Genomic DNA, 144179 nt, shown 5'->3' on the forward strand with positions numbered 1-144179 from the left:
AGACTTTTACGTGAAAGCTCGAAAAAAAAAATAGAGGAATCTGATACCTCCCACCTGCGAATACCGATGTCAGTGATATAACTGGATGGGGATGACCGTATCCCACAGACTATGCTGTATGTCACAAGAGATGCTCCCTGTGACCCTGCATCATTGTTTGAAACATTGCTGTTTTATCTACTGTAACACGTTTTGTACACTGCCATACATTTTGTTTATTTTTCTTCCACGACTTCGAGATCTGTGTCAGGTTCTAAACTGACATTAACACGCTCTGATCCATTGCCTCTCACAGAAAACTAGACTTGCATGGTGTAAATCACGTTGTTACTGCTGCTACCATAGCACACGACAGACACTGGATGATTTTAAATAAGAGACAGTTACAACATAAGGAAACTGGAAGAGTTTGGCGGCTTTGCAGAGCGTTTCCAAACTGCAGACCGAAGGGGACTGACGACTTCTACACTTAAACCCATCTGTCACAGTGACGGAATAGCTGATCACTCTGCATTCCATTTCGACTGATTCCTCATATTGCAATCATGTATGTTATCAATGTTTCGGTGCTAGCCATTCCTAGAAGGCGTTGCCCCTCCACCAAAACTATTTCTCCATCTCAAACCAACGATGTCAGTCAATCATTATGTGGTGACCAACAGCGTACCAGTGGATGGATGGGACGGAAAAGACGCTGTTGAAGTAATGTAATAATAAGCATCACAGTAGATAGTGCGAACAATTTCAGTAATTTTACAGTAATTTCAATGCCGACCAGTGATGTGACAGCATGTTTCCCAATTTCAGTATCATCGCTAAACCGCCCATTCTCTACTTTGAGAGTATCATTGCAAATGTAGATATATGACTGTGCAGTGTGTCCGTTCACTGTTAATTCTGACTTATACATCATCAAAGAATACTAGACAGCACTCTACATATTTCTAGCACCTCGAGCATAGTGCATAATTTGCGATCTATCTCTATGAGGATTGGAGTCATAGAGAATTCTCGCCGTCTTAGGATCAAATTAGAGACTGTAAGACCCCTCGCACTGTCTTTGACCATCCCACCTGCAATACCATTACAGTTTTAATCTGCAGCTGACCAGAAGTAGACCGCAACATTCTGCGTCTCATGAATGAATGGACCTTGTTGCCGAGACCTCGCCCATCCAAGTGCACAAGAGTTCTCCAGATGTGTCCAAGTGGGTGATGTTAGCACCCCTTATCAGTGTATTGTAACAGATTTGAAAGTTTAGTAATAGCACACCATTAAGAAGAACAAAAGAAAGAACTAAGAGAAATACTTTTCTGTCTCTATCTTCAGAATTAAATTGCACGAGCGATACTGCTATGCAAGCGATATTGCTACATGTTTGATATGGAGAAGTATCGCGGGAGTGGTATAATATTCTGGCTAACCATGTGAAAATACATGTGTTCTTGTAATCACAGAGTCTGGAGAACGGTGTACAAAGCAAGCAAGCAAGCAGGTCGGGACCAGAAACTATGATATCTTTGTGCCGAGGGTAACTGGCCTAGCCTTTGTACAACGGTCTCCGCAGTAAGTGTACGAGTGTCTCGCGAAAATGGCATGATATTCTGGCAGATCATGTGGAATTTCATACGTTCTTATAATCCCAGAGTTTGGTGATGTGTGTGAAAAGCAAGCAAGAAAGCAGGTCAGGGCCAGATACAGTAATGTCTTTGTGCCAAGGGGAGCCAACCTCAACTTTGTATAGCAGTTCTGAGAGTGCCTTCGGTCCACAGAGAGCGCTCTGGTCACCCTTTGGAGGTGGATGACAGCCCGACCTCGTGGAAAATGTCTAGTGCAGCGAGGAGTATACCTACGGTGCATATGCTTATGCTGTCTGTCTTTGCGGTATATGTACGAGTGTCTGGCGGTCGATTGCTATATGCATTATGCCAAAGGGGCGATTTTCTATGACGCAGGATACGAATTGTATGTTTACTACATCAACAAGGTATGTTGTGATATATTGTCGGGCTGGAGATCGGTTTCACGCTATCATATTCAAGCTTCCATCCTCAGAGGCAGTGCAGTGTAATTGAGTAAGAGTCTTTCCATATTTGACAATCTGTAGGCCACTTTGTAGGGTTTAATTGTCAGTGCAATATGGCGATCAGTACAAAACAGTTTTGCCACTGAAGGTCTCTTCTGCAGAAAGAAAAAAAAAAGCAGACAGTGCTTCCACACTGGCGACGTCACTAATTTGGTGCGTAAATTCAGTAAAAGCCAATGATAATGCTCAATTCATTCACAAGAAATTCTTTGTGCCGGGACATACGAGCCTCTACATAGTGGTGAGAACGTTTGCGTTTCAGAGATGTTTGTTTAAAGCAGGACTTAACGATTTCCAAGGAGGGTAACACGTGATGGATGGGGTGCCACGTTAGGACCATCAGAAGGAATGCATTCGGCGCTATTCTGCGCTATTTTCGTAAACAGGTTCTGTTAGGATAAGAATTTCTGAGCGGACAAGCTGAGACATCATGAAAGTTAGTGGAAAAGCGACCGTTAACTATTTCTGGGACACTATACAATTTCCGAGAGGACGATTTTGCTCTTATTTACCTAACCATGTGACATCAGTATAACACTGAGAACCTTTAAGATGGGCTTGCAGTGGTTAGTAGCTACTGACCATTTTGCAGCAATGCGCCAGCCACGTTTGGCTGATAAACATGTGCATGGCTAGACACAGCTCACATATCCCATTCCAGGGTTACTGTACTATTCTGGGAGGCATTGGAACAGATTTTTGCTGCGTCTGCAAGGGGAAGTCGTTCGGCAATTAGGTCTTCGATGGCCTACAGGTAGAGTGGCATCGCATCAGAAATGGTGAACACGTGAGTGTGCAGAGGGTGACTCGACTCTTATTTACATAGACATGTGATGTCAGTATAACATTCGAAGAACTGTAGCTGTAAACATGACTTTCACATACTGGTAGCCGTCGGCAGCGGCGCGAGAGGAATGGCTCACACCCCATGCGTTCGTCTATCCAGGGATGGCTCGCAGTGGCGTCGACAAGTGTGCACCTCAGCTGTTCAGTGTATGTCGCGGTTGACGATAGTTTGAAAGCATTTTTCTCATGCAGTGAGTGTCTGTGCACTGCATTATTTTCGGATGTTTAAAGGTTGTGAGCGTGTTTTCATGCATTATCTTTTGACTATTTACGAGTTTTTTACGTGTCTGTTTCATTATTTTGTAAACAGGTGTGAAGGCTGTGCAATGCATGATTTCGACAGTTGACGATTAGCAAGCATGTTTTCAGAGCCTTTTACATGCATTATTTTGACAATTTAGGAGTTGTTTGCGTCCTGCATATCAGTGTACATCATTATTTCGATGATTTACGAGTAGATTGCAGGTCTGTAAGCTGTGTAGCATGACACCAAGCACGTTTTTTGTATCAGTGTATTAAATAAACCACATAAAATCCATCTGTAAATAAATTATTGCTAAATAAATGAAGTACAGTCGTTCCTATCCAGCAGCCCAGAACAGGCTGAATCCTTTTCCTGCGATTTATTCCCCCCCCCGCCCCCCCCCCCCCCCCATACTGTCATCTTGGATTACACCACAGGAGGTACGGCAGTGCCCTCTGGTGGCAGTACAGTGTACTAGGTCAGTTGGACTGAAGACCTCATGGTGAACACACTGGATGGAGCTGCTGCCTCAAATTGTTTAAATAAACACTGCATGCAAAATAAAGACTTATGTCATCCTACCAGCACAGACTTAGTCCCTTTCCCTCCAGTTCGTAGGAAGAGGTGGCGCTCGGATGACTTAGGTCAGTGGAGGTAGCCCAAGTGACCTATTTTCCCGTCATTTTCTTAGATTAGTGGAGGTAGCTGTGGTGTGTTGCATTGTCCTGATGGAATTTGAACTTCCCACCATTTTGTGGGAGAGGGGATGGAAGGGTGTTAGGTTAGTGGAGGTAGCCCAATTGACCTATCTTGCTGCCAAAATTTGTGCTTCCCGCCATGACGTCATTGCAACGTTGCCATATCTATCGCCGCCATCTTGAATAAATTTGACAACAATGGAGGGTGCAGTGACACGAACTTTGTTCTACTACTAACATTTCGTAAATGTCTTGACTAGATCAATTCCTGTTACTTTGGAAATCAGCAATCCTTGTACTTCGCCAAAAGTTTCGTTTACACATGTTATCCTTTTTCCATATTTCTCCAACACATGAGTCTGCAGTAAGTATGAACCATAAATATGCCCTGGAGTTTACAATCTGAACTTCCTATGTCCCGAATGATAAATGTAGTCGACTGTTTATCTTCAATATTTTCATTATTCTTGTCCTGAAAATATGGATTTCAAATTTGGTTCCTGTTTCTTTTCTTTTTTCTATTGCCTCCTTAATTTTGTAAAAGTTTACCCACTTTATGTTAGGACAGATTTATTATTAGCAGAATCATCTACTTTCATTCTATGAACTTCCAGTAAGCTGGAATAATTGTAAGTCAGCAACTTTTTTTAATCAGTACAACGAGAAACTAACTCATGTCATAAATTTCAATTTTTTTATCAAATCGAAACCAGTTGTCGAGTGAATAAAAGAAAAGTGAAATTTGAAACTTTGGTTGGTTTTTCCTTTTATTGAATTTTCACTCTTTCTGCTATTACAGCTACTACTTTTATTCACTCACTGTTTATCACATCTTCATCTACAATTATGTCACCAAAAGTATTAAACTGGACTGGAGACACTGGAACTATCTCGTCTCCGAACTCTGTTAATATCCATTTGAATTTCCTCTTCCTACAGTCTTATCACTAGTCTCTTTTTTATGTATTTTTAATAATTATGTTATTAGAATTCTATCTCTCCGGTCTGTTCCTATTTCCTTCAATAATTTCATTGTTTTCTACATTACATAACCAAAAGCTATTTTCTTATCTATGACGCGCACTTACATTCGTTACGTCAATAGCGTCACACATCCTCGGTGTGAAAGAAATGGAATCTATTCCCAGAAAACAATTAATACAGTGCGCTCATGTAGAAGGAAACTACGAAGGAAAACTATTGCATTTCTAAAACAAAAAACATTCTTCGCATATTGAGAGATTTTTTATTGGCGGTCCTACGTCCAGTTCCATGGGGCCACGTTTTGGATAAATGGAAAGAAGAAAGACAAGTGTTGAACGTTCTGTCGTCGACGAAACGCACCACAGGCTAGGTTTCCAAAAGGACGCGAATGTGTATCAACCACTTTTCTTTCAAAGGAAGCATCCTAGATGTCTATTTAGGTAACCCACGAAAATCGTAAACCTAGATCTTTCAATGTCAATAAACTTCACCAACAGCCGTATACTTTACTATATATTATTTTATTCTGAAAGCAACCAGTTTCCGCTATTCATTTTGCCATCTTCAGGCCCATACCCTTTTTATCCGAATAGAAATATTGGATATCGTGTATTTCTATACGATAAGTTCGTTCATTTGGATGAAAGCATATGGGGCCTGAAGAGCGTAAAATGAATGCGGAAACTGGTTGCTTTCGGAATAAAATAAAATATCTTAAAGTATAAGGCTGTTGGTGAAGTTTATTGACATTGGAATATACTTACCAGCCTATGTCCCCTGGCCGTGATGGACCAACAGAGTAAACCTATATAGCCGGACGAGGATCTGAATCCCGCTTCTCCCCACTGCGTTTCTGGTGCCTTTGTCTGAGTGTGCCGGCCGAAGTGGCCGTGCGGTTAAAGGCGCTGCAGTCTGGAACCGCAAGACCGCTACGGTCGCAGGTTCGAATCCTGCCTCGGGCATGGATGTTTGTGATGTCCTTAGGTTAGTTAGGTTTAACTAGTTCTAAGTTCTAGGGGACTAATGACCTCAGCAGTTGAGTCCCATAGTGCTCAGAGCCATTTGAACCATTTGTCTGAGTGTAAACCTCTCGGTTCGTATAGAAAACGAGAGTAGCTCCACAGTGAGCTGCCATAACAGCATGTATCAACTGGGTTACTTTCGTTTAGCAAGAATATCTTTCACTGTTCGGATGCAAGTTCTGGACAAACTGTACCCTGCGAGAATTGTGAACTACACTCTACAGTTCTGCGTCGAATACTGATCTTTGACTTTAACCATGAGCAACGCATTTTTTTATCTGTCTGGGTGTTTGTTCTATTTTGAAAAATTTCCAATCGTCTTCGCTGTCGCAACACTTACCAAAATGGTGGGCTTATGTGCGACTTCTCTTCTCACTATGCTCATAATATGTCAAATATCATATGTATTGTGTAGATGCTTGATGTGAATTGTATCTTTGCTGTGTAGTACCGCGTTTAGTCGTACAGTGCCGCGCGGAGTGGCCGCTTGGTTAGAGGCGCCATGTCGGTGACTGTGCGGCCCCTCCCGCCGGAGGTTCGAGTCATCCCTCGGCCATGGGTGTGTGTGTTGTCATTAGTATACGTTACTTTAAGTAGCGTGTAAGTATAGGGATCGATGACCGCAACCGTTTGCAAGTTCACACACATTTGACCACACTCGTACATTATTACAAATTACCATGGGAGTTAAAGCAAGGGGGAGAGTCAAAACGGGGCCACACGTAGTCCGCCACTTCAGAACAGTTCAGAGGTAGTCGCCCAAATTGACGTACTGAACGATGTGGTGGTCGCCGTCTCCATACAAGAGGAAATAAGTTCAGATTGTGACGACCTTTACAAGCTGTTACTTATAACAGTTTTTACATTATTAAATTAGGTGACTTTGTATTTAGTTGTCTGCATACAGAGCGCAGAAGGGACTTCAGTATATCACGGACGGGATCTTAAGATAGTAACATTGTTATACAAACTTTTGTATTCCTAATTTTAAATAAACTAATCTTTAGCTCTAAAGTCCAGTTGATCTAAATACGCGAACATTTTTTATACAAGGCAGAGTCCGTTGATATTGCTCTTTGCCGATATAAATGTGCAGTTCAGTTATCGAAATAAAGCTTGTTTTAGAACTTGAATCGGGCACTTCTTTCGTGAGAAGATTGTCGTCTGTTACACGTCGATATTAATGCAAGGGTATTGTACATCACACATAGGGAATATCATTTTCTAATAAGTCAAAAACATAAGACATACGATCGTAAATATTAAAACGTCCTGGGTTTTAACAAAACACTCGTTGCAACGTCCTCTGCCATACCTAGCTACATCTGGATGATGAGTACTCCTTCCACCTCTAGCAACCGAACTGTTTTACTCTGGACCACGCACCAGGGTGTATTAGCTGCATTGGCCAATGCGGTGCATACAAAGCAAGAATGTCTTCTCGTAACTTCTGTTACCCGGTGCTGTAATGCTTTCATGTGTTCACCAATAGTATCGAGCATACTCCGTGATAATTACTTTACCAACACAGGGTAATGTACCACCGTGGAATTTTAACTGGTCTTACTAGACGCGTACACGTGAATGCTGAAGACTGTGCGTAGTTGGTTGTTGTCGCACGGGACTCGTATTCTGGAGCAGCAGGTTTTACATACTCACCGACAATGCGCAGTAAAATTTTCCCGGATCTGTTAACAATAATACCATAATACCGAGCTGATTCCTTTCAAACCTCCACTCATTGCCAATCCATCCTAAACTTCCTCTCTAATCACTTTTTTTTCTTTTTTGCCGACTGAGCGTTAAACTTTAACTTTCTTTCCTTTCTTCGTTCTTGCTGAAACACACAAAACCACAGAGAAATTTGATATCGAAATAGTGCTTGGCATGAAACTGTTTCTAAGGCGCGAGACACTTCCGCACCTCTCGACAGATGTGGACGTTGTAGCTGAGCATCTGAAGATAAACTACAGACTTGCAATCAAAATGCAACAACTAATCGAGGAAGGTGAAGTAATAGCAGAAATTGGTAGTTCTTACATCACCTTGTCACTTAAGTATACATGCATTAGTCACACACAATATGCATGCGCAGTGCACATCACGTAACAAAAGAGGTTAGCTGTAATAGAACAGATAAAATCTGCATACACCGTTATAAGATCTGAAGCAATAACTAGGCCTACTTTTACTTAATGAAGACTGAGTGTCAGTTATGTGCACAGAACTCCTATGCGAGAACGTACTTTCATGCGGCTCCATACTTGGATAAATATGTCTCGGTTTTCTCGCCGCGTCAGATTTTCTCGTAAACTCAAAATTTCTATGATTTACTCTATCGTCATTACCAAGAGTTAAATGCCGTAGTACTAATCTGTGACGTAATTTAGTATATCAAAGTGATGTCACGAAGACACTGAGCTTCCACATGCTAGCAGACATTATGGATGGGGAACACTGATAGTAGTCCCTTCGAAAGCAGATAGCTGATATGTAGAGCTAAAATGTTTCTGACAATGACAAAGTGGATTCCAATATCTGATATCTGAAAAATGTGTCCCGAAAGAGCGGTTGCTGTGCACGATATCGTAAGTTAGTCATCTCTAAAATACGGAAACACGGAACTACGTCAGGTAAATAAGCAAAGCCCTTGGCGGACAAGATATTCAATATATTTACGATCACCGAAGAAAGCTAAAAAGGCACACGGCAGAAGACAGCCTTCATCTCAGCGTTCCCTGGAAATTAAGAGATTCTTTGTGAACCATGTAAAAGTTGTATTGATCACTCTACAGTATGATCACAAAACGCTGCACAGAGCAGTGACACCATATTAAATACCGCGATTTTGAAAAATCGTCTCTCGCCTAGAAAACAATCATACGAATATGTTTCATGAAACGGAAATCTTATCCAATGCATGTGCCTATAGGATTCTGCTCATTTCAGAAGACGCTGGGATCAGAATGTTCGCTACTACTTTAACCGGACAGCGACTCTACCTTTAGTGGCTGCGCGTTACCCAAAGGCTACGGAAAAGTAAGCTGAGTTATCCAGCATCTAATGGAATCAGCATCGCTACTCTTCTTCGTCATAAACTTCGACGTATAAAGGAAATTAAAAAAAAAATTTCTTATTGATAAATGTATAGATAATTTTTCGACTCTCATGCCAAAGATCCATTTGAAAAGAATTTGACACTGACGGACAAAAGATGATTAGGGGACTGATGACCATAAATGTTAAGTCCCATAGTGCTCAGAGCAATTTGAACAAAAGAAGATTTACGCTCTTCGTTTATTAGTTTTAGTAATAGTTACCTTTCTTTATTCTCATGTCCTGGTGATAACACGTAGTGTTGAGTAATTTTAAGTAAAATGGTGCTAAATAATGAAATCAACTTCTGAGAAAATACGATTTTCTCATTTAGGATAGCATGCATCCCAGCTCCTGTAACTCTTGAAGGTTATTATTACTTTAATTTTACATGGATAATTTAGATGGAGGCAACGATATTCACGACGGCGCTACTCAACATTACAAGTACGTGAATGTGTTCATCTCTTTCCCTTCGTGGCTGCCAATGTCAGTTTCAATAATTTGATCATATCTGTCACAACATTCAGAACCGGCAATCTTTCTTTTCACAAAATTACGAAGACCAATTATTTTCTTTCTTAGATGAATGAATGCATTTTAACCACAATTCTTTTTACCCAGGCCACGGAGAATGATAGTACTTAGAACGTACGTGTCTTTATCCCGATGATACGTTCGCATACAACTGAGTGTGTGCCGAAGTAACTATACTTATGATCCATTTCCTTTACAGTATTAATTCTTGTTTTGAACCACTCACTCGCCAATGTTCGTTTTCTTATTTTGTGTAGTCGGAATGGTGTATTCCTTAATAACGTTACTTTTAATATTCAGTAGCTTAGTTTCCACAATCGACCTTTGCCTGTGCCGTAACGGCGCTTCATGCGAAATATTTATTACACGACAGCCATACTAACTCTCATTTCAAAATTACGACACCGGCTGAATAAGTATCTAAGAATTCAACATGGAGGCTAAGACGTTATCTCCGATAGTATGTGGACGTTCCGTGACTTATTGCCGTCTCCATAGCATAATACTGCCAACAACGTGCGACAACGTCACACAACCTATTAGCACGTCACTTAACTCCAGGCATTGACGACGGAGGAAGTCTATCAAAGCTTGACTGTACAAAGAAATCTGCCATGGCATGAAATCATAGAAAGTTTTGTCGTAGATCGATAACATGACGTACTGGTGTCGTTTGTAACAGGTGAAAGAGGTATTCCACAGCTTCACCATAGAACACGAATGGTGAACAGCACAACAAGTGCTTGTAAATCAATCATATACTAATACCAATATTTTTATTCGTCACCATTAAGTTGGAATGTGATACTGAGGCAACCTAGGTTTATATATGTATATGGTAATGTTAGGTGTGTGAGTATATTCTGCCATTCATGTGAACGAGAGAACGGACAGAGGATCGGCATGGGGCACATTTGGCGTGTGATTGCGTGCAGGAGCGGTTTTGCACAATGCTGACTTCTTGGGACAGGAAATGACGATGAGGTCGTTAACTTCAACTCAGCGAAGAAGACAGATATTGACAGTCTCACATGCAGTGCAAAATCAGTTCTACCAGGATATTTAAGAAATAGGGAGGGTCACGTCTATGGCACTAGTTGAGTTGTCAAGCTGGAATGAGCAATTACAACAGATTTTCTGAAGCCAGCCGCCGATGAGAGGCCAACAGTTTTTACGGAGGGTACAAGAGGTCACCTGTAGACAGGCATGATGGCAGAGCAGACGTAACATGCGACCGTCTCCAAGAGGAATGAGCCTCTGTCCTTGCAACACTAAGGTCATTATCGCTGAGGCAAATCCCGTTGTACTATGAAGGTAAACCCATCCATGCTTAGCACTGGCGCAACTGCTCCATTGTATATATATTGTTTTTTGCACGCTCAGCGGCTCTTTGTGCGTTTTTATCATTATAGTTTGAGCACTGAAATACATTATGAACACATACAGTTTAGACCAAGATTGCTGGGCTTATAAGTTCGTTTGCAGAGCCAGTCAGGAGAATACTTTGTTGGATTCCACTCACGTCAATTTTGCAGTTTTGAAAGATTATAACGGTCACAGATAATGCAATCCAACCCAGCAAGTAGGAGCGAACCGACGCCATTTGACCCACGGAATATCTGTTTCAGTTGACGTCCATGTATGAATTGTCGAATAACGTTAATCTCATGACCATGTATCGTTCAATTATTTCATATGTCAATAGAGGCACAGTTCATGGAAGGAATCAGTGAGTAGTGGGACAGTTAAATAACACCTGGTGGAGACAGGAGAGGATACTACCACAACCAGATCTCATTATGACCAAAGGACAGCAGATAAGTAAATTTTCTAATAGAGCTCAGGAAGCAGTACAGTACATAAGTACAGATTCTACTTTATTAAACCAGCTGACCACCAGCAGGTGTCCACCAATAACACTCATTGTGTAAAGTGCTTATCAGCGGTCGTAGCAGCATGACTCCCACAATCTGCGAAAGACCAACTAACACTTCAACTAGATATAGCAACGGTAACGGTCCGATGACAGTCAGCACTTATAAATAAAATATCGTTCTTGTGAAACACACATAGCTCTTCATTTGCACGAAGTAATGACGGATTTCCACATTGGATCTCGAATTGATTCCATTTTTATGGAGTTGTAGAAACACTTTGATAACGTTCTTCACAAGCGACTTCTAATCAAACTGAGTGCCTATGGAGTATCGCTTCAGTTGCGGCACTGAATTCCTGATCTCACATCAGAAAGTTTACAGAACGTAGTAATCTACGAAAAACAGAGAAAAACAGAAGCGAACTCCGTCGTTCCCCATGGAAGTGTAATATGCCTTCTGCTGCTCCTAATCTATATAAGCGATTTAGGAAACAACCTCAGCAACTCTCTTATACTGTTTGCAGATAATGCTATCATTTACTCAGAAGATCAAAACCAACTGTAAAATGATTCTGTCATTACATGTGTATGGTGCGAAAAGTAGCAATTTTCTCTGAATAGAGAGGTTCTCCACATTAGCGTGAAAAAAGATCCGTTAAATTTCGTTGTAACCTCCGAACAAAAAAATTCCGTAACCTCCCAACAGTAAAAATATAATTATTTATGATTCAGATTCTAGCGTAACCTCCCCAAAAAATAAATTGCGTAACCTATCAATAAAAAATGTGACTAATCTCTCAATAAAAAATTGTGCCTCACTTACAATCTTTCAATAATTGACTGTGAATTTAAACTGGTAAATTTTGGACGTCAGCAGTGCTGCGTCATGGCCCTGAAAGATCATACTGAATAAATTGAAAATCCTTACCTCAATGAAGTCGCCGGATAACGCATATATATCTGCTCTTATAAAAAAATTTTCTGGTACAGCCCAGTGCAATGCTGGCCGAAAGATTTGTCATGTATAAAAGAAAACAAATGATTTTTCTTTACAATAATCGGCATGACCAAGGACTGGAGAAATTAGTAAATTCTTTAAATTGAGATGAATGATTGTCACATGTTAAGTTTTATATAGAAGATTATTATTAAGAGGTTTTTTAAACATTTACGTGGGACTTCATATAACAATACTACATATGCGGGAGGCTGCTTTTACCTTATATCGCTCAGGCTCCGCCATCGCTCCCCCCCGACCGGCCCAGCCAACTCGATACATACTACTTACTCCTACTGCTACACAGTTCCTAATGCTGACAACACTGCTCTCTGATCTGAGATTCTCTTATACCTTACATATCGCAGGCAGCGCATGAGCAATCCATCAAAATTACATCTGCTCGAGTGCGCCAGCAACAAATTTCTTAATCATGGACCTCTTACATAACCCTCCACTGGGGGGAGGGGGGGGGCAAAAATTTGGCAGTGGTGAGTCAATTGGACTTGCCATGAGCAACAAATTTTTCTATAATCTCTTTAGTATACCAAGTGTACAGTCACATAGTATATACATATATATAACATTGCTGATAAATAATATAAGTACAGAATATATTTAAAAAATGAAATGGAGTGCGCACGCACTGAATGGAGAACATATTAAGAAATGACAAAGTGTATACGCAATGAGTAGAAAATATATTAACAAATGACATAAAGTGCACATGCACTGTATAAGATTTTACCATTTGACAAGAATTTAAATATATTGAGAAATGAAATAAAGTGCACACGCACTGAATAAGTCTTCAGCGTCTAACAAATGAAATAAAGTGCACACTCACTGTATAAGTCGTTATCATTTTTACAAGAACTAGGAAAGGGATGGGAAGGATACCATCATGGTTGTAGCACTGTGGGTTGCATGTAGCTGCACTAAAATTTCATATCTTTCTACAGAAGGACAACACCAAGTGAGAAAATCTGAAGTTCTCTTCCATGAAGTATTTAGCAGTGTAAGCAAGACACTGATATGTTGCGTTAATATTGTATGTTATCATTTGGTAGTACATTAGGTACCCCAGACAGTAGGACCATAACAACATCTCCATCGTTCAAGGTGGTGGACAGCTTGATATGTCAACACCACATTCTTGTAGAATCCATACTCTTACATCAACGTAGAATTAGTGCAAAAACCAAATATAGTGCTCCATGATCATCAGGATGGACAGGACATACGGATATTGCAGTAATTGCTGGTAATTAGGTCAGAAGGTGAAGGATACATTAAGTCTTAGGCTAGTCACCATTCAGAATTACAGTAGTGTATCAACTGATCTAAATAATTATTGGCGTTCGTTGGCTATTTACACAGCATTTAAGTGGTATATATATGTAGTATTACAGAACATTATTCATAAGTCATCTCATTACAGTAATCAATGGCATAGGATTTATACATAAGTCATCTAATTACAGTAATTATAGAGTATAACAAAATATTATTTACCGAAATTATTGGCATAGCATTTATGCATAAGTCATCATATTACAGTAATCATTGGCATTATAAGTCATCTCATTCCAGTAATTATTGGCACTGGTTGGCCAGTTACAAAGTATTTTTTATCAATTATTCAGAAGTCATCATTCAAAACAAGAATTATTTATTGGCATAGTATTTATGCATAAGTCATCATATTACAGTAATCATTGGTATTATAAGTAATCTCATTACAGTAATTATTGGCATAGCATTTATGCATAAGTCATCTCATTACAGTAATCATTGGCATAGCATTTATAGAGTATTACAAAATATTATTTACAGAAATTTTTGGCATAGCATTTATGCATAAGTCATCTCATTACAGTAATTATTACAGAAAATTATTCATAAGTCATCTAATTACAGTAATTAATGGCATAGCCTATTCATAACTCATCTCATTACAATAATTATTGGCATAGCATTTATGCATTAGTCATCTCGTCACAGTAATCATTGGCATAGTATTTATAGAGTATAACCAAACATCATTCGTAACTCATCTCATTACAGTAATTATTGGCATCATGTCATCTCATTACAGTAATCACTGGTATAGCAGTTATACATTATTAAAAACATCATTCAGTATTACTCAGAAGTCATCATTCAAAACAAGAGTTATTGCGTGTAGCATCAAGTTGTTAGTGTTTATATATGATATCAGGCAAGTGACATAATGCATATTTAAAATGTAAGCTATTGGAAGTAGTATTCAAGGTGTTTAGTCCAATAATACATAGACATAGTGCAATCAATACATCAGAGAAATTTTCATTACATTTAGGACTAGAAATATATCTTACACTGGTGGCATTATTTAGTTGTATACTGCTAACAGTTGGGACTGGTAATAAATTTCTTTTTGTGTGTTAGCAATGCATTGCGTTGGTATCGATAATTAATTGCTGGGACCTGAAAATATTTGCTTTTGACTTATTGCTGGAAATAAGGATTATTAACGACATTCGTCATGAGTATCCTCTATCAAGGTGATGAAACAAGTAGAGTATATGTGATCACATTCATAAATGATAGGCCCAACTGGGTAAAAGAATGCAAGTATTAGAACAGGTTTCATTATTAAGAATACAAAATGGATTATTGACATGAAAGAAAAAAAATGTATATTATGCTGAAAAGTAGTAAACTTCGAATTAACAGGTAATTAAACGTGTACTTAATATGTATGTACTCTAGCTGTATTTCCCAAAACATTCAGTCATTATACTATGCGACATGAGACATACTGTCAAAAGGAACTGCAACAAATACTTAAATAACTACATAGAATTTCTTAACTAACAGGAAACATATAACTTCGTCATTATCATCATCTGCAAAGAAAAACTACATTATTCATATTACCATATTCTTCATACAACTATTCATCATCATTTATTATCATCTGCAAAAAGTAGACACTTCATTATTCATCGTCATATTACCATTCCCCCCATGAACCATGGAACTTGCCGTTGGTGGGGAGGCTTGCGTACCTCTGCGATACAGATGGCCGTACCGTAGGTGCAACCACAACGGAGGGGTATCTGTTGAGAGGCCAGCCAAACATGTGGTTCCTGAAGAGGGGCAGCAGCCTTTTCAGTAGTTGCAGAGGCAACAGACTGGATGATTGACTGATCTGGCCTTGTAACATTAACCAAAACGGCCTTGCTGTGCTGGTACTACGAACGGCTGAAAGCAAGGGGAAACTACAGCTGTAATTTTTCCCGAGGACATGCAGCTTTACTGTATGATTAAGTGATGATGGCGTCCTCTTGGGTAAAATATTCCGGAGGTAAAATAGTCCCCCATTCGGATCTCCGGGCGGGGACTACTCAAGAGGACGTCGTCATCAGGAGAAAGAAAACTGGCATTCTATGGATCGGAGCGTGGAATGTCAGATCCCTTAATCGGCCAAGTAGGTTAGAAAATTTAAAAATAGAAATGGATAGGTTAAAGTTAGATATAATGGGAATTAGTGAAGTTCGGTGCAGGAGGAAGAAGACTTTTGGTCAGGTGATGACAGGGTTATAAACACAAAATCAAATAGGGGTAATGCAGGAGTAGGTTTAATAATGAATAAAAAATAGGAGTGCGGGTTAGCTACTACAAACAGCATAGTGAACGCATTATTGTGGCCAAGATAGACACAAAGCCCATGCCTACTACAGTACTACAAATTTATATGCCAACTAGCTCTGCAGATGATGAAGAAATTGATGAAATGTATGACGAGATAAAAGAAATTATTCAGGTAGTGAAGGGAGACGAAAATTTAATAGTCATGGGTGACTGGAATTCGTCAGTAGGAAAAGGGAGAGAAGGAAACATAGTAGGTGAATATGGATTGGGGGGAAGAAATGAAAGAGGAAGCCGCCTTGTAGAATTTTGCACAGAGCATAACTTAATCATAGCTAACACTTGGTTCAAGAATCATAAGAGAAGGTTGTATACCTGGAAGAATCCTAGAGATACTAAAAGGTATCAGATAGATTATATAATGGTAAGACAGAGATTTAGGAACCAGGTTTTAAATTGTAAGACATTTCCAGGGGCAGATGTGGATTCTGACCACAATCTATTGGTTATGAACTGCAGATTGAAACTGAAGAAACTGCAAAAAGGTGGGAATTTAAGGAGATGGGACCTGGATAAACTGAAAGAACCAGAGGTTGTAGAGAGTTTCAGGGAGAGCATAAGGGAACAATTGACAGGAATGGGGGAAAGAAATACAGTAGAAGAAGAATGGGTAGCTCTGAGGGATGAAGTAGCGAAGGCAGCAGAGGATCAAGTAGGTAAAAAGACGGGGGCTAATAGAAATCCTTGGGTAGCAGAAGAAATATTGAATTTAATTGATGAAAGGAGAAAATATAAAAATGCAGTAAATGAAGCAGGCAAAAAGGAATACAAACGTCTCAAAAATGAGATCGACAGGAAGTGCAAAATGGCTAAGCAGGGATGGCTAGAGGACAAATGTAAGGATGTAGAGGCTTGTCTCACTAGGGGTAAGATAGATACTGCCTACAGGAAAATTAAAGAGACCTTTGGAGAGAAGAGAACCACTTGTATGAATATCAAGAGCTCAGATGGCAACCCAGTTCTAAGCAAAGAAGGGAAGGCAGAAAGGTGGAAGGAGTATATAGAGGGTTTATACAAGGGCGAAGTACTTAAGGACAATATTATGGAAATGGAAGAGGATGTAGATGAAGATGAAATGGGAGATAAGATACTGCGTGAATAGTTTGACAGAGCACTGAAAGACCTGAGTCGAAACAAGGCCCCGGGAGTAGACAACATTCCATTAGAACTACTGATGGCCTTGGGAGAGCCAGTCATGACAAAACTCTACCATCTGGTGAGCAAGATGGATGAGACAGGCGAAATACCCACAGACTTCAAGAAGAATATAATAATTCCAATCCCAAAGAAAGCAGGTGTTGACAGATGTGAAAATTACCGAACTATCAGTTTGATAAGTCACAGCTGCAAAATACTAACGCGAATTCTTTACAGACGAATGGAAAAACTGGTAGAAGCGGACCTCGGGGAAGATCAGTTTGGATTCCGTAGAAATGTTGGAACACGAGAGGCAATACTAACCTTACGACTTATCTTAGAAGAAAGATTAAGAAAAGGCAAACCTACGTTTCTAGCATTTGTAGACTTAGAGAAATCTTTTGACAACGTTAACTGGAATACTCTCTTTCAAATTCTGAAGGTGGCAGGGGTAAAATACAGGGAGCGAAAGGCTATTTACAATTTGTACAGAAACCAGATGGCAGTTATAAGAGTCGAGGGGCATGAAAGGGAAGCAGTGGTTGGGAAAGGAGTGAGACAGGGTTGTAGCCTCTCCCCGATGTTATTCAATCTGTATATTGAGCAAGCAGTAAAGGAAACAAACGAAAAATTCGGAGTAGGTATTAAAATTCGTGGAAATGTCGTAAAAACTTTGAGGTTCGCCGATGACATTGTAATTTTGTCAGAGACAGCAAAGGACTTGGAAGAGCAGTTGAACGGAATGGACAGTGTCTTGAAAGGAGGATATAAGATGAACATCAACAAAAGCAAAACGAGGATAACGGACTGTAGTCAAATTAAATCGGGTGATGCTGAGGGGATTAGATTAGGAAATGAGACACTTAAAGTAGTAAAGGAGTTTTGCTATTTAGGGAGTAAAATAACTGATGATGGTCGAAGTAGAGAGGATATAAAATGTAGACTGGCAATGGCAAGGAAATCGTTTCTGAAGAAGAGAAATTTGTTAACATCGAGTATAGATTTAAGTGTCAGGAAGTCGTTTCTGAAAGTATTTGTACGGAGTGTAGCCATGTATGGAAGTGAAACATGGACGATAACCAGTTTGGACAAGAAGAGAATAGAAGCTTTTGAAATGTGGTGCTACAGAAGAATGCGGAAGATAAGGTGGGTAGATCACGTAACTAATGAGGAGGTATTGAATAGGATTGGGGAGAAGAGAAGTTTGTGGCACAACTTGACTAGAAGAAGGGATCGGTTGGTAGGACATGTTTTGAGGCATCAAGGGATCACAAATTTAGCATTGGAGGGCAGCGTGGAGGGTAAAAATCGTAGAGGGAGACCAAGAGATCAATATACTAAGCAGATTCAGAAGGATGTAGGTTGCAGTAGGTACTGGGAGATGAAGAAGCTTGCACAGGATAGAGTAGCATGGAGAGCTGCATCAAACCAATCTCTGGACTGAAGACCACAACAACAACATATTACCATTCTCCTCATACAACTATTCATTACCATTCTTACTTCATATATTATAGAGTTTCTTACTTCTACCATATTTCATCACTAAAATTAACGTGTGTAGTTCTGTCTGACAGCTTGCATCAATCGCCTCGTATTCTGAAGGAAAATTAATTATTTAAGACTGCTATAATACAGTGTGTATAGTATGTTCATGTTAATGCTTGTTAATTCTGATCCATTTACTCTTCATGAAAAGGTATTGCATTTTCTGTAGTTCATTCGAAGGTAAAATTTCCATTTCATAATAAACCAGTGTGGTTGTATAATTTATTTCTTTTACATGATATTGCTTTCTGAAAACGATGAATATGGATTAATATCTTGCATTTAAATCACATACTCATTAAATAAAATCTTGTTTCTAGTGCTATAACTAAGCATACAGCATAGCATGACAGAAAACGTATTAAGTCAAACACACAGACAATTTCCAAGTGCTAAAAATGTACATACAGTATCATAATGTAGTAGCAAAAAATGTAGAATAGTCAAAAAAATGGAAATGTGCACGGTCTGATATATAACAACAAGAAAAGCGACCTGCTAATCTTACCTTGCCGGGCACTTGCCAAGAAAAAATACGATCATCATCAGTAAGTAGTCACATAAATATAATTGCATATGTGGTCATATAAATATCAGGAAATGGCATTACAGTGTGATAAATCATAAAGTATGTTCATTCAATAAAGGGTTTAATATTGGAAATATGGTGAATGCCCTTGCTTTTTCTGGTTGTCAAAGTTTCGACGTGTACAACATTTGGATGAGGAATGCTGCGAATTCTATATGGACCTGCGTATAGAAGGTCAAATTTACTGCATCTACTTTTTCCTCTGTTGGATAAATAATGTGTGCGTACTAATATCTTCTGTCCAATGTGAAAGTCACAGCGTGTACAATCCTGTTTTTGCTGTCTTCTCCGGCGTTCATCGGCACGTCTGATGTTGCTGAACGCAATGTCAATTATTTCATGGTGTCGTAGTCGACGAGATGTAGGAAAAGATACTAATTCTTTAATTTTGTTGGGTGGTTCAACAGTTTTCAATATAACAGTCGGACATAGCATAGTAGATTCATTTGGTATGGAATTAATTACATCCGGGAATGAGAGTATGTGTGTATCCCAATCAATATGTTTTTTATGGCAGTATATTCCACATAGTTTACCAATTTCTTTCATTAGTCGTTCACACGGGTTCGAAGAAGCGTGGTACCTGGATATATACATCGGAGAAATATTTCTTGTTCGTAACATACGTGTCCATATCGCAGATCGAAATTGTGGTCCATTGTCGGAAATTACTTTCAATACATGCCCTACATGCAATAGAAAATGTTTTACAAATGCAGTCGAAAAAGATTTAACAGTAGCTTTGCGTAACGGAGTGAAGGTAAATTTCGAAGTGAGTTCAACAGCGACAAAGATGTAGCAAAAACCTCTATTAGTTCTGGGAATCGGTCCAAAAATGTCTACAGCGGCCATATGTCTCAATTTAATCGGTACCATAGGATGTAACGGAGGAATATGTGAAGTCGTGTCTGATTAAGCTTTCTGGCAGATTTTACATGACACTAAAACTCGTCGAATACGTTTCTCCATGTTCGAAAAGTAACAGTTCTGTCTCAGTATAAGAAAACATTTTCTGGCTCCATAATGTGCGTAACTTAAATGAGTATACCAAATTAATTTGTTAACGAGCTCGTCAGGAATACATAATAACCAGTTGTTTCTGTCGGGGTAAGAGCGGTGAAACAGAATGTTCTTGCGTACAGTATAATGGTTTCTAATGGTAACGTTATTCTTATCTTGCCAAACGTGTTTAATTTCTTTCCATACGTTGTCTTTGCCCTGCTCTTGTGCTATGTCTCGTAATGACGACGAAATGAAATTTTCGAATGCAACTTATTGAATATACATGACGCTAAATTTGCTTGGCAGAAGTTGGTTGCGATATGTTGTTGATTGTTGTTGAGAGAACGGAATAGTGCGTCTGCTACCATATTTTGTGTACTGATATACGGAATAGGATAATGTTTAGCTTTAAATGTGTCATGCTGTTTAACTTGAAATTCATACATGAAACCGGACATAGTACCAGGGATGTTGTCAAAAACTGGAGCTTGCTGTAAAAGAATTTTACATAGCTCTGTACGTTCGTCGTCTGTATTTGCACTGCTCTGTTTAACTTTATCAGAAATCATTTGCATAACGTCATAGTCAGCTTCGTCTGGTGTATTATAGTTGTGTACGGACGTATCTATGAACAATGTGGAATGACAATCTATGTTACGTGATGAAGAAATGACTCTGTCCGATTAATTGTTTGTTCTTCTGCAGATAAAGAGTGCTGAAATTCTAAAGCCAGTTGTACATTTTCATCCTTTAACATTAAATAGGAAATTTGAAAGTCAATAATTTCATCGTGTCGTACCAAAAAATTCGTATCTAAAATAACGTCTGTTTTCAATAAGGGAACATTCCAAAAATTTGAGTGGAACGTATGACCTGCAATACAAAACGATAAGTGTGTCTGTAATTGTACATCTACTCCTTTACCAGATACTGCTCCTTTTACTTTAGTTTTGCCTAATGGTAACGTAGGATAGGTATTCTCTTTGTTACATTCGTTGAAAGTTTCTTCATTTTTAACTGACATAGGTGATCCAGAATTGATTACTGCTGAAAATGTGGACGATCCAGTCTTTACTTCGAAGACAGGGTGGGAAATGGTTTTTTGAATAACTGGTTTTTCATGTGGCTCGGATGTCGTCAAAAGTAATAACATTTTCGTGAACAAGATTCTGTGTGTAAAAAATATTGCTTACGTCGCTGGAAGGTTCAATCTGTACTGTATCTAGTCAAATACTATTTGACGTGCTGTTATTTGCGGGAGGATGCTGTGGCATTTCGACTATTTGTACTGTTCTGTTATTTCTTCCTGACGTATTAGGTTCGGGATGATACCGACTGTCTGCTTCATTCATGATAATCTGTTGTTGCGGATGATCCTGCTGCTGGTAAGACCGACTGTTACGCTGAAAACTGTGCTCATTACTTTTACGTCTGTCATGATAATCATTGCTATACAGCGCATTGCGATAGGAATTGAAATGATGCGTTTTCTGTACGTACTGATTTCCTTGTTGCGGTGAGTTACTATTTGGTGGAGCCGACGCTATATGTGTAGGCGGAGAAACATTAAAGGTTGGTTGACCTTGTACATTATATTGTTGGTTAGGTATGCTAACCGGCTGGTTTTGTTGTTGTTGTGGGGAAAACCTTCTATTGTTGCCAAAATACGTTTGCTGTTGCTGACGATACTGATGATTAAAATTTTGTGACTTATTAAAATTATACTGGTAGTTCGGGAGTGTCTAATGAAAATTGTCACTTTCGGTAAAACTTGTCATATCAGGTTTTCCTTACTCATTCCTAGTCCTAGATAGGTCGATAGTTGAAGAGTTGTTTTGATAGATATTAAGGATAGTAAAAGAGAAGGCAGCAGTGCAGAAAACTAAAGATGAAACAGCACTACAACGGCTCGGGGCCCTGTGGACGCTATGGCACATATTCACTGAAGTGTATTGAATCTCCTGAGGTCTCTTACGCGCTGCAAATAAATTTTAATTTCTGTATTACAGGCAATGCCGGTGAAAACTGAAAAGCAAATTGTTGTATCCAGTCCAAAGAGTGTATCTGTGTTCTGTCATTCCTGAATACCTTAAATTTTCTCACGGATAGAAAGTGCTTTTAATCAAAATTATCGTATCTGAATGTCTGAACAGGTTCAGGATTGTATGAGAATCTATTTGTCTGTGTCTGTTCGGATTCTAAGTCACGTACTATCTGTAAATTTCCTGAATCATACTGGCTGTGTGAGTGTGAGAAATGTTCGGAAAGTGGCGTATGCTGTATCGTGTTAGAGGCTGAGACATTTTTCATCTATGTCACTTCTTGCTGTAAAGATGACAATTTTCTACGTAATATATTATTGGACGAACCTATCTCACTGATTGTATTCTGTGTGTTTTGGAATTCAGGTGTTTGATTAAACGAAACTGGTGACGTATCGTCTGATTTGCTGTCATTGTTATTTTCGATAACGTCAATACGCCTGCCAATTCATCAAATTTTTCAGTCAGTGCTTTTACTTGATCGTCGTTTTTATTGTCATAAGCATTAATTTGTTTCTGCATTTTACGTGTGGTTTTGTTTAATTTCTTAACGTCTGCTTCAATGGCATCAAAAAATGGTTCAAATGGCTCTGAGCACTATGGGACTTAACATCTGTGGTCATCAGTCCCCTAGACCTTAGAACTACTTAAACCTAACTAACCTAAGGACATCACACAACACCCAGTCATCACGAGGCAGAGAAAATCCCTGACCCCGCCGGGAATCGAACCCGGGAACCCTTAATGGCATCGCGATCCTGTATTAATTCTAACTGTTCAAGTCTGTTGGTCATTGTCTGAAAGTCTACTGTATATTTATTTTCCAAATTCTGAATATTAGTATTTGTTTTTGTTTTTAGATCGGATATTTCACCATGAATTCAGTGTTCAACTGTTTGATATTATTGATTTCGTCTGATACTGTAGCAATGTTGTTGCCTACGTATGTTTTTGCTTTCGTAAATAACTTACGTTTATCTTCCTGTATCTGTACAGTAATTGTTTCTATGACTTGTTTCTTTACTTTGTTTTGTTCCTGTATAAATTTACGGTAACGCGTTTCACTGTTTTGTAGGTGGTGATTAAAACGTTCGTCAATTTGGCTGTTCTGTTGGTCAAATTTCGTGTCTACTTTCGCATCCAGTGTGCGTGAAAGCTCTGATGACATTAACCTAAACTCGTCGCGTAACTGTGTTGCGTTTTCAGAACATTGTTTAGCGACTGCACTAATTTCATCTCCAAGTAAGTTAGTTGTGGCAGCATGTGAATTGCGTATCTCTGCACTATTATTCCTGGCGCAGGCCTTAATTTCCTCACGTAATTGATTTTTGGTTTCATTGAATTGCTCCGCAACGGCTATAATCTGTTCAGTAAGCTGTTTAATAGAGGTATCAAGTTTTTCATTCATTTGTTTGAACGACCTGTCGTGGTTTTCATTCGACTGTTTGAGGCTTTCATTAAGTAGTTTGAAATTGTTGTCTTGTTTATCATTCGACTGTTTGGAATTGTTGTCTAGTTTTTCATTAAGTTGTTTGTAATTGTTGTCTTGTTTTTCATTCGACTGTCTGAGTTTTTCATCAAGTTGTAGCAATATTGCCATAACTTGATCCATGCCAAAAGTAGCGACTCTATTTTCTATGATGTGTGTTGGTGTATCTACATGTGACACGTTTTGTGTAACCATTTGGTCATTGTCCGATTAACGAAAATGTTTGCTAATCGGATATGCACATCGGAATCAAATAAACCGGACATATTTTGAGTACATTGTTCACTTTCGTTAGAAACATTTGTCTGTTCACTGTGTAAATTTTGCAAATCAGGTGTGTCAAACTGGGCAGCGTTCATTGTAACGCAACGTGCCACGTCATCAATTGTCGTTAAATTTAGTGTGAACATAATTGAATTAGTTGGTCTATCATTAGGATTACAGTCATTACTAGTGGTCGGTACGCACTGATTATCTGTAATTAGAGGATTATCACTATTACACTGAATGTCACTAGTATTATCGGTCAAATTATTCGAGTCGGCTTTTTCACTTATTCCACATCGCGATGTACTGTTGCAGTTTTTCGCGGCATTGTTACAAATCATAGTTAAGCACAAAATCAAACAAAGTCAAAGCAAAAATGGAACAAATACAATTACAACAAAGAGTAATAAATTGCCGATGATCTGTGAAAGAAAGAGTGACAAGTTAGTAAATGCGTTGCGCAAGATGCAAACTACATTTAACATCAAGTAAATAAGAGCAGATATATAACTGACTACTACTCAGAAGTTCACAAAGAAATACGATCCTGGCCGGTTGTCGACAAGTGTAACCGCCCACAGATAAATAATGTAAATAATATTCACATATAGTGTAACCTCCCAAAAAATAAATTTCGTAACCTATCAATAATAAATAAAACGTGACTAATCTCTCAATAAAAAATTGTGCCTCATAATCTTTCAATAATTAACTGTGAATTTAAACTGGTAAATTTTGGACGTCAGCAGTGCTGCGTCATGGCCCTGAAAGATCATACTGAATAAATTGAAAATTGTTACCTCAATGAAGTCGCCGGATAATGCATATATATCTGCTCTTATAATAAATTTTTCTGGGACAGCCCAGTGCAATGCTGGCCGATAGATTTGTCATGTATAAAAGAAAACAAATGATTTTTCTTTACAATAATCGGGATGACCAAGGATTGGAGAAATTAGTAAATTCTTTAAATTGAGATGAATGAAGTCACAAGTTAAGTTTTATATATAAGATTATTATTAAGAGGTTTTTTTAAACATTTACATGGGACTTGATATAACAATACTACATATGCGGGAGGCTGCTTTTACCTTATATCGCTCAGGCTCCGCCATCGCTCCCCCACGACCGGCCCAGCCAACTCGATACACACTACTTACTCCTACTGCTACACAGTTCTTAATGCTGACAACACTGCTCTCTGGTCTGAGATTCTCTTATAGCTTACATATCGCAGGCAGTGCATGAGCAATCCATCGAAATTACTTCTGCTCGAGTGCGCTAGCAACAAATTCCTTAATCATGGACCTCTTACATCGTGTACACAATAAGTCACACAAATTGAAAGGCTGTAAACTCAACCAAATACCTAGAAATTCCAATTACTCACAATTTAAATTGGAACAATCACATAGATAATGTTGTGGTGAACACAATCGAAAGACTGCATTTTATTGGCAGAACACTTACAAGATGCAACGGTTCTACTAAAGAGACTGCCTACGCTGCTTTTGTCCGTCCTGTGATAGGCGTAAGATTCCCGCTATACGTTTCTGTATGAAATTTATCCCAAATTTACCTCCCACTCTAGGAAAAAAATCTACGTAGTATCAAAGCTATGTACCCGCACTTAAACTCTAATGCTAACTTATGACTTAGCAGGAGCTAATTTCAATTGAACTGTAACTGGCCTGAATACAACTTGTCTTTATATTAAATGCGCAACTGAAGTAAAACAGTTGTTTGGCCCTAATCAAAATTTCCACTCACCTCGCGTCTTGGCAACATTGTTGCATATTTCTCCAGAGCACGAAAGAAACAGCAAGCCCTGTCATCAGACAGCAACCAACCTGTCGCTTGAAAAGTCGGGCAAAGAAGTTTCATGGGTGACTAATAGATTATGTCACGCTCACAGCTCAGAATTAGTGCATAAATGACTAAAAATAATAAACGTAGGCCTACTCTAATTTTCTAATATTCTGCGTGGACGGAACGTGGCAGGCGGGTCTAACTAGCTGCTGCAGAACATGGCTTGGAACAAGGTTGGCGAAACAGTGCAATGTTTCGGCGGAGCACACGCTAGTCGTTTTCAGGCTTTAATTAAATGCTCTCAGATGTCGAGCAGATGCCCTTCGAAATACTGCGTAGCCTCAGCTGTCCACCCACGGAACTCTCTAGTACTTCAGTAACATTTTAATATGATATGAAAAGTTTCAAAGAGCACATTATTACTATTGTTACATAGTCGGAATCACACACATAAATTATATTAATGAAAGCACTGTGCTATTTCTTTAAAATTTTATACATACGTCATTTTAGTGTGATTCAAGTTCTTGGTACCTTCTTTTCTTCCGTGTGGTTAAAATTGACTTATAATTATCTGTTTACTACACATACATCTCCCCAACACGGTTGGGAACAGTAATATCTGTATTATGTACTACGAAGATTAGATTTAGTTTTTCATATTTCGATTAACTTTTAATTTCATAAAGACCGAGATACTGAAATGTCCTTTGCTACTGAGATATTCATTCTTGACAGTAACTTCAAAATTGTTTTTGTATTTTAATATTTTCTATTATTTATCTAAACATAAATAACATAATTACACTCTACGTGAGTAGTAGACTTCAGTGATGTGCCTTTTGACAGGTGATTATCAGCAGCCGATCACAGCCAACTGAACGTTAAACGAGCCTTGCTGATCTACCTATGAATTTTAAGATCTGTTTCGTTATTTTCTGATGCCTGCTACCCTTCTGTGTTCCATCGTTTCCTGAAATATTTTGTATTGTGTACAGTACTGTAAAAAACATATTTCATACATTTTCTTTCTGTCCGTCTTTATGTTGCACTTACTTTCTACAGATAACAGGTATTATGAAACTTCTGACTACTTCGTCATCAATTTGCTCTTCTTTATGCTCTTCCTCATTATTCTTGGAATTCACCTCTCTGTTTCATAATATAGTCTCCAAATATACAGGGTGACTATAATTAATCTTTCAAAACGCTGTAGCAAAAACACCAGTGGTCAGAATGACATAAAATTGCAACGGAATATTTTCGGAGAAAGGGGGAAAACGTATGGCAGAAGAAAAAAAATTGTGTGAAATTTGATCAGTAGATGGCACTGCATGTCTCAGAATACGTAAATGAAAACACCTGTCACGCGCACGACACACTGACGTTGGTAGCCGCGCGGGATTAGCCGAGTGGTCTCGGGCGCTGCAGTCATGGACTGTGCGGCTGGATACCCCGGGGGGTTCGAGTCCTCCCTCGTGCGTGGGTGTGTGGGTTTGTCCTTAGGATAATTTAGGTTAAGTAGTGTGTAAGCTTAGGGACTGATGACCGTAGCAGTTAAGTCCCATAAGATTCCACACACATTTGAACACTGACGTTGGTATAAACATGCCGGGTACACGGCTTCTTTTCTTTCGCGTCTATGACGTTTGTCATGACTGTCTCAATGCAGGATCGCGCTCTGCTTGTAAAGCTACCGAGCGAGGTGGCGCAGTGGTTAGCACACTGGACTCGCATTCGGGAGGACGAGGGTTCAATCCCGCGTCCGGCCATCCTGATTTAGGTTTTCCGTGATTTCCCTAAATCGCTCCAGGCAAATGCCGGGTTGGTTCCTCTGAAAGGGCACGGCCAAATTCCTTCCCCGTCCTTCCCTAATCCAATGAGACCGATGACCTAGCTGTTTGGTCTCTTCCCCCAAACAACCAACCAACCAACCAACCAACCAACCTTGTAAGGCTCTATTGCAAGAATGATGACTGTGCACACGCCACTCTGCAGAAATTCTGGACACTGAAGGGTTTGAAAAAAGGCGTTGTTCCGATGACTGCCGTGGGTCTGGAGAAAATGATTCGGAAATTCGAAAAGACGGGTTCTTTTGGTGTGCAATCTGTTAAGAGAAAGGAGACGAATTGATTCGACGTCAGTGGAAGCAGTGGAGCCGTAAGCACGGTGCGTAAAATCCTACGAAACATCCTTCTTTGCTATCGATTCAAAATTACCCATGTGCACGAGTTGCTTCCTGTTGACTTGCCAGCAAGAGAGATCTTTGCTTTTGAAGTTCTTGCTCGCATGGAACTGGGACAATGATTGGCCGTGGAAGTTTCTGTGGACAGACGAAGCCCACTTCCATCTGACAGTATATGTCAATACACAGAGTTGTCGAGTATGGGTAACGGAAAATCAGCACGCAAGTCAACCAGTACCACTTCATCCTGAAAATGTCACTGTGTGGTGCAGGTTTGCGGCATCATTTATCATAGGGCCATATTTTTTCGAAGAGACAGGTGCTTCCGGTCTTGTTGCCTGTACCGTCACTGGTAAGCGCTATGAGTGTCTTTTGCGCAACTACGTAATTCCAGCCCTCCCACAGCGTGGATATCTGGATGGGATCATTTTTATGCAAGATGGCGCACCTATACCCATTGCAAATCCAGTTAAGAAGCTGCTGAAGCGCCATTTAGGAAACGCTAGAATTATCAGCCGCCATTTCCCAACAGCCTGGCCGTCCCGATCACCTGATCGGAATCCGTGTGACTTCTGGCTGTAGGGCTATCTGGAAGATGTTGTGTTCAGTGTTGCGATTGCAAACTAAGCTGCTCTGAAGGCACGGATTGCGCAACACATTCTGAACGTGACCCCGAAACACTTCGATCAGATGTGAAACATGCTGTATCTGGATTTCAACTTGTTGCAGAAAACGGTGGACGGCATATTGAACATGTTTTGCGCTTGTCACACGGAAATTAATAATCCGATATGATTTTGATTCATGCTTTTTATGCCGTTTTTGGCCTCGGGACACTTAAAAATCTATGTGATTGATGCTTTTTATGCGGTGTTGGGCCTCAAGACAATTAAAAACCGATTTTTCCCATAGGATGTGTTATGAGCTCGCCGTGGTGGATGGGCTTACGTAACTAACAGGATCTCACGTGTACACCCATTCACACTGAGAAGTAAAATTTGTTTACGTCAAACGTACACCTTAGGCATTCTTGTATGGTTCATTTATCCTTTGTAGACGAACACTATTAAATTATAACGCTTACAGCGCCATCTATTGCTACATTTTGGAACCATATTTTTCTTCTGCCATACGTTTTCCCCCTTCTCCTATAATATTCCGTTGTAATTTCACATCATTCTGACCAGTGGCGTTATTTCTACAGCGGTTTGAAAGTTTAACTTTAATTGTAATCACCTCGTATTTGTGTTCCGCTGCCATAGCTTAAAACTGCTTCCACATGTTGATTATAGACTTGTTGTTCCAAACTCATCTATACGACGATCTGTGATCAAAACCTTTTGGAATGTTACCTTTATTTTCGCTAATACTAAATTCAGTGTATGTACTACCATCTTCTGGAGTTTTCCGTAGTTAACAAATACCACGACCTTGATTTCAGCATAATGATTATGTTTCAGTTTAATGTCAATGAAAATAAATTGTAGCACTAATATCGTATATTTCTGGTGACTTCAAACTATTTTCCCTGTTTTTATGAAACCGAGATAAATAAAGCATCATCGTACGGAATGGGAATAGTATCAGATACAGTACTTCAAGACATTTTGTTACGGTGGGTGCTTACAACAAAATATCTTTTATAGAACCTGTGCTGTACGATTTTAATAAAGTTTTACATTACATCAGTCTGACACATCTTCAGTAACTTGTAAATCTTTTTGAAGGCAGAACAAATAAATTTTAGTAAATTGGGGTCACGATGTCTCCTTTTTGAGATCTTTATTCTTAATTTTGTGCTCTCTTAATTTGATGTAACAGAGGGCGTACCCTTCGCCGTTGTTAAACACGATGGTTATTTTCTATTTACGTGCTTCATACGACAGTGGCAACCGGTTTTCGGGTCTTTTACGAACTGCAGTGATACGCATGGTAAAATTCAGTCCTTTTAGTTTATTTGTCTTTTCGTCTTTCATTTGCTGTATATTGCTGGGCCATCAGCATCCACAAATAAGCTGTACTCGGTTATACTAACTGACAGTTCGCAGCTGTAGTGTGGCTAGTGACTCATTATACTCGTGACTCTAGTCTGCCAGTTGATGTTGACACTTGCATTTTCTTGTTAGAGAGCTGTGCAGTGAGCCAGTACACAAATACATTTGGGCGACTTGCCGCTGTCCTAGTTTATGTTGGGCTTCCACTTCGTTCAACGCCTGTTCTCTTCTACCATTTTACGCTACTGATGTCTTCATTTCCTTTTCGGAAAAGGGAGAATATAATGTGACGAAAATGGAGGAAGACAAGTACACGAAGCAGATTCATCGATGCCGTCCTGTTAGAAGCGCAGATACATCTGCTAACCAGTGGCTGAGGAGCCGCATACGAGCACGTGTTTACAAGGGTGTGCGTTGCTCACGAGCAGTTCGGGATCTGCTTATCGCGAGACACTTGCTATTGGCTTTTCCGGCGCTAATAAAGCGGCACTCTGTCTCAATAGGACCGACACTGTTGTTTCTTCATAAGGGTATACGGGGTTCCCCAGTAATGTGACCCATATAATGCTCAGGCCATACTCTCCACATCAGCTTTCTTCCAGTGCAGTATATGAAACTTTCGCGAGCACGTAGCCTGCAAGTGTTCGCCACACACCATAAGAACAAACTGCCGTCTCGTAGATACAGAATACAAATACCTAACTAGCTATTGTCTCTCTCCCGCCCCCACCCCTTCTCTCTCTCTATCTCTCTCTCTCTCTTTCTCTCTGTCTATATCTCTCTTGCTCTCTACCCCTCTCTCTCTCTTCCCCCTCTCTCCCTTACACGCCCTACTTGTGTATGTGTGCGTGTGCGTGTGCGTGTGCGTGTGCGTGTGTAAGGGGGGAATGGAGGGGGGACCGAGAGAGAGGAGGGGGAGGATGAGGAGGAGGAGGGAGAGAGAGAGAGAGAGAGAGAGAGAGAGAGATAGATAGATAGATGATTACAGAGCAGCGTACGCAGAAGGCAAGAAATCCAGGAAGGTTTCAGTACTTTCCAACTTTTCAGCTGAACGGCAAGGGAAAATTTCCTGGAAGTGTTGTCTTGTGATTTCGGACTGATAAAAACTTCATACTCTGTGAGTTTCTATATATGCAGCCGCGTTATAATCTTACTGATATTTTTTCGTGCCCTAAGACTCAAGGAAGGGACTGACCAACTTATCGACGATTTCAAGTCTCAAAAGTGATAAATTGGTTTGAGAATGAACCAGTGGACATATAATATCTTGTATCAATCTTTCCAGTTTCATTCTATAATGCTAGGAACAAGCCAGGAACGCTCTCAATTTAGCTTCCTTTGGTATCATAACTTCACTCATATACAGCATAATAAGTATAGGTTGTAATAAACAGTCACTTCTTGATCACGTTTATTCAGTCTTTAGTAGTATCGATGTAGGTTCTCTCAACTGCGTCATTGTGTACATGTATACAAAATAAACCTTCTAATTCATTTGCTGAAAGTCACGAACTTACCAACACCTACACCTGCCAAGATGTTCAAATTGTAGGCATGCGATTAAGCGGAACAATATTCTAAACCAATCTCAAACATAAACACCAGTAACACATTTCACACAGCGAGAGAAAGCTACTTTCGAAACTGTAGATTATTACAAGATGATTCTTCAGAACATGGTTGCTCTAAAAGATGTGATATTTAATTTTTTTTCAATATTTTGAATGTTTTATATGAAATGTTCCGCACTATCCTTAACAGATTAAAAAATTTAATATTGCCGTACTATATTTAGGAGCAAACATGGCTCCATGAATTCTGTTACACAACATGTCAATGTGTCTCTCAGCAACAGAAAGGCTGTACGGTGACCTCTATATCGCTAATGAAGAAAGCGACCGCAGGACGCTCACTAGCAGATTGCTGTGTGCCCTACATACTGGAAGTCACTGAAGAAAATGTATTCTGTATATAGAGAGTAAATGATACAATTATGATGGTCCCACAGACTTATCAGTGAAACAGTTGGATAAAAACCTACAGTAGTCTTAAAATTTTAAAAAATTGTGTTGCTATTGTGATTCAGAGAACTATTACCCATACAGTACGTGGATTAGCGCTGGCTTGTTCAGAACACCGTTAAAGAAAAGTGTGGTACGCAGTTGTACAGCAGCTGTAAAAGATACTGCACACCGGCACTGACTAAGTTCGATTTAAGCGAAATACAGGACAAAGAAAAGTTATTAGTTTGTGAACAAAATCGTTTTTATGTGCGAAAGTGTCGATATTTGTTATTCCATTATTGTGCGAAAGACGTTTTCAGTATATTTCTTCTCAGGTCATAAATGCAGAAATCACAAATTGATTGTCAAATCAGTAAATAGATTACATACTTAGACGCTGAAAACAAAATACGTGTGGTGAATATATATCTTCATGCGGTATGTGTTGGAAACTCTGCAACGTCTAAGGCACTCGGGTTGGCATGAATATCGTCCTGGTAGGACGTTGGGCACAGAAGATACTGAAGCATTCGTCATGTGGCTTGTTCTTGTCAGCATTTACATTGCGTATCATCATTATTAAAACCTCCACGAAGATTTCAGTCCGTTGGAGAATCTTAACGGAAGAAGCAATCGGGCGTTCCGTGAGCAACATAATAATTTAAGCTAAATCTTTAAGGACCACGACTGACTATCATCTCAGTGATTGCTGATGACACATTCGGTCTTGTTCTCAGATTTAAGAAATCCATTTTAAATGATCAAGTGAACATGCCAAATCTCACATTACAAGTAATATTTACGAATGACCGCTGAAGACGAAAAGCGTTTAATGATAATAAATATCAACATTACAGCAGGTAAAAATCGAATTGTTATATAAACGACAATTTATACAGCTTCAGCATATTCATTAAAGGAACAGAAAAGAAAACAAAGAACAGATTGTGCCTGAAGCAAATAAAAAGTGATACCACACTAGAATTCAGCACACTTGGGAGAACGCTGATCGCCTTGTCTTCTTAATATTTTTATAACCCTGTAACACAGTTTTATTACTGCATTTAGATTCGTTGTATCTCTTTTTCCTGTAACTGGTAGCTCGACATCCAGTTTTGAAGTAGTAGTTGCTTAGCAGTCTTAGCAACTGTTAAGGCTGGAGAGAAAGAAATCGTATAGTACATTATTTATGTATTAGCAGTCCAGATCACTAATACTTGTACTTTACAATTACTCGGATAAGACCAGTTTTTACTTTTTCTGAGCTTCCACTTTGGTCATAAATATATTATTGTCACTCATTAACGTCGTGGTAGCGGTTCTTATCTTTTCTGCCCAATGCGATATGTCCAGAATTGTCTGATAAGGGTTTGTAGATTTCTAGCTTTTTGTTATTTCCTCAGATACCGCGACATGGTATTCTGCCATGGAACGAATCAGTGCGCCAAGTGCCATTCAAAAGAATCTTTAGGTCGGGTTTGGCGTGGAGCCTGTCACTGATTATTTCCGAGGCCATGATGACGCTGTGAAAACACGAGATCTACGAGTCCCTTCTTCCTGCACGGTCGAAAAGAAGTTCCTCGTATGTCACATACAGGAAAACGATCTACAGTAGTAAAAATCTTTACTAAAGAAACTCCAGTAAGTTTATAACATTATCCTGAAGATGTAACCATGTATGTTTCCATGGTCCTCTTTCGTTGGAAAGCAATTATAACAAAAACATTTACTACATTTGCAAACAGAAGAATGACTTCAAGGACGGAAGGTCTCTATGTCATGTCCTGTTGACAACTAGGAATTTTAGATACAGAACACAAAAATGGGTCAAATGGCTCTGAGCACTATGGGACTTAACATCTGAGGTCATCAGTCCCCTAGAACTTAGAACTACTTAAACCTAATTAACCTAAAGACATCACACATACCCATGCCCGAGGCAGGATTCGAACCTGCGACCGTAGCAGTCGCGCGGTTCCGGACTGAAACGCCTAGAACCGTTCGGCGACCGCGGCCGGCATACCGAACACAATCTCAAACTTGAGGAACTAGTTTATTAACCTGTACGCAACCTGTTTGTGTAATTTATAACATTGGCTAAATTACGTGCGTTGTACAAATCAGCGTAAGATATCGTTGTATTTGGTATAGTAATGAGTCTTGTTTGAGAAGTACGTAATTTTGATCCAGCTGATGTGCTATTTCTCTGCAGTGATGATGGTTGCAGAAACGGAAACCTGTAAAGAATAAATTTGATTGTGCACACCTGATGGATATAACAGCTCTAGCAAGTTAGATATACAAATTAATAATCACACGTAAAACTTGAGAATATCTGTCGATAAAATGTCGGAACTCGCCTTTATTGAAGAATCCGTGCAAGACGAAGATGTCCACTGCTGTAATTCTAGCCTGCTCTCGCCCAAAGATCTTTTTGATCGCCAATGTACAAGATTAGTTTAGAAACTGATTTTGTCAAAGTTATACTGAGGAAGATTAATAAGACAGCAGGAAAATGAATTTTTCGCTCAGAAACGTTCCTTTGCGTCACGGCGCGTAATGTGACTGCATCTGGCAACACGCACCTTTCACAGAAAGTATTTCTCTTCCTTAAGCTCTTGAGTGATACTGACTAACAGACGTGCGTTCCACATCCATGAGAATGGTCTTAGTGCGTTTGTCCGCTACGACAGGGCACGTGGTGTGAGTCGTCCAAGAGCTCCACCCATTCATTGTCGATGTCGCCCTGACGTGCTTGGAGCTCATGGTTTGTCGATGGTGTCAACATTTTCGTGATGGGCGTGATAGTAATGAAAGATGGACAGCTGTCTTCACAAGCAGACAGCAAAGACGAACATATGAATTTTACGTTTAAAAAATACTCAAAGGGGACTTCGATGGTAATACCACCCTCAGGATCTATTTCGATATCCGTTACGTATAGTGGTGATACGTTAATAAACGGCACTCTTTCGCTTTTGCCTGGGTGCGGCATATGGGCGTCTGTAAGAAGGTATTTATTCCAGTGAGATGGTAATAGCTGCTGTAGAGATGGATATTTGGTAGACCCACAATCAGAAACCAAGGGTTGCCGTCAAATGGTAAAACATTTGTCAACATATATTGATAAATCGAAAAATAAGTGGAGCTAATGAACGCATTCCTCTCAAACGAAACTCAGTGGAATGCATCCAACGTAACAATCTACGAGTTATCTTCGTCACTATAGTCGTAAACAACAGAGTAGCCACAAGCTACAGAAAACTAACACATTTTCAGCAACAATAAGGAAAACTGCATGTTCAACTTACTTCCAATATATATATATATATATATATATATATATATATATATATATATATATATATATATATATATTAAAACAACAATGCTGTGCTGTGCTCTGAAAATGCGTTAGACAAATTGTTTCTCACATATGTATTGTTTCTCTGTACATAAAATTTCACACAGATATTGTATCTACAATGTGCTGCTCTTTTATCACATTAGATTTAACAGAAAATCTGTACATTAGGAAAGCTGCAGTTTTTGTCCATTGGCCTAGCCTATAATTAGAATACTAGCACTCTATCTGAATTCTCGAAAACTTTGTGGTGCTTCCCGATCCCACATTAAAATTACATGAAATAGTGTCATTAATGCAACTAACCTGATACATTCAGCAGCACTGCCGTATACGAAATATCCCAACCGATTTACCAAATCATTTTAAGTGACTTCATTTCCCAAACAAGATACTTATCTGTGGTATTAACAACAGAGCAGGATCAAGATCAGACATTCAAATTCGTTGCAACTGATTGACATTCAGTGTGTGTCTCGCGTGGTCAGTTGTATGTTGCTAGATTAAGAATTAGTAGTTCAGAAACCCATTTTACATTCTTACCACACCGAATTAAAAAAAAAATATATTTTATGTATCGAAGTTCTTCAGTTTTAACTTGTACAAAGATTTTAAAAACCTTGACTACAATAAAAACAAAAAACGCAAACAGAGGAGTCCTTCCCAGTCATATTCTGTAAGATTTATTACAATTTAGAGTTACATATCTTCAAAGTGAACGAATTCGCTACGAGGAGCCAAAATATGGATCTTCATACAATTCCCAGGGATACCCCCGACTGGGACGTATATCCAGTTCCCATAAATATTTAGCAATTTAGAAACATTGCCTGGTTCGCTAGTTAGATATATATTTCAGTGGTTCGGCTGTAGATTGCAAGGTACTGTTATTTCTCTAAGTCCGTATACATAAAGATACAGCGATATGACCCTTTAGTGTTTGTAGTTAATCTGTTTCCCAACAAGAAAAAGCGGTAATTTTCTAAGCCTGGTAATAAATACCGATACATTGCAGGCTAGAATCCATTATACTGCGTTTATATGTTAATTGAGGGGACAATTTTCTCTGTTGCCAGTCTTGGTGTCACATGTGACGTATTTCACTCTTTCATGAGTCTGTTTGGAAAGAGAACAGTAACAACTGTTACTAGTTTCAAATGGTCTGGAATTCAGTTGGAAAACAACATTGGTAAATGTTACTGAATCAAATTCCTCCCAATTGTTTCAATACCTTGTTACACAGAAAACTAAGAGCTTTCATCACAGAGCTAACTCTTTGTTTACAATTATTTACCGAAAGTATTATTTCGATTGCTTGAAGGATAAATAATGTATCAAAGGGATGGACGTGATGTGTGACTCTGAGAAGAAAAGCATTGGAGCTACGGCTGCAGATGAGTTTTCGATTTTAGCTGAGCCACAATGGTCCCCAGTCGATGGATACCAAAGGTGAGAAAGATTTGCCAATTTACTGTCGTGTTTCGAAACCTGAAATCAATACGACATAAATCTTCCGACAGAAGCAAGGACGATCAGATATTTCTGCATGTTCGCTAAACAGCCGTGGCCTCGATCTGACCGATTATTACCTCTCCGTATCCTTGACGAGCACTGCCATCCGAAAGATCTTAATCGAAGAAGCGAATACTAGTCCATTATCGCTACTATGATCATGTAACTTAATACCAATTTTTCCGCGATGGACTCAATCTCCTGCTGCAGAACAGTCTTGATTGCATCTAAAGAGTGAAAAAAGAGGTTACGTGGCTGCTGCCGTATCTTACTAAAATTGCGCTCAGTGTTAGTGAAGTCCCTCTCTAATGCCCATAAAAGGAACTATTGTAATAAGGCAACAACATTTGAATTTATTTGAGCTTTGTATTTATTTTATGGAGCGATCATTGTCATAAGCGTTAGCTACTTAATATTCACCGCTAGACAAAGACTCCTTCAAATTTCATTGTGTACTACTTTATTCATCAACATGGATCCACGATGCTCCAACATATTTTCTCACTTCGTCTATCTGCCTTACATTAATTCGTCGACACTTTCTATCACCCCTCTCTGATCCTGGCGAACAACTCATTCATCCATTCGCCTTCCTATATGAGCCTCTCACCTCCATACCACTTTCATTTACACTATAGCTATGCCTGCTAATCCAATTTGTTCCATGAGTACGTCTACATCTACATGGATACTCTGCAAATCACATTTAATTGCCTGGCAGAGGGTTCTTCGAACCACCTTCACAATTCTCTATTATTCCAATATCATAAAGCTCGGAAAGAACGAACACCTATATCTTTCCGTACGAGTTCTGATTTCCATTATTGCATTGTGGTGATCGGTTCTCCCTATGTAGGTCGGAGTCAACAAAATAATTTCGCATTCGAAGGAGAAAGTTGGTGATTGGAATTTTGTGGAAAGATTCAATCGCAACGAAAAACGACTTTCTTTTAATGATGTCCATCCCAAATCCTGTATCATTTCAGTGACACTCTCTCTCCCATATTTCACGATAATACAAAACGTGCTTCTATTAACTTTTTCGATGTACTCCGTCAGTGCTATGTGGTAAGGATCCCACACCACGCAGCAGTATTCTACAAGAGGACGGACAAACGTAGTGTAGGTAGTCTCCTTAGTATATCAGTTACATTTTCTAAGACACACTGACGGAAAGAAATCGCAACTCATAATGTAATTAATGTAGAGTAATGAAATTTCAGGAATATATTTGTCTAGGTAACATATTTAATTGATTAACACTGCAACATCACACGCTAATGTGGAATGCTGGTACTATGATAACCGGTGTAGCTACCAGACTGTCGAATGCAAGCATGCAAACGTGCATGCATTGTGTTGTACAGGTGCGGGATGTCAGTTTGCGGGATGGTGTTCCATACCTGGAGCAGTTAGTCGGTCCAGGGACGGTCAGTGCTGGTTGTGGATGACGCTGGAGTTGTCGTCGGATGTCCTATACGTGTTCGATTGTAGACAGTTCTGGTGATCGAGCAGGCCAAGGAAATATGTCGACAATCTGCAGTGCATGCTGGGTTACAAAAGCGGTACGTGGAAGTGCATTATTCTGTCGGAAAACACCACCTGGAACGCTGTTTATGAATGGTAGCGTAATAGCTCGAATCACCAGACTGACGCACAAAATTTGCATCCAGGGTGCATAGGATAACCACGGGAGTGCGCCTGTCATACGAGATTGAATACCAGACCATAACCCTAGGTGCAGGTCCAGTGTGTCTAGCACGCAGGTAGGCTTCTTGCAGGCCCTCGACTGACCTCCTTCTAACCGACACGGGTCCAACACTGGCGCCGGGGCAGAACAAGCTTTCATCAGGAAACACAACAGATCTCCTCCTTTCTAAACAATGAGCTCTCGCTTGACATCTTTCAAAGTCGTAAATGGCGGTGGTTTGGGGCCAGCAGAATGCAGGTGACAGGGCTCTGAGTACGATGTGTCAAAGCCAAACTACGAGCAGGATGCTCTTACCTGTCGGTAGGCCACCTGGCGGTCCAGAGCCCGCTGTTCTTCCGACCGGTACATCATCGTCACCTCCGCTCCCAGGAATCATTCACAGTGGCCTTCTATGACACCAGTGCCAGCAATCATCTACAGTGACGACATTCCTGCGAATTCTTTCTGCAATATCGCTCTATTACACGATCTCTTTAAACTCAGCGAGATGTTGACAACAGCGTCTTCGGCACCTTACAGGCGTTCTTGACTCCCAGAAATGCGCCTACCAACTTTCGCTTATGTCGCACAATGTTTTCTTCGTGTTGCGATTTTTTTCCGGCAGGGTGAACCTTGAAATATGTATCTCATACTAATCTCGCACATGAACCTCTTTATTGAGCAGCCCTGTGATTTTATGTAACGTTCTAATTAAAAGTCCATGTCTGACTGTCAAAAGTCAAAGCTAATTATACATACGTTAAGTAAATTTTCTGTTAGAGATATAACGGAAACTGCATTTGTCTCCAGTCTTCCGGTTTTAGCTTTTATTTCAGTCAATCGTTGTCCTCACCCCAAAATACGTAAACTCAACAAAAATATACATCACTTCATTGTGTAATAGTATTTCCTTTACGATATGATCATTATACATTATTGTAACTAATTTCTGGGCGTATTTCAAAGTATATCTATTAACATCTTCAGTTACTTGTTTACATTCGCCTATAGTTGCTGCAATTAAACTTCTTCCTGTTTGCCGAAGCCCCATGAATTTGTGAGTGAAGTTAACTATATCAAAAGTAGCCCCGATGCAGACACAGCCCTATTAACGAGTGCTGGAATAAACGTACGCAACGGTATTGCTAACGGTATGAAAGATATCGGCCACATGTGTGAATCTTAAGTTGGGGAATATGCACTTTATCATTGAAAAATAATAAATATGACGAGATAAAGACTATCTACTCCAATCAAAGACATAATGTGAGTGAACTCATTAGTTTATTACAAAAAGACGTATGAATGAACAAACATCTACGTAAGTCAGGAGGTCACGAAAGCTACAGAAACAGGATATTAACTATGGCAAGTGGATAGAGGTAAGAGACTATCGGTTGTCCAAGTGATGACCAGAGAAACCAAGAAGACCATGGAACTAAGAATATGCTGAAGAACTTGGGAAAATGAACCAGAAGACTATTCTCAATTTCTGGTTCGTGATGGTCCTAATGTAACGAAGCAGCAAGTTATACTTACCATCATCGTTGGTACGATACGAGAAAAACGGCGACGTCGTGTTTACCTGTCATCAAACACGGTTGCTAGAACCACTCTCCCGAGGATTCAGCCGGCCGCTGGTGGCCGAGCGGTTCTGGCGCTACAGTCTGGAACCGCGCGACCGCTACGTTCGCAGGTTCGAATCCTGCCTCTGGCATGGATGTTTGTGTTGTCCTTAGGTTAGTTAGGTTTAAGTAGTTCTAAGTTCTAGGGGACTTATGACCTCAGCAGTTGAGTCCCATAGTGCTCAGAACCACCAACCCGAGGATTCAAAAACTGGCTCCTCCCTGCAAATGGAGTCTGCTGTTCCAGTTGGGAGTGAAGCCTGCGGAGGTCCGATACGTTCAGTGCCAGTTCAGAGATGAAGTATCTAATTTATGGTCGGTAAGGAAGAGACTGCTCACTTATCCCCACCACGAATCTCGGCGACCAATACTCTTAAAGCTAAACAGTTCTGCCAATGGTGTAATTCTTTCGTTGTAACCAAAATCTCCCGCCAGAAGAGACGAAAGGTTAAAAAATAATAATCTCGATTTACTCCCCAAAATGGCTCAAATGGCTCTGAGCACTATGGGACTTAACTTCTGAGGTCATCAGTCCACTAGAACTTAGAACTACTTAAACCTAACTAACCTAAGGACATCACACACATCCATGCTCGAGGCAGGAGTCGAACCTGCGACCATAGCGGTCGCGCGGTTCCAGACTGTAGCGCCTAGAACCGCTCGGCCACCCCTACCGACGATTTACTCTCCACTTTGCCTAAAATCTTTGTTCTGTGTGTTATGTCCTCCTGAGTTCACATCAATGCCAGCAGCTGCTGCCCACGGAAGAAGCAGCTAGCTCGCATCACAGGCCGTGGGAAAAGCTAAAAACTTTCCTCAACCCTTTACATCAACTCTGCGGTGTCTTCTGAACCCGTAATATGTCATGGCTGTTTTGCCGTCGTTTTTGGACAGCTGGGAGACGTTGATCATCTGAATGTTCAATTTTTAGCACTGCATGGACGCCCACCTCTTGCCAGGCAGAGTTCCGTGATGCAGAAAGAATGCTTTCAACTCTGCCGTCCAAAGTGGATACGTGGAATAAACCGCACAATAGGATGGGCGCCAGTATAACGTTAGCCGAGACAACTTTCCTCAAGACAACACGAGGGTGGTTTCTACCTGCTGATCCCCCCGTTAGCAGTTCTGCGAAGTACGCTCTACCCTGGGCCTCGGGAAATCGGATTCGTTTAAGGCTCACTTAAGAGGGCAACTGAAATAGCCAGCATCCAGTCAAATTACAGAATGTGAAAAAGAGGAGGTGAAACCAGCGTATAAAACCATTGTAATCACATTAAACCAAACATAAATCTAAAGAATCAGACGCTGTCTAACTTCGCTTGTATATAGTCGCATTATTTATCAAATATGAACGAAAAGAGACAATCCGAATGGTTTGTACCTTTTTACTGTCATCTTTCATCTGTGGTGTACGTTTACCTGCGATGGAGGCACAGCGTTCAGTGTTGTCATCGAAATTATTGTCTACGTATTTTTCATGGATATATATATCTACTTCTGTTTCTCATCATGGAATATTTATCTAAGGCTGCTGGAATTTGGTACTTTCACTTTCAATATTCTCAATATCCTGATAAAGTTTAGTGATGGGACTAAAGGTCCTGATCTTCAGGACACTAACATACACAGATGGGCCCAAAAATTAGAAGTATTGCCCGCCACAAGACTAAATTCAGACTAATGGTATTGCAGGCATATGGTCCCATGAGAAAAGGATGCAAGGGTCGCAGAAACGAATTGGTAATCATTCCACCTATGATACCGGGCAGAAAGGGTGAAACTCGTTGACATTGGAGTCATTGATAAAGGGAAGATTGTTATGGCTCGATGTCTGGGAACGAGAATCTCGGAAATGTTGTAGGTGGTGGTTTTTTGTGTGTTACTGTCATGATCGTCTCTGGAACGTGGATAAAGAATGGTGTAAGCATCAGAAGGCGACTTTTGTATCCCGTCTGGAAGGCGGCGCGTGGGTAGGAGCAGGAAAAGGTAATACACGTCGGTACTGCTAGTGAGTAAAAGTGGTTTACTGGTGCATGAATATTTACAGAGGCACACATAACTTTGTACGTAGGTGCTAAGCTGAAGCGAAGTGCCCCGGCCGTCTGCTCCTGATGAAATGGGGAGAATCTGCAGCGGAGCTCGTAGATCTCCACAGCACCGGCTAGATGGCGCTGTCGTCGGTGTCTGTCGTAGTGCCAATTTAATAACTTGCACCTAAGCCGTGACATCGTTGCTATCGATACCACAGCGACCAAGTGTTCCGACCACGCATCACCACACAGTGTGGAGGTTGGAGGCCTGCCTGCTCAGTAAAGCAAATAAGCGACGATCTGTTGAAGATCAGAGCACATTGTTGAACAAAGGCACGAACCGCAGACGATCTCTACGTGGTTCCGTGCTGACCTGACATCGTCAGTTAAGACTGCAGTGGATCAGGGTTATCGAGATGGACTGTAAACCTATGAAACATGTCACCTGCTCTTATAATCCTTGTTTCTTGTTACGTCATATGGATGATTGTGTCTGGATACGATATCATTTAGGCTAAGAGGCACTCCAAAGATGTTCAAGCTTGATGTCTTCCCTGATAGCTATGGCGTCTTCCAGCAGGATAACTGTCCATGGACTGCAGTTGTTTGAGGATTATGGTACTGAACTCACAATGTGTTGGCCACTACATTCTTCTGATCTTAACACAGCGGGAGACATTGGGGACGCTATCGGGCTCTAGCTCAGTCCCCACAAACTGCTGGGCCGTGATTTACAGGAGCTGTGTGGCGTATACGTAGACATGTGGTGCCACAAATCTCGGAACACCAACGAAAGGCTTGTCGAATCCTTGCAATGCAGAGTCGTAGCCACATTGCCTTCCACAAGTGGAGGGTGATCATAGTGTTTTAGTTCATATTGTGTCTTCGGAAAAAGTCAAGATGGCAAAATGACAATGATAGGGACTGCATGAACACTATTGTGCATCGAGGAATGCGGGGAAGAAAAGGAAAAGTAACATGTCTATAGCAAAGAACTCCAAAAGTCAAATGACTGTGCCAGTAATATAGCTATTAAAAAAAGACACACACACACACATAAACACAGAGCTGGCCATTGTATGAAACTAAAATTCTGTCATAACGTCAGTAAGAAATAGACCTTGAAAAGGGAAGGGAAACTAGTCGTACTTTAGTTACAATTCCCATATAGGACGACGAATGACATTCCAATTTGAAACCAAGCAGGGCGAATAAGTAATATTGCGACATCGTAAACAACCATTAAAAAAGTCTTGGGGTTAAGAAAAAGACGTATAAGAATCATTTGGTCTCCCATCGGCCGAAGGACGAACTGCCTTCTTCATACTTTCGAGAGAGCTCCAGACTGTGTCATCCTCTGCAAGAAATTCGCCTGTATCCTGCTATAGCTCTGGTGAAGCATACTGGCGGGTAGCTGCTAATATGCAGTTGCCAGACCATTGAGTCATATCGACTTTATAGTAGTATGGATCTCAATTACTCGTTCTAATAGTGCCTGCTTTCCCCAAAATCAATGTAACCGCGGGTTTGCTGTGAAATATTGTATTAGGCTATGTCAGTCATATCGTTATGTAAGCCATGCACCGGTGTGGTATTTGAGTTTAAATCCATTTTAAAAGCCTTTTCATTCAATTCATTAGTTGCAGTCTACAGTGTGTAAAATTGTTATAGCCAGCATTAGGTATTATATGTTTATTTGGAATGTAAATGTACGTAAATGAGTGATAAAATCACATATCATGGTAAATAATACCTGAATTTTTAGCAAATTATTACAATAACGAAACTACGTAAAAATATAATTACTGGAGTTTTAAGTGAATTAGCACACTAGCAAAACTGAGTAACCGATCAACATCACACATTCTAAACGCACTAACGTTAGTTTTAAGATAGGTGAAATCTAGATCCACAATAAAACATAATTGCTTCGTGACTGATTGCTGTAAATACACTCCTGGAAATTGAAATAAGAACACCGTGAATTCATTGTCCCAGGAAGGGGAAACTTTATTGACACATTCCTGGGGTCAGATACATCACATGATCACACTGACAGAACCACAGGCACATAGACACAGGCAACAGAGCATGCACAATGTCGGCACTAGTACAGTGTATATCCACCTTTCGCAGCAATGCAGGCTGCTATTCTCCCATGGACACGATCGTAGAGATGCTGGATGTAGTCCTGTGGAACGGCTTGCCATGGCATTTCCACCTGGCGCCTCAGTTGGACCAGCGTTCGTGCTGGACGTGCAGACCGCGTGAGACGACGCTTCATCCAGTCCCAAACATGCTCAATGGGGGACAGATCCGGAGATCTTGCGGGCCAGGGTAGTTGACTTACACCTTCTAGAGCACGTTGGGTGGCACGGGATACATGCGGACGTGCATTGTCCTGTTGGAACAGCAAGTTCCCTTGCCGGTCTAGGAATGGTAGAACGATGGGTTCGATGACGGTTTGGATGTACCGTGCACTATTCAGTGTCCCCTCGACGATCACCAGTGGTGTACGGCCAGTGTAGGAGATCGCTCCCCACACCATGATGCCGGGTGTTGGCCCTGTGTGCCTCGGTCGTATGCAGTCCTGATTGTGGCGCTCACCTGCACGGCGCCAAACACGCATACGACCATCATTGGCACCAAGGCAGAAGCGACTCTCATCGCTGAAGACGACACGTCTCCATTCGTCCCTCCATTCACGCCTGTCGCGACACCACTGGAGGCGGGCTGCACGATGTTGGGGCGTGAGCGGAAGACGGCCTAACGGTGTGCGGGACCGTAGCCCATCTTCATGGAGACGGTTGAGAATGGTCCTCGCCGATACCCCAGGAGCAACAGTGTCCCTAATTTGCTGGGAAGTGGCGGTGCGGTCCCCTACGGCACTGCGTAGGATCCTACGGTCTTGGCGTGCATCCGTGCGTCGCTGCGGTCCGGTCCCAGGTCGACGGGCACGTGCACCTTCCGCCGACCACTGGCGACAACATCGATGTACTGTGGAGACCTCACGCCCCACGTGTTGAGCAATTCGGCGGTACGTCCACCCGGCCTCCCGCATGCCCACTATACGCCCTCGCTCAAAGTCCGTCAACTGCACATACGGTTCACGTCCACGCTGTCGCGGCATGCTACCAGTGTTAAAGACTGCGATGGAGCTCCGTATGCCACGGCAAACTGTCTGACACTGACGGCGGCGGTCCACAAATGCTGCGCAGCTAGCGCCATTCGACGGCCAACACCGCGGTTCCTGGTGTGTCCGCTGTGCCGTGCGTGTGATCATTGCTTGTACAGCCCTCTCGCAGTGTCCGGAGCAAGTATGGTGGGTCTGACACACCGGTGTCAATGTGTTCTTTTTTCCATTTCCAGGAGTGTACCTACCTTGTTTTCCAGATCATTTTTCTGATATTAGGTACTCGCCTTGGTGGCAAAACTTATAGTCTGTCCGCTTGACAACGTCTTTGTCAAAGTCGTTTAGCTTAGTAAAAGAACTCTGTTGTTTAATATTTTTCCTGAGAGAATCGAACGTTGGGGATCTTTCATCATCACACACTCGCCAGATAGATTTTAAATCAACGCCCCAAGGTGCAGCACAAATAGCCACTAAGTTAGCAAGGTTTTCTTGTTACAATGGATGTTGTTTTCGAGAAGGTATCACTGTCTTTCTTGATATCGTAGCTATCGATTGTGTCTAAGTCCCACAAATATTTCCCAGCGGGAGTGCATGTAAATGCCAACACCTCACAGTGTAAATATTTATACACATCGTGGATTATAGATTTGTTTTGCCGCCGAAACTCAGTTATGTTTTTTAATTGGATTCTTCCTGTTGTCAAAGTGCGTCTTGTTGGAGTTGTTTGTAAACCCGGCTCACGTAGCATAGGGGGAATCTCTCTTTGTTGCAGCTTTTCAGTTTTCATCTTACACAATCATTTCCACTTAGTAAATAAATTGCACAAATAATACCACAAAATACACTTTTTTACTTCGAGCCGAACTGACAAAACTAATAACTCAATAACTGCAATGGCAAATAAGAAATGCTCGAATATCTGCACACCGCTCGCTACTGACGCTCTACTGGCCCTCGAACTAGACAAGTACCAAGGCTCAGCGGTGCTATTTGTGGATGATAGGGGGAGGGAGGGGTTACGAGAGACTAGACACAAATGCGGCATCATCACGCTTGCCAGCATCCGCCAATATGCCGGGCCAGGGCTATAGCAGCTGGAAGACACAGTCTCTCTTCTCACACCCTGAGAGAGTACGTTATACCTCAGTGAGTCTGACGTCACAGATTACTCGATGAACCTTCATGATAAACTCTTCGTGTGCAAACCAAAACAAAAAGACAGAGCGTAAGATATGCTAAACAGGAATAATCTAAGATCATAGCGGTACCGAAAATAATACTATGTTCACAGATGAAATTTGCATTCGTAATTGCTACTGGATAGGAAGAATAATTGTCTAAAATGTTGTCAGCTTAAAGTAGATAGGTTTAAATGTTTCTGTTGCATGATATTAAGGAAAAGCAGAGAGTTCAATTCGTGGCCAGCACATAGACTACGCCTCTCAAAAGGCTCCGAGTGCATCGCAGGGCTTAATTTCCCCATCCGATGGACGAATCACCGCACACAGTAGCGGCCAAAAAGCCGGCTAGCTTAATGACTACTCAGTAACAATGATGTCACCCTCATTTCCGTTCTGGGACGAAAACTTTCTGCCTTTACCTAGTACCACAGAATACAACTTGAGGCTTTGTTTTCATTGTCCGTCCCGTTAGCCGAGTGGTCAGCGCAGCGGTCTGTCACGCGAAGGGGCCCGGGTTCGATTCCCAGCTAGGTCGGAGATTTTCTCCGCTCATGGACTAGGTGTTGTGTACTCCTCATTATCATTTCATCATCATCAGTAGAAGGCAACGGGAAACCTCCACGGGAATCACTTTCTTAGACGCTCATGCGGTTGACTTCTCTGACGAGGCTTCCCCCATTACAAGACCTGCCGTAAGGCAGAACACAAGGTATTTAGTTCTTTCCATATTCACGCCAGAATCAATTACAGGAACTTAGGTAATGCGAGATTTCCTAACGGCCGTCTCACTGAGGAAAATGTTTCGTAGATGCACAGAAGTCTTAAAACTATTTCTTTTAAAAGTATCGTATTTTCACGGATCGTTTTATATCGTGCTTCGAGAATTGATAATAAAGAATGTAAAACGATTCTAGAGGCTATGGCTTGCATATGTCGAAAGGCCCATAAGAAAAATGTGAGAGACATTAGAACACCTCGGAGTAAATTCAGTTTTGCCGCGTTTAGTTTGATTGAACACAGCGCATAGAACGGACAAACAAGGATGCGAAATAACCTCCACGCCAGAACGTTGAGCGATCGCAGCACAATAGTAATCAGTAACACATAAAAGCAAGTACTGGAGCGTCCAGAAACGGTAGACAGCATGCAGCTGCGACTGGTAAGCTGATAGACTCGACATACCCACAGAAATGTAAGGTTTTCTCGCAACATTTATATGCCTCAACGATATTCAAACAACAGTGACAAATAGGACGATCCAAAACAGACTTTATAAGAGACACCGCAAAATAAATCACAATTTTTCGTTTACTTTCTTTTTATTAATTAAAAAATAGAAACAAGACAAACAGTCGCACAAAAATGAAATAAATTACGTAACAATACTCTTGAAAAGTGACTATGACGAGAACACCACAAACCGACTGAACTGCCCAAGCTTTGTAGCTAAGTCTTTAGAGCGGTTGCTCATGAAAGGCAGAGGTCTCGCACACAGTTTTAACCCTAGGATGCATATACAGGGCCTACGAGGCCCTTGTATGTTTTCATTTTTAAAAAAATTCTGTAATTTTTTGTTTGATTTCAAACTGCTTTCCAGTACTATTTCACAAACACTGTGACATTCCTCCTATCAAGTCTGAACGAGATACCTTTTTAAGTTTTTTGTATAATTCAATATGTTTACCCATACACCGTGATTGCATAAGGAGGGCTTCAGAAGCCCTCACACATGTGTAAATGTTCTTTAGTCTATATTGTCTTCAACATTTGTTTGGGAGCAGTTATTGATTCAACAATAACTGTAGTGGTATTTCCAGCAACAGCAGTGCCAACAGAAGCAGTAGCTGTAGTAGTAATAGTACAACTAAAAAATAATACACACGACTTTCACATATTGGCGATGTCGGTGTATTATTGATCTTTTTGCTATCAAATGTTTTATTATTGCATAGTATTGTTATCCTGTGCTGCTCTTGTCAGCCTCATTGTTACTGCAGTTTGTTTGTTGCTGCAAGGCCCATATTGTTATGAGTATGACTCGTTTAGTGCTGCACAAGCTACTGTTCGAGAGACACGCCTTTTGCTATGGCTTCGACACGCAAAGCAAGAGTCAGTACGTACAACTGCAGCTAATTTTGAAAGTGTTGTGGCTCAGTGGTTTGAAGAAGATGATTCTTGCGAGGAAGAAAATATTTTTGAAGATGCAAGTAGTGAAGAATCAGCCAATGAACCTGCAGATGTGAATACTGTGGCAGATGACACTCCTTCCGATAATATTACTTCATCAGAGTCTGAAAATGAAAAACCACCACAAAAAGGTATAGAAGACCACACATACATTAGTCGGAATGGAACGATTTGGAAATTAGATCCTCCTGCTACTTTTCGTACGCCTTTCCATAATATCGTAAAAAAAGGCACCTGGTCCAGCACGTGGTTTGAGAACCTGTAAACCTAAGGATGCCTGCGACTATTTCGTCTCCAAGGAAATACCAGAGGAAATCATCAACTGCACAAATATTGACGGCAGAAGAGTGGCTGCTTTACGTGGTAAAACGTGGAAATACGTTGCGCTTGCTGAAATGGGGTTTTTCTTGGTCTTTTACTGCTTTCTGGTGTTGAGAAGAGTTGGGATGTCCCTATTACAGAATTATTGGATGAAAAGGCAAATCCTACATGTAAGGCCACCATGTCAGTAAATAGATTCGAGGATATAAGGAGAATGATTAGATTTGATGACAGGCATACCCGTGAAGCTCGATCTGCAGATGACAAACTTGCAGCTGTTCGCTATGTATGGGAACTATTCCTTGACAACTGTAGAAATAGAATGATTCCCAATGATTCGCTCACAGTTGACGAACAGCTAGTCCCATTCCGTGGAAGATGCAGTTTCACCCAGTATATGCCCTCTAAACCAGCCAAGTATGGCATAAAAATATTTTGGTTATGTGATGCTACATCTGCATATACTTTAGACGGAATTGTTTACACGGGAAGGAAGCCCCATGAACCTATTCAGAAAAATCTTGGAATGAATGTGGTGAAAGATCTTGCTAAAAGCATTGAAGGATCATCAAAAAATATTACTGTTGACAACCTCTTTACTAGTGTGCAGCTGGCAGAAGAGATGCTTCAGAAGCATATTACAGTGGTGGGAACAATCAAACAAAATAAACCAGAAATTTCTAATGAGATGAAACCATCTGCCTCAAGAGCGATTCATTCCTCTTTGTTTGCATTTAGAGCTGACATTACAATGGTGAGTTATTTTCCCAAAAAGAAAAAGTCAGTAGTTCTCATTAGCACAATGCATCACGACAGAAACATTGATGAAACTCATGCAAAACAAGAAACTAGATATAATAAACTTCTATAACTCTATGAAGGGTGGAGTGGATCAAATGGACCAGAAAATTCGTTATTACACTTTCAAGAGACAAACAAGAACATGGCCATTTGCATTAAGGATGAATATGATGGACGTCGCAGCAATGAACAGTGAAATTTTATTTTCCGCCCAACATCTGACATACCACAGTGTAAGAAGTGATAAAAGGCGTTTGTACCTAAGAGATTTGGCAGAGAAAATGGTAAGACCACTAATGGAACTTCGTATTCAGACCCCTAATCTTCCAAATAAAATCGTTGATGCCATGCAAAGAAGTGGTGTACAAAAAGATGTCATATTGCAGAACCAACTACCTGATTCAGGAAAAAGAAGAAGATGCAATTATTGTCCATATAACGAACACAGGAAAAGTGCTATGATATGCATTAAGTGTAAAATTAACATTTGTAAGGAACATAGTGGCATTCTTTGTGCTTCTTGTTTGTCACATGTTGAAAAGTAAGAAAAATGCAATTTTATGTGAACGATGAATAATAACTTTTTGTCAAAATATTGCCTATATACATAATATTGTGAATAATGATAATGTTTTAATTGAAGAAATTGGTTGTAATAAATTTTATAAAATGTAAACTGCAACTTATAAGTGAATTAATAAAATTATTTGTATAAGTTGTATGTAAATGTGAAACGTCCCCTTTGAAAAATTTACACAAGACTGTGCTTAACCTGACACACAATATTTTTTAGCGCAACGCAATCTGACTTTCACTAATCTCTACAAGAGAATGGCCCTGACTAACATTAACCTGTACTTTTCACAAATCACTTACCTCACAAAAATCTTGGTTACTCCCACTACTGCAATACAGCAAGCGCCACTACTGCCAGCTAAATAAAAGATTCAAACTATGGAAGGCACTAACTACTGATAGGGATAGTTAGCAAATGAAAGATATTAATAGAGACCAAACAATGTATTTACCTTGATAGTTCAAGACAAATTTCAAAACTCCGCCATCTCTCTCCCCACATCCACCACTGCTGGCGGCTCACCTCCAACTGCGCAACGCTACGCGCTGTTCACAGCCAGCTGCCTAACACTACAATGGTTGAGTATTACAACAATGCAAAGCAGCCACAGACTGCACACAGCACAGCCAGTGATTTTCATACAGAGGTGGCGTTACCAATAAAAAACCTAAACAGCCTACTTACAAATGGATGCAACTAATAAAAATTCACTCTTAGAGTTTTTTTAAAAAATTAATAAAATGTTAATCAGACGCACCAGATCCTGTTACTGTATCTTAGGAATCTTTCAATATGACAATAAATTTGACTGATATAAATTTAACTCCAAAGAATGATTATATGAAAAGAGGAAAATTTTAAATTAGGGCAGGGCCTTGGAGGCCCTGTATATGCATTCATGTGTGTTTCCGGCACCATGCATCCTAGGGTTAATCTACCAGGAAGTTTCACCAAAAAATAATTGATGTAGAGTAATGAAGCTTCGAGAAGAAATTTGTCTAGGTAACATACTTAAGTGATTAACATTGCAAGCTCTTACATTAATGTAAGCGCGAGATAAGCCATGGCAAATGTGAGATGATGGCACAATATAGTCGATGTAACTGCCATAATGTTGAATGCAAGCATGCAAACGAACATTCATTGTGTTTTACAGGTGTCGGATATCAGTTTGTGCGACAGAGTTCCATATCTGGAGCACTTCGTCGGTCAATACGGTGACGGTTAATGCTGTTTCTGGATGACGCTGGAGTTGTCGTCCGATGATGTCCCATATGTACTCAATTAGGGACGGATCTCGTGATCGAGTAGGCCAAAGCAACATTATGACACTTTCTAAGGTTGCAAAGCGGTATGTGGGCGAGCGTTATAATGTTGGAAAACACCCCTGGAATGTTGTTCATGAATGACAGCAAAACATATCGAATCACCAGACTGACGTACAGAGTTGCAGTGAGGATGCGTGGGATAACCACAACAGTGCTCCTGCTGTCATACGAAATCTCACCCTAGATAACAACTCCAGATGTACGTCCAACGTGTCTAGCACGCAGATGGGTTGATTGCGGGCGCTCAGTTGTCCTCCTCCTAATCACCGCAGGGCTATCACTGTCACCGCGGCAGAACCAACTTTCATCAGAAAACACAACAGATCTCCACCCTGCCCGACAGTCAACTCTCACTTGACACCACTGAACACGCAAGTGATACTGGTTTAGGGTCAGCAGAATACGTACTACATGGCGTCTGGCTTGGAACTGTCCTTCAAGTAACCGATTTGTAACAATTCACTGTGTTACTGTGGTGTCATCTGCTGCTCAAATTGCTGCTGTGAATGCATTACGATGCACCAGAGCCATAAGTCGTACACGAGGGTCTTCCCTCTCGCTAGTACAATGTGGTCGTTCGGAGTCAGATCTTCTAGCGACCTCACATTCCCGTGACCCCCGCTACCAGCAGTCATGTGCAATGGTTACCTTTATGCCTAGTCTTTCTATAGTATCACAGCAGGAACATCGTGCTTCTCGTATTGCTATTACACAACCTCCTTCAAATTCAGTGACTTGTTGATAATGGTGTCATTGTCGCCTTTAAGGTATTCTAGACTAACATCAACTCAACACGTCCAATCTCAAAGGTAGCTAATGCTCAGAAATGTTATAGCGTGTACTTAAAGCAAACCTGACTTGTATGCTCGTAGTGGCGCTACTCTTATGCGACTGGTGCGAAATTTGAATAGTCAGTGTTATTGTGGGAATTTAACTTGTGTGTTCTTAAAGAGAAGAAACACTTTGAAAGATTGACCTTTCATAACTTTTATACTACACGGGCTTTGAAAGAAAACACACAATTTAAAAAAAAAGGATATGCTTTTAATGCCCTGTTGTCATTACAGCTTCAATCTGGCTAGGTAATGCTCTGTTTGCTACGGTCGCAGGTTCGATTCCTGCCTCGGGCATGGGTGTGTGTGATGTCCTTAGGTTACTTAGGTTTAAGTAGTTCTAAGTTCTAGGGGACTTATGACCTAAGATGTTGAGTCCCATAGTGCTCAGAGCCATTTGAACCATTTTTTTTGAATGCTCTGTTCAAATGGTTCTTTTCTCTGCCTCGTGATGGCTGGGTGTTGTGTGCTGTACTTAGGTTAGTTAGGTTTAAGTAGTTCTAAGTTCTAGGGGACTTATGACCACAGCAGTTGAGTCCCATAGTGCTCAGAGCCATTTGAACCATTTTTTTTTTGTTCAAATGGTTCAAATGTCTCTGAGCACTATGCGAGTTAACTTCTGAGGTCATCAGTCGCCTAGAACTTAGAACTAATTAAACCTAACTAACCTAAGGACATCACACACATCCATGCCAGAGGCAGGATTCGAACCTGCGACCGTAGCGGTCGCTCGGTTCCAGAATGTAGCGTCTAGAACCGCACGGCCACTCCGACCGGCACTGCTCTGTTCCAGCAGGCTTAAAAGTAACTCGAACATGTCCGGATAACTCGGAACGCTGATTTACTCTAAGGACCAAGATCAATATAATGATCACTAATCAAAGGCAGACAGTGGTATACAGAAAACCCAAATTCAATTTCTGTGCATCAGCGTCAGTCGAAGAACAGGGGGTTTCGTGAAACACTATCAGTGCTTCACTCAGACTTTACAAAAGGCGCTCTCTGTTTTCCTTCTAGTCCTGTTCTTGATGTATAGTAAATTCTGGCTGCTCAAGGTTCACGAAGCAAAGCAGTAGGAATAAAAATGTGCTGACTCTGACCACACATATCAGTGACCACGAAGGCACGGAGAGGCAGTAATTCTTCAGGTGTAGTAGACAGATTCTTCAGAGTTAAGGATCACAATCCTTAACGCGATGAACCAGCCCTCAGTCTTCAGTACGCAGCCTGGTTACCATGCAGCAATCATTGAGACCAGAGGGAGTGCGCTTACAATTAATCTGCATGGCTAGGGTCTGTGCAGCTTCTTGCGGGACGCTAGCAAACTCATCGCTATGATACCTATTACGGAGATTCTCAAGCACACGTGGCTCACATATGTGCGATACTATAATGACAACTGGAACGAGTGTGTGTGTATGTGAGTGAGCGAGTCTGTGTGTGTGTGTGTGTGTGTGTGTGTGTGTGTGTGTGTGTGTGCGTGTACGTGTACGTGTCTGCCGAGAATACAAACTCCCGCTTTCGCTCTAAGCGTGTCCTTGAGTAGAGTTAGCAGGAGGATAGCGGAAGAGTAAGAGGTAGACGCGAGCGCGGCGCCTCGGTTGTGGCTGTGCGTGTGTGAGTTGGAGTAGAAACTCGTGAACAATGGCGTAGCGGCGGAGAAGTGTCCCGACAGAGAGACGTCGGGGAGGAGTGGCTTTCAGATTCCTTTATGTAGCCGAGATAAGAAGATAATGGCGACGGCGGCCGTCTTCTGGCCAGCGGGACTGCGAGTGACGAGTGATCGGTGGCGCGCCAGATGTAAACAAAGCGCTCGCCTCCAATCACTACTGCACGGATGCCGTAGCTACGAGTTCTTTTGTCACGCCAGTAGATAATCGGATAATGGCCGCAGGTCATCGGGCCCTGTGACTAACGGACACATGATAGGGTTGCCGTCATCATCACAATGTGCAGAAAACCAAAGCCAACAACATTAGTTCGTGTTTGCATGCCGACGTCACGACCAAAAATGAAGAATTACACTGTAGGAAATAAAGCTACCAGCCACATATTTTTTAAATAATCTTATTATGCCGTTACTAGTTTCGGAACGGAGCCCACGTCGATGGTAGCGTGGTCTTCTTGCAAGCCTTACATGTGTTTCCTAAAATGTAACAATAAGTTTTGTGATGCATAGTTTGTTCTTCTCTTCTTCTTGCGTTACGGCCTCTGTAGAAACACGGGTAGCCCATTCGTGGACTGCATTTTCCTCTTCTTCTCCCAAAACCTCATCATTCTCCCTCTTCTTCTCTCCCGCTCTTCTTCCGAGATCTTCAGTTACCGTTTCTCCTGTTGGCTCCACTGGTGACACTCTAATCTTTTCCTGTATTCTTCTCTGTCATTGATCTCCGGCATATTGGTCGGTGTATATTTGTTCCTTCAATTTTCCTTTCCTTCGACCTTGATCCCCAATTCGAACCAGCCCTTCCGAAGGTCAACAACCCAGTTGCTTCCTGTCTTCCCCCTTGTCCTCCCTGTTGTTTCCCACACTCTCTTCGTCATTCTGTCCATACTCATCCTAACTATATGTCCAGCAAACCTTGCCCTTTTCAGTCTGATTTCCCCGGATATTGTTCTCATGTTCCGGTACAATTCTTCCCTAGGTCTTCACCTCTCTCCGCCTCTTTTGGGACCTAACATTTTTCTCAGTATTTTTCTCTCTTCTTTCTCTAGTTGTTCTGCCCCATTTCTTCCTAGTGTCATCGTCTCAGCAGCATATAATACTGCATTCCTCACCGTTGCCTTGTAGTGGCTTATCTTTGCCTCTGTGGATATATTCTTTTTATTGTATATCTCTCTCGTCATGCAGAATGCTGACCTCATCTTCTTTATCCTCTCTGTTACTCCCTCCTTGCTCCTGTTCCTTCCTGTTATAAATTCTCTCAGGTATTTAAATTTTCCCACCATTTGGACAATGCATTCCGGTGTTTCCCAGTCCGCAGTGGTATTTAATGCCTTTGTCTTATTATAGGCGATCCGCAGTCGCATCTGTCTGGCTACCTTACTTAAATTGTCGAGTTGTGTCTTTCCGTCTTCTTCCGTCTCATTTACTATTGCTATGTCATCTGCAAAGGCTAGGCGGTCCACTTGAGCTCTGTTCTCCTCTTTCTTCCCCACATGGGTCTTTGGTATCCCCAGTTATCCTGAAGTAGCTGATAGAACATAGGGACTTAAAGAACAAAAAGACAGTAATATCCTTCGTGGACTTCACAAAGACATATGACTCCATCGACAGACAGACTAGTTAGGATCCTGAAGAACAGAGGACTTGATGGAACTACACAAGAACTCATAAAAGAAATTCTGACAGACACAAAAGCAAGAGTGGGATTCAGAGGAGCACTGTCAGAAGAATTTGAGATCAAGACTGGTGTTAAACAGGGAGATGGGTTGTCTCCATTGTTGTTCAATATAGCACTGGACGAAGTGATGCCTAGTTTACAGACAATTTTAAGTTTTAGTCCTAAAATGTATCATGTTTTTGTGATTACGGAGTTATACACTCATATATCCTCTACACATTGCACTTGCGTGTTGAAAAGCACTCCTTTATGTATTATAGGACAGAGGTTCGATTTTCTTTTGCAGTTCATGCTGATCAAAGCAACCGAACTAAAAACAAGGTGGCGGCTACATTTGTTCACATCGTCTGCTGACTTGATGTGCCAAAGAATGTAATATGTGTACAGATGTGTTACACTTCTGGAGTTACATCAAAGATACTTCTAAAAAGTACAGATGATTTTATACATTCGACATATAATACTTTAGGTTCGAAAGATGCTGGTAATGGTCAATGACGAAATTTCTCTCTGTCAATTAATTGTTTCTATTGTTTCAAATTATAATAGTTGTATGATAATTTAGGGATACATTTGGTTCTTGAATTCCAGTTGATCAATCAGTATGCAGTGTGGTTTATCGTGAAACTGTTGGCATATTACTGATTTCTCTAAGAAAGTCATCTGTACTCCTTTTTCGGAAAAATGTAATATTTATAAAACTCTTCAATGATTATATCTGTGTTTCCGTGTTGGGCCAAGTGAGCAGCAAAGGTCGATTTCTGTGAGTTGTTTAACCTGAGCGCATCCATTTGTTCCTGGAACGGTACACTTAAACTCCTAGCAGTTCGGCTAATATAAAACTTGGGACACACAGAACATTTTAGTTTATGAAATCTGGGTTTCATTTTATTGTTTGTGGAAAAACTAATTTTCTGCTAAACTGCTGTTTTTTTAGCTATCTCTGTTTCGGTATTTGTTTTTAATTCTAGTGAGAAGAACTTAAGAGAATAAAGCACTTTTAGTTACAACAGACAAAGGAAACTCTGCAGTAATAATGTATGGAGACGATTACATCAATAAGACACTAGTGTTATCCAGAAACAACAACGTACAGGAAATTAAATACGACCCAATCTTAAAATTACAAGCTAAACTTAAAAAAGTCCTCAAAGAGTGCATCTTCCTCCTAAACTCATTTGAAAAATCTGTACGAATAATAACGAACCATTCGTACCAAAAATTTGGATGGCAACCAAAGATTCACAAAGAACGTTGTCCTATATGTCCGATTGTGAACTCTCAAAGGAGACCTTTCTACAAAATCAGTGAAAAACTTAGAGCTATCCTAACCAAGGCCTTTACATCAGAATATAATTTTCGTGTAAACAATAGCAATTAGCTCTCAGAAAAGCTTAAGGACATCCCCATACGGTTGTAGTCTTCGATATATTTAACGTGTTTACAAACACACCAGTAAAAGATAAAATCTCAGTAATTAAAAATAATTTGCTTCAATGTAAAAAGATCAGTCAACATCAAATTTACGAACTAATTGAACCTTAGTGCTGTCAAATAACTGCTTCAACTTTAATAACAAATTTTATGAACAGGAGAATGGGCAGTTGCCCAACTACCCTGCTAGCCAACATTTATATACAACATTTAGAAACATCTTTTTTCAGTCCCAATTTGACAACAAAGGAAAAACTAGTATAGTAGAAACGCTATGTACATGACGTACCTATCTTATCTGATGGGACGTTTAAAGAAATTGTTGAGTTCGCATAAGATCTTAACAAACTCCATCAAAGCACAAAATTTAATATTGAACATGAAACAGATAATGGCATAAATTTCGTAGACCTAAAAATTAGTAAATGCAATCGTAAAAACAAATTTAAAATATACAGAAAACCCACTACAACAGAAGCCTGAATCAGCAGCCATGTCCGACGCAGTAATGTGTCGTGGCAGGATCGTTCCATACCTCATCTTAATCAGTTAATTAGATAACGCGTTTACGAACCTCTACACTTTACTGTCCTCGTGTAGAAAACAGCCAGAAACAATGAGTAACTGGTGTGACAGGAAATACTACGAACAGTGAATACTACCTTTGAACTTTTCGAAACATCCATTAAATAGTATACAACAGCAAATACAACGTTAAAAAGTCGCAAGAGGAGTAGGTATACTTCGAGAAGGGACGGAGACTTATGAGAGATCAAGCTGTATAATATCATTGTCACACAGCAATTCTGATATGAGACACTGGATATTGTATGGCCCCCTCATGAGCAGATATTCGCACCACAACTTAGTAATGATGGAGAGTATACTGAAGTTTAAGAGAATCGCAACGAAGGATCATTATGGAAAGAAATGGGATAATGATATTCATTTAAAGTTTCCTAAGGCTGTAGAAACCGCTATAGTGTACAGATGGCAGTTCCGTTGAAGAGGAAGGTCATCGATACATAGGACAATCGTAGAATCTGAACTGACAAACATGCATAAAGGGAAGGTAATTGATACTAAAAGCAGAAATACTTCAGTTTCTTGACGGAAGAACGAGACACAAAAATTTCGGGAAAAAACAGGAATACAGCAATATATGTCACTTATGAAGAAAACAGATGGATAGTGCAAGGAAAAAAAGACGAAACGACCAAAAAAATAAAACTGAGGATTTCGAAAGAGACGTGATCTTCAGAATGAGTGATTCAACATATCGATAAATTAAAGTAATCTTCGGTGAAATAGAAAGCAACAACTCCAACAATAAGAGAGAAATGGAAATCTGCAAAGAGCAGATGGGCCGAAACTGTACATTGAAGGGTTCTACGATGGAGTGGACGTCTTTGGTGACCTAATAGAAAAGAAATTATAGTCGAAAGTGAAGACATAGAAGACCCTGTACTAAACGCAGGGTTTAACAGAACTCTGAAAGACTTGTGATCAAGTAAGTCAGAATGCATAGATAACCTCGCTTGGTAGTTTCTAAAATCGTCGAGGGGAGTGGCAACTAAACGAGTATTCAAGTTGGTATGTACAATCCATGAGACTGGAGGCGTACCATCCGAATTTGGGAGAAACATGTACCACACAAAGACAGCAAGAACAGATTAATGCGAGGACTGTCGTATAATCAGCTTAACAGGTCATGTATCGAAGTTACTGATTGGGATAATAAAACAGGCCCACTGTGCGAAAAAAGTTATGGGTGCTGAATAAACCCTAAGTATATCAATAGCTTTGATAGCAAGAGATGATCCTTAATCCATATTAATCCTTGATCACCGACTGCGGTGTTATTTTAACGTTAGGTTTATGCTATCAGACTTGACAACTACCATTCTGTTTCACCACATTGAGTGGATTATGATTTAGTGCCACTTTATGAAATAAAGTTCGAGTATAATGACTTTTCTGGAGACTAGAAATCTACTCTGTAGGAATCAGCATGGGTTTAGAAAAAGAGAAACCCAGCTCGCACTATTCGTCCACGAGACTCAGAGGGCCATAGACACGGGTTCACAGGTAGATGCCGTGTTTCTTGACTTCCGCAAGGCGTTCGATACAGTTCCCCACAGTCGTTTAATGAACAAAGTAAGAGCATATGGACTATCAGACCAATTGTGTGATTGGATTGAGGAGTTCCTAGATAACAGAACGCAGCATGTCATTCTCAATGGAGAGAAGTCTCTCGAAGTAAGAGTGATTTCAGGTGTGCCGCAGGGGAGTGTCATGGGACCGTTGCTGTTCACAATATACATAAATGACCTGGTGGATGACATCGGAAGTTCACTGAGGCTTTTTGCAGATGATGCTGTGGTGTATCGAGAGGTTGTAACAATGGAAAATTGTACTGAAATGCAGGAGGATCTGCAGCGAATAGATGCATGGTGCAATGGAATGGCAATTGACTCTCAATGTAGACAAGTGTAATGTGCTGCGAATACATAGAAAGATAGTTCCCTTATCATTTAACTACAAAATAGCAGGTCAGCAACTGGAAGCAGTTAATTCCATAAATTATGTGGGAGTACGCATTAGGAGTGGTTTAAAATGGAATGATCATATAAAGTTGATCGTCGGTAAAGCAGATGCCAGACTGAGATTCATTGGAAGAATCCTAAGGAAATGCAATCCGAAAACAAAGGAAGTAGGTTACAGTGCGCTTGTTCGCCCACTGCTTGAATACTGCTCAGCAGTGTGGGATCCGTACCAGATAGGGTTGATAGAAGAGATAGAGAAGATCCAATGGAGAGCAGCGCGTTTCGTCACAGGATCATTTAGTAATCGCGAAAGCGTTACGGAGATGATAGATAAACTCCAGTGGAAGACTCTGCAGGAGAGACGCTCAGTAGCTCGGTACGGGCTTTTGTTAAAGTTTCGAGAACATACCTTCACCGAAGAGTCAAGCAGTATATTGCTCCCTCCTATGTATATCTCACGAAGAGACCATGAGAGAGATTAGAGCCCACACAGAAGCATACCGACAATCCTTCTTTCCACGAACAACACGAGACTGGAATAGAAGGGAGAACCGATAGAGGTACTCAGGATACCCTCCGCCACACACCGTCAGGTGGCTTGCGGAGTATGGATGTAGATGGAGATGTAAATGTAGAATACCATTATCTGTTAGTAAGAAGGAAAGTTAGTCTTTATCTGCTTCTTTTAGTATGGAAACGTCGCCCATCGCGTGAGCAAGGGTTGTATCAAATGTTGAAATAATGAGAAATTTATACCCTAGTATATGATCTTTAATGAATAAAAGAAAACTCATGGGAAGAGAATATGACCCGGCACGACTATGAGGTTTTACTTTCCTATTCATCTGAATCCACAGCGTTTTTCATACAACACAAACACATTATTCGTCTTTTGGAGTTCAGTTCAAATGGTAAGTTAATTCTAAGAGAAACAATCATTTATTTTACGAAACTCACTCAACACGCAAGACAATAACATCAGTACTACGAATATAATTCTAAATAGCTACGGTTCCGTAAACATACGGACAATGAGTTTAGTAAAACGAAAGAACCAGCACGTGTGCCTCTCAGTAGGACATGAGATAAAGTATCAGTTAAACCAGAAGACAGAAAATAAAAAGCTGAGCATGTCCTTTAGAAATTAGGTATATTGACACTGTTATATGGAGCAAGAAATGACATAAATCCCTAATATGTGGGACATGCAGTTAATTGGGTACCATAAACTGATAACACAAGGAGTAGCATCTCGTGGGGCATAGCACATTAAATCAGACATTATTCATCATAAGATTCTCAGGTTCCCAATGTCGGTATTTGGTTTGCTCTATCTAATAAAACAGTTCGTTAATCGATGAAGGCAAGTAGATCGCCATGGAGTGTTCAACACTACACAAAGCGAGCAGCCTCATCTTCGTAAACGTTTCGTTACAGAAAAAATTAACTTGCCGGCTACGGTAGAATTACAACGACACAGCTTGCTGGAGGCGATGCTGATTAGGATTAATGAATGGAAACCTGGTTTACTAAGGTAGCCATGAAAACTTTCAAGTTTACTCTGCCATTAAGCTTCCCTTCAATCAAAATTTTCATTCAGACTATAGTGAAGTGAAAGATGCGATACGTGAAAGATATCACAGCAAACGCGGTATCATCACACTGATAACTACTGTTAACGGACAAAGCACGAACACAAGACCTAAGGCTATTCGTGAGTTCATTAATATTTACACAAAAATATTAACAAGAGAAAGTAATTAACTAGTAACAGAATATGAAAGAGCTGATACTTCGAAATCTAACAATGACGTGGCTCACTAAACGCACTACGACTTATCCTAACGTCATGTTCCCCTGGAAAGTATGACTGACGAATCAAGGAGGATATAAAAAGTTATCAAAGACAAAGAGAGCATTCCTGGCTAAAGCACCTCTACTACGATCTAAAAAAGGTGTTGGTTTGAAAAAAGAAATATCTCAGAAGGTACGTTTGGTGCATAGCATTGTACGATAGTGAATCATGAAAGCTGAAAAAATTGGAAAATAAGAGAAACGAAGCGCATGAGACGTGCTATCGAAGGATGTAGAAAATCAAGTGGACTGATATAAGGAAAGAGGAGGTTCTCCGTAGAATCGGTGAAAAAAAGGAACATATGGAAAAGGAGGGACTGCATGATAGCACATGTGTTAAACTGTCAGAGAATAGCTACCATGGTATTAGGGGGAGCTCTAGAGGATAAAAATTGTAGGTTAAGGCAGAGGTAGGATTGGCCTTTGTACACAAACCAAAATCGTCACCTAGTAAAAAGCCACAGAACAAGCGCTGATGTCTCTTACATCGTCGTTAAGATACTTACAACTACATCTACATGACCACTCTGTAATTCACAAGAAGCTCCTGGCAGAAGGTTCATCGAACCACCTTCCGGCTATTTCCTTCCGTTCCACTCTCGAACAGCGCACGGAGAAAGATGTGAAACATACGACAGAGAGAGTAAAACTATTTAAAACCTGCTTAGCCTTTTGGTTCATTAACATATCCTCAGTCTTTAACATTTGAGTAGCCGCATGTGTGCCGGCCGGAGTGGCCGAGCGGTTCTAGGCGCTACAGTCTGAAACCATGCGACCGCTGCGGTCGCAGGTTCGAATCCTGCTTCGGGCATGGATGTGTGTAATGTCCTTAGGTTAGTTAGGTTTAAGTAGTTCTAAGTTCTATGGGACTGATGACCTCAGAAGTTAAGTCCCATAGTGCTCAGAGCCGTTTTTAGCCGCATGTGTGACATATATCACCCAGCTGTTTTCGATTTGTTATGTTGTCACCCGTACGGGTTGTTCACAGATGTGAATTAGTATAGTCTAGAGTTACACTTTAAAGGTTAGTGTTTCACCATTGTTAGAAAGTATAAGTTAATCCACACTGTTACTCTGGTTGACAATTTTCACTCAAGCGACTGTTTGTGCTATCATTTGGTTTGTATGTTACTGGGTTTATACTAAATATTGAATAATATGCTTGAAACCTATGTTGCTTCGCAGTCCAGTGGACCTTATAAACGAAACAATAGCCACATGATGTAGTAATGAGTATGGTGGAGCCAATTGCTGGCACAAATGTAAAGGCCGAAGACTGGTTTTCGACGTATTGTCTTACTAAAAGTCTCAATGATAAAGGGCTTAGTTTTGTGGGAACACTTCGCCGAAATAAACTAAAAGTACCTTTGGAGCTCCTTCCAAAGATACAAAGAACAGACCAATCATTAATTTTAAGCATTTCAAAGGACAAGACTATTGCATCTTACCAACCCTAAGAATAATAAAGCTGTTTTGTGATTTCTGCAGTGCACCATGACGATGTTATCGCCAGCGATACAGTGGATGTTAAAGTGTTTGAGACCACAAGATTTTACAACTTGAGAAAGTTGGCATGGACTTTATTGACCAGCTATCTCAAAATATGATGTGGCTTGAAATACAAGGCACTGGCCTATCGTAGTGATGTACAGTTACTATAATTATCTGAAATAAATGCTTCTGCATTTATGAATTAAAAAAAGAAAGAAAAATCACTAAACTAAATTACTTTCCTAACCAGACCTGTATGGGAACTTATAAAGCCCCAAATGGAGAAGAGATGTCAAGCACCATAGGTTCCTAAGGAGATCAAGAGGCGTGTGGACTTTCACTGTTTGTAATGCAAGAGGCTGTATGACGGCCGCAAGAGAGAACAAAGGGAAAATGAGGAAGATGTTAGGAGAGTGGTAGATAACGGGACAAATCAACCAGGAATTTGTGTGTTAGGTGTGATAAGTGGACCTCCCATGATCAATTGATGGAAGTTTGTATAAAACGTTTGGACAGATCGGACTGAAATAATACATGTGTCAGAAGGTAATTTTGGAAATACTGATTTAATTGTGTTAGTTAGAATCATGTCCAGGTACTGCAATGTATGGCTCTCAATGTACACTTATTATTAATATTTTTGCAATAGAAGTTAATTTTGGTTTGTTTTCGTTAAAATAGGTTTTTTGTGGATATTACAAAAAATATAGCGCATTCATATGTGGAGCTAAGACCCTTACTGAATCTTGTACCATTATGCAGGTCAGATACATATAGCGAAAATGTCAGTAGTAGTTTAGTCCGGAATAGTGTGCACTCTCTAATTACAGGTTTGCAGCGATACTAAAAAGCAACTTTTATGGACAAAGGACTGACCGCCCTGAACATGTCAGGTCATAAAGTACCCACTAGATATTTCCTATCAGAATGCACCCGCCGGATATCACATTTCTGCTGATGTCGTAGTCATTGGCACATTCAGAAGGGTCAACTACCGTCTAAGAACAGTTCCAGCCAGAGCAGAAACTGCATCTTCTTGACCAACTTCAGCAAGAAATAAAATTTCTGCAACACCAACTGTCCACCAGCAACAGTTACAGCTAATTCAGATGCAACAACATCAGTAAGTCAGTCAGCAAGTTAGCAAACAACACGAAAGTGACGGCGTAGCACTTAATGAATCAACTGTGCCGATTCCAGTCTGCATGGCAGTGTTTCGCTCACAAAATTTGCCGTCCTATTTCACTATTCTAGGAACAAGCTATTCCCGCGAGCCTTACGTCGCCTCACTAATTCATTGCAGGAATTCTTGACGTTTTCATCAAAGGGCGAACCAGTACAGAACCACACCGCTTCGGGAGATGCATCGATAAGTACCCACCGGATACGTCCACGGCATCAGTTTCAACCTGCAAACATTGTTCGGCTCGGCAGACAGTCACACATAGATCTGTGAAGTATTTGTACAACAATAAGAGCTCCAACGAACATCGGCTTCCGCTACATCTGGGAGGGTGCTACACATTCTCTTCCACAGAAGAGGATGTTTGTAGATGCAAGTTGACAACCAATTCTTTGATGGAATCAAGAGTATTTGCTTTGGATCCCCAAAAAAGGGTAAGCATGTGGTCGACATAAGCAGCATATAACATGAGAACATTACATCGCTTATCGAATGTTAAATGCAAACACCAAATGCTTTCTCGAGACCTTTAAGACAGAAGAATGGATAAAGTTTCACAAAAAATTATCATAAAACTCACCCCCTTGTTTCTAAAGCAATTGAACCCTCACGAAAAGGAAAACGGTGCCTCCCTAAGCTGTTGCGGAAGTGGATTGAACTACAGCTCCAACCACAGCAATGCGCAGCGGCTGGACAAAAATATGGAGACACCAAAAACACCTCCCACTACTATGCCTAGTACGGTATCGGTAAAGCGCTGACATTCAAGACACTTCCGGTCATCTCGGAATGGATAAATATAGGTCCTCAGTGGCTTTCATCAAAATTTTATACCGTTCTTTCTGTGAAACAATGGGGAATCAGGTAACGTTGATGGAAGTGGATAGCGATAATGCACTCTACTCGCCAAAGGAGACCGCAAAGTCCATATAATACTGCGAATTGGTGATAGTTTTGGCCACTGGAGAAGCAACACTTCATCCTCGCGCTAAAAAAAACTAGTGGTGGAAGATGCGATCTCTCTGAACAAGCGCCCTATCATCTCGGAACACAGCATCAAACTTGGGGAACAAATATTATACCATGGGATAGAGTGGCCAAGCGGTTCTAGGCACTTCAGCACGGAACCGCGCGACCGATACGGTCACAGCTTCGAATCCTGCCTCGGACATGGATATGTGTGATATCCTTAGGTTAGTTAGGTTTAAGTAGTTCTAAGTTCTAGGGGACTGCTGACCTCAGATGTTAAGCCCCATAGTGCTCAGAGCCATGGGATGGACCTAAACAGCCAAAATGGTCACAAAATGCTTGCTGAATAACCATTTAGCCCGTGGAATACCACGATATGGCAAATCAGATCATCGCCAAAGATGCACCACTTTTCGCTCTTAAACTAGACCAGAAGTGAAAAAGAGTGTGAAAGAAAACTCATCCAATCAAATGAGATTTCTCCATGTTCCATAGTCCATGTTTTAGGGTTTTGGCACCATATTTTCGTGTTATGAGCATTTGTACCAGCTATGTGGTTTTGGATTACCAGCTTACCCTGAAATTGCCCGACTGTGGAGTTCCCTTCGTGTTGATTTGATGCTGACAACGTTCGCAAGTGCGATATTCCGCTCTGAAGTGATGTTTGCAGCTGCCGTCCTCTTATTTTTCGTAGCGATTCTCTTCATTGACCGTGTGTCACAACCGCTTAGCACACAGTTACGTCGGCGTTGTGACACGACGGATGATATTCTCCCGCTTTGCCTGTATGTGGTAAAAATCTACGATACAATGCCATTTGAAAATCCAATCAATTTTGCTCCATTGGCTGCAGATGCACCCACCACATGAGCATCAAGAATATGACCACGCTAGAATTCTCTTACAGGGGTTAACTCTGTCATAATGTATTCACAACTGTACAGAATACTGTTCTGAGCAACACGGACACTTGCAACGTATTGAGGACATTCCACAGGTGCTGTTCGTGGTCAGATACAACCAAGCAACCAGCAGAATTGGTTATCATATGTATTTATGTCCAAGAATTCGTTTCCCGCTGTGGTTCCCATTAGCTATGTTTCTCGGTGACAAACTTATCGCGAAACGATGCACGTTAAGTGCTTACCAAATAGGAATTCGGCAATGAAATTTCTGTCTCCAGGAAAATCTGTAATGGAGGTATTCACGAGGAAAAGGCATAATCACTTCTCAAGGGAAGTACATCTTGACCTCTACAACTGGAATATATTTCGAAAAGTAAAGGGAAATCGTCATATTGAGTACCTGAACAACAAGGTCGAAAAAAAGTACGAATATATTAAGAGCAGTTGCTAGGTCCTGGTGAGGAGAGGACACAACGATATTTTTGATTCTATGTGAGGTCTTCAACTATGGACGCACAGTATATAGCAACGCACCAAAATCAGTTTTGCACAAACTAGATGTTCTCAGTTACAGGGTGATCTGCGTAACCCCTGGAACTAAGAAATTATGTCTAACCAATGCACTGTTAGCAGATGCTTCCGCAACGCCACCAGAGACAGGAAGACAGATGCTGCGAGACAAATTAACTCTTGAATCTTTTATCGATTTCCGATCCATGAACTTGGTGACTAAATTATGGGGTAACACAACCACTGCACAGGAATATCACGGGAAAAAGAAGCTACGAGAAATGGTGAAGGCTACAGAATACAAAATCATCTTTGTTGTATCCGTTCGACGCCTTTTTCAATACAGCACCAGTGTCGTAATTGCCACTCGATTTAAAAATGGGAAGTACATTGGTTGAAAACGGGAGGAATGTACTGAACAGCACTGCCTACAATACACTCGTATGTATACAGATGGGTCTGAAACACGAGAGGAGATGTAATACGGTTCCTCCATCTCCTCTAATGGCACCTGTCAATTGATAACAGTTCCAACTGAAACTTACAATCGTAAAACGGAGGAACCGACTATAACAGATGCCATGTATTATGGTATACAGATATCTAAGCTTATATGCTCACGTACTCTCAATGCGTTATGCAGGAATTACAAAATGCAAACTTTGACAAGCAGACTAACAGATATATTTTGGCTATTTGAAGATCATCACAATATCAGGGAAGAATGACACAGATATTCACTTGCTATGGATAAAAGGCCATTATCGAATTTTACATAATGAAATAGTCGACCACCTAGCAAAGAGGAGGATTTCTAAATGTCATTTCCGTCTAACACCAAGATATCACACTTATTTCAAATATACGATCAACAAAGCCGCTTACCATGACTGGAACTGTGAATGGCACGTACCTCAGCAACATAACCTCAATCACGTAGACAACCGGACATATCTCCTCTATCTTGAGAAGCTAAGTGAAAGTCAGGAACCGCCCAACATGCCTAGCAGGCTGAGAAACGCATATTACCACGCGTATTTACTGATGCGTGCGCATTTTCGATATTTAATCGAGAAAGCAATGTGAGATTTTTGCCTGTTGCTGAGCAACGGCTTGCTTCACGTATTTGCAGAGGGAATCTGCAGAATCCGCGCACTGACTTAACGGAGGCCCACATCTCAGTCGTTTACCACCGATAGATGGAAGATGGCCATCCAAGTGCGGAAAGTGAACGCTTTGAGCAGTTGTCGGAATTGAATATTATCTCGAGAGACCGGGTGCACTATTCTAAAATGGTTCAAATGGCTCTGAGCACTATGGGACTTAACGTCTGAGGTCATCAGTCCCCTAGAACTTAGAACTACTTAAACCTAACTAACCTAAGGACATCGCACACATCCATGCCCGAGGCAGTATTCGAACCTGCGACCGTAGCGGTCGCGCGGTTCCAGACTGAAGCGCCTATAACCGCTCGGCCACTCCGGCCGGCGGTGCACTATTCTGCTAACCAACTTAAACGACTGAGAAACACTTCATTAGATTTAGTGAATGACTGCCCTGGTACTTAATCTGCTATATATGGCTACACAAATCACGGAGAAGGTGGAATCAGTGAATCATAGTTACTGGCTCCCGTTAGGCTTTAAAAACATTTAGGGCTATCCGCTGTGATCGTCATATGTTTTGGAGTTGAGTAAATTACACTCATGCTCATAAATTAAGGATAATTGCAGAATTCGGTGCCACACAACATGGCACTCCACAAAACTGGCGCTAATAGCATAGGCACATAGGAAACACACACGCCACAGATCTGTAAGTCCACGGTACTGGTGATAAGTTGAGAAAATCATCCCGAAACACATGCGCTACAAAGCGCCACTGTTTCCTGCGCATGTTTCCCGACAACAATATGGGATATGATCACCAAGCACACATACACTGGCCGTACAATGGGTTGGCATACTCTGGATCAGGTGGTCGAGCAGCTGCTGGGGTATAGCCTCCCATTCTTGCAAAAGTGCCTGTAGGAGTTCCTGAAATGTCCTAGGGGTTTGAAGACGAGCAGCGATACGTCGACCAAGAGCATCCCAGACATACTCGATGGGGTTTAGGTCTGGAGAAAAGGCAGGCCACTCCATTCGCCTGATATCTTCTGTTTCAAGGTACTTCTCCACGATGGTAGCTCGATGGAGCCGTGCGTTATCATCCATCAGGAGGAAGGTGGGATCCACTAAACCCCTGAAAAGCCGGACATACTGGTGTAAAATGACGTCCCAGTACACGTGACCTGTTACAGTTCCTCTGTCAAAGACATGCAGGAGTGTACGTGCACCAATCATAATCCCACCCCACACCATGAAACCACGACCTCCATACAGGTCCCTTTCAAGGACATTAAGGAGCTGGTATCTGGTTCCAGGCTCACGCCAAATGAAAACCCGACGAGAATTACTGTTCAGACTACACCTGGATTCGTCCGTGAACATAACCTGGGACCACTGTTCCGATGACCATGTACTGTGTTCTTGACACCAGGCTTTACGGGCTCTCCTGTGACTAGGAGTCAGTAGAATGCAACTTGCAGGTCTCCGGGCGAATAAACCATGTCTGTTCAGTCGTTTGTAGAATGTGTGACTGGAGACAACTGTTTCAGTGGCTGCGGAGAGGTCCCGAGCAAGGCTACCTGCAGTACTCCGTGGCCGTCTGCGGGCACTGATGGTGAGATAACGGTCTTCTTGTGGTGTTGTACACTGTGGACGTCCCGTAATTTAGCGCCTGGACACGTTTCCTGTCTGCTGGAATCGTTGCCATAATCTTGAGATCACACTTTGTGGCACACGGAGCGCCCGTGCTACGACCTACTGTGTTTGACCAGCCTCCAGTCGCACTAGTATTCTACTCCTCATAACGTCATCAGTTTGTGTTCTTTGAGCCATTTTCAACACACAGTCACCATTAGCACGTCTGAAAACGTGTGCACACTTACTCGCTGCACCGTACTATGACATGCACCAACACACCTCTGCGTATGTGGACTGCTGCCAGCGCCACCGTGCGACGAACGCAGGTCAAATGCACCGCATGGTCATATCTTGAGGTGATTTAAAGACGCAAACCGCCCACGGGAGCGTCGTTTCACCATGCATCATCATTATTCTTATAATTTATGAGCACGAATGTAGATTTTATGTTATATTGGTGGCAAACTTACGTTGCTGAAGAGTTGTTCATCGTACAGGTATCTTAGTTTAGCGGGTTTGATCCCAGTTAATTTAATTTATCAATGTTTGTGCTCCCTTTGTGTGATTTAATTTTGCAGTCAAGATTAATTTAATTGCTTATTAATTTAGCTGAAGCCCCGTTTGGAATTTTGTCGTTTGAGTTCTATTTATACGTTTTTTATGAAGCCAGCTTGAGACTTCTTCCGATTTACTTATCGCCTGTATTCTATGGTTGTCCATTACTTGTTTGATTTCCTAGACTTTCAGATCTGAGTACATGTGTTGATTATTGATATGTTTTAGTTTGGAATATTTGGTACCTGAAACATTCTTGCTCCGTTTTAGTGAGGGCCGGATTTCACGCTGTGACATCTGAATTTCTTTTTGATAGAGAGTCCACGCTTAAAGTATTTCAGATATACGACAGATGCGTATTGTTTTTGTGGCCTGGCACCTTGCCATTCCCAGCAACTCTCTAGTTATAGTATTTCATTTAGTTCGAAAAAAACATTCTGGATTCTGGACTTCGTGGTCATGATCAAACTGACCCGTCCGGTCTATGTCATATAACAGTGGTATGCACAAGAAAACGCAAAAAGTAAGGTGAAGGAAACTGTCTGTAAGGAGTTTTCCCTCCTTACGCTACATATTCGATGTATAGAAGCACAATTTGATATCGGATTACTAGAAATAGATGATATACATGTTTAAACAAGGTAAAAATTAAGGACTTATATTTCCATACGAAGACTCAAATTATTGTTCATCTGTTTACTTTTTAAATTAAGAACTTCTACGGACATATGAAGACTCAGTTTCAATAAGATGCTTCATATGAAACCGTTTCAGAATTAGACTTGTGTGATGTGCAGTTCGTTAGTATACTGTACTATCCACAAAACTAGGCTTACTCTGTCATTTTACTTTAACTCAAAGTTTTTATTTGTTAATTTTGTACAGTTATAACAATTACTGGAGTTAGGGAAAGAGAACATGTGGTACAGTAGCCACACAGGCAACTCCAACGTCGAGGAAGTAATATTCACGAAATTCCGTTAGACTCTGGGGGCCACTGTCACATTGTCTTGCTAAAAGTACAGGTCACCTATGTGGTTCTGAGGTGAACAAACGTGGGCCTATTATTGAAAAGTTGATTCCCACACCTGCCTGAAAGGCGCACTATTGTCAAGCGGGATGCATCAACTAGTTACACGTGCCATACCAATGGCAAGTACCACTGTTTATTGCGACTTTTCTCTATGGTATGTAAGGCCATTTGTGCCAGTACTGCCACCAATAAATAATGCTACACTATTTAACGCAGGCACTCACTGTTCAGAAACATGCACAGACAGATGTAGATCATCGACCGAGTGACTAAGCCGCCAATATTTAAACATGCTGGTCAGTTAGTTAAGGTGAAGGCATATACGCTAGGTTGAAACAATTCGTGGCAGACGTGACATTACTGTCACTTATGGCTAAGTAAAACTGTTTCATTTTCCTACCTCTATTTAGTAGTTATAGCATATTTGCTAGGGAGGAAAGTCTAGCATTTTTCTTACTTGGAATGTGTCTCCCGTCCCTCTACGTCGATGTGTGGCCTCAGGCTCCCGTTTGTCAGTAGGAGACACTCGGTGAATATCGTTCGGAGAGGTGGGCCTCCACAGAGAGACGGGTAAGTTTCGCGACGAGGGCGCTGTGGCCCGCTCGGTACTTTTGTAGGCGCTGGGGCAACTCTGGCGTCCCCAGAGAACAACTGAGCATGAAATTTTCATTTCCGGATGAACATATCAAGAGCAGATGCTGCTGCGCCACCCAGCCAATGTCACAAATTCGGGTGCTTTCGTTCCAAAAAAATTCATTTATGCAACTGAATGTGTCGTCAGCACCACAGTACTCGGCGCGAAGAAGCTGACCAATTGAAGAGACACTGCTTCCAGGTTGGCACCAAACTCATTTCCGTTAATGTGCGTTTTCTACGGAAAGAGTGGGATGTTTCTGCTGTGTTCCCCCGTTTCTTTGTGAAATAACCCTCCTATCACATTGGCAACAGCATTGAATTTTCCCCTCCTACTAGTCTTTTGGAAGATACAAAGTTGATGAGGGAAAACCAAGACTCATGGCTATTTGTTTCCCGACCGTCGCCTAGTGCTGATGGGCGCATGCTTAGCATATTTTGGGATAATGTAAGTGTCGCAATCCGCAGTAGCACAATCCATATTCTGACCTGCTGACTACTCACTTGTTGGGGTACGAAACTTGAGTTACCGATTTCAATTGGACTTCGCGAGCTGGACTGATAAAGGTATCTTGTTTTCTTCGTACACAAGCCAATTAAAGAAAAAAACCGACAGGAAGCAATTATCCGATTGGGACGGAAATCGGTAGATGTGGTATACATGTACAGACAAACAAATGATTACAGTTTCAGAAAAATTAGGTGATTCTTTTTCGTTTGTCTTTGTTTTAGAGTTTAATTTGTTATCTCCCCACATTATTAGCGTCAGATTGTGTAAATTCGATAGAGATATTAAAGAAATTTGCTTCCTGCCAACTTCTTGTGAATTATGATCATCATTTACAGCAAACGAAATTCAATGTACATAGGCTGAATCGGCAAATGAAAATGTGTACCAAGGCCGGGAATCGAACCCGGGTCTCCTGCCTACTAGGCAGGTGCATTAGACACTAAGCCGCCTTTTTTATTTTTTATTTTTTATTCTTTTTTATTTTTATTTTTATTTTATTTCTTTATTTTTTATTTATATAGATGTCAATGTGCGAACAGTTTTAGTTAATCAAACCTGGAAAACTAAAACAGAATGAAGACACCATCGAAGATAGTAAACATAAATAACATGAAAAGAAAGATTCCACTTCGTAGTTAGGCTTCCCAGTGACTGCGCCCACTGAGGAAGATAGTTCAATATACTCGTATGATCGTTTGCAGTTCGTTCTGACCTCATCTACCACTGCCTGGAACATTCCAGCTACACGGCGGGTTGTGAAAGGCACTCCACAGGTAGTTTGCGAAGCATTGTCGATATCTGGTATGCCCAGAAATAGCATGATGTCTTTCTTGCAAATAGAGCCACAAGTAAAGTAAATTCTTGTGTCCGTCACGATAGAGGTAATGGACCCTATGTCCACGTATCCAGGTGACGGAGTTGGTCCGAATCTTGGGGTAAAATGTCTCATCCGGAAACAATAACGTGCCTGCAGATATATGCTCCGGCCTAACACGCAAGAGATAAGCCAGCATCTGCCGCACTAGGTGCCAAACCGGTTCCGCCTCTCCACAGCTGAGGCGGTGTTCGTCAGAATCTACTGTATTACAACCAAGACAATTGGGAGATTCTGCCATGTGGATATTGTAGAGACGTTCTTGCGTCACCAGCTTCCCATTAACGACTACGTACCATTGTGGAACAACATCGGAATCAAGCATGGCATCGTATACAGTCGTCCGCACCACGCGCCACCGTACATCAGGATATTTCAGTTCGACCACATTTAGGGGTCGGCGTTGCCGCATGTCATGATATAGGCGTCGAGTTGTGGTCATTCGTGGTGTCGTGAGCGCTACACTGGAATAACATTGTTCTAAATAGAAACGTCCTATATAAAAGAAGGGCGCTGGGATCTCCTGTAGTGGCTCCGGCGCTCTTAGTGAAGCAGGTCGTAGCGCCGTCAGAAGCAAACTCGTGAGGCTTGTAGCACAACGGCGCAGCAGACATAAATGTAAGCTAACATAGAGGGCAACGACCCTGTCATGGACGTTAACTAGGCAGAGACCACCTTTTTCCTTGGGGAGGGTAAGAGATACATATCTGATCTTCAGTAACATACCAGCGCTGACGAAGTATCCCAGCGCTGCCATAATGCTACGCGCCAAGGGGTTCCGAATGGGTAGCGTTTAAAGCTTCATTTTGTTCGATTTGTTCGTTGCATTTGTTCGGTGCGGATGTCCCATGACACTCGTTCAAGTTCAGTGTTCAGCCGTTGACTCTTTTTTTTTTTTTTTTAATTACAGAGGGCAGCTAACCCTCTGATCGAGCACGATGACCTGTGCCGGCGCCTCGGTACAGCGGTTCACACAACTGCGCGGATTGTCCTGTAGCGCCCCCCTCGTCCATCTGAATACCCCGTTGCACACGAACAGCACTGCCGGATGTTGGAAATGCAAGAGGACGGCATTGATTATCTTTAGTCAGAAAGATTCCCAACAATTAGTAATAACATGATATTTATTACATAGGAACTAATAGTCAAATTATGCTTCTTCTTGTGAAATGTTCAGCGCAATTAGACGTAGGACTTTATTACAAGTCCTCTAAAATATTAAATTCCAGGCACTGTGCCTCTGAGTGGTACCTACGTAGAGTCCAGAGCTAGCCTACGACGCCTGCGGAGCCTAAGTCCAGGAGACGACGGACGAAACTGCAGCCTGTAGGCTCGGCGGTAAGTGGAGACAGAACACGACTCGGCGCACTGACGAGAAATGCCCACCGTAGCTCGGTGGTCCGGTATTTAATGAGGCATTGACCAACCGCTTTCCATACACGTGATGCCCATGGGTTGGCAGCAGCAGCCCCAGGTGGACCTATGTACAGTTCGTACTGCTAACCCATACGGCTACTGAGCTACGAGTGTTTCAGGCGCGACTTACGGATTGTGGGCGGTACTCTCTTGGGTCTTGAGCACCGTCACTACATCGAGGCTCTCCATGTTCTGGAATAGCACGTCAGCATCGAACGCAAATGAAGGATCCAGCCTGAAAGCCAAGTGCCGGTACTTATACAAATGAAATGACACAACTTCAGAAACTTTTCCTGTCTCATACATACATGATTTCGTGTATATAGGCTGAATCTGCGAGTGTATGGGACAGTAAAATCTCCGGAGTTATGTCATTCCATTTGTATAAGTACCTGCAGCTGAGTTTCCGGCTAGATCCCTCATTTACGTTCGAAGCTGAAGTGTTATTCCAGAACATGTAAAGCCAAGGCAGTTCCATTCGTCTGTGAGAATTTGGATCGAGGAGGGAGCCGTGTTAGAGTAATCTGTGCATTTGTGTGAACCGCTGTGTCAAGGTGGTTTAGTAGCTGACGCACCTGCCTAGTAAGCAAGAGACCTGGCCTTGGCACCAATTACCATTCGCCGATTCAATCTATATACTTAAAGCATACCCATATGAGACCAGTAAAGTCTCTGAAGTTGTGTAATTTCATTTAAATAAAATGTACTCAAATTTCAATATCCTCTAACCGTCCTAAAACTTTTTCGCGGTTAGGCGACCGACAAATAACAAGTATAATATGCTGTACACCTAAGTTGCTTGTTCTAACGTTGACATTGTTATCGTTGTGCACAGTGGTCAAACTGAAAGGACAGTTACTTATTAATCAGTGAAGGTAATAAGCATTGTACTCGCTCGTCTTGAGTGATTATAGTTTCGTTTATTGAGTAAGGAGAGTGGTGTCGACATCTTCACTGAATAGTACGTTCCTGTGTATTGCTTTATAATAATTTAGCTGGCCACCTTGCAGATTTATAAGCAACAACACTTTTACAGCAACGTCACATCATAACGCAGGTCAAGGAGGGAACACTTACCTCCCGATGAGAGAGGTCAAACATGCAAGTATTACACAAATGTTTAGTGTGGTAAGTGGGACGGCGGCAGGCGAATTTGCACACCGTTTTCATTAATTTTGATATTGGTTTAGTAATTTAGAGAATAAGAATAGATAAAGTTATTGTGTGATTGCATTGGGAATATTTGTCAAAAAGATCTTGGAACACAACGACTGATAGTATGGTGCCCTATGTAATTTCCATTCCTTAACATGGCGAAGGACTCTCTTGTTTTTGAATGCCTTTGCGTGCGTGGAGAGACACAGTGCTGGAGCTGAGTTGTGGCAAGGAGAAATGTTAGTGAGAAACGGCACTTTGTGCGGTGGTCAGAAGGCCCAGGAAATGAGTTTGTGGAACTGGTCTGTTGAGGCGTTCCAGCGGGCTGCTAAGCTATTTTCTAGTCCTGCTACGGGCGGAGAGGCGCCATTATTTGCGGGAGAGGGAGGTCTGAGACCGGCTTTGTAGATAACCATCAGCCATTTTCGAAAACACGAGGTGGACAAGATGAAGGGCTAGCCTCTCAAGCAGTATGTCCTAATGTCTGTGACCCTCCGACGTCAGGCTAGCAGCTAGGCGCGTAGACTCGGGGTGGTTTGTTAAAGTTTGACGTCAGGAGTACAGAGCTGGCATAGACGTTTCTTTAGTAGTCGGAGAGAGTTTTAGTCACCTTTGTTTTTAACTGGCCCATGCGGTTGAGAACAAATTTCATGACTGAGTAAATGTACTGTGATGCTGTTATAATAATTCCTAACCTTTTAAACGGATGCCTACAAGATGTGCGACTATGATCCTCACATATTATTCTAACCCTTTTCTTTCGAGCAGTGAATACTTTTTGTCGAAGTGTTGAGTTACCCCAAAATATTATTCCGTATGACATCAGAGAGTGAAAGCATGCAAAGTGTGTTAGCTTATAAATTTCTGTATCCTCAAAATTGGCATTTATTCTGGTTGCAAAATTATCTGAATCTAGTCGCTTTAGGAGATGCAAAACACGGATTTTCCAATTATGATTCTCATCTATATACACTCCTGGAAATGGAAAAAAGAACACATTGACACCGGTGTGTCAGACCCACCATACTTGCTCCGGACACTGCGAGAGGGCTGTACAAGCAATGATCACACGCACGGCACAGCGGACACACCAGGAACCGCGGTGTTGGCCGTCGAATGGCGCTAGCTGCGCAGCATTTGTGCACCGCCGCCGTCAGTGTCAGCCAGTTTGCCGTGGCATACGGAGCTCCATCGCAGTCTTTAACACTGGTAGCATGCCGCGACAGCGTGGACGTGAACCGTATGTGCAGTTGACGGACTTTGAGCGAGGGCGTATAGTGGGCATGCGGGAGGTCGGGTGGACGTACCGCCGAATTGCTCAACACGTGGGGCGTGAGGTCTCCACAGTACATCGATGTTGTCGCCAGTGGTCGGCGGAAGGTGCACGTGCCCGTCGACCTGGGACCGGACCGCAGCGACGCACGGATGCACGCCAAGACCGTAGGATCCTACGCAGTGCCGTAGGGGACCGCACCGCCACTTCCCAGCAAATTAGGGACACTGTTGCTCCTGGGGTATCGGCGAGGACCATTCGCAACCGTCTCCATGAAGCTGGCCTACGGTCCCGCACACCGTTAGGCCGTCTTCCGCTCACGCCCCAACATCGTGCAGCCCGCCTCCAATGGTGTCGCGACAGGCGTGAATGGAGGGACGAATGGAGACGTGTCGTCTTCAGCGATGAGAGTCGCTTCTGCCTTGGTGCCAATGATGGTCGTATGCGTGTTTGGCGCCGTGCAGGTGAGCGCCACAATCAGGACTGCATACGACCGAGGCACACAGGACCAACACCCGGCATCATGGTGTGGGGAGCGATCTCCTACACTGGCCGTACACCACTGGTGATCGTCGAGGGGACACTGAATAGTGCACGGTACATCCAAACCGTCATCGAACCCATCGTTCTACCATTCCTAGACCGGCAAGGGAACTTGCTGTTCCAACAGGACAATGCACGTCCGCATGTATCCCGTGCCACCCAACGTGCTCTAGAAGGTGTAAGTCAACTACCCTGGCCAGCAAGATCTCCGGATCTGTCCCCCATTGAGCATGTTTGGGACTGGATGAAGCGTCGTCTCACGCGGTCTGCACGTCCAGCACGAACGCTGGTCCAACTGAGGCGCCAGGTGGAAATGGCATGGCAAGCCGTTCCACAGGACTACATCCAGCATCTCTACGATCGTCTCCATGGGAGAATAGCAGCCTGCATTGCTGCGAAAGGTGGATATACACTGTACTAGTGCCGACATTGTGCATGCTCTGTTGCCTGTGTCTATGTGCCTGTGGTTCTGTCAGTGTGATCATGTGATGTATCTGACCCCAGGAATGTGTCAATAAAGTTTCCCCTTCCTGGGACAATGAATTCACGGTGTTCTTATTTCAATTTCCAGGAGTGTATTTAGTATGCTCTACCCTGGCTACTGACTTCTGTTCATGTGTTATATATTGAAGGAACGCCACTCCTTACAGCAGAAAATTGGACGTACTATGTATTTTCAAAGTTCAGAGCAAGCCCATTCGAAGAAAAATAAATTAATAACTTTTCCAGATACATTATTTGTAACATTTTCTACTGGAGTTTCTATTACTGGATTAATAATGTTGCTTGTATCATCCGCAAATAGTGTCAGTTTAGCTTCTTGTTTCAGATAAGACGGTAGGTCATTCACATTTATCAAAATCAGAAGGGGACACATGATCGAACCCTGTGGAACACCTAATGTAATTTCACCCCACTTATTTGAAGTGGCAAACTTCCTTAAATCACTTAAACCATATAAAGAAACTTTTTACTTCCTTAAACCACTCATATGCTGATCCATTTATACCACAGAATTATAAATTCTGTAATGTAATATCATAGTTCACAAATGCTTTGGATAAGTCACAGAAAATTCCGGTCGGTGACATTTTACGATTTAAGGACTGTATTATGTGGGCAATGAAATTGTGTATTGATGCTTCAGTGGAACAGCATTGTTGAAATCCGAACTGTGATTTACTAAGTATCCCATTACTGTTTAGATGACTGAACACTCCTGAGTACTTTACTTTCTCGACAATTTTTCAAAACGCTGTAAGCAAATATACATTGGGCTGTAATCGTTTTTGTAGAGAGGCTTGACAATGGTATATTTTACCTGTCTGGGAAAATACCTTGAGTTAGTTATGCATTACATATGTGCCTCAGAACATCAGAAGTAGCTGCTGTACATTGTTTTAATGTCTTGTTAGATATGTCCTCTACTTCAACAGAAAATTTATTTTTCAAAGATTTAATGAATTTCCTTATTTCACAAGAGGTTGTTAGGTGAAAATTAATCTGATAAAGATTTCTCAAAACTGACTCTTGCATGAACTGCTTGGCTTTTCCTTTTGAAGTAGGATTGGGGTCAGAAGGCGATTCGCTCTTTTGATGGGACTCTGCGTTCTGGAGGAAAATCTCGCTATTGGGCTGCAGTGTTTTCTAATTTTGCTGTTCGTAGCAAAAATAGCGCAGGAGCGTAAAGGAAAGACAAAGTCAACAGATTCGGTCCGGAAACCGAGTCGACAGCAGCCTGGATTTGATTCTGGTTGCAGACCTCAGTCGAGAGCAGAGAGCAGCGCATCTTTAGCGACGACCAGGGAATGGTGTCCCTGACATGACGACATGCCCTCGTCTTCTCTGAACAGCCATCTCCACTCGGGCGGTGTTCACTTCGGCGCACGAGGAATTTTTACGGTGAGCGTTAAAAGCGGCGTTGGTGAATCAGGTAATTTTGTTCCGTGTTTGAAGAATTTCATATGTTTTACGGTCTCAGGTTCAAAATACGAGTTCATATGTCGAATGTATGATGTGATTAACCCCGTCACCAGGCTTGTAGTCACTGTTTGGCCATTTAGAATTTTGTGAGATTATATGATAGTCCCAGATCGTGATTTGATTGAACGAGGTGCGACTTTTGTAAGATAACCCAGTAACTCTGCTATCCATAATAGTGAAAACTAGTAGTTCACACTGACAAAATCTGTCGGTTGTTTCACAGTCTCTTTTTTCGTCATGAGTGACCACAATCAAAGTTTTAATATAATACGCTGAAGTGACAAAAGTCACGGTATAGCTGTATGTATAGGCGGATGTACTATAACGTAAACAAGGTGTAAAAGGGCAGTGCATTGGCCGAGCCGTGATTAGCACTCAGTTGATTCATTTGAAAAGGTTTCCAACGTGAGCACTGTTCCACGTCGGGAATTTACAGACTCTGAACGCGGAATGGTAGTTGGAGCTAGACACATGGGACATTCCTTTTCGAAAATTCTTAGGCAATTCAATATTCTGAGATACACTGTGTCAAGACTGTGCCGAGAATACCAAATTTCAGGCATTAGCTGTCACCATGGAAAACACAGCGACAGACGTCCTGCACTTAACGACCGAGAGCAACGGCGTTTGCCTAGAGTTGTCACTGCCAACAGACAAGCAACACTGCATTAAGTTACTGCACAAACCTATGTAGGTTGTACGACGAACGTACCCGGTAGGACAGTGCGGCGAAATTTGGCGTTAATGGGCTATGGAGCAGACGACCGACACGAATGCCTTTGCTAACATCACGTCATCGCCTGTAGCGCCTGTCCTAGGATCGTGATCGTATCAATTGGCCCCTAGACGATTGGAAAATCGTGGCCTGGTCAGATGAGTCCCGATTTCAGATGCTACGAGCTGATGGTAGAGTTCCAGTGTAGCGCAGACCCCACGAACCCATGAGCCCATGTTGTCAACAAGACACTATGAAAATGGATGATGGCCCGTAATGGTCTGGGTTGTGTTAAAATGGAGTGGGTTGAGTCCTCTGGGCCAGCTGAACAGTTCATTGATTGGAAGTGGTTATTTCAGGCTACCTGGAGACCATTTTCAGCCATTCATCTACTTCATGTTTCGACACAACATGTCACCTGGCCACAGTAGTTTTCGCTTTGTTTAAAGAACATTCTGGACACTTCGAGAGAATTATTTGGCCACCGAGATCGGCCAACATGAATCCCATCGAACATTTATGGGACATAATCGACACATGATTTCTTGCACAATATCATGCACCGTCAGCAATTTGGCAATTATGGACTGCTATAGAGCAAGCAGTAAAGGAAACAAAAGAAAAATTCGGAGTAGGAATTACAATCCACGGAGAAGAAATAAAAAACTTTGAGGTTTGCCGATGACATAGTACTTCTGTCAGAGACACCAAAGGACTTGGAAGAGCAGTTGAACGGAATGGACAGTTTCTTGAAAGGAGAATATAAGATGAACATCAACAAAAGCAAAACGAGGGTAATGGAATGTAGTGGAATTAAATCGTGTGATGCTGCGGGAATTAGATTAGGAAATGAGACACTTCAGTAGTAAAGGAGTTTTGCTATTTGTGGAGCAAAATAACTGATGATGGTCGAAGTAGAGAGGATATAAAATATAGACTGGCAATGGGAAGGAAAACGTTTCTGAAGAAGAGAAACTTGTTAACGTCGAGTATAGATTTAAGTGTCAGGAAGTAGTTTCTGAAACTATTTGTATGGAGTGTAGCCATGTATGGAAGTGAAACGTGGACGATAAATAGTTTGGACAATAAGAGAATAGGAGCTTTCGAAATCTGGTGCTACAGAAGAATGCTGAAGATTAGATGGGTAGATCACATAAATAATGAGGAGGTACTGAACAGAAAAGGGGAGAAGAGGAGTTTGTGGCACAACTTGATTAGAAGAAGGGACCGGTTGGTAGGACATGTTGTGAGGCATCAAGGGATCACCAATTTAATATCGGAGGGCAGCGTGGAGGGTAAAACTCGTAGAGGGAGCCCAAGAAATGAATACAGTAAGCAGATTGAGAAGGATGTAGGTTGTGGTAGCTACTGGGAGATGAAGAAACTGAGACAGGATAGGGTAGCATGGAAAGCTGCATCAAACCAGCGTCAGGACTGAAGACCACAACAACAACATAGAGGAAGCATGGCTCAATATTTCTGAAGTGGACTTTCAACGACATGTTGAATCTATGCCACTGCTGCACTACGCCGAGGAAAAGGAGGGTCGACAGTGCATTGCGAGGTATCCCACAGTTTTTGTCGCCTCATTGTAAACTGGAAAACGACACACTGTTTTTATCACGTACCTTCCAGACACATGCTTCTTACTATAGTAATCTACACCTAGTGCCAGTAATAACTTTATCGACCTCAAATCGCACCCATGTAAATTCACTATTTAGGTCTGAGAGAAGTGACCTGCCCACAATTAATTTTCTTGGTTGGGAGATAAAAACCACGAAGAAATGATTTCGTGGATGCCTGAACTTACAAGACTTCACTGTGAGGCAGCTTGACGGCAAATCTTAGACACAGCCGTCGGTGGTTAAGACAGAATTGTATCTGTATTCTAGCTTGCGGTACAACATGGCGCGAGTTAATGGCACGCGCGGCGTGTGAGTGACAAGGCACTGAAATCGAATCTATCCAGCTGTGAGGCATGCGTTCGTCTTGACAGATTTTATGCTCGCCCAGTAGACATCATACAATTCTCTTCCGAGGCTGGCACGTGCGGAACACGTTGGAGCCAAGTAATGAAGCTCCACTACTAACCCGCTACTGCGAAACCGCCGGCGCATGCTAATGAGCCGTTTCGTCGTAAAGAGAGGCACCTGTCGCAAGCGCGGCCGTCACATCACTTGTGCGCAGGCGGTTGACACGCCACATCACAGGAGGCCGGCACTCGTGCCAGGCAGACGACGCAACTTCCCGCAGCGGAACGCTCGCCTGCAGCCGCAACACAGCCACGTGCCGCAGGCTGAAGAAGCGTCACAGGCCACGCTGCAGCTAAAATTAATGTTTGCAGACTTCCAAGCAAATCGCTACAGTCAGTTCTCTAACCCGTTCACCGTTTCGTTAATAACAGTGCTCCAGGGTACAAATGGTTGTTTGAAGTTTCACCTGATTTTTCTACTTACTATACCATCGTCAGCCGGAAAAGGAATTCGTTGGGCACAGGAATTAAAAAATTAGTGTAGATGTTTCGATCCGAGCGAGGTGGCACAGCTGCAGCACACTGAACACATAGTCGGGAGGACGCCAGTTCACATCTCCGTCCACCCGCCCTGATTTTGGTTTTCCACGCCTTCCATAAATCGCTTTAGACAGATGTCAAGATGGTTCCTTCAAAAGAGATCGCTGTTTTCCTCCCCAGTCTTACCCCACTAACGGATTGTGCCCCGTCTCTACAGACCACGTAGTCGACCGGACGTCAATCCTTAATATATCGTGTAACAAATGTCTGTTAAAAATTCACATAGTTTAATTCATCTCTGACACTACGGCAGTAATGTAGCTGAGGATGTTGACGATAATCACAAGTAAACATAAGATCATCAGCTTCAGGAAAAAAATGAACCTCACAGGATACGTAGCATTAAGAACTGTTTTATTTTTTCTACCAAATTTCCAGGTGTTAAGATTCCAAGAAATGCCAAATTAGTCTCTTTTGATGTACAGAGCTTTATCTCAAGCATTGCTGTCAAAGATGTTATAGATAATGTACCACAACTATCTATCTGTATCGCTGAGGCACGCAGATAGCCGTACCGTGGGTGCAACCACAACGCAGAGGTATCTGTTGAGAGGCCAGACCAACGTGCGGTTCCTGAAGAGGGGCAGCAGCCTTTTCAGTAGTTGCAGGTGCAACAGTCTTGATGATTGACTTATCTGGCCCTGTAACACTAACCAAAACGGCCTTTCTGTGCTGGTACTGCGAACGGCTGAAAGCAAGGGGAAGCTATAGCCGTAATTTCTTCCCGAGGGCATGCAGCTTTACTGTATGGATAAATGATGATGGCGTCCTCTTGGGTAAAATATTCCGGAGGTAAAATAGTCCCCCATTCGGATCTCCGGGCGGGAACTACTCAGGAGGACGTTGTTATCAGGAGATAGAAAACTGGCGTTCGACGGATCGGAGCGTGGAATGTCAGATCCCTTAATCGGACAGGTAGGTTAGAAAATTTAAAAGGGAAATGGATAGGTTAAAGTTAGATATAGTGGGAATTAGTGGAGTTCGGTGGCAGGAGGAACAAGAATTTTGGTCAGGTCAATACAGGGTTATAAACACAAACTCAAATAGGGGTAATGCTGGAGTAGGTTTAATAATGAATAGGAAAATAGGAATGCGGGTAAGACGCTACAAACAGCACAGTGAACGCATTATTCTGACCAAGATAGATACGAAGCCCACACCTATCACAATAGTACAAGTATATATGCCAACTAGCTCCGCAGAAGGCGAAGAGATTGATGAAATGTATGATGAGATAAAATAAATTATTCAGATAGTGAAGGGAGAAAAAAATGTAATAGTCATGAGTGACTGGAACTCGACAGTGGGAAAAGGAAGAGAAGGGAACGTAGTAGGTGAATATGTAATGGGGGTAAGGAATGAAAGAGGAACCCGCCTGATAGAATTTTGCACACAGCATATCTTAATCATAGGTAACACTTGGTTCAAGAATCATAAAAGAAGGTTGTATACATGGAAGAAGCCTGGAGATACTGGAAGGTATCAGATATATTATATAATGGTAAGACAGAGATTCAGGAACCAGGTTTAAAATAGTAAGACATTTCCAGGCGCAGATGTGGACTCTGACCACAATCTATTGGTTATGAGGAGGTATTGAGTAGAATTGGAGAGAAGAGAAATTTGTGGCACAACTTGACTAGAAGAAGGGATCGCTTGGTAGAGCATATTCTGAGGCATGAACGGATCACCAATTTAGTATTGGAGGGCAGCGTGGAGGGTAAAAATCTTAGAGGGAGACCAAGGGATGAGTACACTAAACAGATTTAGAAGGATGTAGGTTGCAGTAGGTACTGGGAGATGAAGAAGCTTGCACAGGATAGAGTAGCAATGAGAGCTGCATCAAACCAGTCTCTGGACTGAAGACCACAACAACATCAACAACAACCACAACTATTGTTTTCATACAACATTAATCCAGAAGAAGAGTTGTGCCTAGTTATTACAGTGGAATGTTATTTAAATAAAATTATTTCTGCTCCAAAGTAGTTATTATAAACAAGTAGATGATTTGGCAATGGGCTCGTCGTTATACACCTTACCAGCAGAAATGTTCTTGGACAGGTGGAAGATTCATTATCTTAAGAGTGGACCATTGACAAGAGATTTTATGTATTGGTACATATATGTCGATGATATTCTCTGTATGTGGAAAGGTTCCGCTAAAAAACTCCACAAGTTCATGAAAAATAATTAGTGATCAAATGATTCAAATGGCTCTCAGCACTATGGGACTTAACATCTGAGGACATGAGTCCCCTAGACTTAGAGCTACTTAAACCTAACTAACCTAAGGACATCACACACATCCATCCCCGAGGCAGGATTCGAACCTGCGACCGTAGCAGCGGCGCGGTTCCGGACTGAAGCGCCTAGAACCGCACGCCCACATCGGCCGGCGCTTAGTGATGAATATGGAGTATCAGCTTAAAGACAGAAAACAGCAACCATAAATTTAAAATTTACAGAAGAGCCTCCACTACTGAGACGTTCATCACAGCTTCTCCTCAACATGCTACAGCCTACAAACATCCAGTGTTGCACCATATGATACACCGACTCCTTCCTTTACCCATGTCTCAAGGAGACTATGACAGGGAATCAGTAGCATAAAACAATAACCACTAATGATGAATTTCAACTTTATTGACAATATCCTTAATAAAAATTGAAGAAGCAAACAAGATTCCTATTGTGCCCATTAGAAAAAAAAGGTAAATCGAAAAGCTAATTGTGCAGTTCACCTTTTACACGTAAAACATAAAACAGGATAAATAACATTTTATATGGAAAGAGCTTCTCAGTGCTTTTTTGTGCCCCACAAGCAGAAATTAACTCTCTCTTTAATTTAGAATGTATAAACCAGACATCACGAAAAGTGAGGTTGATGACATTATGTGCCGAGAGTGTTTGCATTGCTACATTGGACAGATTGGAAAGTCAGTCTGCAGTAGGCTCATAGAACTCCGTAGAGGCTGGTGGTCAGAGAAGTTAGATTCATCCTTAAGTCAAAAACCGATATCTTAGAAAGTTGAAATATTTATTTTCGCTGTATTCTCGTTTTTGGGATCAGCTATGTACTAGGAAATGTGCTCATAACCTGAAACCTAGGTCATAAAGTAATAATAAAATGTGCGATAGAAGTCTATAAAAGAGTTCCGTTTAGTTAATCCAAAATATGAAAGTAGTATGGGATGTGCGGGGGAGGGGGGGGGGGGTGTTTGTGTAGTGTGACCCAAAGTGTGCAATAGGTACATCTGAATCGGAAGTTTTGGCAAACTGTTAATATTACAAATAAAACATAAACCTTTCAGATATTTTAATACAGAAATATGTGAATTTGATAACGCAGCTAAATAGTAAGCATTGTAGAGTGTATTCAGTATCTTTATGATAAATACAAAATGAAAAGGATGAGAGCATATGGAAAGTATAGAGAACTGACATACTTAGGCTAAGTTCAAACTGATCTTCATTCTTAAGAATTCCACGTGTCAAATGTTTGTTGATCTGAGTGCCTTCGCAAACAGTCACTTATCGCCCTTTGTTTTAGGAATGGAGGATGTCTAAATGCGACTGCTTTAACATTCACTCTGTAAATCTTCAGCAAATGTAGACGCAGATTCGTAAAACCGCCATCAACATTCTTATGCAGGTAATCAATTTCCTATGAACGTGGTAAATTAACCAGTACGAAAGTGACAACACCCGGTACACGATATTTTATGTACTGCACTGTTACCTGTCAGTTTAGTTCTGTCTTCTGAAACAAACTGGAATGCGGAGATTTAAAATCATGATCTTGTGTAGCTGCAGTATTGTAAACTTTGGCAGGCGTCCTGGTCTACTAGTCCGAAGTATGGTATGATCTGGGACTTTCTATAAACAGTAGAAACAACTGGCTGTTGGGAGTGGGGAGTGACAGTGCAGATTATTTTTTTCTCAAGCATCTAATTGTAAGCTTTGCTGTAAAAAATGAATTATGTCTAATCCCGTTCGAAAATTTACTTAGGACGTTGTATTTACAGCGAGATTGTATCAATACACCAGCTACTGTTTCTCATGATATTTTGAAACATTGCGTTTTTGTGAGTGTATCAATGGTTAAATAAAAGATGGTACTGAATTTGTGTTCTTCTAGGTGATCGTAATATTTTTGACAAGAGTGTTCAAAGACGACTTCAATCGTGTTGTACCTGCTGCCCACATATCCAGTTCTTCGTATGCATATCACAATCAGAAAGTTTGCAGTCTGAGCATAAGTCTTTTTAAAAAGTTGCTCAGAGTGATTCTAGTCAGTTTTGCTAAACACTGACTGATACAGGTTTTCACAGGAAAGTCATTTAATAACTTATTCAGGGTTACCTGGAAACGAAAGTTATTTCACTATCTTGAAGTTAAGTACAGTTTAATATTATGTGTGGAACGAGATTCGAGAGGTAAAATTTTAATGAACAAAAAAATATCTACTTCATAATCACTTATTACGTAAAAATATTTCATATCACCTATTAGGATTGTAGTCAATTAAGCAGCTTCGTTTGATGCCAAAATCGGTTGTAGGTGCTAGGTCACGAACATCACAATTATTCACGACTATGAAACTTCCTGGCAGATTAAAACTATGTGCCGGGCCGAGACTCGAACTCGGGACCTTTACCTTTCGCTGGCAAGTGCTCTACAATCTGAGCTACCCAGTTCTGCAAGGTTCGCAGGAGAGCTTATGTAAAGTTTGGAAGGTAGGAGACGAGGTACTGGCAGAAGTAGCGTGATTCGTGCTTGGGTAGCTCAGATGGTAGAGCACTTGCTCGCGAAAGGCAAAGGTCCCGAGTTCGAGTCTCGGCCCGGGACATACTTTTAATCTGCCAGGAAGTTTCATATCAGCGCCCACTCCGCTGCAGAGTTAAAATCTCATTCTGATTCACGACTATGTTGCCCAGTGTGAGCTGCACTAACAGGCGTAAGAACAAGTTTTCGTTGGCTCTAGCCTTCGCCTCAGACATCAAAACCCACTCTGCTGTGGGAAACGGAGTCTGCCTGACACCCTTGAGGGTCCGTAGCGAGCGGGGTACACAGTGATCAGCACAGTGGACTCGCATTCGGGGGGACGATGGTTCAAACCCGCGTCCCGCCATCCTGATTTAGGCTTTCCGTGATTTCCTTAAATCGCTTAGGGCAAATTCCGCTATTTTTCCTTCGAAAGAGCAAGGCCGATTTCCTTCCCTCACCCGAGATTGTGCTCCGTTCTAATGACCTCGTTGTCGACTGACGTAAAACACTAATCTCATGCTCCTCCCTCCTCTTGGGGTCCGCGCTTCGCATCCCAAGTGCAGTTTCGAGCCTGGCCATAAAACTGAGCAGTGCCGGCTGGGCCGCCACAGCGTTCGGTCGTGCTTGGAGTCCATGCGGCAGCTGCCTAAACTTTGCCATTGTACCGCTTTTATATTACAGTGTAGTCCACTAGGAAGTGTTCTTTGAAATTTTCGTTCGTGTATGGACGTACGCCATGATTGTTTACGAAATTAATAGTGAAGTGTTCGGATTATATTATGACTTTCGGGCGAATGCTGTTTGCACTACACTCAGCAACTACAAATTATGTGAACGACTAATGAAGGCAACATGCTCAATGCGGAGTTTAGTTACTCTATAGGTGACGTTAATAATGTCTCTGCATACTTTGCTAATCTTCGTTTGCTTTTGTATAGATGTACGATCTTCTATTCGAGATAACTGTTGACATTATCAAAAGTACTTTATAACAATATTGTCTCCTTTTACTAGTCGTCAGTGAAAAATGCTAAAGGAGTGTTAGATTCAAGGGTAATAACGGCTATCCAAAGATCCGAATTTACCCGAAGCAATATTTCTCAACCAACGTAACGATGCATGACTTGAAAGCACTCTTCATTGATGAAAATTACCCAAGGAAGCGCGCTTTGTATAACACATCAGATCATTTGTGTGCCGAAGACCCCTGTTTTAAGCGCAACCGAGTGTTGTCTAAAGAACCAGAAAACCGAACTTAACCTAACATCCGGGCAAAGGTCGCGGCTTTCCTTCTTCTCAGTAGTATTGAAACTTCGGAGAGTCCTTGAAAACTGATAGAGGTTTTGTCTGTGGAGGATCCCACTGGAAATAGATAGCCCAAGGAATGATTTCATATGGACTGCAGTGCAACGCGTGATGCACCGCCTACATACATAGATGCCATAAAATGTGGAAATCAAAAATGAATTGGTAGTAAACCATGCAAGACAGCCGAATAAATGCAATCATTTATTTACGAGGGGCGTTCAGAAAGTAAGCTCCGATCGGTCGCGAAATGGAAACGACTATGAAAATCCGATAAAGCTTTGCACAGATGTGTTGGGTAGTGTCTCTAGTATAACCCCAGTTAGCATCACGTCGCTCTTCTCATTTCGGAGCACGCAGTGAGTGCGTAAAGATGTCTAGAAAATAGTGTCTGCCGCCAAGTACGAGGGCCTGGTGAGAAATTTCGCCTGAAGCTATGCAGCTAACATTACATAACTGTCGTGCTGTTTCTTCTTCAAGACAATTCTCAGCCGCATTCTGCAGGGGCAATGAAGATGCTCCTGCATCGTTTTCAAATGGAAATGTGAGATTACCCACAATACAGTCCGCAATTGTCTCCCCCTGAGTTTCATCTCTGGTCACATGAACCGCTGTCTTTGAAGACAACATTTTGACACAGACAACGAGGTGTAGGCCAGCGTGGAGAATTGGCGGAAAGCACTGGCGGCTGCCTTCTATGATGAGGCTATTGAAAAGTTGGTACAACGCTATGACAAAAGTCTAAGTCAGAACGGCGACTACGTAGAGAAGTAGCTGAAAGGTGTAGCTAATTGTTACAAGTAAAACATTTCTGATATTCACTGTGGTTTCAATTTGGCAATCAATCGGAGCTTACTTTCTGAACAGGCCTCGTATTTATTTATCGCGTTGAATAGATTAAAAGTTCGAATCACACAAATAGCTATACACACAATGAATACTAAACTACTACATACCAATACTTCAGCACAGGTCAGCAGCATAACACAATACAAATGACACCAGCTGTTGGTAAATATCAACGTTTTCTATACGGGGTGAATCACCTAAAACTTGAACCGGAAATATTGCGGAAATGAAAGGTGTCATTGACGAGTGGTTTTCACAGAATGCAGTTTGCATGAAAATGCTATGAGACGATGCGGCCATCTGGATGCACTTTTAATAACTTTACTTATGTCTTGGCCACACTTTTACTTTTCATCAATCTTACGCATTTCGACTTCTCGTCATTTTCAAAGGCATTGCAAACTGGAGTTCACACCTGTCTCGTGCTCGAAAATGTTGACGTGATACAACGAATCTAATGTTTTTGTATGACTGATATAGCAGTGCCTTTGACAATGATGTAAGGTCGAAACACGTAAGATCGATAGAAAACAAAAGTGTGGTCAAGACATAAGTAAAGAACAGAACGGATCAATAGTTAGGGGCTCGTGTTGTTAGCCAATAAATAGATTGTGCCGCACGGGGTAGCCGCGCGGTCTTGGGCTTCTTGCCACAGTCCGCGCGGCTGCTACCTTCGGAGGTTCGAGTCCTCTCTCGGGTATGGTCGTGTGTGTCGTCCTTAGCGTAAGTTAGTTTAAGTTAGATTAAGTAGTGTGTAAGCTTAGGGACCGATGACCTCAGCAGTTTGGCCCCATAAGACCTTACCATAAATGCCCAAATTTTCCAAGTAGATTGTAATAATATCAGAAAGTGTATTTTCTGTGCAAACATACACTTTTCTGTATGGGAAAATGCATATTGACATTACCAAACTAAAAGTAAGGTAAATCAGAATGTCATTGGTGTTTTCTGCAGGACTCTAATGCGAATGGTTTACGTGATATAGTATCTTGAAAAGTTTCCACGCCGAGACTTGTATCTGCCATTTAACCTGCTTAGTTCCCTGATGCGATGTTCTTATGTTTGCTTACAGAGCGCTTGTATGCTCTTTGAGTGCACTGCGACTTGCTAGTCAGTTAGTGTGTGACCGTCCAAGTATTAGATCTTGAGTAGACGATGAGACTACTAATGCAGAAAAAGCCGACATGCTCATGGTATATGGAGAGTGCATGACAAATGTAGTTCGTTCTTGTGCGGTGTCCCAATAGACGTCGACCATCTCGGTAGTTATTTACCAGCCTCTTCAACCAGATACGTGAAAGTGGTAATGTTTACCTGGACAGCGTAAAAGAAGGGATCAAGTGACGACAGAACAGGGGGAAATTAATGTTCTTGCTACTGTTACAGCTGATCCGCGCGTTAGCTCCCATGCAATCGCACGAGGAAGTGACATGAGTCAGGGAAGTGTCCAAAGCATTGTCTGACGACAGAGGTTCCATCCCAGTCACATCTCTCTCCATAAAGAGATGCAGGGAAACCACAGTGAGAAGCGTGTTAACTTCTGTACGTAGGCATTAAGACAGGATACACCAGATGTATCATCTACATTGTTTAGTGCCGGCCGGAGTGGCCGAGCGGTTAAAGGCGCTACAGTCTGGAACCGCACGACCGCTACGGTCGCAGGTTCGAATCCTGCCTCGGGCATGGATGTGTGTGATGTCCTTAGGTTAGTTAGGTTTAAGTAGTTCTAAGTTCTAGGGGACTTATGACCACAGCAGTTGAGTCCCATAGTGCTCAGAGCCATTTGAACCATTGTTTAGTGATAAAGTCACATTTACCAATCATGGTCAGGAAAACCGACGAAACATGCACTAGTGGTCTACTGACAGTCCCCATCGACATCGCCAAGTGGAACGGCAGCATCCATGGGGTGTAAACGTGTGATGTGTAATTGTGAACCATCAGCATGATAGGCCCGTTTCCATTTATGGAAAACTAAACGCACACAAGTATCGCAGCCTCCTAACAGACCATCGTCTACAGATTAGGAGGAACCTGTGGCACGAAAATGATGGCTCTGCATCCCATGCCACAAGAAATAATACAGTATATCTTCACAAATTCTTTCCAAATCGTTGGACTGGATGCAGAGGATCTGTACCTTGGCCGGCCCGTTCCCCGGATTTGACGCCTAAAGGTATTTTGTTTTGTTTTTCAGTGCTGAAAGCTTAAAGGCACAATTTAGGAGGACATACCGACTACACCCTACGATATTCAACGACGTATTGCTGCAGCCTGCTCGGACATCTCCGCTGAAGTGCTAGCACGTGTGAATCTGTCATTCCATAGACTGGAGGTGTATACTGCTACGGTCGGTGGTCAGTTTTAGCACAACCTGTGATGTTACTAGTCAGCATCCACATAACTATTTTACGCACTTATGTTGTTCTTTAGTGCGTGCTACCTCCGGTATTGTACAGGTGTCGGTGTGGGAACATTTCAGAATACTGTGTCTCGTGAACTACTCGCACTAGAATCATTCAACAAACACCACTCACACTTCCCGAGCACGGGGTCCCGGGTTCGCTTCCCGGCGGGGTCAGGGATTTTCTCTGCCTCGTGATGACTGGGTGTTGTGTGTTGTCCTTAGGTTAGTTTAGTTAGGTTTAAGCAGTTCTAAGTTCTAGGGGACTGATGACCATAGCTGTTAAGTCCCATAGTGCTCAGAGCCAACAAGAAGCACACTTCCTAAGTAACATTACAATATTGGCTGACAATACGAGCCCCTGACCACCAATCCATTCTGTGAAAACCGCACCTCAGTAGCATTTCCCATATCCGCAATATTTCTGGTGTAAGTTTTAGAAGATTTGCCCTGTAGAATTTATCACACCATTAGTCACTGTTAGGAAATCTTCGAGACGACCCCTGTAGGTACGTGGGGAATTTGTTCATACACCATTTTATTTATTAATTAATTTATTTATTGTTCCGTGGGACCAAATTAAGCAGAAGTCTCCATGTTCATGGAACGAGTCAATACATGGAATTATAACACGATAGTAGAAACAGATAAAATGAAATATAAAAAAACATTCAGGCGATAAGTCTTAAGTTTAAATAAAGAAAATCAACAATGTAACACTGGAACCCGCTTAATTCAAATGGCTCTGAGCACTATGGGACTCAACTGCTGAGGTCATTAGTCCCCTAGAACTTAGAACTAGTTAAACCTAACTAACCAAAGGACATCACAAACATCCATGCCCGAGGCAGGATTCGAACATGCGACCGTAGCGGTCTTGCGGTTCGAGACTGCAGCGCCTTTAACGGCACGGCCACTTCGGCCGGCCCCGCTTAATTTTTTAGCTCTTCCAGGAGCTCCTCGACAGAATAGAAGGAGTGGGCCATGAGGAATCTCTTCAGTTTAGACTTAAAAGAGTTTGGGCTACTGCTAAGATTTTTGAGTTCTTGTGGTAGCTTATTGAAAATGGATGCAGCAGAATACTGCACTCCTTTCTGTACAAGAGTCAAGGAAGTGCATTCCACATGCAGATTTGATCTCTGCCTAGTATTAACTGAGTGAAAGCTGCTAACTCTTGGGAATAGGCTAATATTGCTAGCAGCAAACGACATTAAAGAGAATATATACTGTGAGGGCAATGTCAGAATTCCCAGACTATTGAATAGTGGTCGACAAGAGGTTCTCGAACTTACACCACATATAGCTCGAACAGCCAGTTTTTGAGCCAAAAATACCCTTTTTGAATCAGAAGAATTACCCCAAAAAATAATACCATACGACATAAGTGTATGAAAATATACGAAGCAGACTACTTTTCGTGTTGAACTGTCACTTATTTTAGATACTGTTCCAATGGTAAATAAAGCAGCATTTAGTTTCTGAACAAGATCCTGGACGTGGGCTTTCCACAAGAGCTTACTATCTATCCGAACGCCTAGGAACTTGAACTGTTCCGTCTCGCTTATAATATGCCCATTCTGTCTGATAAAAATATCGGTTCTTGTTGAATTGTGAGTTAGAAACTGTAAAAACTGAGTCTTACTGTGATTTAGCATCAAATTATTATCCACAAGCCACGAACTTATTTCATGAACTACATTATTTGATTCTATTTCAATATTACGCTCAAGATAATTCACTACCAAGCTGGTGTCATCAGCAAACAGAAATATTTTTGAATCACCTGTAATACTAGAAGGCATATCATTTATATAAATAAGAAACAGCAGTGGACCCAGCACCGACCATTGGGGAACGCCCCTCTTAACAGTGTCCCATTGGGACTGAACATCACTACCACTCTCAATATTACGGAGAATTACCTTCTGCTTTCTGTTCTTAAAGTAAGAGGCGAACCAATTATAAGCTACTCTCCTTACTCCATAATGGTCCAACTTCGGCAGTAATATTTTGTGGCCAACACAGTCAAAAGCCTTCGTTAAATAAATGAAAACACCTAGCGTTTGCAACCTTTTATTTAATCCGTCCAAAACCTTACAGAGAAAAGAGAATATAGCATTTTCAGTTGTTAAACAGGTTCTAAAACCAACCTGTACATTTGACAGCAAATTATGTGAATTTAAATGCTCCAGTAACCTTGTACATACAACCTTCTCGATAACTTTAGCAAACACCGATGGCATAGAAGTAGGTCTAAAATTGTCAACATTATCCCTGTCTCCCTTTTTATAAAGTGGCATCACTACTGAGTACTTTAATCGGTCAGGAAACCGACCACTCCTAAAGGAAAAGTTACAGATATGGCTAAGTACTGGGCTAACATACATAGAACAATACTTCAGTATTCTGCTAGATACCCCGTCATATCCATGAGAGTTCTTGGTCTTTAGTGATTTAATTATTAACTCAATCTCCCTCTTGTCAGTATCATGGAGGAGCATTTCAGGTAACAGTCTCGGAACACTTTTTTCTAAGAGCGCTATGTGATTCCCTGTTGGGATTTGGTTTCTATTTAGTTCACCTGCTATATTCAGAAAGTGATTATTAAATATTGTACATATACGCGACTTATCAGTAACACGGACATTCCCACTACGCACTGATTCTATATCCTCGACCTGTCTCTGCAGACCAGCCACTTCCTTTACGACTGACCATATGGTTTTAATTTTATCCTGAGACTTAGCTATTCTATCGGCATTCCACATACTTTTTGCCTGCCTTATAACATTTTTAAGCACCTTACAATACTGTTTGTAATGGGCTGCTGCATTTAGATTTTGCCTGTTTCTAACGTTTTGATACAATTGCCACTTTGTTCTACAAGATATTCTTATCCCTCTAGTCAGCCACCCAGGCTGCCTGCTTGTGCTAGTACCCTGTTTTGAACGTTCTAACGGAAAGTAACTTTCAAAGAGCACGCGGAAAGTCTTGAGAAAAGCATTATATTTATCATCTACTGCATCAGCGCTATAAACATCTTGCCACTCTTGTTCCTTGATAAGGTTTACAAAGGTCTCTACAGCAACTGGATCAGCTTTCCTAAACAGTTGATAACTATATTTAACATGTGTTGCAGCACAAAAATCTTTTAGAGTTAAAATTTGTGCATCATGATCTGAAAGGCCATTCACCTTTTTGCTAACAGAATGCCCTTCTAGTAATGAGGAATGAACAAAAATGTTGTCTATGGTTGTTCTACTGTTCCCTTGCACTCTCGTTGGAAAGAATACGGTTTGCATAAGATTATATGAATTAAGGAGGTCTACGAGCATCCTTTTCCTTGTACAATCACTTATACAATTAATGTTGAAGTCACCACATATAACTAACTTTTTGTATTTCCTATAAAGTGAACCAAGAACCTCCTCTAGCTTTAGCAAAAATGTTGTGAAGTCGGAGTCTGGGGATCTATAAATAACAACAGTTAGAAGTTTAGCTCCATTAAATTTAACCACACCTGCACAACATTCAAACACCTTTTCAGTGCAGTACTTTGAAACATCAATTGACTCAAATGGGATGCCGTTTTTCACATACATGGCTACTCCCCCACACCGCAAAGAGCTCCTAGAAAAGCTGCAGTCCAACCTGTATCCTGGTAAAGGAAGCCTCTGAATTATCTCCTTATTTAAGAAGTGTTCAGATATACCAATAATTTCAGTGTCAACATCTATAAGCAGTTCACTAACTTTATCCCTAATACCTTGTATATTTTGATGAAATATACTAATTCCCTCATTACTCGGATACCTAAGCTTTGTCAAAAGTGGTTCCTTTGTTAGAGAGACTTCCCTTAAGCATGAATACCTCTCAGCTGACTTCAATCTAAAAAAGGTGCAGCTCTGACAGCCACTACTGCAGAAATTTTCCCATGAGTGATCCCACCACCCCCACCTATGCTGTCACCTATAAGCTTTGCTAACCTCCCCTTCCCATACCTGTTGAGGTGCAGGCCATGTCTAGTGAAACCCGTCCTGCTGATATACTCCACCGACACCACTTAAATGTGACTCATGCTTTCTGTCATCAGCGCACCCCCAAGTCTCATCTTATTACGCCTGACGGCTGTATTAAGATGAGACCGATCGTGACGCTGAAACAGTTCCACGAAATGCACATTCATGTTGCCAGTCTGAGTGGCTATCTTTTCCAGGTCACCATCTATGTCATACTCTCCATCCCTATCAATACTATTACCAGCCCTACCCACAATCACTACCTCATCCTCTTTAGTAAAATCCCTACATAGCCCCCCTATGTTAACAGTCACCTGAGCCAATCCTGCATTAGGCTTCACAATGCTGGTGACCTGGTACTCACTCCCCAATACTTCCTGCAACTGCTGTCCTACACCTCTACCTTGAGAACTACCTAACAGCAGAACCTCTTCTTTCTCTTCGACTTTGCAACTGTCCTAGCCACCGTAACTGCTGAGGTCTGCTGCATACTTCCTACATCTACAGCTACTAGAGATTACTCTCCAATAGACTCTGACAGTTGGTCATATCTATTGCAAACACCAATAGTAAAACTATCTGAAAATCTTCTTCTCCTAGCAGATCTCTTCCCAACAGCCAGCTCCCATTCCCCAAACCCCTTCTCCCTCCTCATCCTATCTAGCTGCGTTTCTCAACTGCACCTGAAGGGCACAGATGTTACGCTCCTGCTCCTCTATCAACTTACTCTTGCTGCATAATCTGCAGTTCCAGGAGAGGATCTCACCAGAATGCCCACTGGCGTGCCCACTGCATTCCCCCCAGTGAAAATACTTCGAACAAGTCTCACACCGCGATCCACTACTCACGAACCTACGGCAAAGCCCACACTTCTCACTCATGGTAAAATTTACACTTATTGAAGCAAGAAAACTACTTATCTATGTTCCGCTACTACAATGAGAAGATGTTAAAAACCTGACTATAACAATCACCGACTTGCTCTGCAACGGAAGTAACTACTATTATTAACAGTATTAATCAACAACAAATGGGAATATAACAAAAGGCTAATACAGAAAGAGAATCAAACGTCTAATGACACAGTAACGAAACTGATAACAGTTCCCAAAAGGTTCTTCTGAAATTATTTCACCAGAAAACACTAAGAACACCGGTTGTAGTTTACTAAAGTTCCTAAATAAAACCACTATACACACACAATTAATTAGTACTTAGCTTTCGATGCGCCGCTACAGCTGCAACTGGTCAGCGCGGAATGTAAACACAGGTGAGAGGTTAAGTTGCTCGATACGAAACACTCACAAATATCACGTCACAACACAAGAAAGGCAGAGGTGAATGAAGACACCACTAATAAGTCACTTATATAGTAAATAATATCACAAAAACCGTTAAAATATGTATCTGAAACCTAAAAATATATAAAAACTTAGAGAGCGATGTCACACGCAATCACTCGCTTATGACGTCACACCAAAGAGTTTCATACAACTGTCGTTCAGCACCACAGTCACAAGTTGGTGAACAAGACTGGCCACACTTGTGAAGAGTGTGGTCCCATCGTCCACGGCTCATTTGGACGTGACTGAGAGTAGTCCAAATTGCCCGAGGTTGATCAAATCCAGGTTTCACCTCCTGGATACATGATGGTTTCAGACATTGTGGAGGACAGTTACGTTGTCAATAGTCTTTCCATACATAGATGGCATGAATACTTTCAGTAAGAATGTTGCTCTGATAAGAGTAGGATGTCTTGATCTTGACCGTTTTCACTTCATGGGGAGAACATCATTCACTATTGGAAGATGGAATTTAACAATAATCTTCTGGTATTCACACAGTAGTGCACTCTTCTGCCTGACATCAGAACGTGAAATTTTGACTGAAGGTAAGTATCCAGTATCTGGGAGTGGATCGTGTTGATCCACTGACAATGAGCATGGATGGCATCGTAACCAATATATCTATCTTTTTTGCAAATGGCTGTTATGCGAGACAGGCGTACTGTACTCTGCTGTTGAGTATGGAGAGTGCCGATACTAGAAAAGTGTCCGCTGATGATCCCGAGCTAGTGCCACAGAGCATCTGTAGGATGTTAGCTCTGCTTCTGAGTTTAGCAAACGTTCATGTCAAGTGCTCGCTAAAACAAAGTCTCCGGTGTAATGTGATACAAATGTATGTTATATGCATGTAGTAAATACGTTCGGCTCCCTCAAAACAGACATCGAGGTCCCTGGGTGCCAATCCATTCGACAGCTCAAAACATGTAACTTTTATTATATTTGCATTAGGTTGTTACTCCCATTTATGGAAGTATTGGTTTCAGATTCCTAGATCAGAAGTTAGGATTCCTTCATTTGCTGTTATTTTAATAACAGTGTAGTGTAACATACAGCCGTTGTTATCGACCCTTATACTGAACTCTGACCTTACAGTCTTTTGTTTTTTTTTTTTTTGTTTGTGTAGCTCAATGTTGTTTAGACTGTTGGTGAGAGAGCACTTCGAATTCCTGCTGCTAATAAGCCGAATATACCGATCGTTTGTTGTATATTTCTACGAGCTTCAAACGGGAGCGACGGCAGTAATGGACAGGAACTGTGATTACTGCGTACCGATGCGAGCTGAGTTGGCTACCCGTCGTTCACAGGTTCAGGCTGCGTTGGCTTCCGTCACACAGCTTTAGGCTGCTGCGAAGGAGTATCACTGTTAGGGGTTGGACGCGGGGATGCGAGAGACGTCGAACACATCCCACATATACCCCGTTCAGTCGACTGCTGTGGTCGCCCCGCGTACTTCCTGCACTGAGGTTGACCTCTCTGCTGTAGTCGGGTGGGAGATCATTCTGAAGTCCGGCAGGCATCGAAAAACTTATCGATGTGTCGATCGTAGGGCCTCCCCGGTTCATTTTATTAACAGTGTTCGGGCATTATCTGTGGCTGACGATGTCTCTGAGCAGGATGCAGTCATCCACCCTGTTGCAGAGGAAGCTTCTCGACCCGCAAGGTCTGGGCGTTCGCAGAGGGTGGGTTTCCTGGTAGTTGGGAGCACCAACATCAGGAGAGTGATGGGGCCCCTTAGGAGCATGGCTGCCAAAGAGGGGAAGGAAGCCAGAGTGCACTCCGTGTGCATACCGGGGGGAGTCATTCTGGATGTGGAAAGGATGCTCCTGGATGCCATGAAGAGTACAAGGTGCAGCCAACTGCAGGTGTTGGCTCATGTACGGTACCAATAACGTATGTCGCTTTGGATCGGAGGAGATTGTCTCTGGTTTTGGGCGGCTAGCGGAAATGGTAAAGACAGCCAGTCTTGCTTCCGAGATTAAGAAGGTGTTTACCATCTGCAGCATCGTCAGCAGAACCGACTGTGGTCCTTTGGTGCAGAGCCAAGTGGAGGGTCTGAATCAGAGGCTCGTGGTTCTGTGACCATGTAGGCTGCAGATTCCTTGACTCGCGAAATGGGTTTCCGGGGTCCGGTTTAGGTCAGGAGTCCACTACACACAGGAAGCGGCTACATGGGTAGCAGGGGCTGTGTGGAAGGGACTGGGTGGTTTATTAGGTTAGAGGGCCTGAGGTAACCACAGAAACGGCATCCGTCTAAAAGGAGGCAGGTAAAACACAGTAAGTTAGTTGTAGAAACGATCGCTTTTGTAGCAGTAAATTGTCGTAGCTATGTTGGGAAAGAACCAGAGCTCCAAGCCCTAATAGAAATCACTGAAATTCAAATAGTTACAGTTACAGAAAGCTGGCTAAAGCCGGAAATAAGCTCAGCAGCAATTTTTTCTAATGATCTAACTGTGCTCAGAAAGGATAGTTTAGATACAATTGGTGGTGGAGTATTTATTGCTGTCAGAAATAGTTTGCCTTGTAGTAACATTGAAGTAGGTAGTTCCTGCGAAATAGCATGGGCGGAGGTTATATTTAACAGTCGGACTAAACTATTAACTGGGTCGTTTTACAGACACCTCTCCTCAGAAGATATAGTTGCTGAACAGTTCAAAGAAAACTTGAGTCTTATTTCAAATATACAATTATAATCGGTGGTGACTTTAATCTACCTTCGATATGCTGGAAAAAGTATACGTTTAAAGCCGGCGGCAGGCATAAAACGTCATCCGAAATCGTACTGAATGCTTTCTCAGAAAATCATTTTGAACAGTTAGTTCATGAGCCCACTCGAAGCGTAAATGGTTGCGAAAGCATTCTTGAACTCTTGGCAACAACTAATCCTGGACAAATAGTGAGTATTGTGACGAATACCGGGATTAGCGACCACAAGACAGTTGCTGCTAGGCTGAATACCGTAACACCTGCAACTATCAAAAAGAAACGCCAGGTATATCTATTTTAAAAAAAGCTGATAAAAATGCTCTTAACACCTTTTTTAGAGACAGTCTGCACTCCTTCCGATCTGATCACGTAAGCGTAGAAAAGTTGTGGAGTAATTTCAGAGAGATAATGTCGACAGCAATTGAGAAATATATGTCACATAAATTAATAAGTGATGGTAGTGATCCCCCATGGTACACAAAACTGGTCAGATCGCTGTTGCAGAAGCATCTAAAAAAGCATGCCGAGATTGGCAAAGTTTTGCAGAAGTTCTAAATATAGTGCGTACTTCAATGCGAAATGCTTTCAATAATTTTAACAACGAAGCACTGTCTCGAAAACTGGCAGAAAACCCAAAGAGATTCAAGTGGTAAGACGGAATCAATACCTTCATTGCGCGTTTACAGCGGTTAAGTCACTGATGGCAGTGACTAAAGCAGAGTTATTAAACACGATTTTCCGAAACTCCGTCGCCAAAGAAGACGAAGTAAGTGTTCCTGAATTCCAGTCGAAACAACTGCCAAGATGAGAAACATAGAGATAGATATCCACGTTGTCGTAAAGCAGCTTCAATCACTTAATAAAAGCAATGCTTCCGGTCCAGATTGTATACCAGTCAGGCTCCTTTCAGAGTATACTGATAGAGTACCTCCATATTTAGCAATTATATACAACCGCTATCTCACAGAAAGATCCGTACCTAAAGACTGGAAAATTACTCAAGTTACACAAATACCCGAAAAGGGAAGCAGGAGTAATCTGTTGAATTACATGCCCATATCACTAACGTCGAGTTGCAGTAGGGTTTTGGAACATATACTATATTCGAACATTATGAAGTACCTCAAAGAAAACAATTTATTGACACATAGTCAGCACGGATTCAGAAAATATCGTTCTTGCGAAACACAACTAGCTCCTTATACTCGAAGTAATAAGTGCTATCGTCAGGGGATGTCAAATTGATACCATATTTTTAGATTTCCAGAGGGCTTTCGACATCGTTGCTCACAAGAGTCTTCTAACCAAACTACTTGCCTATGGAATATCGTCTCAGTTGTGTGAGTGGATTCGTGATTTCCTGTCAGAAAGATCACAGTTCGTAGTAATAGACAGAAAGTCATCGAGTAAAACAGAAGTAATATCCGGCGTTCCCCAAGGAAGTGTTAAAGGGCCTCTATTGTTCCTGATCTATAAAAACGACGTAGGAGACAATCTCAGTGGCCGTCTTATACTGTTTGCGTATGATGCTGTCATTTACCGTCTTGTAAAGTCATAAGATGACCAAAACGAATTGTAAAATGATTTAGATAAGATATCTGTAAGGTGCGAAAAGTGGCAATTGACCCTGAGTAAAGAAAAGTGTGAAGTTATCCACATGAGTACTAAAAGAAATCCGCTAAATTTCGTTTACGGGATGAGTCACACAAATCTGAAGGCTGTAAATTCAACTAAATACATAGGGATACCCTAAATTGGAACGATCACATAGATAAATTGGTGGGTAGAGTCAACCAAAGACACCGATTCATTGGCAGAACACTTAGAAGGTGCAACAGGTCTACTAAAGAGACTGCTTACACCACGCTTGTCCGCCCTATTCTGGAGTGCTGATGTGCAGTGTGGGATCCGCATCAGATGGGACTGACGGATGACATCGAAAAAGTACAAAGAAGGGCAGCTCGTTTTGTACTATGGCGAAGTAGGGGAGATAGTGCCACAGACATGATACGTGAATTGGAATGACAATCATTAAAACAAAGGCGTTTTTCGTTGCGGCGGGATCTTCTCATAAAATTTCTATCACCAGTTTTCTTCTCCGATTGCAAAAACATTCTGTTGGCACCCACCTACATAGGGAGAAATGATCATCAGATAAAATAAGAGGAATCAAAGCTCGCATAGAAAAATTAAGGTGCTCGTTTTTCTGCGTGCCGTTCGAGAGTGGAATGGTAGAGAGACGGCTTGAAAGTGGTTCATTGAACACTCTGTCCGGCACTTTAATGTGCATAGCAGAGTAATGACGTAGATGCAGATGTAGATGTAGACGTAGAAGGCTCTGATTTGCGTAGCTATTGCCCAGTCATCGGCACAGCCTAATTTTCGGAACTGTTGGAGAAATATCAGATGTATGCTTGCATAAACCAAACAAGCGAGAAGCGGGGACGGATCCATGCAGTAAGCCACTATTCATTTCTTTTGGAAAAACAGTGAATTTTCCTTTCATTGCGGCCCATTTCCTTCTAGTTAACAAGTTGTCTATTAATTTTTTGTCCATCTCCACGGAATAGGTTTTAATATTTTATAAGAGAAAATATTTTACATAGGAACTCATACTTCCAAACCGTATCATAAGATGCACTTTGAACAACGAAGAAGATGATGTTTTCTGCTTCATTTCGTATATTGCTTCTATAAATTTTTTTAATGATAAGACTTGATCAGCGTAGCTCCGTCCTGGTCGGAATACAGCTGGCTGAGCAGGAAATTTCTGACGGATCATTGGACTAATCCTATAGAATTCTTTCTACGAACTCGTAAATATACTCAGTAGTGTAATAGTTCTTTGGTTCGTCCGATGACTTGCTTGGTTTGTGTTTCATTTTGATTTTTGATTACTTCATTTCTTGTGAGCCTATACCAGGTAGTATAACGTCAGCGTAGAAATCCGTCATCTGTCTGTTTACATAGTTCCCAAAATGCAGAAGAAATTCTGCATGGATGTCATCACTTCCCGGTGTCTTTTCTGGTTCAAGGGCAACAGAAATTTCTGATTCAGATAAAGTTGGTCAAATTGTTCATTAGCGTCCTTTTTTTAACAATGTAAGTTTGCGTATGATGTATCTTACCTGAGGTCTTTTGGCGCACTTAATTATGACAGTAAGTGTGACGCAGTCATTTTAGCTGATATATGAGTGACTTCCATTACATTTATATTGTCTCCACCAAGGTTCCTTAGCGATGAACATGCTTCATTAATTAATGTCTGAGCTGTTAGCTGTTAAAAAACGCGGCTGTAGTATAATTATAAACTTTATAATTGAAGCAGCAACCAGCCACAAGTATGGTTTAAAAAAGTGTACTTAGTTCAAACCAGTGCAGGTCTCGCTTTTATTACAAATCCGTCTTCCGATGAGTCTCATCAGCTTTGCTATCTTTCCCGCTCGGGCCTCATTTCGTATTCGTTACTGGTGTGGTGGTTGTTCCTGTAAGACGACTTCGTGTTTTCTATAACGCTAAATAAAGCAAGTGGTTGTTTGACGGTGTTACCAAAAATCTACAAAAGTTCTAGTCCAATTTTCTTCAGATTTTTACGTGACACCCTAGTAAACGTTCATACAAACAAAGCCTACATATTTTAAATATGTTAGGTACATAAATATATATGTATATATACAACGTAAAGGGCCAACGTTTTTAATAAAAATCTCGAAAAGTTCTTCACCGATTTACGTCAGCGTTTTACATGACACTCGAATAAAAGTTCGAACAGACATAAGCTACACATAAGGGGAGACGATATTAGGAAAAATAATTTCTGGACCGATTTACTTATTTACTTCAACGATACTCTGATAAACGTCCGGTCAGGCAAAGCTGTAATTTTTTTTATAATAATATATAAGTTTTCTGTTCAAACAGACATAAAAAAATTGCTTTGTTCTGCTGTGCTGTTAAAATGTGTGTTTTCGTTTTCTTTCTCGCAATCTTAACTACTGTAGCAGGGCACTGACAGCATTTGAGAAACTGTTTCTCCCAGACATATTCTTTCTTTTCACATCGGTGGTAGGCGGTGAACTAGTTTTTGTTAAATTTTACAGAAGAATCAAAAGCGGTTTCTTAAAAAGTATATTAAGTGATACAGATAATGTTGCTACATGTTTAACTGTACTGTAGGAGCCTAGATACTGACAGATTAGCGAAATCCATGCACTTGCAAATCTCTATTTTGCCATGGGTACTGGAGTTACGAGCTTTTCACAGACAGATGAAGTTACGTGGTTTTCATTCTCTATCACCGACGTTTCAGAATAAACAATGATTACATACACAGAAAAGTGTTGTTTTCTTCCCTGTAGTTCATTTTAACAGATAACAGGAACGTTGCGTGTATGGATTACAATACTACTGCAAAATCTGAATCGTGCGAACCTGTTTTTAGATTAAAACTACTGGCATTTAAGCAATTATTCTCAAGATCTAGCAGCTGCAGAGGTCCCTCTTATACCAGTGATCCTAATCAATTTACCCATTCATTTTAAGCCACTTCAATTCCCAGTCCAGGTTTCTTTTACAATAACAATAAAAAAGGCTCAATATCAGGGTGAGGGGTGGTGGTGGTCATACAGAGTGGGAATAAGAGATGGGGAGAGAAAGAAAGAGGTGGTCAGGGACAAGTGGAGTTAAGTGATGCACAGAGAGACAACGGAGGAGCAGATGGACACATTGCGGAAGGAAGAAGAAAATTAAGACATATATCGAATATCTACACAAATTTAGCAATTGTGAAGGATTTCCGGGTTCGCTAGTGCATTATAAAGTAAAGCAAATTTTGCTTATGCACCAAGTGCTCTTTCATTCTCTGTAAGATACCATTTTATGGCAGTGTACATGCTTAACATGTACAAAAAGTGGACTAACTTCACCAGAATACCAAAAGCAACATTGTTTCTGCTAATGTCTGATCCATAAAGAAATAAAAACCATAGCGAAAAACAAATGAAGTTTTGCTCGGATATGTTGCGCAGTGTCTCTAGAACGGCTGTCGACCGCGTCGCGTTGCACTTTTCATTTCGGAGTGCACATTGAGCACGTAAAGATGTCTACAGTAATTAATTGTCTCCCACCAAGGGTGAAGTGAAGGTCAACAGATTTCTTCATGCAGTGGGATTCCGCCTTATTTCATGCATATTACATAACGGAACTGTCATGTATGGTAACAAAGTGTGACCAGGAGGCAGGAAGTTTGTAGCAAGACGTGCAGACGTTCATGATGTAGGAGGTCAGGGAAAGAAGTGATTGTCAACCGATGATCTCGTTCGGCGAATAAATCAGGCGATTCGAGACAACCGTCTACGAAGGACAGTTCAGAGCAAGCGAAGAGGACTGTTCTCATCAGGCATTGTCCTTCTTCATAACAACGCTGTTCTGCCCACTGTAGCTGCAAAAAAGACCTTCCTGCAGCGTTATTGATGGGACCTGTTTGGTCACCCATCCTGGCTTAAGAGAACAGTATTTTGGCGCGTACTGTGAGCTGCATACCAGCGTGGGGAATTGGCGGAAAGCACAGACGGCTGGTATCAGCAAGAAGAGTATTTGAAACTTGGTAAGACGCCACGACAAATCTTTACGTCGGAGCGGCTATTATGTAGAGAAATAGCTGGAAGGTGTAGCCAAACGCTGAAGGTAAACGTTCTTGATTTTTAGAGTGTCTTCCATTTCGCCTCCGCTCGGATCTCTAAAAGAAATAGCCCTCGTAATTTGGGCGGCGGGGTGGAGGGTGGGGGGAGGGGAGGAGTTGGGGAGGGGTCCTGAAAAAGAACCGTATGAGTCCACGTCTTGTGCCAAATTCATTTTAGCAAAAAGATTTTAGGATTATCTGGCTGACTCTGCTTATCGGCTTTACACATTGGTCCCTAATTATAGTAACAAGAGTAAATCATAAACATAACTTGAGAAATTGCTAAACTATGTCAACAAGGCTAGCGAAGTCACAGACTGTGCAATATAAACAGTGGCAAAGAAGATAGCGGTAGAAAGCGAAAATGCGCAGAAACATTGAGAAAAATTGAAACTAAAGCTTTAGGGAACAAAAAATAGGCTGAAAACTATTTTAAGTCCTAGAGCCGTCGTGAAATCCTTGTTGGAAAGAATTACTAACGGTATTCTCACAGAAGTAAACAATCGTCTCGGGGTAGAACAGAGTGTCAAGGGTTTTGAAGATCCTATTGACAACAATTTGGAAGTAACTATCCCAATAGCGGCAGCAAACCTTGATGTGAAGAAATGGACACGGATAAACCGCCACTTACAAAATGGTTCATATGGCTCTGAGCACTATGGGACTTAAATTCTGAGGTCATCAGTCCCCTAGAACTTAGAACTACTTAAACCTAACTAATCCAAGGACATCACACACATGCATGCACGAGGCAGAATTCGAACCTGTGACCGTAGCGGTCGCGCGGTTCCAGACTGTAGCGCCTAGAATCGCTCGGCCACTCCGGCCGGCCCGCCACTTACACGTTGGAGTGAAAGTCGCAGAGTGAAGATAAATACTTGTAAGACTGAAGAGGTCAAACAAGTTGATTCTTAGCAGCAAAGATGTAGATGTGGAGTAAAAACTAGCAAGAACGAATCTCGGCAGAGCTCTGCACTCATATACTAAAGATATGGTGAATAAAAGCTTAGATGAAGTGCTACATATGAATGCTGAAAATTAGATCGACTCACTAATGAGTAAATATTGAAAACAAAGGGGAAAAGAAGAAAATTACCAAACAAATTCACTAAAAGAAAGGATCGCTTTGAAGAACATGCTCTGGGCCATCAAGGTATGGTGCTGAAAGTTTTGTGATGGGTAAGATGTGCACAGTGTGACTAAGGCATGAACGAAGCTAGCGCGTTCAAAAGGATGTAGGCTGCAATGGTTATTTAGAGATGAAGCATCAAAGCAATCTTCGTTCGCCCCGATAGCTGAGTGGTCAGCGTGAGGGATTGCCGTCCTACGGGTCCGGGTTCAACTCCCGGCTGGGTCGGGGATTTTCTCCGCTCAGGGACTGGGTGTTGTGTTATCGTCATCACAATTTCATCCCCATCCGGCGCGCACGTCGCCCAATGTGGCGTCGAATGTAATAAGATCTGCACCAAGGCGGCCAGACCTGCCCTGTAAGGAGCCTCCCGGCCAATGACGCCAATCGCTCATTTCCATTTCCAAAGCAATCTTCGGCGTGAAGACAACTACAACAACTACAAATATAACAACGGTGAATTATTAATTCAACTAAAATGGAACACCTACAGGTCTGTACACAAGGTCGACAAGTTAAAATTGGCCCACAAAATGTTTCATGTACCTTAACATAACCAACGCAACTTATGTTATCGTCACCCAGGGCATATTATGTAAGTATCATTGCTTTTTTAAGGCGCCACTTTTATTTTATCCGCACTATATATACGAAGATGGTATAGAATTGTACTGTATTAGGTATTTGCTGATAGTTCCTTTTTTTCAGCGAGCTATTAGTGTAACATAGGAGATTGCCAACTGGGAACAAATGGGAAGGGGTTACCAGTTCCGATACTTACCAGACAACTAAGGAAAACCTTCCGAAAACCTTGATCGCAACTGGGGGATTGGAACTATTTTACTTTATTTTTAGAACAATATCATTGATTGTTCCAGACAAAAAAAGAATACCTGTATATTTTGTGCATGTAACAGTGTATGTGCGTATTTGTTGCTGCACAGAATTGTGAGTTTTGTTGACATTGTAGAAAAAGTAAATTTAAACTGTGCGCCACTCTGGGGGACACCACCTTGATGAAGCACGGTCCGTGCTGCTGGAGAGGCTTGCGTATCTGTTTGAAGCTTAGGGCTATGCCAAAGGTAGTGGACTTACTGCTTGCAAGGCCTTGGCTGATGGATCATACTAAGTGTCCCACAACGTCCTGTCTTCCTTGTCCACTCCTAGTCCTTACCCAGTTCCCTTCCCAACCCAAGGTGTGATGCAATCCGTGCCAAGGGGTGCTTGGCACGTGGGAATATGTGTCGCAAACGGAGCCTCAGGAATACCAGGTGACCTCCCTGAGTAAGTAGCCTTACACTGCGTGTGGTTTTCGTGGTGTGGACCGTGTAGATCCCCAAATGTTGTGGGACCAAGATGGACACGACAAAATAAAATAAATTTTAACAAACAGAGCGGCAAACTGAGACTTCAGACACCCAAATATCGGGGTCAGGGCCGATGGGATGCACTCCTCAATCATGGTCTAGACCTGAGCTGGAAATGGGAGCTGTAACTGAGAAGTTGGACCAGCTCAAGATTAAAGCATTGCCTGTGGCCCAGAGGATGAAACTACTCAGGGAACAGAGACAAAATAAAGAGAAAGAATCTCTTCCCAAACAAAAGTGGATGGAATTAAAAGGGCTTGAGCCCAGAACCCCAAGAAAACTGTCTCAGGTTGAAGGGGATACACAGACCCCCACAACATCAAAGACAGATAACAAGAGGCTAAGGGGGGAATCTAAGACTCTCCTCCCTGGATAAGTGAACCCAGAAAAAGCAAGACAAGAAATTGGGAAACAGACCTATAGTACTGCAGTCTCGGTTTTTAAGATGGTAGTTATCCAGGAGGGCTATCCACTGGTAGCCATCACCTCACAGCAGGGGGAACTCATACAGATGGCCCTCTTTGAAACTACTGGGGGGGGGGGGGAGGGGATGCTGGTCCAGGACCCAGCTTCAGGAGGGTCAATCTAGATAGTGGTGCCCTCAGTTTTGGTTTGTCTGTGAGGGAGTGGACATGGTGGAATGGCTGAAGGTGCCCATGATATCCCGTGGGAGGATGTAAAGCTGCTAGTCGAGACAGCAGCTAAGCTTCTTAAGATCGCGAAGGCATCAATATGGGAACCAAAGATCCTTAAGAATGTCTCTCCAAAGACTCTGTTCGAGGAAATACGGGTTCAGAACCCAAAAGTCTCGACAGAGGACTGGAGAGTAACCAACCAGAAGGCTGTACCGGAAGGACGAACCCTGGTGGTGGAGGTCAGAGAGAAAGCTCTGAAGGCCTTTAAGGTTATCCCAGGTCACCTTCAGGGTAATCAAAGACCTCAAAGTCAATGATGGTAGCAAGACGGAGACTGGAGGTGCTGCAGAAAATGTACTGCCAGTGAAGGGACTACTGCTGCACTGATCCACTGCCTGGGGAGACAGGAAGTGGACGTGGCCCTGATACAAGAACCATAATTATATACAGGGGCGTATCGGACCTTGGTGGCACTGGAGGTAAGCTGATTTATGCTAGAAATCTATGCGAGAAATGCAATTTCTTTTATGCCAATGATGGATTTCTGCTCCAAGGACCCAGTGACCATCAGGATGTAGCAACGTGAGGAAGCGATCACAAGGGAAATTGTTTTGGCCTCAGCGTACCTTCCTTACTAAGTTAACTGTCCTCCTCCTTTGGAGGTGAGGAGACTGAAAGAAGCTTACCATCAGCAAAGTGACTAACTGTTGGTTGGATGTGACACCAATGTCCACAACCTAGTGTGAGGCAGCAAGGACACCAACAGAAGAGGTGAGTACCTTCTGGAATTTCTCTTGTCTAACAACTTGGAGGTCCTGAGTAGGGGCAGTGAACCTACATTCAGGAATAGTAGAGGAGACGAAGTAATTGACGTAACCTTTTGTTCTATGATCATAGACAGCTATGTCAAACAATGGCATCTAACGTTAGAGCCATCCTCATTGGAGCACACATACGAGGGCAGTTCAATAAGTAATGCAACACATTTTTTTTCTCGGCCAATTTTGGTTGAAAAAACCGGAAATTTCTTGTGGAATATTTTCAAACATTCCCGCTTCGTCTCGTATAGTTTCATTGATTTCCGACAGGTGGCAGCCCTGTACGGAGCTGTTAAAATGGCGTCTGTAACGGATGTGCGTTGCAAACAACGGGCAGTGATCGAGTTTCTTTTGGCGGAAAACCAGGGCATCTCAGATATTCATAGGCGCTTGCAGAATGTCTACGGTGATCTGGCAGTGGACAAAAGCACGGTGAGTCGTTGGGCAAAGCGTGTGTCATCATCGCCGCAAGGTCAAACAAGACTGTCTGATCTCCCGCGTGCGGGCCGGCCGTCCACAGCTGTGACTCCTCGTTCGAGATGATCGACGGATCACCATCAAACAACTCAGTGCTCAACTTGACATCTCTGTTGGTAGTGCTGTCACAATTGTTCACCAGTTGGGATATTCAAAGGTTTGTTCCCGCTGGGTCCCTCGTTGTCTAACCGAACAACATAAAGAGCAAAGGAGAACCATCTGTGCGGAATTGCTTGCTCGTCATGTGGCTGAGGGTGACAATTTCTTGTCAAAGATTGTTACAGGCGATGAAACATGGGTTCATCACTTCGAACCTGAAACAAAACGGCAATCAATGGAGTGGCGCCACACCCACTCCCCTACCAAGAAAAAGTTTAAAGCCATACCCTCAGCCGGTAAAGTCATGGTTACAGTCTTCTGGGACGCTGAAGGGGTTATTCTGTTCGATGTCCTTCCCCATGGTCAAACGATCAACTCTGAAGTGTATTGTGCTACTCTTCAGAAATTGAAGAAACGACTTCAGCGTGTTCGTACGCACAAAAATCAGAACGAACTTCTCCTTCTTCATGACAACGCAAGACCTCACACAAGTCTTCGCACCCGAGAGGAGCTCACAAAACTTCAGTGGACTGTTCTTCCTCATGCACCCTACAGCCCCGATCTCGCACCGTCGGATTTCCATATGTTTGGCCCAATGAAGGACGCAATCCGTGGGACGCACTACGCGGATGATGAAGAAGTTATTGATGCAGTACGACGTTGGCTCCGACATCGACCAGTGGAAAGGTACCGTGCAGGCATTACAGGCCCTCATTTCAAGGTGGCGTAAGGCCGTAGCATTGAATGGAGATTACGTTGAAAAATAGTGTTGTGTAGCTAAAAGATTGGGGAATAACCTTATTGAACTGCCCTCGTATATTAAAGATTGAAATGGGAAGCAGACAGACCACAGCCTATAGGAATCGCTGGAAAACAGACTGAGAGACACATAGGAGGGGTCTTGACTTAAGCTTATGGGAAATTAAAACTTCGATAAGGAATCCAGTAGACTTTGAGGAAGTAGCAGAGCCTGTTACTTCTGCCATAATGATCTCATACCAGGACAACTGCTCAATCTCCAAGAACTGCACGAACAGGACTGTGCCTTGCTGGAAGAACAACTTGGAAACGCAAAGAGAACAGGTACAAAGACTGTTTAACCTTGCAAGACGTAAAGGACAATGGGCAAAATATCGTGAGGCCCTTGTCAACTACAACCTTGCTATTAGACAAGCAAAGTAGGCATCATGGAAGGCATTCTGTGAGGAAGTAGAGGGCATGGTTGCTGAAGCCAGACTTCACAGAATCCTCACTAGAGTACCAACTAATCCAGGAGGTGTGTTGCGGAAGGAGGATAGGAAACAAAGACAGCACACGAGACACTGGAACTGCTCCCTCAAAACTCACTTTCCTCAATATGCTCTGGGGGATAAAACAGATCAGAATGTGATCCCGGAGTGACAATGATTCTCAGACACTCGAAGAGAGGTCTGGGAATCGGCCAAGAGTGTGTCAACTTCAATAAAATCCAGTGGGCGGTGGGAACATTCCAACCTGGCCCAGCTGGAATCTTTCCAGCTCTCTTGCAACAGGCAGGAGAGAATCTCATAAGGATTCTGAGCAGGTTATTCAGGGTTAGCCTAGCAGTAGGAATCATTCTCTGTGCCTGGAGGCAAGTGAAGGTTGTCTCCGTTCCAAAGCCAGGGAGAACTGATCATACCAAGGCCAAGGATATGAGACTAATCAGTCTGTCCTCCTTCATTCTTAAAACCTTGGAGATACTGGTTAATGTACATGTTCGGGAGAGGAGGTTAATTAGGGCCCCTCCACATTCAAACCAACAAGCATATCAATCAGGTAAGTCATGTGAGACAGCTCTCTGTCAGCTCGTTGGGAGGGAGAAGAAAGCACTTCACTTTCAAGAAATAGCATCTACATCTTCCTGGACATCGAGGGGTCTTCAGAACACAACCTTCGATTCCATGGATAGGGCAGCAGAGTGTGTGACCTATGGACCACTATATGTAAGTGGACTAGGGCTATGCTTAATGGATGGAAGGTAGAGGCTATCATGATGAATGAAAAGATAGTAATTAACACCACTAGAGATTGTCCACAATGAGGAGTTTTGTCCCATATATTGTGGAATCTAGTGGTGAACGAAATCGTTGAGGAACTAAATTTGCCGGCCTGGGTGGCCGAGCGGTTCTAGGCGCTACAGTCTGGAACCGCGCGACCACTACAGTCGCAGGTTCGAATCCTGCCTAGGGCATGGATGTGTGTGACGTCCTTAGGTTAGTTAGGTTTAAGTAGTTCTAAGTTCTAGGGGACTGATGACCTTAGAGGTTAAGTCCCATAGTACTCAGAGCCATTTGAAACATTTTTGAACTAAATTTGAGACAATGTTTTTAACAAGGACACGCAGATGACTTTGGCATAGTAATACTTGGCAAATTTACTGACACAGATAGAAATATGGCACAAGGTGAATTGGACATCGTGCAAGACTGGTGCATTAAACGGGATCTAAGGGTTAATCCTACGAAGACTGTTGTGTGGGTACTCTAGCGAGTACGAAAAGGGATTATCGCAAAATCTGGGCCCTAAGCCCCAGAGGTATGCACAAGATATACACCACAATGGTAAGATCTAGAATTTCCTATGGGGCAATAGTGTGGTGGAAGAAGGTAGAACAGCAGGTTGTAGCTAAGGCGCTTGCTAAGGTGCAGAGACTGGCCTGCTTGGCCATAACAGGCGGAATTAGCAGCACACCAACCACTGGGATGGAAGCCATGCTGGACATGCCTCCACTACACCTTTGGGTCAAGATAGAAGCAGCAGCTGGCACATACAGACCCAAAACCGGTGAAAAATGGATCTCTTTGGGAAATCCAGAATCACACATTAAAATATTGAGTGAGGTAAATATAGGTTTGGCTGGGGAAATACCAGCCGACTATAAAATAACTCCGAATTACTTCAACAAGCTTTACAATACAATAACTGGAAGCAGAGAGCAGTGGGAAAAAACAATTCGACACTGTACGGGGGACAGTGTCTGGTTCACTGATAGGTCGAAATCAGACCAAGGAGCTGGGTCCAGGGTGTATTGGGTTCAGCCAAGACTGGAGGGCATCATCTCTCTAAGGAAAACTGGCCTCGGTATTCAAAGCTGAAATTACTGCCATCAGGACATGTGTGGAAGACTCTATGTGTAGGTGCTACATATATTCAGACATCCAGGAGGCCCTGAAGTCATTGGCAGCTCCTGCAAACAAGCCGAACGATTGGCCAGGATGGGGCAAAGACTCCATTCATTGGACCGGAACCTGTCCTGACAATCACCAAGGCTATGATCTAACTACACTACTGGCCATTAAAATTGATACACAAAGAAGAAATGCAGATGATAAACGGGTATTCATTAGACAAATATATTATACTAGAACTGACATGTGATTACATTTTCACGCAATTTGGGTGCATAGATCCTGAGAAATCAGTACCCGGAACTACCACCTCTGGCCGTAATAACGGCCTTGATACGCCTGGGCATTGAGTCAAACGGAGCTTGGATGGCATGTACAGGTAAAGCTGACCATGCAGCTTCAACACGATACCACAGTTCAGCAAGAGTAGTGACTGGCGTATTGTGACGTGCCAGTTGCTTGGCCACCATTGACCAGACGTTTCCAATTGGTGAGAGATCTCGAGAATTTGCTGGCCAGGGCAACACTCGAACATTTTCTGTATCCAGAAAGGCCCGTACAGGACCCGCAAAATGCGGTCGCGCATTTCCTGCTGAAATGTAGGGCTTCGCAGGGATTGAATGAAGGGTACAGCCACGGGTCGTAACACATCTGAAATATAACGTCCACTGTTCAAAGTGCCGTCAATGCGAACAAGAGGTGACCGAGACGTGTAACCAATGGTACCCCATACCATCACACCGGGTGATACGCCAGTATGGCGATGAGAAATACACGCCTCCAATTTGCGTTCACCGCGATGTCACCAAACACGGATGCGACCATCATGATGCTGTAAACAGAAACTGGATTCATCCGAAGAAATGACGTTTTGCCATTCGTGCACCCCGGTTCGTCGTTGAGTACACCATCACAGGCGCTCCTGGCTCTGATGCAGCGTCAAGGTTAACCGCAGCAATGGTCTCCGAGCTGATAGTCCATGCTGCTGCAAACGTCGTCTAACTGTTCGTGCAGATGGTTTTTGTCTTGTAAACGTCCCCATCTGTTGACTCAGGGATCGAGACGTGGCTGCACGATCCGTTACATCCATGCGGATAAAATGCCTGTCATCTCGACTGCTAGTGATACGAGGCCGTTGGGATCCAGCACGGCGTTCCATATTACCTTCCTGAACCCATCGATTCCATATTCTACTAACAGTCGTTGGATCTCGACCAGCGCCGGCCGGTGTGGCCGAGCGGTTCTAGGCGCTACAGTCTGGAACCGCGCGACCGCTACGGTCGCAGGTTCGAATCCTGCCTCGGGCATGGATGTGTGTGATGTCCTTAGGTTAGTTAGGTTTAAGTAGTTCTAAGTTCTAGGGGACTGATGACCTCAGAAGTTAAGTCCCATAGTGCTCAGAGCCATTTTTGACCTCGACCAACGTGAGCACCAATGTCGCGATACGATAAACCGCAATCGCGATAGGCTACAATCCGATCTTTATCAAAGTCGGAAACGTGACGGTATGCATTGCTCAACCTTACACGAGGCATCACAACAACGTTTCACTAGGCAACGCTAGTCAACTGCTGTTTGTGAGTGGGAAATCAGTTGGCAACTTTCCTCATGTCAGCACGTTGTAGGTGTCGCCACAGGCGTCAACCTTGTGTAAATGTTCTGAAAAGCTAATCATTTGCATATCACAGCATCCTCTTCCTGTCGGTTAAATTTCGCGGCTGTAGTCCCTCATCTTCATGGTGTAGCAATTTTAATGGCGAGTAGTGTAGAACTACGGAACTGGCTTAGGAAACAGCAAGTAGAATACTATACCAAGGTCTATAAACAAAAACAAAGAAAGGTAATGAATCTTAAGCCACGTTTTAAAAGAAGCTCGGTAATTTTGGGATTGGACAGGAAAGAGATTAAACTAGTGGCTGGATTGATAACCGGGCATGGTAATTTAAAAAACCACCTACATACAATGGATATAACGGAAGAAGACACTATATGTAGGATCTGTGAAGAGAGTGAGAAAACTGCATCACTCCTAATCTTCGAATGCACGGCATTGGAGAGCAAGAGATACAGAATTTTCGGGAGAACTAGACCTGAAGAAATTGTGTCTAACAAAACTCTGGTAAAGGGACTCCTTGCACTATTTAAGGGCATTGGTTGACTTTACCAGATATACAGGGAGCGATACCGCACAATAAAGTCGGCTTCGGAGCGGGCAGTGGCGGGTTAGACCAAAGTCGTTTTAGCTTCCCTATCAAAATCAATCAATCAAACTGTGCGACTGAGAGCGGCACTTTCACATTTCTGAAAGAAGGCACTAAACGATTTTGAGAAATTTTGGTAAAAACGGATTGAATTTAACATGTATAAAAAAATCTACTATAAATAAGGCTATAACGTTGTTTTTAAAATCTTAGAGTTTGTAACAGTCGAGATGCTCGCATACATTACTGGTAATGTAAAATGACGCACCCTATAAAATGTCCGCAGTCTAGCACACTCGGTACGTTGCTGCGATGTTGATCGAGCTGTGCAGAGTTCCATCTCGGGCAGCTCCTGCTCGAAGAGTCGCAGCAGACACATCACGCGGTTTGTCTCTACAGGAGACGAAATACCAGTCCCAGGGAGCGGATCGGCAGGTTGTGCCTCGTCACTAACGCCTTCGTTACGCTGATTGTTGAAGAAAACTGGTACTTCGTCTTCTGGGCATGGTCCATGATTTGAAATTCTGAATGTTCGTCGGTTGCGAATTCATTCGCGTTATATGCAGGCGTAAATATCGTTCTGTATGCCACTTTTGGTCATTGACTTAGTGTCCGTTTACGTTTTCACATGTTACGTGATCGCGATTGTCATCCTCGTAATTTGAATCGGACAACGATCTTCTCTCACAGTGGAACGTCATTGTAAAGAATTTCTCATCAACTTGCTGCTGTTCTTGACACAGCAACTGTTCTGAAATACATAGCGATCAAGAAACACTTTGTTAATTACCTTTCCTAACCAATATGCTGCAATGGTTTGTCTTTATAACGTTTCCTAAAGAAAACAAAACAAAACATGTTACAATGAGAATTGTGCTTATTGCCTTTTAGTAACGTAACTCAAAACTGGTAGTGAAGATACAGCCAATAAAAAAATATGTAGTTCATACCAGACACATCAGTTACAAAGCATACTATTTATACTCCCTAAAAGGGAATACGTGTGACCAGTACATTGCGTGCTTGGCAGTGTAGATTTTTAGGAATCTGAAGTCGCACAGTGAAAGGATGCCAAATGCTGATACTTTATATTGTGGTTATAAAATTTCTACAGGTATTATCAGCGAGATGTGTAGGATTACGCTACTGTCTCCTACTAACCTCTTTCACGACCCGAAAGATAAAAGTAATTACGACTACCGTCAGAAAATGAGCCGTTACTCTATGTAGACTCCACGGAGAATGTTAAGGTAACTGTATTTTTAATGACCGCTAATGCACTCCACTGTATTGTTGTTCTATCTCGAGGTGGTGATTACAGTTCCTGGTGGAGGAGCAAATGTTATTCACCGTTATAATTTTCTTAACACTGTCATCTTCTTCTTGAACACTAGTAAGGGTTTGATGTGTTTTCATAAATGAACTCACAGGATAACTGCCTCCTTGTAATGAAATGTCTGAGGAAAGCTCTAATGTCGCTATCTAGGCTCGTCTGTAATACGTAGTTGTCACTCCTCCTGTTGAACAGAACTCTCTTGTCAGGTGCTCCGAGTCGCTGTTTAAGTTCACAGAATCTTGTAACCGTGATCGCGCTATACAATTGAGTAATAGCTACGAGACATCACGACTGGATTTAGATAGTGTAGAATGTAAATTCTGTCACTTACTAATGGGTTTCGGCACTAGAAAATACGCACTTCATTTCTACTTAAAAACTGTGACTCAGATTATGTGCGAAGGTGATGCAGAATTATAACCTTAATTACCAAGTAACTATACCACTCACAAATGCACAGTAGATGTGTACGATAGCCATTACTATACTGCACCTACCCTTTGCATCAAAAGTAGCGTCTTTAATTCCACATGCAGCCATTAAGTTTCCCACTTCGACTTCATGGCCCATCGAGCGTTAAGAAAAAATCATTGTTCTAACAACATCAGTTAAGATTCATCCCGTTCTGCCATGCAATTAGTGTCTGTCGTACAGGTACATACCTGTGTACAAATACTGAAATGATATTATCATACAGCATTATTGGCCAGGACGTCCATTTGGTATTGCTGGCCAACCTAGTGCTTGTCTTCGTACTTGACGTCACTTTGGCGACTTCCGCGTCGATGATGATGACGTGATGTTGAGGACAACACAACATCCTGTCACCGAGCCAATAAATCTCCGACCTCGACGGGAATCGACCCCGCACCCCATGCATGGCAGTCAGCCAAGCTGACCAATCAGCTACGCAGGAGGACTCGACAGATAGTAAATCAGATTTATAATGTCTCAACGCCATAAATGAAACATATGTTACAAATCTGAGGTGCTTATAAAGTATCTTATACTAGAATCAACCACTCAGAAATTATCTACTTCTGTGGACAGAATAACAAATGAAGAATTAAATTCGATATGTGGAACGTACATTATTAACTTACTTACTATAGAATGCGTTTCTGGAGAAATTATAAACATTTCGGGGGTGATTTTGTGGCCTATTTAAACATAAAAAGTGGTCCAGTTTTCACTGACGGCATCAGTATCGGGAGGTACTAGTAGGAATACTAGGGCATTGCCTGTTTTATATACCAAAAGTATTTCAGAACACAGTCTGTACCCCATCGTTATATCCTTGCAGGGATACACATGGTCAGCTAAATTTGAGCAGTACTATGTACTCTACACACACTTTTCAGAATTGTGTGCCAGTGTCGGCAGCTAGCCGCTCCGCATTCGTGACGCTGTGTGCGCTGAGTGCGCATCTACAGCCACTTGCTTTTGGTTGGTTGGCGTTTGGAGAACTGACAACAGCATATCGGTTCAGTAGAACCATGCGGTATCACTTCTGAAATGCTTACAGAATAACGTGGGAGGTCTTTCGGAGGCCTCGCCTACCGATCCGATCGGCATAGGAAACGAAAGACACAGAATAAGGGTCGGCAGCTGGGCCCGACGTCATCAGGCTTCCTACGACGCGTAGCCGGCCGCTGTGGCCGAGTTGTTCTAGGCGCTTCAGTCCGGAACCACGCTGCTGCTAAGGTCGCAGTGTCGAATCCTGCCTCGGGCATGGATGTATGAGAAGTCCTTGGGTCGGTTAGGTTGAAGTAGGGGACTGATGACCTCAGAACTTAAGTCCCACAGTACTTGAGCCATTTGAACCTAGCTGCCTGGGGACACGTGCCACATTTTCCGCTTCCTCTCTCCTGGCTTGTCGTAGGAACACGTTGGTCCCCTCTCTACGTACCCTGCACCCTGGTCAATAACATCTTAAACAGTCGGCGGTGGTAGTGGTTATCTTAAGGAGAATAAAATAACCTATTTTGTTGTACCGCTGTAGTTCTAGAATTAGTTTGATGAAGGAATGTGTGTGGGAAAAGTTAAAGAAGAGAAATGTGCCCTGCGCCATGCAGAGGAACCGTAGTACCATTCAGCATGCAACCTTGTGAATTTAATGTACGAGCACTTATTCTAGCATCAATTATTAGTGATGGAGTGGTAATAGCACTTGACTTACTGTCAGCCTGTGAAAATAACTAAATAAGCAAAAGTAATTATTATTACAGAATTTTCTTTTGTATTTTTTTCTGGTGCCATTTGTTGCTCGCCACCTACTGAAGAATACATGGTTAAACAAGATAAAAATATGTGGAGATAGCAAATTAAAAAGGCAAGACACAGGTCCAAGCACTTAAGTCTTTTCTTCTGAATGGGCGTTGTCCACTCTAGTGTTTGATGACCAGTCAGTGGAGAAGGCTCACTGCATGCTCGTACAGATCTCTGCAGGGTGCAGGAATACAACTCCGTAGTTGGCTTTCCCATCTTGTGACACAAGAAGCGTATCTGAAACTTTTTCAAGTGGCATTAGAAACTGTGGAACTGCTGATACGTCACACATCATTTTGGTCAAACATCAGTGCATGTGCATGCGCCATTACTCAATAATTTGCTTCGTACAGGTTAATGTCGTGGGGAAGGATCTCGCGTAAATTGGTTAGTAAGTGCCGATATTGTGCGCAGTGGGCACTATGTGGCGAATTTACTACGCCCCTTGAAGACAACACTATATCCCAGAAGCAACTAAGGCGTGGATGAGAGACGCAAGTGCAGAAAGTGGGCAGAGCGAAGCTCTCCCTGTAACGGCAAGGCCACATGTGCTAATGCCTCGAAACTGTTGCGTATCGCAACTAGGGCATATTTCTGTCATGGGGACCGTTACGTCATTGGTAAGGCCACATTGACACAACCCAGAAACAGCGAGTTTTTAGCGCCATTTTCCCTCTGCTTTTTGCGTAACGGGTACAGAGACAACGCCGCAGCTCATTAACAGCATAATTCGGTACAGCTATCTCTTCCAAAACCTTCCGCACATTTTTCCATGTCGGAGTCCTCACTCCATCGCCTGATCCCCTGACAAAGCGCACTTGAAAACGTGAACATTACTTCGTAAGATCTAAAAGTGGTTAACAACATTTTATCTTAAAAATGACGCAATTATTGTTCGGTTAATGAGTAGTACCAGTGGCAACTCTCTCAGTTAAAGTGAAGTGCTCATCAACGTGTTCAAACATGTGCTGACGAGAGCAACTCGAACGACACCAAAATAACTTTCGAATACTTATGCTCTGAACAAAATCCAGAAGAGATAAAAAATGAGAAATCTTAATAGTAGTGTAATAAGGACACTAGATAAGGAAAACCAGGAACCTAATCTAATACTGCGATACCACTGGGTCTAGCGACAGCCAGTTTGAACTCACATCCCAAAAGCATGAGCCCGAGATAAGAACAAAAACTTTAACCTAATATACCGGGCGATCAAAAAGTCAGTATAAATTTGAAAACTGTATAAATCACGGAATAATGTAGATAGAGAGGTACAAATTGACACACAAGCTTGGAATGAGATGGGGTTTTATTAGAACCAAAAAAATACAAAAGGTCAAAAAATGTCCGAGAGATGGCGCTTCATCTGATCGGAATAGCAATAATTAGTATAACAAAGTAAGACAAAGCAAAGATGATGTTCTTCACAGGGAATGCTCAATATGTCCACCATCATTCCTCAACAATAGTTGTAGTCGAGGAATAATGTTGTGAACAGCACTGTAAAGCATGTCCTTGCAGGAGAGCTTCTGTAAAGTTTGGAAGGTAGGAGACGGGGTACTGGCAGAAGTAAAGCTGTGACTACCGGGCGTGAGTCGTGCTTCGGTAGCTCAGATGGTAGAGCACTTGCCCCTGAAAGGCAAAGGTCCCGAGTTCGAGTCTCGGTCGGGCACACATTTTTAATCTGCCAGGAAGTTTCATATCAGCGCACACTCCCCTGCAGAGTGAAAATCTCATTCTGGAAACATCCCCCAGGCTGTGGCTAAGCCATGTCTCCGCAAAATCCTTTCTTTCAGGAGTGCTAGTTCTGCAAGGTTCTCAGGAGAGCTTCTGCAAAGTTTGGAAGGTAGGAGACGAGGTACTGGCAGAAGTAAATCTGTGAGTACCGGGCGTGAGTCGTGCTTCGGTAGCTCAGATGGTAGAGCACTTCCCCGCGAAAGGCAAAGGTCCCGAGTTCGAGTCTCGGTCGGGCACACAGTTTTCATGTGCCAGGAAGTTTCAAAGATGATGTACTTCACAGGAAATGCTCAACATGGCCACCACCATTCCTCAGCAATACCTGTAGTCGAGGAATAATGTTGTGAACAGCAGTGTAAAGCATGTCTGGAGTTATGCTGAGGCATTGGCGTCAGATGTTGTCTTTCAGCATCCCTAGAGATGTCGGTCGATCACGACACACTTGCGACTTCAGGTAACCCCAAAGCCGATAATCGCACGGACTGAGGTCTGGCGACCTGGGAGGCCAAGCATGACGAAAGTGGCGGCGGAGCACACGATCATCAATGGCTCTGAGCACTATGGGACTTAACATCTATGGTCATCAGTCCCCTAGAACTTAGAACTACTTAAACCTAACTAACCTAAGGACATTACACAACACCCAGTCATCACGAGGCAGAGAAAATCCCTGACTCCGCCGACACGATCATCGCTAAACGACGCGCGCAAGAGGTCTTTCACGCGTCGAACAATATGGGGTGGAGCGCCATCCTGCATAAACATCGTACGTTCCAGCAGGTGTTTATCAGCCAGACTGGGGATGATGCGGTTCTGTAACATATCGGCGTCCCTCTCACCCGTCACGGTAGCAATTACAAAACCAGAATCACACATTTCCTCGAAGAAAAAAGGCCCGATAACGGTAGTTGTGGTAAATCCAACCCATACCGTGATTTTCTCGTCATGCAATGGAGTTTCCACGACAGTTCTAGGATTTTCGGTAGCCCAAATTCTGCAGTTGTGGACGTTGACAGACCCTCTGAGCGTGAAATGAGCTTCGTCGGTCCACAACACGTTACTCAACCAATCGTCATCTTCCGCCACCTTTTGAAAAGCTCACATCGCAAATGCCCACCGCTTTACTAAATCGCCAGGTAACAATTCATGATGCCGATGTATTTTGTACGGATAGCATCGGATAGTACGCCTAAGTGCCAACCAAACTGTCTTGTATGGAATACCGTTGCGACGTGCGACTGCACGAGCGCTGACTTCCTCGTGCATAGACGAACCTGCTACAGTCTCCATTTCTTCCGGAACTGTCTCAGCAGCATTACGCCTTGTGCTCGGTCGGCCACTAAGGGGTCGATCGACTAAACAACCCGTGGCTTCGAACTTCGAAATCATTCACGCCACAGCTGCATTTGTCAACGGACCTTTACCCGTTCGAATCCTATGGCGATAGGATCGTAACGCTGAACTAGCTCATTCCCCATTCTGATAATACAGCTTCACTAAAAGCGCCTTTTCAGGTAACGTCAACATGCTGCGACTGCTGGCACATCTGATTCTCTCTCGCATTACAGCTCCTTTTATACACGATTGTCATGCGTAGTCACTGATGTTTTGCTGTCCAGCGCTATCTGTCGGACATTTTGTGAACTATTTTTTTGATTCTAGTGCAACCGCATGTCATTCCAAGTATGTGTGTCAATTTTTACCTCTGTATCTGCATTATTCTGTGGTTTATTAAGTTTTAAAATTTATACTGACATTTTGATACCTGGTATATAAGGAAGACGTGTTTTGAGGACTAGCAATGGATGTTGCCGTTGTTACTGGACCTCGAGCATCTGGTAGGGCCACGCAATTCCACTCTCTCGCGCTGCCAGTTATTGCCATTGATAGATTTTTGACCTTGTCCCTGGTCCCGCCAATTAGGCTGGATTTTGTCGCCATTGTGATTATCGAGGTCTTCATTGCCTTTATTGTGTCTACCGTTGTTTTGGTAGTTACTTACAAACCTGTTTTGGTTATTACGCCACCCGTTGTTTCTGCGCGGCTAGTAATTGGTTCGTCCGTTGGCCCTGTGATTTTCATATTTTTTGCGTCTTTCTACGACCATCGTGACTTGCTTTAGTAGATGTCTGAAAGCGTTCGCATTAGCATCGCACCGACCGACCAAGCCTTGCTGGTATTTAAGACATAGTTTAGAGTAACGGATTCGTGCAATATCCTCTTATGAATATGCGGTATGAAGAAACCAATTTTTTAAATTTTTCTTTTTTCTTTTTTAATGAATCCTTCTAGCAGTATTGCAGGTGTTTCGTACTGTGAAGCTTCTAGATCTGGACACATGGTTATTTCGCGTTTGACATGAGATTGTTCTGCTCATGACCAGTAAATTGATCTGAATTTTTCTACAAGCAACTCATAAGATTCGCAACACGCTGTAGCGCATCGCATTTTATCGGCCGCATTGTCGTCCATTTGCGTGTATAAGAATTCACCTTTTGCCTATAGTGACCAAGACGCAGGAAACGCCTTCTGACATTGTGCGTACCAGACAACGAGGTGAACGCTGAAAATTTTTTAATCGACAAATAACGTTAGAAGCCAATCACAAAATTTGCCGCCGGCCTAAGTGGCCGTGCTGTTCTAGGCGCTGCAGTCTGGAACCGCGAGACCACTACGGTCGCAGGTTCGAATCCTGCCTTGGGCATGGATGTGTGTGATGCCCTTAGGTTACTTAGGTTTAACTAGTTCTAAGTTCTAGGGGACTAATGACATCAGAAGTTGAGTTCCATAGTCCTCAGAGCCATTTGAACCATTTTTGAACAAAATTTGCCGATATATTCGGATATTGTATGCTTTGTCCAAATTGTGCCTCTTAACGTAACAGGTCGTAGTGTGAGACTCGAGAGCCCTCACGGGAATAGTGTTGGTACTAAAATTCATTGGCGTGGTCTCTCGCGTACGCGCAACGTGAGGCAGTGACGGCACTCTGGACGATGGTCGTCGACGTGTTTACGTCCGCCTGTGTGGTACCACAGGGGGTAAACGGGTGTTGGACGGCAGGTAAACCGTTGTGCAGTGGTATCGTGTTGTCGGAACGTGCATTTCCCGTTGTGATCACATGATCTGTGGCTTTTACCCTTTGAGCAACTGTTTGGAATTTATTTGCATTGTCTTCACGAAAACTGGAGAATTAGGGGAAGGCGGGGCAAGATGGGGAAGCTAACTTTTAACCTTTACAAAAATGACAAAAATAAGCAAATTCATGTAGGTTTGATTATCATTTGTTTACTTAACCATTGAATTACAATAGCATGCAAAGAAACCTGCAAACGTGTTACATTTAGGTAGAAATATCTCGATTAGAAAAACAAACTACCAATTCCCGTCTTGCCCCATATGCGGGGTGAAATGGGGAACTAGCATGAATTCATCTCTAAAGCTTAAATAAGGACTGGAATAACGAAATCATGTGACGATAAGGGTTCGAAACATGGTTCTGCTAATTGTAGAATCAGATATTACGTTTTATTTAGGCCTCTTACTTTCACATAGTACGTAAGTGTGGACAGCCTCGTCATCATCACTTTCTATCCCTGCACAAGTGTCGTGGGCCAGCGTCCGCAGCTAATACACCGTATCCAGCCTCCTTCAGAGAAGTCATAGCAGTTAAACAACATTCTTCACTCTCTTCCTCGTTGTCATTCGACCTCAGTTTATTATCCCTTGACCATGAAGGGGTGGTTAGTAGCGTTCGTCACTTTTTCATTGTCATTAAGTCCTTTTGGTGGTATCCCAGGTTTACTAAACGTCTTTGAGAAGAGTTTTCGTTTACATGCAGCACGTTTGGGGACTCCTTTTCGTTTAATTTCTTCAGATAGTTCACTCCTATAAGGAGATTCGGTTAAAACAAGGGGTTTTCCACGCCTGTTAGATGGTTTCCTTTCGGTTTTTTTATCCACCTTTGGAATAGGTAACACCATTTCAGGGCTGGTAACCTGAAAGTTAGACGAAACAGAGGCTTCATCGTCAGTTGTTAATTGTTCAGGTGTTTTACGTCTTGACAACATCTCTGGTATTTGGTCTTCCGTTTCTGTAACTTCAGATGTATGAGCTTGATGAATGTCTGTAGTTGAACAGGGAAGGTAATCACTTTCATGAAACACATTTCTGTTTACAGTCCAAATGCCTGTTTTCCGAAACCCGTTCACTGCTTTGGACATTGGAGCTGAATGAATGAAGGCTTTGCCGAATAATCTTGCGATCGGATGCTCCGTAACAACTTTTCCAGGATGGGTGCGAAGCCACGATCTTACTTCATCTTCGTAAAATATACTGAGAGGTTTCATAAATGCCACGTCCAATGGTTGAAGACGGTGTGAGCAGTGTGGTGGCAAATACAGCAAGACAATCCCATTTTTTCGGACCACATCTATCAGTTCTAAATTCTTGGTGTGCGTTTTGGAGAAGTGTTGGTCTTTCCTTTGACGCTCCAGTAAATGCAATAAACTTCTCAAACCAATTCAAAAATAGTTCTTTCGTCATCCAACCAGTTTCTTGGACTTCTGCCCAGGCACCAGGGCGCAGGCCAGTCTCAAACGTTTGTTGCATTCGTTTTCGAGGATAAATTAACGTAGGTGGTACGTAGCACCTCGACGCTGAAACACAGATTGCTGCAGTCACAGTCTGGCCTCTTTCTGCTGAAGTAACTGTTCCCACCTGTTTGCGCCCTTTCAAAGCAACCACCTTTGTGTGACCTTTTGGAATGACTGTTAAACCATTCTCATCGCAATTGAAAATTCTGTCTCCCGTAAAGTTGAATGTGTCTAATTTACTTTCTAACAGATCGAAAAACCGATCTACAGCAACTCGATTAGACCCCAATGCTCGTGCGATTGATGTGGCTTTCGTATTGTTAAGGTAGGATTTGGTGCAAGAAACCCATTTAACCCATCTCTTCCAGCAGATTTGGCTGCAGTATTAATTGTATGTTTGATGTTGTTTCGTTCAGCTAGCTGAAAAGCAAGTTCACAAAGTTCTTTGTTAGGCCAAAATACTGTCCTTCCATCTGTGTTAAGTAGTCTTTAAGTTCTGCCTCTTGTTCTGGGGTGAACACACTAGTGATTGGTCCTAACCTTTTCGCAACTGTATAGCCAGGATTAGCACGTTTCTTTGCCACATGTCGTTCAATCGTGGTCTGTTGCACGTTGAACTGTCGAGCAGCCCTGAAAGAACCCATATGACCTTCTCTAACAGCATTTACAGCGCCTTCCATTGACTCCAATGACCAATCATGCCTAGACGTTTGTCGCCGATACTTGCGAACCATCTGAAATAAAACACGTGGAACGTACTATTGAGTCAGATCATTCCTGGTATATAGTAAAGACCGTATTTCCAATAGTCAGTCGTTAAAGCATAGCACGAATACTGACTTTGCACGTTTTGTGTATTTTTATTCACCATATAGCCTAAGGCATACTTTGTAATTAATTAGGAAACGTTGGAATAACGAATACCATTCTATTTACAGTTGTATTCCACGTATAATGTACGTGTTCAAAACGCGCAGCGAGGTAAACACATAAGGCGATAAGAACGTAATGGTTCGACAAATAGTAGGGGCAAGACGGGGAAGCTCCCCATCTTGCCCCAGCCCGTCTTGCCCCCTACCATGTTGTCAGGTTATGTTACGCCTACATGAACACTATTTAGTGAACATTGACTACTGACACAGAAGTTTACTGTTAATAAGACGTACTATTCAGTGCTATATGTACAGTCTGGACAAATGTTCACGAAACACATGTTTTAGGACCTCGAAAGGTGTAAAACATTGCAAATCAGTATAACAATTGTACGTACCTTGCAAAGCTCACAGAAACCGCGGCGAAACTATGGTTCAGCAATGTCAACACACGGGGACCTGTGTATTGATGATGTTGACGTAGCTATTCACAGATGGCAGCACTAACTGTAGCTTGTAGCCCTTCCCCGTCTTACCCCACCTCCCCGTCTTGCCCCGCCTTCCCCTATAATTATTTTCAGCCATAATGGCTATGTTTGCGAACCGTGACTGTGTGGGATGATTATTTATTTCCAGCTTCTGTTACCAGTCACTTTTTATTTTATGCTTAATCTAACATAATGCAACGCGTTTCTAACCTGTTCTGTTCATCTTCAGGTGTTTATACATACATACATACATACATACATAGAGAATTGTTACTTAAAAATAAACAGTCTTAAAATATATCATTCTAGAACACTTTGTCCATTGTTTTTTACTGTAGCTGCTAGTGTGACATTTGGGGGGAAGGAAGGGGGGCAGTGTATGGCTTGAAACCTAAATCAGTGATGTCTGATGTCTTCTGCTGGTTTTCTTCTTTGTGTTTGACTATGTATATCACAACCTGTATAGGATGCAGACAGATTTGTATCAGTTATGTGTTACGAAAATAGTGTGAAAGGCTTTTATATGACAGTTGATCACTTACAATTTCATCATCTTGCTGCTTCACTAGCATCACTGGTGTAATGGCGGAGCTGTTGATTGACATTACACTATTGCACATTATATTTTGTCACTGATTGCCAACGTAATTCACTGCACAAATTGCTTCGATGTTATACACATAACACAAGATGGCGGACTCAGAGCACAACCAAAAGTCCATAAAACCAACACACCTATCAGGCCTATTGTGAACTGAGTTAATAGCCCAGCCTACAAATTAATGAGAGAACTAAATGACATACTTTTAGAAAAAGATACATTTGAAAAATCATATTCCATAAAGAACAGCTATGATCTTATTAACAGTGAAAGATTTGACAGTACCATCTCAAGCCAAGCTTCTATCCCTAGATATTGTTAACCTTTACAGCAGTATACCTGTAGATGAAACAGTTGAGATAATAAGAATGAACCTATTGAGAAACAAGACAATGAGCAAACCAGAAATCATAGAACTTGTAGATGTACTTAATCTAGTGCTCTCACATAATTACTTCTCTTTTAACAACAACATTTACAAGCAGGGCCGAGGACTAGCATTGGGAAGCCCTCTCAGTGGCCTATTAGCTGAGATATTTATCAACCATATAGAAAATAAAATTCTAATACTAAATTATAACATCACAAGCAAAGTTAAATTCTATAAGAGATATGTAGCGGACACCCTCATTCTATTTGATGGCACAGAGGATGAAGTGAGAAACCATTTAACAATTTCAAGAGTCTACATAAAAATATTCCATTCACCTTTGAACAGGAAGAAGAAAAATACCATACCTTTTCTTGACATAAAAATATCAAAACAGAACGAAAAGATAGCTTTCAATGTTTACAGAAAACCTACTGGCACTGACACCACTATACCACACTCCTCAATACATCCCTCCTGCCACAAAAAAAGCTGCTTATAGATCAATGCTGTGCAGAGCACACAAATTTCCACTTCAACATACAGAAACAGAACTCCAACAAGAAATAGAAGCCATAACATATACTGCAATAAACAATGGATATGACCCTACTCTAATTAATACCATATCACAACAGATAAAAAATAAACTGAACAAACAACATCAAACTACACTCACAACTGACGAATTAAGATGAACAGAACATGTTCGAAACGCGTTGCATTATATTAGATTAAGCATAAAATGAAAAGTGACTGGTAGCAGAAACTTGAAATAAATAAGTGGAGAATTGTTCAGAATCCATTTCTAATTTTTCATGCACTTTTTGTAGTTGGGTGGAGTTTCATTCAAATATTTGTTTATCTGCTTTAAACCAGTTCGTAACTGCTTGCGATGCTTTTGTGGCAGTCCAAACAGCATGTTTTGCTCGTTTATTGCTACTAGTGAAACTTTCTTAAGTACTACAGTCTCCGATCTTGCCAAACTGGCGTCTCTCTTGGCAGATATAGCTCTTTGTTAGACTTCAGAATGGTCTGTGTGCAGTGAATCTATCTTCGTAGTTACAGCTACACGGCTGTCATCGTTTTGTTGACGTAACTCCTCGTAAATCTTACTCAATCGAGCTTCAACTTTTTCGTACCACACTTTACGTTCGACCAATCCTGCTTCGCGTTGCTGTCGTTTTTCGTCTGCCGCGGTATGTTCGGCTGATTCTGCTTCCCATTGCTGTTCTCGTTTTTCGTCTGCCACTTTATATTCGGCTAATTCCGCTTCCTGTTCCTGTTCTCGTTTTTCCGTTAACTGTTTCATAAATGCAATGAAGTCGTATCCCTCTGTGTCGCGTCACCCATTTCCCAAGGATGGCGAGTTGACCCTTGACTCCGGTGTATTGGAGGCAGGACACCTGCTTTGGGAACGTATCTGTGCAAGATCTTGTGTGTAATTGTCAGTGATTCGATTTACGACTTGCGTCCAGTTATGATTTTCACCCGGACTGTCTTCTTGTTGAATGTCTTCGCGTAAGTTTGCAGAATCTCGTGCCCATGTAAGTCTTCACGAGAAACTGTGATCTCATTACCCTGTGTCACGCGGCTGCCTGACTGTTCCGAGAGCATATTCATACTCGGTAATCCAGATCTCATAGGTAAATTCGATATCGTCAAAATGGTTCAAATTGGTCTGAGCACTATGGGACTTAACATCTGTGGTCATCGGTCCCCTAGAACTTAGAACTACTTAAACCTAACTAACCTAAGGACATCACAAACATCCATGCCCGAGGCAGGATTCGAACCTGCGACCGTAGCGGTCACGCGGTTCCAGACTGAAGCGCCTAGAACCGCACGGCCGCACCGGCTGGCTCGATATCGCCGCTTACGAATTTTTCGCCCCCTCTTTATCTGTCATATTTGCTTGATTCCCCTGTCTGAGTATAGCACTATTCCGCGTCAGCATTCACAACTAGCTTGTATTACCAGATATGAGCCGCGCGTAGCACTGGGACAGATTGTATTTCCTACAGCAATAAGTTAAAGAACCTAAACATCTACTCCCATACCTAATAAAACTTATTTAACGGTGCAGCGCTGAGGTGCCAGAGCACTTTTTCATTGACTTGCCGCAGAAGCCACGAGAACAGAACTATTACCACAAAAAGTAATACCTGTTGGAAAGTAAACACATTAAATAAGAAAATTATCTCAAACAGTTAGGGTAACGCGACTCTTAGATCAGCCAGTTACCTGAAAGTATCTGTATGCAGAGTTACAGAGTGTGAGAATAAAATTCTGTTTTAAAATACTGGAAAATGAACAAATCTGAATACCTCGTTTTGGTATCAGAATATTTCAGGGTACGTACTTAAAAGCAGGGTCGCCAATTATGAAAGACGAATTCCAAATTCTCCTTTGCTACCTTGAGGTGATATGCAAATGAAGTATTTACTGAACTCGGAATTCTATCAAAAATGTGAAATATTCGTGCTTAATGACGTTTGACTATGTAACCCATGCCTCTGTTGAAGAGTTGTATTGGGTGAGGTCGCTTGCCTCATAGCAAGTAGTTATGGTTATAAATTATTAGCATCAAGTTAACCCCACGAGAACTTTTGACTTGGTTGAAGGATAGGGATGGTGTGTAAGTATATGTAATTTGAAATATCAGGAAAGATAATCAGATTTATTCCAAATGTAAAACATAGCAAAGCAGAGTGGCACTTCCCTTAACTAAATGAGAGCAGAAGATTCTACGTCACGTCCTTTCCACCACTATCTAATCATAGAAATAAATGCCAGATTTTTTTGCTATGATTACGGGCCAATGACCATCTGTTTAACTTCTACAATCTGCAAGGCTGATCGTACTACAGCCGGGGCTGCGTATATTACCTATTCTGCTCTTTTGCCCAACGAGAGGGTCCCCAGTCGGCTGTTCTCGGCGTGTTGTTATGCGGACCAGGTGTGGTGTCGCTGCCACCACCACGGCGCGCGTACACGAGACAATTCCGCGATATTGTCCGGAGTTCTGGGTAGTGTACGGAACTACTCCGAAATGCACCGTATCGCCTGGTACAGAATATTGCGCCCGGGTGTTGAAACGCGAGTGTCTCGTTTCTAGCAAACTCTACTGCAACTTGCTGGTCCGCTGCTGCGGCTGTCCAATCGCAACATTTTAACAAATCTTTGACCATTGAGCACTACTCGCGCCTGACTTCGAGTGCGGCGGAAGCACTGTTTACGTCACATCGATCTGGCCAATCGCTCTCGCCTGTGAGAGGCGGTGCTCGTCCGAAAAACTTTCCACACGCTTCCTTGGGGCCAGCGTGTAAACCGACACATGCCAGTCCTCTATCCTGCGCTCAAAAAATATGGAGTCGGGGATTTGCAGAGGTATATTCCTTGCTGGAAATGTCGCCCATGAAGCTTTTGTAAGCCCAGAGTGACATGGCCGAGGGGAAACAGTGTCCTCCTGCGTTATTGACTTTGACGAGACGTTCTGCTTGTCCTGCACGTGTTCTGCCGGAAATGACGGCTGCCCGTTCGGCCGCATCAAAGCCCTGCCGTTGGAGACCGACGTGGCGGGACCAGCATCTCCTGCGGTGCTGCATTTTGTAAAATTCGAACTTAAAGCTAATTCGTTGCTGGCTTCAGGGCATCGGCTCCATGAGGAAAATCCCACACGAAACTCTGTGCGCAAAAATTATATGCACATAATGCAATGCAGTACATTCTCACTGCTCTCCCCTTAGCCACCTCTGTTAGCATAGGGCGATGAAACGTAAATTTGTTCGCATCAGTGCTGCTAGTTGTCATTATTGCCCTCATTAATTATTCAAAAATGCAAGGCCGTTTGATGTGGGCCCTGAACTCCCAGTGCACAGCCCATATAGGCTGTCACCTTCCTGCCATCTTGCATAAAAATGATCCTAACCACACATCCACGCTGTTGAAGCGATGTAATGATGCTGATGAGCAAAACTTCTCATAACGTTTACCAGTAACAGGACCCGCAGGTCTCATCTCCTCGAAAAAAATACAAAAATAAAATAAACGATGCCATCAACTTGTACCACGCAGTTACCTTTCCAGAATTTAATGTTCAAATACGTGTAAATTCCTAAGGGACCAAACTGCTGAGGTCATCGGTCCCTAGATTTACACACTACTTAAACTATCTTATCCTAAGAACAACACACACACACACACACACACACACACACACACACACACACATACCCATGCCCGAGGAAGGACTCGAAACTCCGGCGGGAGGAGCCGCGCAATTCATGACATGGCGCCTCAAACGGTGTGGCCATTCCACGGATTTAGTGGTACCGGTCGATGTGAGTGCAGATTTTCCGTTGCTCATATTCTGCAGCTCTACGTATTGGCACGTCCTTGGAGACGGAGATGGGCTTCGTCTGTCTACAGGACGTTCCCTGGCCTTTCACTGTCCAGCTCCGTGTGAACAAGAAGTTCCAGGCCGAACGTTTGTCTTGGTGGCCTGACAGCAGGAAGCAACAGATTCTGAATATAGGTGATCTTGTGTGGATAGCGATGCCGGACTTTTCGTAGGATGATTTTATGCGCCTTTCTTTCAGGTATATTCAGCGTTCGAGCAATTCACCTGCACTGCATGTTTCCACACCACCGCTCAACCCCCCCTCCAGTGTTGTGGTCATGTCTTCGACCAACATTTGATCAACTGCCTTCCTTCCTCTGCCACATTACACTTCAAAAGAAACTGCCTATTCGAATTTTATAAATATTTTGTCGAGACACTTGGCAGACGTCGGAACAATGCCTTTTTCATACCCTTGAGTGTCTAGAACTTCAGTAGCGCTACAGGCGCACAGCCACGGTTCTAGTAAAAGACCATTACCAGCGGCGTGCGATTCTACATGGAGACACTCGTGTTATGCGTCTCGGACACAAACTCAGGGACAGCCATGTGTTGGGGCCTGTTGGTGTTTGTATTCTGAAGCTTACAGCAACATCTTTTGTTCAAGTTCCATAATATTTGCCCCTGCGTAAATAATATGCTTTTCACGTTTGACGTCATTCTGGGCAGTGATTCTCTTTCTACGGTGTTTTAAAACTGGAACTTAAACTATGGACGCCCTATATTTTACAGTAATCAAAACTGATTTATTAAATGCTAAAGTCTATTAAAGATAGCCGCTTGGGCTAAATGGCTCCAGATTGAGAATTCATTATTTGAATAAATCAAAGTAAGAAACCCTGAGAAAATCACGAATCCTATTTAACAATAATGATCTATATGACACCAGAACCGTTTGAATACAAAAATTACCATTGCAACATTTATAATACAAAATATATACACTACTGGCCATTAAAATTGCTACACCAACAAGAAATGCAGATGATAAACGGGTATTCATTGGAGAAATATATTATACTAGAACTGACATGTGATTACATTTTCACGCAATTTGGGTGCATAGATCCTGAGAAATCAGTACCCAGAACAACCACCTCTGGTTGTAATAATGGCCTTCATACGCCTGGTCATTGAGTCAAACAGAGCTTGGATCGCGTGTACACGTACAGCTGCCCATGCAGCTTCAACACGATACCACAGTTCGTCAAGAGAAGTGACTGGCGTTTTGTGACGAGCCAGTTGATCGGCCACCATTGACCAGAGGTTTTCAATTGGTGAGAGACCTGGAGAATGTGCTGGCCAGGGCAGCAGTCGAACATTTTCTGTATCCAGAAAGGCTCGTACAGGACCTGCAACATGCGGTCGTGCATTATCCGACTGCAATGTGGGGTTTCGCAGGGATCGAATGTAGGGTAGAGCCACGGGTCGTAATACATCGTAAATGTAACGTTCACTGTTCAAAGTGCCGTCAGTGCGAACAAGAGGTGACCGAGACGTCTAACCAATGGCATCCCATACCATCACACCGGGTGATACGCCAGTATTGCGATGACGAATACACGCTTCCAATTTGCGTTCACCGCGATGTCGCCAAACACGGATGCGACCATCATGATGCTGTAAACAGAATCTGGATTCATCCGAAAAAATGACGTTTTGCCATTCGTGCACCCAGGTTCGTCGTTGAGTACACCATCGCAGGCGCTCCTGTCTGTGAAGCAGCGTCAAGGGTAACCGCAACCATGGTCTTCGAGCTGATAGCCCATGCTGCTGCAAACGTCGTCGAACTGTTCGTGCAGATGCTTGGTCTTGCAAACGTCCCCATCTGTTGAATCAGGGATCGAGACGTGGCTGCACGATCCGTTACAGCCATGCGGATAAGATGCCTGTCATCTCGACTGCTAGTGATACGACGCCGTTGGAATCCAGCACGGCGTTCCGTATTACCTTCCTGAACCCGATTCCATATTCTGCTAACAGTCATTGGATCTCGACCAACGCGAGCAGCAATGTCGCGATACGATAAACCGCAATCGCGATAGGCTACAATCCGACCTTCATCAAAGTCGGAAACGTGATGGTACGCATGTCTCCTCTTTACACGAAGCATCACAACAACGTTTCACCAGGCAACGCAGGTCAACTGCTGTTTGTGTAAGAGAAATAGGTTGGAAACTTTCCTCATGTCAGCACGTTGTAGCTGTCGCCACCGGCGTCAACCTTGTGTGAATGCTCTGAGAAGCTAATCATTTGCATATCACAGCACGTTCTTCCTGTCGGTTAAATTTCGCGTCTGTAGCACGTCATCTTCGTGGTGTAGCAGTTTTAATGGCCAGTAGTGAAATTATGTCTTAGCACAGATGATGTTCATCCTCCATTAAAACAAAGTAACGTTATGAGAAAGCTCAACTAGCAAACAGCTTAATTGTAAAAGTTATAAGAAATTAACATCAAGGCAAAGATTAAGCTTCCACGAAAAAGATATTAAGCCCACGAACCGTTTCTAAGGCTGTCCTGCAGCTGGTGACTGCGGTGATTTGTTCAATCAGATGTACTTCGAACGACAGCCGACTCGAAGGACATGTAACTGACATCGTAGGAAGCTAACAGTAACCAGTGGCTATAATTCCGCCACACTGAAGTCCGCAGCGTGAGGCCAGCCAATGTTGGTCGCAACGACGCAGCCACGCACTGTGTGGTACGCAGGCCTGCTGGCTGCTGTCCAGTCCAGTTCCCTCGGTGGTACCTCCCAGGGTAGCGCGTACCCATCTGTATCGACCAAGGCAAGGACAATAACGCCCTGGTTTACATCGCGCCGCCGGGAAATTCAAATGGAACGATACAACGCACATCAGGGCACAAATCACACAGTACCACCTCCGTCAGAGTAAAGCATTCTTATCAGGCGTTTGCTTTGACATATATCGTATTCCATGACAGAGTTATTAGGTTAACATACTACTCTCATTGGTTCATTCTCATGTAGATGACTTGGAAGTGACGTATGCAGGGTGTTCGGAAATTCACATTCGAAACTTATAGGACTTGTATAGGGGAGTGAGTAGATAATATTTTGAGTTAGAATGCATGTCTGGTAAAGTATCTTTCCCGTGCTACAAACCTTCGAAAACACGTTGACAGTGCGATTACCTTTACAAGTAATCGATTAGGCGTGACGCAGTATATAACGTGTTTTACAGTTCCACGCATTAACTGCCAAACAAACTGCTGGTGTACTCCTTGACGGGCTCTCTTCAACGTGATGCAACACGGTCTCTTCCCATCTCCTTGCAGCACTACATTCACGCCTGCTGACGGTAAGCGGACCTCTTTCTCGAAGCCGCTGCGTGATTGTGCCGAGAAGGCTATGCGATGTAATCGGTCGTTGTGGGGAACGATGTTGATAAATGTGATAAACGTAGGACAGACGACAAATGACATCAGCCTATCCGACGTAACCCCCCCCCCCCCCGTCATCATGACTACCCTATTGCATACCTACCTAGTAAACATGTTTCCAAAAGGATGTAGCGCGGAAACGGTACGTTTTCGGGCATTCAACATCCTACAAGTCCTAGATGTTTGTAACGAGAATTTCCGAACACCCACTAATTAGGGTAACCTAAAACAGCTTCTATGAAATTTGGGTTATTGTAGTGTTTCTGCACCAAGGAGAGCATAAAGACAGTGACAATGAGCTTCACACCACACAACGCCATTCCAGGAAGCTCCGTGCATTATTATACACTACTGGCCATTAAAACTGCTACACCACGAAGATGACGTGCTACAGACGCGAAATTTAACCGACAGGAAGAAGATGCTGTGATATGCAAATGATTAGCTTTTCAGAGCATTCACACAAGCTTGGTGCCGGTGGCGACACCTACAACGTGCTCACATGACGAAAGTTTCCAACCGATTTCTCATACACAAATAGCAGTTGACCGGCGTTGCCTGGTGAAACGTTCTTGTGCTGCCTTGTGTAAGGAGAAGAAATGCATACCATCACGTTTCCGACTTCGATAATGGTCGGATTGTAGCCTATCGCGGTTGCGGTTTATCGTATCGCGACATTGGTGCTCGCGTTGGTCGAGATGCAATGACTGTTAGAAGAATATGGAATCCGTGGATTCAGAAGGGTAATACGGAACGCCGTGCTGGATCCCAACGGCCTCGTATCACTAGCAGTCTAGATGACAGGCATCTTATCCGCATGGCTGTAACGGATCGTGCAGCTACGTCTCGATCCCTGATGACGTTTGCTGCAGCATGGACTATCAGCTCGGAGACCATTGCTGCGATTACCTTTGACGCTGCATCACAGACAGGAGCGCCTGCGATGCTTTACTCAACCACGAACCTGAGCGCACGAATGGCAAAACGTAATTTTTTCGGACGAATCCAGGTTCTGTTTACAGCATCATGATGGTCGCATCCGTGTTTGGCGACATCGCGGTGAACACACATTACAAGCGTGTATTCGTCATCGCCATACTGGCGTATCATTCAGCGTGATTGTATGGGGAGCCATTGGTTACACGTCTCGGTCATCTCTTGTTCGCATTGACGGCACTTTGAACAGTGGACGTTACATTTAAGATGTGTTACGACCCGTGGCTCTAACCTTCATTCGATCCCTGCGAAACCCTACATTTCAGCAGGATAATGCGCGACCGCATGTAGCAGGTTCTGTACGGATACAGAAAATGTTCGACTGCTGTCCTGACCAGCACATTCTCCAGATCTCTCACCAACTGAAAACCTCTGGTCAATGGTGGCCGAGCAACTGGCTCGTCACAACACGCACTTCACTACTATTGATGAACTGCGGTATCGTGTTGAAGCTGTATTGGCAGCTGTACCTGTACACGCCACCCAAGCTCTGTTTGACTCAGTGCCCAGTCGTATCAAGGCCGTTATTACGGCCAGAGGTTGTTGTTCTGGGTAATGATTTCTCAGGATCTATGCACCCAAATTGCGTGAAAATGTAATCACATGTCAGTTCTAGTATAATATATTTGTCCAATGAATACCAGTTTATCATCTGCATTTTTTCTTGGTGTTGCAATTTTAATGGCCAGTAGTGTATGATGTCGGCCTGTACCGTCGGAGTATTTGGACGATTGCGGCACAAGTGCATAACCCCACATGAGTTAAGACTTGACAGAACGTGAAATTTGGTAATTTTACAGATCTCGTGAAGCTAAGCATTACTTAACACCTGCGATAAGAGAGCATAATGCATAAACAAAGAAATTTGCAAATAACTGTAATGACGTGAAATGAAGTATCTGAGCTGGCCAACGAAGCTGCGTTTGATTGCTGATGACGCTGTGTTGTACGAAAAGGTGTCGTCACTGAGTGACTGTGTGAACATACAAGACGACTTAGACACAATTTCTAGTTAGTGTGATGAATGGCAGCTCTAAATGTAGAAAAATGTAAGTTAACTCTGATCAATAGGAAAAACATGACCGTAATGTTTGGATACAGCATCGTTTAAATATCTGAACTTAACGTTAAGTATTCCTGGAGTATTTGGGATGCGTATCAGGTCGGCTTAAACGAAGACATAGAAGCAATTCAGAGGTTTGAACAACACATAATGTTGCGGACATGCTTCGGTAACTGAAATAAGAATCCCTGGAGGGAAGATGACATTCTTATCGAGGAACGCTATTGAGAAAATTTAGAGAACATTAATTTGAAGCTCACTGCAGAACAATTCTACTGCTGCAAAATACATTGCGCGCAAGGACCACGGAGATGAGGTACGTGAAACTAGGGCTCATACGGAGGCATATAGACAGTCTTTTCCCCTCGCTCTATCAGCTAGTGGACGAGGAAAGGATATGACTAGCAGTGGCATGGGATGCTCTCCGCCATGCGGAGTATCTGTATAGATGTAGATGCCGATGCAGATGTAAAAACACATGCAGTGGAAACATTTTTGAAAGACTTGGGGAAGTCTCCCCTAAAGCGGGGATGCTTTCTAGTGAGATTTACGTGATGCATTTGGATTTCTGCTTTCCTTTTGCGCGCAAGCAATGTCTTTCAGAGTTAATGCTGGTAGACGTCTGCCTCAGTTCAGATCGGAATCTGCTGGACAAGTGTCATGCTCCCTCGTCAGCAACATTATTTCTTTGTATCGCCTAGTAACGAAGTGCACTAATGCAGCAAAGTGAACGTCTGTGTTCCGATGTCCTGTTTGTCTCTAGATCTTAAATAACATCTAGTAAAGTGACTGTTACGTAATTGTAAGAAATTAATATTTTATATTTAATCGTAGTGTATATAATGCAGTATATTGCTCCAGAATAAATATTGTTAAAGAGTAACTGAAATCATTTTATTGTAGTCTAAAATTTACATTAATTAAGCTGGAGCTCAAGCCTTTTATTTGATAATGATTCAAAACGCCTTGAAAGTGCGTTTTATGTATTTCTCTTGTCTCCATTACCACGTGCAGCGAGCCTTTGCCTTCCCTAAGGCGGAAAAAATCGTCGTTTAATAGATTCTTATCACGCCTGATCCACACATAAAATTAAAGCTGTGGACTCCTGTGGAGCTAGTGTTCCGTATGAGGAGCCGTTGGCAGAATCATAGTTTTCCACGTTGGTCTTAAGGCCTGGGAGTTTGCACAGATACGGAAAAAGTAGTTGTTAGTCAATAATTGAAGAAAAAGCGGGTTTTGCCCTTCAGATGTTGCAGTTCTGCGAGCACTTGTTTCAGTATCAGCCTTTACTTCTTGTAACACTTGCTGCTCCACACGAAACGTGTGAGCTGTGCTTCATCTATCCAAAACACTTGCCGCTGTTGACGGTGATCCGACGTCTGAAAGTAACAAGGAACAACTTAATGAGCTTTTTTTTCGAATTGAAATACACTGTTGAGAGTGTCTTTTGTCGTACCTGTCCATTAAATCACAACAGCAGGACACGAGATTAATGTCGCCGAATGCTTTGCATTCCGTAAGTCACACATGCCTTCCGGATCGTGCCAGATGTTGAGCGCCTCAGGCTGCCCGGGCTTCGTCGGCTGCTACAGGTCTGCAGTACTTGTGATTCCTGAGCTGGGGACTGGAAACCACTGCGAATCCTCTGTATGCCTAAGCTCGTCACCAGGTTTCAGCGAGCTACGTGCCAGAGTGGGGGAGATCTGGGTGTCACAGGAAACAGGGAACTTGGCATAACCCACCCCGATCGGGAGGGTGATATAAATCACTGCAAACTAAACACACACACGCACACACACAAATTGATAACAGACACACAGGCATCCTGATTCCTGGTCTTATGGTGATGAGGGTAAACGAATGAGCTTTTCCCGAAACTCAGCTTTCGGAGTTCTGCTCTTATAACAATAATTACCTTTATCGGGTGTTCGAAAATTAACTTTCTTCCATTGAAATGGATTGGTTAAAATTTTGGAGACTCACCCTGTGTTTTGTGGCGCATAGTCCGTTTACTTGTCTGGTAGTGGTCAGATTCACCGTGCAAGTCCGCCTGTCGCCCCGGAGCTCTTAAAAGCGCCGATTCCCTGTCCGGCTTACCACTGGCCATTCCGTTTGAAGCCCTGCCGGCTCTGTGAGTGACAGCCACCTGTTGATTGGCGGCGCCCTCGTCGTGGCTACTCGCGGATGCATAAAGGGAATATGCTATCAGCAGCTGCAGCAGATGAATTATTTAGCCTAGGATTTAATGTCCATCCGTCACTTGCGAGGCCTACGACACACTGGACCAGAAAGCAGCAAACGTCATGACATCACACTTTTCTGGAAAATATTCTCGCTCTTACACGTAACTGAATCCGTGATGTTGTCTGGGTATGTAAATTTAAGCAGAAAACATGGCGACACCATCAAGACAGCGTGTAACCAACATCAAATTGCCATGAAACTTACCACATGTATATAGACAAACTATTAACATTTCAGAGTTACTGTAAAAGGTGCGTAGGAGTAACATAGACTATGTTATGTATACAGGGTGTTACAAAAAGGTACGGCCGAACTTTCAGGAAAAATTCCTCACACACAAATAAAGAAATGATGTTATGTGGAGATGTGTCCGGAAACGCTTAATTTCCATGTTAGAGCTCATTTTAGTTTCGTCAGTATGTACTGTACTTCCTCGATTCACCGCCAGTTGGCCCAATTGAAGGAAGGTAATATTGACTTCGGTGCTTGTGTTGACATGCGACTCATTGCTCTACGGTACTAGCATCAAGCACATCAGTACGTAGCATCAACAGGTTAGTGTTCATCACGAACGTGGTTTTGCAGTCAGTGCAATGTTTACAAATACGGAGTTGGCAGATGCCCATTTGATGTATGGACTAGCACGGGGCAATAGCCGTGGCGCGGTACGTTTGTATCGAGACAGATTTCCAGAACGAAGGTGTCCCGACAGGAAGACGTTCGAAGCAATTGATCGGCGTCTTAGGGAGCACGGAAAATTCCAGCGTATGACTCGCGACTGGGGAAGACCTAGAACGACGAGGACACCTGCAATGGATGAGGCAATTCTTCGTGCAGTTGACGATAACCCTAATGTCAGCGTCAGAGAAGTTGCTTCTGTACAATGTAACGTTGACCACGTCACTGTATGGAGAGTGATACGGGAGAACCAGTTGTTTGCGTACCATGTACAGCGTGAGCAGGCACTATCAGCTGCTGATTGGCCTCCACGGGTACACTTCTGCGAATGGTTCATCCAACAATGTATCAATCTTCATTTCAGTGCAAATGTTCTCTTTACGGTTGAGGCTTCATTCCAACGTGATCAAATTGTAAATTTTCACAATCAAGAGATGTGGGCTGACGAGAATACGCACGCAACTGTGTAATCACGTCATCAACACAGATTTTCTGTGATCGTTTGGGCAGGCATTGTTGGTGATGTCTTGATTGGGCCCCATGTTCTTCCACCTATGCACAATGGAGCACGTTATCATGATTTCATACGGGATACTCTACCTGTGCTGCTAGAACATGTGCCTTTACAAGTACGACACAACATGTGGTTCATGCACGATGGAGCTCCTGCACATTTCAGTCGAAGTGTTCGTACGCTTCCCAACAACAGATTCGGTGACAGATGGATTGGTAGAGGCGGACCAATTCCAAGGCCTACACGCTCTCCTGACTTCAACCCTCTTGACTTTCATTTATGGGGGCATTTGAAAGCTTTTGTCTACGCAACACCGGTACCAAATGTACGTAGAGACTCTTCGTGCTCGTATTGTGGACGGCTGTGGTATAATACGGCATTCTCCAGGGCCGCATCAGCGCATCAGGGATTCCGTGCGACGGAGGGTGGATGCATGTATTCTCGCTAACGGAGGACATTTTGAACATTTCCTGTAACAAAGTGTTTGAAGTCACGCTGGTACGTTCTGTTGCTGTGTGTTTCCATTCCATGATTAATGTGATTTGAAGAGAGGTAATAAAATGAGCTCTAACATGGAAAGTGAGCGTTCCCGGACACATGCCTACATAACATATTTTCTTTCTTTGTGTGTGAGGAATGTTTGCTGAAAGTTTGGCCGTACCTTTTTGTAACACCCTGTATAAGGTGAGATTATGCAGTGGGTAACTGATTCAATGATCGAATCTGAATTCTGTTTGCCTGTGAGAAGCTCAGGGGAGGAACTTCTACCGGCAGGTGTCAGAATTCCACAGCGCCAGTGCTGTGGCCTATCAAGTCTGCAGTTCATCGGCTTCAGTACTGCTGCTCGGTTGGGAACCCACGATAATCACGATAATGTGATCCCAATAAGTTCAAGAGAACCATCCCCAACGCCATGCAGAATCCACGCAATCCTGAATAGTAAGCACTGTAAAGTTGAACACTTTCTTCACGAGACTGTGTAGTATCAAACATCCGCACAACATTGCTTGAGTCAGGAACTGGGCTTTTTACCAGCAAGACAAGTACCCACATGGACACTGGAATGGCATATGAAGCTGCGTGAACTGTTAGTAAAGCGACAATTCGGTGCCTTTCCTTGGTTGTCGTAAGACACTCCCTATTACAAGCATGCCTTTGATTTGAAATTTGTAGTCGCAGTCTCATCCTTGTTGACTGATTTCCAAAGTCTGGAGGAGACCCACTAGTGTTACCGTAGGCTAATGTATTTGGTCTAGCAGCTTATTGCAGAGTCGAACGGAAATGCAAAGTAATTGACTGGTAGGATGTGAATTTGACGTACAAGTATATGATAAGATAATAAGCCACGAGATATTCTGCATCAGTCGAAAATAATGTATAAAAAGAACGGAACGGATGGACAACATAATTATGCGGGGACTTCAGAATGTCGAACACGGTAAGACCGTTGCGAAACAAGAATGTCGCCCCAGAAGAGAGTACGCGTTCCGAGTTTCCTGGAGACACTGTTATCAGGTGCATCACGGTCTTGGATGGGCCATGCCGATCGGCAAGTTCAGATCTTGCACCCTGTGATGTCCATCTTTTCCGTAAACTGGAAGGACGGTTGGTGGAAAGAGCTTTTCCAACGATGATAACGTTATCACAGTAGTTTTCGAAAGGAGCGGATTTCTGTCGTCGAGGAAACCGCACAAGTCGCCGAGGAGGCGTCAGATAGAAAGATTTGCAACAGACGCGCCCAAGATGATGTCTCCTGGCCAGTAATGCCATACAGTCTTTCGTTTATAAAAATTTCGGCGTATGACAAATGAACCAGCAGTCGTAAGCTGTAGCGATCATTTATTGCTAGAATGTTATACAGAATACATGAATACATTTTGATAATAAAAAAAGGAAACCTTCTGACAATTCTGCTGCGCTCTACTTTAAATACGAGGCCGTGCTGCAATGTAAGCATTCTCTATCTCTTTTAATCACCTCTACATATTTACTTCTCAACCTAATCATCATGGCGCGAACACATTTCTCCAAAGCAGAGACCACTTCATTGATACCACCAGTTTGAAACGTGTGACTGTGTTCACGGAGGCATAGTATCACCTCTGCTTGGACTGCTCCATCACTATCAAAGTGAAGTCCTCCAAGGTGTTCATTAAGATTCTAAAACAGACGAAAATGGGGCCATGTAGGGTCTGCATGGAGGATGATCGCTTACAGTGAACCCAACGCGTCGCTCTGTTGCAGATGTCGCAGCATTCCTGTGTGATCTGGCATGGTGTTGCTGAAGGACAGGGTGCTCTATATGCGGGCGAACCCTTCGAATTCTAAACTCGCTGACTGCACACTGTTCTCACGCACCGACACTGTTACGAGTATGTTACATACCGCGATGTTACACGATACAATTCGGAGCACTGTAGCGGCAGAGGGCTGCATTACGTAGACACGAAGAATAAAGATGTAGAATTTTAATAATGTTTGTTTTACTTAAGAACTGTCTCATAAGAATTTCGGAGCCACTAGTTATCAGCATGCCCTCAGCAAAGCGTCATGAACGCCATAATGACTTACGTCTTAGCTAAGGAAAATGGGCTGAAGGAGTTATGTTAAGATTTCATACACGAATTTACTGTCATAAACACTGATTCAGCACACATGAAAGGAAAACTAAGCTCCAGGGAATTTACAAG

Source organism: Schistocerca nitens, chromosome 4, assembly GCF_023898315.1.
Source record: "Schistocerca nitens isolate TAMUIC-IGC-003100 chromosome 4, iqSchNite1.1, whole genome shotgun sequence".
Taxonomy (NCBI): domain Eukaryota; kingdom Metazoa; phylum Arthropoda; class Insecta; order Orthoptera; family Acrididae; genus Schistocerca; species Schistocerca nitens.